We start from the raw sequence: 142749 nt of genomic DNA, 5'->3' as shown, positions 1-142749 counted from the left end.
CCAAACGTGATCGTTTCAAACACCTTCAGAGCCAGGCACATATGGCACTTTGCAAAATGCAAGAGGAGTGGTGGGAGAGTAAAGCTGATGAAGTCCAATACTACGCTGACACCAAGAACTCCAAGATGTTCTTCAGTGCTCTCAAAGCTATATATGGACCTTCAAAGCCAAGTACTACAGCTCTCCTGTCTGCGGATGGCACGACCCTTCTGAGGGAGAAGAACAGCATCAACAATAGGTGGAGAGAGCACTTCAGCAACCTTCTCAAAAGCCCCTCTGTTGTTGACCCTGCGGCCCTAGACCAGATCCCTCAGAAACCCACAATAGACAGTCTTGACCTGCCCCCTACAATGTATGAGGTCAAAAAGGCAATGAGCCGGACCAGCTCTGGCAAAGCCCCTGGGAGGGACGGTATCCCTGCTGAAATTTTCAAAGCGGCAGGACCAGTGTCACCTGAAGCCTTTCACAACATCTTGATCAGCATCTGGGAAGAAGATGACATGCCCAAAGACTTTAAGGATGCCACAGTCATCTCACTCTACAAGAAAAAGGGCAACAAAGCTGACTGTGGGAATTACCGGGGCATCTCTATTCTCCGTACTGCTGGGAAGATCTTGGCTTGAGTCATCCTTAACCATCTGATCACCAGCATCTCAGAGGAGAACCTACCAGAGGCACTGCGTGGTTTTCGCCAACGCCACAGCACCATTGACGTGATCTTTGCTGTTCGTCAGGTCCAGGAGAAGCGCATAGAGCAGAACTTGGATCTGTACGCTGTCTTTGTAGACCTGACCAAGGCATTTGACACTTCAACAGAGAAGCCCTGTGGATTATTCTGTTAAAAGTTGGCTGCCTGAGAAGATTCGTTAACCTCTTACGCCTGTTCCACAATGACATCACTGGCTTTGTTCTTTCAAATGGTGAGTCCTCAAATCCATTTGAGATAGCCAATGGTGTGAAGCAAGGGTGCGTGCTGGCCGCAGTGTTATTCAACCTCTTTTTCACGTATGTCCTCAACCACGCAGGTAGGGACTTGGACCAGGGAGTCTACATAAAATACAGACTTGATGGGTCACTTTGCGACCTTCGTCATCTGAATGCTAAAACCAAGACTCTTGAGAGGCTCATCCTTGAAGCCCTTTTTGCTGACGATTGTGTACTTATGGCACACAAGGACTCTGATCTCCAGCTCATCGTCAACAAGTTTGCTGATGCCACTCACCTCCTTGGTTTGACCATCAGCCTAGGAAAGACCGAGGTACTGTTTCAACTGGCTCCAAGATCTGCTGTTCTCCCTGCTTCAATTTTTATTGAAGGAACAGAGTTAAAAACAGTAGAGGAGTTCAAGTACCTTGGCAGTGTGATAGCCAATGATGACTCCTTTGACAAAGAAATCAATGCCAGAATCTGCCAGGCCAGCCGGGCACTAGGACATCTGAGAGCGCAAGTGTTGAATCAGCACAATATCCGATAGTCCACTAAACTGAAAGTGTACAAGGCTGTAGTCCTGACCAGTCTCCTGTATGGCTGTGAAACCCAGACCTTGTACAGAAAACATATTAAAACTGCTGGAGCGTTTCCACACACGCAGCCTGAGGTCAATACTGCACATTCGATGGCAGGACAGAGTTACGAACCTGGAAGTCCTGGACAGAGCAGGAACCACAAACATCAAAAACATGATTCTGAAAGCCCAGCTTCACTGGACAGGACACGTCATACGAATGGAGGAGTCAAGAATCCCTAAGCAACTCCTCTACAGTGAACTCTCCCAGGGCAAAGGGAATCAAGCTAGGCCTCGCAAGAGTTATAAAGACTGCATGAAGGCCAACATTGCTCATGCTGGTTTGAAACCAGATCAGCTAGAGCAGCATGCAAAATACCAAACAGGTTGGTTGTGTTCTCGTATGACATGCATACGACAACTTTGAAGAGCAGTGACGCGTACGCCTTGTTGATGCTTGTGAGAGGAAGAAAGCAACAGCAGTAGCCGCACCAACAGAGCCGGGACAATTCCCTTGCCCCTGCTGTGAACACCCATGCCGTTCAAAGCTTGGGCTCCTCAGCCACATGCGAGTCCACAACCGAAGAGCCTGTGCAAGCTCAAGATGTCATTGTCGGACACGACGGACTACCTACGGTATGGCCAGCTGTCTTGTGCAGCATTGTTAAATTCACCTTACGTAGATGTGCTCCCAAAGTGACCCTGCCCTGAGCCATATTATATGCAACCTGTTTACAACTCATAGGTACCACTTGCATCATCTGAAACTAACCAATCAGCTTTCTACCTTGCTTTTTTTTCTGGTACCACAGTCTACCTCTTATCACTTAGTTTGGAACTCACGCATTCCATGTACCCAGGGGGCATGAAGGCACCTCCTTGGCTTGTACCAGGGTGGAACATTCCCATGTCTATGACGTTCCAGAACTGGTCTGGGAGAGTAACTCCCTATCTGTTGCTATGGTCAAATGCCCATATTTTCTGATCCTGATGGTTTTACTATCTACTTAAGCCAAATCTTATTTCAGCTAATGCCAGGTGTTATGGGCTACTTAACGGAAGTGAACAGTATTAGGGAAAGACATTTTTAAGCCATACAGTGATATTGTGTGGTCTAAATAATACATATACATGAGCCCAGTGTATTCCAGTCAACAGCAAGAAGTCGGCTGAGTATTAACTTTCGCCTCCCAGCATGCCAGCAGCTGCTCTGGCACACCAGGGAAGTAACCTGGACCAGGGATAAAGTTGGCATGGAGAACTCGGCCTTGGTGGCCTTGGCCAAGGGTGGTTAAATTGCATAGGGGGATTGTGGAATCTCCATCATTGGAGATATTTAAGAACAGGTTAGATAAACATCTAACAGAGATGTTATAGATGGTGCTTGGTCCTGCTGTGGGGGCAGGGGGCTGGACTTGATGACCTCTTGAGGTTCCTTCCAGTTCTTGTATTCTATGATTCTATTAACTTATTTTTATTCCTCATCTTCTCGAAATTTTCTTAAAGAAACCAAATATAAAGGGCCCAGGTTTGCTCTGGCAAAGTAAAAGTGCCTTAAAACGGACACAGAAGTAATTTATGTGAATTTCAAGGCCCTTTATGCTGCCAGATTGTTGTCCAGGCACCTAAATGTAACTGAAAATCAAGCCCAACGTGTCCCACATGGTGACACGTAGCACTGCTGTGAGTCATGGCCCATGTGTCGCTCGGAGCATGGGGGGAGATGGAGTTATGCTACTCAGAGGTGAGGGCAAGGCGCGCTGGGGAGAGAGGAGAGCTAGCCTGTTAGCTGGCTTGTTCTGGAGCCTGCTGGCTGTAAGCTGCATGGAAGGAATGCAAGCTGTGGCTTTTGCCAAGTCTGAGTGATCCTGTTCAGACTGGAACTCCTGGAAAAAAGTCCCAAACCACAGAGATTCAACCAGTGCCTCTTGCAAACTGACTGTCCCTCCCTGGCCCTGAGCTTAAATTACTGACCTGCAGAGTGTTGTGTGGACAGACTGAGCCCCAGTGAAGAAAAGTGCTATATTACACTGACGAGTGTGCTAAGCTCCATCTCTAGCCTGGAGCATGTCTCTTGAGGCAAGGCTGATAGCTAGTTGAGTTGGTGTCGGCTCTGATGGGAAAAAGGATGAGGCCCTTGAAGTGGCACATGTCACCATGATACAGTGACATGACTGGACTGTAGTTCCCAACCACGCTACGTTGTTCAGCGCAAGGCAGAGGTGGATTTGGGAGGTGATATAGCTGTGCTTGTTGCATCCAGTTTAAGAGTTCTCCTAGTCCAAAGCCAGACTGGACACGGTACATCCACCACGGGTGTGAGTCCTGAGACACAGCTGGGTGCAGGATGCACCACATCCTACACCTTAGAGCTTTAGCTGAGCTGACAAGGTTACTCAGTGTGGTGGGTTGGCTCAGTGCTTCAAGGCTGCAGGACAATCACTCTAGCCATGGCTTGAGGGACAGTTTATAGTGTATTTGTGTCCTCCACTAGCAACAAGGTGACCCAAAAGCCCCCTCTCCTGGCTTTGCTCTCACCGATTAGTGGAGCAAGCCAGTCACCGGGGTGTTGCATGGTGATCTGCAGCAGGTGAAAGAAGAGAGGAGATGACCCGTGGTAGAAAAGTCTCTGGTTGAGTCAGACCAACTGCAGCACCAAATTTATTCCAAGTCTCCCGTGGGGCTATGCACAATGTGAAGACCTGATTGGTTCCACCCAACGGTCCACAAGCCGCTTTCCAGCAGAATTGATCCAGTTGGATGACAGCTCAGCCGGTCTCCACTGTTCCTACTTGGCCTTGTCTACATTTGCCTGCACCATCGATCTGCTTCAGCTACGCAAATAACATAGCTGAAGTCGGCACAACTGCCCAGGCGTCTTGGGCGTGGTAAGGTGAGTGGAGGCTGCTCTCCTGTCAACGCCGGCTGCTCTTCTCATCTGGGTGGAGTGCCGGCATTGACAGGAGCGTGCTCCGAGATCGATCTATCGTGTCTGCGGTAGCGGAAAGTCAGGTAATGCTTGGCTGAGCTGCCTGGTGCTGTGGAGACAGAACAGTATTGAGGGGGCCCGTGCAAAAGAGACTCATTGCAAAGGGAGATGCTCCTTTCAAGTCCCCTGCCTGAGATTCCTCCCACATGGGGAACTCTCCAGTGGATGTAGACTCAGTCTAGCTGGCTCCTGTGTCTCTCTTCCTGTAGGTAGGGGTGAGTGTGTGGGCTGGATGAGGGTGGGATGGGAAGTCTCAGTCTGGGTAAGGAAGAGCTAGGAGGTAGTTGGTAGAAAACAACTGGAAAACCAAAAAAATACCTAGGCACTTGATTGAGGAAATACTGCCATTCATTTCACTGCACACTCTCAGGACAGGTTGAACCTCCATAGTCCAGCACCCCCAGGACCTGACCGGTACCTAACGAGAGAATTTGCTGGACCACGGGAGGTCAAAGTGTTGTCTCGCACATTACTAACACTGCCGCTGCTTACTGGGCTCTTAGAAGACATCGGAGTAAATTACAGCTCCATAACAGCACAGAACACTCAGAGCCAGGACCGGTGGCCGTAAATAAACTTTATGGAATTGTTGGAAACTTGGCCACACCCATGATAAGTGGTCATCTGACTAACTAAAACCATGCCAGATTACAGATGTTGTGGGCTGAGAGAGTGCTGGACTGACTAGAGAAGCTCAACCTGTACTACTAGATCCTTCACTGCTCCTGGATCCTCACCTAGCAGAATTGGCCAAAAGCACTTCAATGGGGCTACTCATATCTTTGAAGTTATGCATGTGCTTAAATGCTTTATTGAACTGGCACCTAAGAGAAATGCCATAAAATCAAAATGGAAAAAAATGAAACGTCTTAGGCAGGGTAACATACATGACGTCTTGCTGTTTACCAGAGTTGCTTGATTATATGCTGCATCAAAGGAATTGCCGTATTACGGGTGCACAAAATGTACTGCTACTCATGCAACTAATTCTGCACTGAAGATGCAAAACACAGCTTGCCATGGAGTTTGATTTTCACAGTGCATTGAACACAGATAGCCTGGATCTTGGGGTGAGCTCAAGGAATGCACTGGGAACTTTTGTAATCTTTTTACTAAGTGTTTTCATTTTCACCAATATTTCTGTTGCATTATGACTTGTGATTGAAGTGAGAGTTTCCTAGTGGCCAAAGCAATACCTGTAAGTGCTCACAGCCTGAGATCAGCCCAGCCTCTATAGGCTCCGAAAATCAGGCCCTTGATCACGGTCTTTAACAAGACCTACACGAAATCCCCTTTTCACAAAGGGTTATGAGGCCTATAAACCAGGGCAGCCACAGTTTTCAGATCTCAAATGCTAGCAGGCAAAAGCAATGGGCTATGTTAAAGGAAGCTGTTGCAGCGATTAAATGGAAGCGAGAGGCTGAGACAACTGTGCACATGGGAGGGTGGAATCAGCTGCCACCTGACAGTTCTGCAGAGAAATAAAACTGGCCACTAACTCTGCTCGCCCTTGTAATCAGGCCGAGATTGTAGAAATCAGACCTGAAAGACCAGGTCCAACCTGGTGGAGTTTCTCTTAATGATGGATACCAGCAGAGGAGCTGCCCTGGATAACACATCTTCATTTCCTCTCTATCCTGGCTGAAGAGTTTTGGGACTAGCCTCTCCTTGCTATAGGGCCAGACCAGTCCTGCCTCTGTGCCCATTAGGATCAAACCTGGAGTGAGACTGAGGGAACTGAGAAAGCAGAACCACGACTAGGTGGATCCTCATCAGTCCATAATCAAATTCCTTTCTCTCCAAGCTTACAGAAGAGGCCCCTGGTTACTATTCCCCATCTCTGCCACACTAACCGTGTCTCTGCTCCCCTCCCCCACATGTAATTAAAAAGAAAAGTGTTGATATTAACGTGCCATCCGCAGTGATCACGTTACTAACCGTTACAGTCCTGGGTGGAGTTCCCTGTAAGTGGAGCACTTCGGCAGCCACCCAGCAGAGATTGAGGTGCCACCCAGCTGATTAGCAGAGCATCCACAGCCATCAGCATGTGTTTCTGTTGGTGGTGTACGTTCACAAATGCCTCAGTGCACATAACAAAATTTATTCCACCAAGGGAAGGAAAAAAATTAGAGGAAACACTAGCCCGGGGTCTGAATTCTCTCTCTTGACTGTAGCTCTTTGGGCCAGAATGGCACACACTCTGCATCTGAGCAGTGCCTAGCCCAACGAAGCCCTGTTCTGGATTGAGCCCTAGGCATGAATAACATGAGTGACAATAACACCACCAGTGCATTTATCGATAGCTTGGCCTCTAGTGGCTCCTCATGGTGGAAGCTGGAGGCACAAAGTACCATGAACTGAAGTTAGGACTTGCAAAGGTGGTCTTGGGAGTCAGATGCCCAAATCCCATTACGTTCCCTTGAAAGTCACACGTGGCTCATGTTCCCTCCCCTGGTAAGCAGCTGCAATGCCTGCATGAAACTGCTCTTGTCCCAGTGCTTTGCCTCTGGTAGATAAAATGAAACATTAAACTTCTTCTTGGGTGTTTTACTTTCCCTTCAGCTAATGAGGGCAGAGAAACCCCATCCGCAGGCTTTGCTGGCCCCTTATTTCGACGGAGAGCGCTTGTGTGTGTGGACGCTCCACATTTGCTTCTGGGGTGGCTCCTTTCGACGTTCCCTGTTGCTACTTCGACGTTGAACGTCGACAGCATCAGCCCTGGAGGACATGTAGATGGTACACATCGAAGTAGCCTATTTCGATGTTCTTACTTCAAAATAGGCTACTTCGACGTAGTGTGCTAGTGTAGATATAGCCAAGATGTTCCAGGAGTCATTAGCCAGAAGTTCATTTTTTAATGCACACCCAGGATGTTTCGGTTTCTTTAAAGAAGTGGCAGATAACCCCTTGAGAAGACAGGGATGCAATGGGCTTGGCAATGTTCTTTGCTTTTCTGCCCCAGATTGACATAATCTGTTTAAGACCACCAGCTAGTTTCAGTAGTTAAAGTTGGGCTTGTTTAGTTTGGAAAAAAGAAGATTGAGGGGGGACATAATAGCGGTTTTCAGGTATCTAAAAGGGTGTCATAAGCAGGAGGGAGAAAACTTGTTCTTTTTGGCCTCTGAGGATAGAACAACAAGCAATGGGCTTAAACTGTAGCAAGGAAGGTCTAGGCTGGACCTTAGGAAAACGTTCCTAATGGTTTGGGTGGTCAAACACTGGAATAAATTGCCTAGGGAGGTTGTGGAATCTCCATCTCTGGAGATATTTAAGAACAGGTTAGATAAATGTCTATCAGGGATGGTCTAGACAGTACTTGGTCCTGCCATGAGGGCAGGGGGCCAGACTTGATGAGCTCTCAAGGTCCCTTCCTGTCCTAGTGTAACTGCTGATAGACCTACATTGCCAACCCTAGAAATAGAACCTGCAAGCACAGAGTCTAAAGCCCTGCACTCCACCATGTGAGCTAAAGACCTACTGGCTCTCAGCTGAGGCTATAGAGCAGAGACTTCACTCACCCCAGATGAGGTCTCAGTGCCTCTGGGTACTACACTAGTATTCTATGATTCTATGAAAGCACGCATCTCCTTTGTCTTGACCCATAACCCTGGCCAGGCATCTAAAAAGCGCAGTGTATTTACAGCCCTGTGGGATAACAGACCCAAGGAAGCTGGGTTTGGAAAGGGCTGGATGGGCTGAGGAAATAGAAAAAGTAAGTAAATAAACCATCTGCTTAGAGGTGAGAAGCCCACAGAGCCTAGATCGACAAGTAAGCAGGGGCTATCTTTTGCAGTGAGGGGATTTGTAGGGGTGGGAATGGGACGTGATTCTGGCCCCATAGTTCTTAATAGTGGTTGCATGAGTTACATGTAAAGTAACAGAGCTGTAACCAATACCAACTAGGGAAGCCAAAAAATATTTTAAACACTGAATTGATAGCCAGCAATTCAGGGCAGGCTTTTTTTTACTATAAAAAGGGGTATATATCTAAAGAATAGTACATAGGTCTTTTCCCCATTAGATTTTGGCCTGCTTTGGAAAGATGTTTCACTAACTCTGTTTTTCTGGTAGGGAAACTGAGGCATGGAGCAGTGACATGACTTCCTGAGCTCACCCAGAAGGTCAGTGACAGAGCAGGGACTAGAACCCTAGTCTCATGAGTCCCAGCCCAGTGCTCTACCCAGTGGGCTAAAAGAAAAACTGGTGACATCAGTCCAACATCAGCACAGTTTTTGACACTGAACTGTGCTACTTCCCATTTAAGTGGTATGCACTCTTTAACCGTTGATTTAAGAGTTGCAATAACCTCCATCAGCAGCTGTTTCACCTTTAGCATCATACTAGCCAGTGGCTTGTCTGTCTTCATGAGCTTTAAGAGCCTTTCCGGTACATGTCAAAAAGAATCTTCCCTGAGCCTTTTTACATGCCAAGAAAACTACTGAACCACTGTCCCTTGAGCCAGAGCAAAACAAACTCCCGTATTCATGCACACAAAGCTGTTACAATATGGTGCTTGTTACAGAACAGTGCCAGTCTGAGATCACAGACCCATTGTGCTAACTGCCATACATGCATATCACGAAAAGAGACGGTGTTCCCCACCTCACCCCCAGGAAGGTTCTGATCCTGCAATTTATTGTATGTGGTGGACACACGGCTGAGTGCATATAGAGGCATTTGAAGTGACTGTGGTTCTGTGTGATCACCGCACCGCCATGCATTTTAGTATCAGCGTGTAAAAATAAGGCAAGCGACTAAGTGGATATAACAAATTGATAGGGGAGTACAGCGCATCAGCGAGCCAAGAGCAAGGAGCAGCCCCAAGAGCACATTAACCATTTGCATGGGAGCACAGTCCATGTTTGAAATGCACCCACAACACTGGAAGTATTTTAAGAACAGACAGGATTTCCATGGTGCAAACGCAAAGCATGCAAGGCGACGGACTGTTATGTAAGGGTCTGAGCACGGCATGGAGCACGCAGCGGCCCAGAACAACATGAAACACTTCCGAGTGAGAGGCTGACAAAGCAAGGTTTAAAGGGAGGAAATATGTCAGTGGCCTTGAGGATGGGAGGGAGAGAGTTGTACTAGTCAAGGCATACACAGCACGCAGCGTCCATTCCTGGAATGCAAGAAGGCAGAGAAAGGGAGAGAATCTTCTTAACTTAGGACCTGCTCCAGAGACACTAGAGTCTTCCTCCGGACGCCAGTGTGTTTTGGAGCAGACTCTGCTTGACAAGACAGGCCCGATGGCTGGAATTAGAGCCAAAGTAGCAGAGAATAGAGTCCAAGTAGTGAGTCCATTCACGTTGTAAGATGCATCTGGATGCACAACCAGGGGCACAGGTTTGGGTGGGGAGATACTGGCCATGTGACTGTCCCCTCTCCACCAGGGAAAGGGCATTGAAAAGCCCCTCCAGCCCAGGCCCTGCCTCGCCCTGCTCCTGCTCTGCCCCCACTCTGCCTCTTGCCCACTCCCCTCCCCCAAGTAATGTGGCCTGGGGAGCTAGCAGGAACAGAGCTCCAGCACTGGCAGCAGGAGTCCAACCGTGAGTGCAGGTGCGGTCCTGCCCTCCCTAGCGACATGGCTGCGATAGCAGAACAAGCTGGGACCATGTTGCTCTGCTTCCCCTGATGGTGAATGTGGAGGGTGGGGGGTTAGACCCCTGCTATGGGCTCCAGCCCGTCCATTAGTCCCCCTGGCTGCCCAGGGACTGTGGCTCTTCCAGCTTTTGTCTGGCTCCTTGTCCCTCCCACCTGTGGCATTTGGTGGAATGTGCCCCCTCATGCTTCCCCTGCACATAGCCCTTATATCTTCCCGAAGAAAACATTTTCTGTCCAAAATGTCTCAGACTCCTTGGCCACACTGGGTCAAACCAATGGTCGCTCTAGCCCAGCATCCTGTCTGCTGCCAGTGGTCACTGCTAAAGGCTTCAAAATGAACAGGACAATTACCGAGTGATCCACCCCTTGTCTTCCAGTCCCAGTCCTACGACCAAGCAACACCCTAGTACTACACAAAAATCCGAAATGGAAATCCTGACCCGCTGAGGCCTAAGTTTTTTTTCCAAAATTTCTTAAAATTAGCTGTGGCAAAATGTGCATTAGTGTAACAGTAAACCATGAGCAGATGCATACTGGAATGGCAACGAGCTATGATGGGGGTGACATCTGCACTCTGACTCCTAAGCCGCATCTACACGTACCGGCTACTTCGAAGTAGCCGCGCCAACTTCGAAATAACGCCCGCCACGTCTACACGTGGTGAGCGCTATTTCGAAGTTGAAATTGACGTAAGGCGGCGAGATGTCGAAGTTGCTATCCCCATCAGAATAAGCTATTTCGATGTTGCATACATGTGTAGACGTAGCTCTGTGCACATAAAAGGGCTGGGGCGGTGTGAAGATGCACCATTTCCAGACAGGGGAGGATTCCGCCACTACAGACACTGAGGAAGACAACCTGGTGTAGGGGAAATGGTAATGAAGGTGTGCTTTGGATGTATAGTAATTATGCCAGAGAAAGTCCCTATTAGTCTAGAACAGAGTATCCACACAGGGGAATTATACCCAGCAAGTTCTTTGAGGAAAGAACGATCTTTTTGTTCTGCTTGTACAGCACCCAGCACAAGTGGGTCATGGTCCATGATGAGGGCTTGTAGGCACTTCTGTAATACAAATCAAAATAATTTCACAATATATATTCACTGTAGTTAGTCCGTATAGTAAATAAAGTCAACATAATTATGCTGCTGTAGGTATGCTGGTCAAATTTCCAGTGCAGACAAGTCTCAGGACAGTCATGTAAAAACCATACCTGTAGCCTTTTGGGATGCGTGCACTAGAGTGGGTTATTTGCTATTTTGCTTTTGCTTTTTGAACAAAACCTTGAAAAATGAGTGTATGGGCTTCTATTACAGCATCACAGAATCAAAGGGCTGGAAGGGACCTCAGGAGGTCATCTAGTCCAGCCCTCTCCTTCAAGCAGGATCAACCCCCACTAAGTCATCCCAGCCAGGACCTTGTCCAGCCAGGACTTAAAAACTCAAGGGATGGAGAATCCACCACCTCTCCAGGCAACACCACCCACCTGGTGAAGTAGCTTTTCCTAATATCTAACCTACACCTCCCCCTCTTCAACTTCAGACCATTACTCCTTGTTCTGCCATTTGACACCACTAAGAACAGTTTCTCACCCTCCTTTTTAGAGCTCCCCTTCAGAAGTTGAAGGCTGCTATTAAATCACCTCTAAGTCTTCTCTTCTGTAAACTAAACAAGCCCCAATCCCTCAGGCTATCCTCATAGGTCTTGTGCTCCAGACCCTTAATCATATTTGTTGCCCTTCACTGAATCTGCTCCAGCAAATCCACATCCTTTTTATACTGGGGGGCCCAAAACTGGACACAATATTCCAGATGTGGCCTCACCAGCACCAAATAAAGAGGAATAACTACTTCTCTAGATCTGCTCGAAATGCTTCTCTCTAAGGCAGCTGCAAGAGAAGTGCAGGGAGCAGAGGAAGCCACTCTACATAGCCTTCATTGACCTGACCAAGGCCTTTGACTTGGTCAGCAGGGATGGTCTGTTCAAACTGCTCCACAAGATAGGTTGTCCTCCACGGTTACTCAAGATGATCCAGTCGTTCCACGAAGACATGAGAGGAACCATCCAATATGACGGCGCACTATCGGATGTTTTCAGAATCAGGAGTGGCAACAAACAAGGATGCGTGCTTGCTTCGACATTGTTCGGGATCTCCTTCGCACTCCTCCTGAAGCATGCCTTTGGATCTTCAACAGAGGGCATCTTGCTGCACACAAGATCTGATGGGAAACTGTTTAATCTTGCAAGGCTGAAAGCTAAGTCTAAGGTGCAGGAAGTCCTCATCAGAGACATGCTGTTCGCAGACGATGCTGCTGTAGTGTCTCACACAGAAGACCAGCTTCAAAAACTGCTGGATCAGTTCTCCAAAGCATGCAAGGACTTTGGGCTTACCATCAGCCTAAAGAAGACAAACGTACTCGGTCAGGATGTTGCTGAATCCCCATCAATCAGTACTGACAACTATACGTTAGAGGTCATCCACGAGTTCGTTTACGTCGGGTCCACCATCACTGACACCCTGTCGTTGGACACTGAGCTAAATAGGAGGATCGGAAAAGCGGCCACAACTCTGTCCAGACTCAGCAAGAGAGTGTGGAATAACAACAAGCTGTACACTCACACCAAAATGCAAGTCTACAGAGCCTGCATCCTCAGCACCCTCCTTTATGGGAGCGAGACTTGGACCCTGTATGCCTGCCAGAAAAAGAGGCTGAACGTCTTCCACTTGCGCTGCCTCAGGCGCATCCTTGGAATATCATGGAAGGACAGAGTGACCAACACCGCCGTCCTCGAGCAAGCTGGAATCCCAACCGTGCACACCCTCCTCAGGCAGCGTCGGCTCCGCTGGCTTGGCCACGTCCACAGGATGAATGATGGAAGGATTCCAAAAGACATCCTGTATGGTGAGCTAGCCTCTGGCAAAAGACCTCCCGGATGCCCCGAGTTGCGCTACAAAGATGTCTGCAAGAGAGACCTCAGAGAGGTAGACATCGAGCTGGACAACTGGGAAGAACTAGCAGACGACAGCAGCAGATGGAGGTAGGGGTTACACAAGGGCCTTCAGAAGGGCGAGATGAGGATCAGACAGCTAGCAGAGGAGAAGCGAGCGCACAGAAAGCACACTAAGGATTTGCCAGACACCCACTACATCTGCAAGAGATGCAGCAAGGACTGTCACTCTTGTGTGGGTCTTCATAGTCACAGTAGACACTGTAAATGAAGTCCTCAATTGAAACTATAAAGGGCGTGATCCATAGTCTATGCAGACTGAAGGATGCCTACTACTACTACTAATGCACCCTAGTATGCCATTAGCCTTCTTGGCTACAAGGGCACACTGTTTACTCATATCCAGACTTTCATCCACCATAACCCTTAGGTTCCTTTCCATTGGACTGCTGCTGAGCCAGTCTGTCCCCAGCCTGTAACAATGTTTGGGATTCTTCCACCCCACGTGCAGGACTCTACACTTCTCCTTATTGAACCGCATCAGATTTCTTTTGGCCCAGTCCTCCAATTTATCCAGGTCCCTCTGGATTCTCTCTCTACCCTCCAACGAATCTACCTCTCCCCCTAGTTTTGTGTCATCTGCAAATTTGCTGAGGGTGCAATCCAGTTCCTCATCCAGGTCATTAATAAAGATATTGAATAACACTGGCCCCAGAACCGTGCCTTGCGGCACTCCGCTTGAAACAGACCACCATCCAGATATTGAGCCATTGACCACTACCCGTTGGGCCCCACCATCAAGCCAGCTTTCTATCCATCTTATAGTCCAAGGATCCAATTCATATTTCCTTAACTTATGGACAAGAATGTTGTGGGAGACTGAATCAAAAGCCTTGCTGAAGGCAAGGTGTATCACATCCACTGACTTCCCCATGTCCATTAGCGTGTCCTTCCAGTATGAAAAATAGTCCTTCTCCAAAGATAAAAGAAAGTAATAAGGAAGAGTCATTGTTTTGACTATATATACTTTTTTCAAACTGTTCCTTTTTTTCTCCCAAGTTTGCTGACTTACTTGGGCTCCTTCTTTCCAAAAGCAATATCGCCAGAAACTCAGTTCCCCTTCTGTAGCACTTTGTTGCCAGAGGTCGCAGAGAGGTAGTTGCGTTAGTGTGTATATTCAAAAAACAAAAAAGCAGTCATGTAGTACTTTAAAGACTAACAAAATAATGTATTAGGTGGCACTTTCATGGGGCAGACCCAGATATTTCCAGATCTGAAGAAGTGCGTCTGCCCCACAAGGGCTCATCACCTAATAATTTTGTTAGTCTTTAAAGTGCTACTTGACTTCTGGTTTGTTTTGTTGCCAGAAGCCAGCTTCAACTCATTTTCTTTTCTAAAAGTTCAATACAGAATATGGAACCAGCCTGTGAGATCAAAGGTCTGATAGAGGCAGAGATATCTAGTATTTAATGGGGAAGCAAAACCAGCAGAAGTTATCACTTTTTCTCCTTCTCCACTGTAGTTGCCCCACTTCAGCCCCAACTCCAAATGGTGTCTGTGCATCTCGGTGCTCCCTTCTCCCACAATACAATGGGTGGAGTGATTTTCTCGGTCTAATCCAGAATCCATCAAAGGTGTTAACTCCTACTTACTTCAGTGGGCACATTATCAGACTCCCTGTGGTTCATGAGGTGACGGCTCTGCACCACTAGCCAATAAGAATGTTTCTTTGATGGCTGCCTCAGCCAGGCTGGTGCGCTCCTTGTGTGGTAGGATAACCACTAGCATTCGGGAAATGTGACTTATATTGCCAGCCAAACTCCTGTGGGGGAGAAATGGCCTTTAGAGCCCTTTTTAAGTTTAATGTAGAGACCTGTGTAAAGACTCCCACTTCAGTTGCTAAAGAAAAAGAAAAGGAAAAAGGACAGAGGCAAGGAAAGAGGACCAGACCGGCAGAAGGAAAAAGGATTTTATTTAGGGAGTCTAGAAAGATATGTAGATGTTTCACTCAAAGACCTGTCAGGTGAATTAGAAAACCTTCTAAATCTCACTTGTGTTAGGGCTGTTACTTCTGTAAGTCATATGTATATCTGACCACTAGTTCTTAACAGAGAAACTTTCACCGTTTTCAAAAGCACTGAAATGATCTTAAGCCAGTTCACACGTTGTTTTGCTGGCATAACCACATTAACAAGCAGTTTGAAAAAAAAATCACACCCCAACTGTTATACTAGCAAAGGCTGTAACACAGCTGCAGTTTTACTAGCCAAAAAAAAGGCCCCTTTGTTGATATAATGTATTTTATTAGGGGACCTGGTATAAACTACACTAGCAAAAGCCAGTAAAAGCTACATTAACATGGTGCTTGTGAGTTAATATGGGACTCCGCAGGTACAGGGGTCCACCCAGGTGTATGACCTCACGGGACTGAGGATTCTGAAGGAATGGCTTCCCTTTTGATGGCTAGTGCTTCTGAATTGAGAAGAGCTTCTGCATCGAGGCTAGAAACGTCAGCCAGAGTCTTCTGACGCATTAGCTGTGTAACACTACAGTACGTTTAATTTTTTTTTTTTACATTAAAACTGCTTTTGAACGAAGCTTGCACTCCGTTATAGAAATCCTTTCTTCTTCCTGGCACACAAAAGCTAGGGAAATCCATCTCCTTCAGACTGAGGTTTCAGACACACACTTATCAACAGCACACTGCAAGGAGGGAAAGGCAGTTTCTCTAAGGCTTTTCTGACACTCCTTTCTGCCATCTCTCGCTTCTCCTGCCTCACAAACAAATCCTGCATTGTTCTGGAAACCTGAAACAGAAATTACTCTGAGCAAGTCTGAGTCATACGCTGTGGACCTACCGCTTCGCGAAACGCCCCTGGGAAGAAATGCACAGGGTTTCCTACAGCAAATCTGGTGGATTGAACCAATAGGGAGTGGTTAGCTACAATCGCACCAAAGTAGGTAAAAATGATGGCTCCTTTGCTCATCTTTTCTCTGATCCTCCCCTCCCCGCACCTCCCTCCTTCCCTTCTGCCTGCTCCCTCTCCTTGCCTGCGCCTGCCAGCTTCACCCTGCCTGCTCCAATCTGTCTCCCTTGCCAGCTTCTGACTCTACCTCCCCTTTCCTTGGCCTGCTTCCCCCCCCCCACCTGCTTCCACCCTGCCTACCTCCCCCTCACGCTGCCTACCTGCCTTCCCCCTCCGCTCCCCTCCCCCACTTGCTTTCCCCCGTCTCCCCCACTTTCTGCCCCCTCATGCCAGTTTCTGCTCTACCTCCCCCACTCCGTCCCGCCCCTCTCTGCCTCACCTGGGGCGTCTGGCCCCCTAGAGCCTTGCCATTGGCTGGCAGGCTCGCGAGCCAAGCGGGCAGCGCCCGGTTAGATTGGCCAGCCGGCCGGCTGACCCCACCCCCCTATGTGAGAGCCCCGCCCCAGGGCGGTGGAAGCCAGCGCGCTGCCAGCAGGGCTCCCTTCCCATAGCAACCGCTTCCTCCAGGCACTGTACGTGACGTCGGCAGTGCTTCCGCCGGGCTCGCGCCTCGCTCATTCCTTCCTGTTCCCGCGCCTCGCCCAGCAGCAGCAGCAGCAGCAGCAGCACCACCACCAGCACCAGCACCGAGTGAGGCAGCCGTTCCCCGCCCCGGACTCGAACCCCGCCAAGACTATGGTGAGAATCCGGGCAACGCCAGCCGGGCGTCCCGCTCTGTACTGGTCCCCCTCCTCGGCAACACCCGCCGTATCCCAGCCCTTCCATCGCTTCTTCCCAACCCGTCTCCCCACACGCGCCGATGGTACGGCCCGCCACGGAGCCCGGGGTGATGGAACCTTCCGGTCCCCGGCCCGACACCCCCCCTCCTCAGCCGATGGTACCTCCCTTCCTTCGTTTATACGCACTGGCGCCGGTGCGGCCATCTCGGCGCGGGGGGGGGGGGGGGGGGGGGGGGGGAGCAGCGCCCTCTCCCTGTCGCTCCGCGAGGGTCCTCAGGCTGCCTCCACTTCCCGCCTCGCAGGTCGTGTCGCCTCCCTCCGAGGCGCCGCGCCCGTCCCCAGTCTCCCCCCCCCCTCCACCTTCCCGGCCGGGAGTGGCCGGCCAAGCCCGCTGCCAGTCCGGTGACCCCCCCCCCCCGCCCGAAAGGGGGGGCGGAGTTGTTACTGACCCCCCCATCCCCCCCAGCGCGCCGCATCTCCCGGGCCAGCGCGATGACTCCGCTGAGGGAGGACAGGGCGGGACCTACCCGCGGCAGCACGTGGGGCGCGGCCGGTGCCGGGGGCGCGGCGCAGGGAGCGGCTGCGACCGTGGGTGGGCTGGGCTGCTCCGCCGCGCCGCCTGGCCGGCGTCCGGCCTCCGGCACCTCCCTGCACTCGCGGTGCCTAGGTAGACCCCGGCGAGCGGCTGCCTGGGGCGGCGCTGCCTGGCGCCTTTGCACAGTGACAGCTGGGTCCGTCTCCCGCCCCTTTCAGGCGCGTCTGCCTGGGGAGGACGACGGCGCCCGGGGCTCTCTTGCTCTCCGCCCTCTGCGCCGGTCCGGTTCACTAGTGCTCCGGGGCTTGGCTTTCCCTTGGGGGTAGCCTTCCTTGCGCAGCGCCAGCCTCGAACGACTGGATCCGGAGCTTGCCAAGCTCTGTAGGTGTCGTCTGATCACCCCTGATGGGGGAGGGCTGTTAGCCAATACCCTGCGTGTCAATTTAAAATAAAAAAAAAAAACTCGTTTGCTACCTGTGTGCTTCCCAGCGCACTTGTCTACACTCGGGAAGATCAAAGCTGCTGCAGTCCATCTTCTGCAGTTCTGATTAGCACCCTCATTCAAACATTCAGGGCCTCCCCACTGACCGGGGTACTCGCCTGACTCCTCCTGAGTGTGGGAAGTTGATGGGAGAAAATCTCCCTTGGATCACCCATAGTGGGGACTGCAGGGAAAGTCAGCCTCAGATACCTTTTCTTCAGCTATGCTATTCTTGTAGCTAGAGCAGAGTATCTTAGGTTGCCCTTCTCCCCTAGCATAGACCTGCCCTAAAAATAATTTTACAAGGATATTCTGAAGACATTTTAAAAGTTTGTAGGCTGTGACTTGCCTAACATTAATAGGCTCATACTGTAAAAGCTGGTTGGGATGTTAATTTGTATGGAGGCCTAGATGTGCTGTGCCAACTGATACAGGTTATTCAGTTTACAACTCGCTATGAAACTTGATCTCATCAGTTTGGGGAAGTCTTTTTGTAGCTAGATGCTAATTTTCTTTTTTTTGTAAAAATGAGGGCGTCAGAGGATATCTAGACTAATATTTGCCCATGTTTAACCAGTTTGTAACTTATTAAAGCTATTTAAATAGCACTCCTTCTCAAAGCTTAGCTTCTCTTCTCATTTGGTATTGCAGTAAAGATAGAAATCTGTGTGCATGTTGTGTTGTCATAGAAATGACTGTCTCAAAACCAGAACTATGACTCACCAGAGAATGTTTTCTCATGTCTACAGCCGACTACTTTTGACACTTATCTCTATTCATTACTGTTACTGTGTGTTCCAGTATATTAGGTGGGGGTGGGTTGGTCAAGCCTCATTTGTTCCAGCGAATCAGTCTTGTCTGAAATCAACTTTTAATAGCTGATAGACAGGTGAAAAGTAAATCAGCTCTCAAGCATATCTCTTTGAAATTTCCCTGGTGCAGCAGCCTTAAAGTTGTTAATGGGCACATCTACTAGACAGAGATTGTGGTGTTGTACTTTGGTCTCTGTAGTGTGGCTTTACCGTATAGTGCTGAAAATAAAAACGGAATTAAATACAGAAATGTGCTGACTAGATATTCACTTGCTGCTTCTCTCCATGTGTCTCCATCTTATGGGAGTAACTTGTAAATCCAGAATGATTTTCTGTGGGTGGTGCCAGATACTTGGCCTTACCATTGGACTTAGTTTTTCGGCTTGTCTGTGGTAGAGCTTGACATGCTACAGGGCTACAAACTACTGTAGTGAGGTTGACAGTTTACCTTGTTTGCTACAGTGTTGGTAAATGCTACCTTAGGCATCAGGATAAGCAACAAACACTTGTCCTGGAACAAATATTTGAATTGTGCAGATTAGTATTTACTAGTGTTAGCTAGGTTACTGACAATTCCTAATTTACTCCAGTTTAAAACAAGGCTTCAAAACATAATAGTAGCATATCAAAACACTTGGTCTGTAGAGCAAATAAAATAATCATCCGCTCTGTGCAGGAGCGTAGTACGGTAAACTCTTTCATATTGGAACATCCGGCAACCTCCCAGGCCCGGGGCTGCCAAATATTCTGGATAATAGGGAAGTATACGTAAAGAAAAACAAGATTTGATATTAAGAAACAAAAATGTATGCAGAGTACTGTATTTACTGGCAAGAGTAGTATTGTAAACTTTATACTGTATTTACTTTCACTATACTTATGCAAAATGTAACTAAAATTTACTAAATTTAATCTTAAACTATACTGCATACTGTATTTATTCTAACTTGCTACATGTATGCAGCTACATGTGCTTGTATGAAACTTAACTAAAATTTACTTTATCTTAAACTTAAATACAATGCAGGTTATTTGAGGATTCTGGATAATAGAATGCTGGTTAAAACAGTTTCGGGTTCAGCGCCCGTTGGTGTCTGATGCCTCTTTCACTATTTACTTCTGTCTTTCCCTGTCCAGTGTGGAGTGGCTTAGTTTCTGTAGACTAGCTCTGCACCAATCGTTTACTGTACTGCTATTTCACTGTCTTGTATAAAAACCAATTTAGGAAGGAAATCTTTCTCTAGAACAGCCCTCAACAACATTTTAAGAATATGGAGTTATGACTTAGACAAGTGAGACCAAACTGAATTGGATGGTATACATTGAGGTTTTCTTAAAGGACAATTTTAAAAATAAATGCAAACTTTTAAAGCCCTTTGCATGAGAGAACTAGCTTGTTCAATCAAGTCTTTCTCTGTTCTGTGGCATGGAAAAGCCAGTTTAGAACTACCATATTGAATGAAGATCTTGAAATGTATTTTCTCGGTACAAGCTTCATCTTTGCTTCTAAGATAGCCATGTGTGAGTAAAAGTTGCTACTAGGTCCCAAAATCTTTCACGAGTAACTGGTACAGCTTTAAAGATGCACCCAACAAAAGACAAACGTGCTTTAAGATGGTAGTGGTCATATTGTATAGCACTGGATTGTGCTGTTTGGATTACTGTACTCTATGGGAAGATTTGTCCTCTACTGAATACATTCTATGCATTTGAATTGAGTACTAGAGAAACAGTTTCTATCTTAAAACAGCCTTCAAAGTAACTTGGTAGGATTTATTTTTGTTTATTTCACAAAGGCACTGGCTAATGTTTATTAAAGGCTATATTCCATATAATTAGACTTGGAAAGATTTGATTTTTTTTTTAAGTAAATTTTGGGAAGCATTAATTTTGCCATACATGACATGAGCAAAAATACTTCCTTTGATTGAAATCTGCATATAGGCAAATAGAAAAATGTTTCCCAAACTTGGTTTAAGAATATTTTGATGTGATGTGTTAACAGTAATAAAGCTTTAATAACATCATCAGACATAATTGTGAGCCCCATAATTTCGCAGAACTGTAAAAACCTAGCTTTTAAATACACTACTTTTTAAAAAATATAATTCTGCGAAGATTACTCTCAGACTCTGTAGGATATTTTGTAGTATGCTGACCTCATGTGATCAGAAACTTTTTGCCAGATGTGTTGGGACTAGGCGTGCAACCTGTCCTTGCGTACACTCCAGAGTATCACCATTCATCGGTAAGCTCCCCTGTGAAGATGAAACTTACTTAGGAACTCACAGAACTGGAAGGGACCTTGAGAGGTAATTGAATCTAGTCCCCTGCCCTCCTGGCAGGACCAGTCCTGACAGATTTTTTTAATCCATTTGCCCCAGACCCCTAAATGGCCTCCTCAAGGATTGAACTCACAACACTGGGTGTAGAGGGCCAATGCTCAAACCACTGAGAGGCAACTAGGAGCCAGAACTTTGCTCAAGATAGAACAGGCTTCTGTATCCAAGACATCCGGGCGCTGTCTACATCTGTCGCAGTGGAAGGAGCATCCTGGTTACAGTCCTCAGGGATTCAGAGAAGTTGAAATAACTGAAGTGGGGAGACCTTCTTTCCATATCCCTTATGTCCTTCAGATGAGTTGTTACCTAGTCTGAGGGTTTTTAGTGTCGCACCAAACCCCACAATATCTATAAATCTGCTGTGGAGGCACGCTGTGGAGGTACCAGGGAAGTTCAGACAGAACTTTCTCCTAATCATCCATAGAGACATGCTGACCATAAGAAGTGTAACTTCTATTAAACAGCACTGTATCATTCTGTTACCAGCTCTGTTTCTCTCTGGCATGTCCTGGAATGGGGATCAGCAACCAAACTAGCAAGAAGAGCCATTTTTTTTTTTTTGAATTTGGTAAAAAAAAAAAAAAAAATCAATAATTCAAGAGCTGCAATGCACATGAATATGAGATGGTACTTAATAAATAGCATCAAATGAAATTGATGGGTAGTAGGTTCAAAACTAATAAAAGGAAATTTTTCTTCACATAGCGCACATTCAACCTGTGGAACTCCTTGCCCGAAGAGGCTGTGAAGGCCAGGACTCTATTAGGGTTTAAAAAAGAGCTTGATAAATTTTTGCAGGTTAGGTCCATAAATGGCTATTAGCCAGGGATAAAGTATGGTGCCCTAGCCTTCATAACAAGGGCAGGAGATGGATGGCAGGAGATAAATCACTTGATCATTGTCTTCTGTTCTCCTTCTCTGGGGCACCTGGCATTGGCCACCGTCGGCAGATGGGATGCTGGGCTTGATGGACCTTTGGTCTGACCCAGTATGGCCATTCTTATGTTCTTATGTTATGTTCATCAAACCATACTCTTTGTAATCCCTATTTTAAGAACAGCTCACACACAAGGTTTTATAATGCGATGCATGTTTACTGCATGACGTTCACAAACTTTTTACGTATTCTATTTTTTCACACTGTTTGTGTGTGCGCGCCACGATTTTCCTGACTTTCACTGTTCAAATTTCTCTCTCTATGGAGGGCTGAACAATTATGCATACAATCATACTGTGCAGTTTCAGACTACCTTTAAGGACTGATCTCATGAGCCATCTGCTGGGAATTGATTCTTTCATCTAGGAGTGATGGAATTAACTCATGCAATTTAGAGGGAAGAGTTTTTATTCCTGCTCTTTCTTAATGTTCCTCTGCCTGTGTCTTGCTAGTAAGGTCTCTTATCAGTAGACAAAAGCCTGAGTGGAGTCTTGATTCTGGTTTGGAGAGAAACTAAATAAGTACAAAGTGACTTATTTGATTGGCAAATCGTGCCATTTGAACTAGGATGTGATATGTGGGAAAAACTTTGTACTTCTTGATGCTTTATGACTTGTAAATAATGGTCTGTTACCCAAGAGTGGTAAAAGGCAGTTATTTGCATATCATGTTTAAGATAAGAATCAGATCTTAGATGCCCTTTCTGCAGAAATTTAGACTTCCTATGGTGTGTAGGCACAAGTTGTGGATGGGTAGCCGCATTAGTCTATATTTGCAAACAGAGGCACTTTAAAGACTAACAGATTTATCACAATTGTCTGAGGTACTGCTACCTATCGTCCTATCTGTACCACAACTTGAGAGTTTATAACCAGTTAGTGACAGAAGTCTGAGCACAATATGGTGAGTGTTTTTGTTTAATGCTCTAACCTTTCAAGAGCTTGACTTGACTGGAGGTTGTGGTCAGCTGGTTTGGGGAAGACAATCAAACTGATTCAGGTCCCCTCCATCAGTTTGTTTGGCCTTTGCTGCTGCCTTCTAGATTTCAGCGCAAAGGGCATCTTAAGTGTGGCACAGCAATGTATGGAAAACAAGTAAATCCAGCAGAGCTGCCTGGATCTTCTAAAAGGAATATTCGCTTCTGCCACCTGGTAACTGACTAAGGAAAATTTGACAGTTGTCAGAAAGCTGTACTATGACAAATCAATAATTACTAGGTCTGATGTAGGTGCTACACACCTACAAAAACTCCATTTGTGTTTTCACTGTGGGCAGTTTCTGTTTAGTTCAGAGGGAAAGGACACCAGGTTCAATCGGAACATTGTTACTCAGAAGCTGAGAACAAAGTGCATTCTGGCAATCTGACTGGCAGTCCTTTTTATTACACTGCAGCAGTACACACTTCTGGAGCCTCCTAGTTTACTTCTTCCTTCTATATTTGGCTAGGCATGCTTGTGGAATGTAGCTTTCAAGCTCTGCATGCAACAGAATTTACATAAGAACAGATTTTTTTGCCCCCCACCCCACCCCCCCTCCCAAAAGAAGCAAATGTTTTTACTCAGGTGGATATGGATACTCCACATTGCTCAGAACACATACATACAGTTATTGTAATTCCCAAATACAGCAAAATGTTATGTCATGACCAAGTTCTCAGGAATAATGTAACCAGTTGAAATGGTTTTCCATATGTAAACTTTACCACTGTTATTGTGGCTTTTGGTTCCAAACTCTACTGGCCTAGGAGGGAGAGAGATGACTGTCCATGTTTGGTTTCCATCTTTCCCCTCCCCAAAGCTGTTTTCTCACACAACCTCCAAATCGTGTAAAGTTTTTTTGGCTCCTCTGCAGTTGAGAAGGGGAAAAGATTAATTTAAGGTCTCTTTAATAGTGTAAAATCAAATACTAAGGGAAAACTCTAGGGTTTGTAGAACTGGGAAACGCTAACTTCATTGTTTCCAAAGTTGTATTTGAATGCAGAATTATGTGCTATAAATCCAGTCTGCCAGAAGTTAAGAGAGGACACGCATGCCAGACCTTGCTTTCCAAATGCAAATTTTCATCCCAAACCTGATATTCGTTGCAGAAGCGTATAGATTTTAGTGGCGAGGTGCAGGACCTCTCTAACTTCACAACAGTCTACTAAAGGAATAACTCTAGTTTAGATTTTGTGCAAGGTTTGAGAGCTACAATGTATAACCTTTATCTGCCACTATCAACACCAGTTATGGGGACAAGAAGGGAACCTTTTAAAAAGATTAAACTCTTGTGCTTTTCATCCATAGTGGTATTTAAATGAGGCATTGCTATAGCACGAGACATCAGAGCATGTATGTATAAGGTGGGGGAAAAGCACTAAACACTAAAGAGATGAGAAATGGCTCTGTTGCTGTCCTGCATTCTTGCTGCCATATTAGCATACCTTGTGCCTGCAGTAGTGTAGATGTGTGCAGGCTGGTGTTGCAAGAGTTCAGGCTTTCATCTCACACTCCCTCTTGGTTCGTGTCCGGAACTCTGGTTGGCTTTGCGCAAATGAACACTTTTTTTTTTAACAGTCTACTTTGAAAACTGTGGGTAGGCAAACCAGTGTGTCCTTAGCACACGTGCACAGGGCTCACATCGCTGGTGGGAATGGGCAGCTCATGGCTTGAGGGCCACATCCAGCTTGTCAGGTCACTTCATTAGATCTGCTACCCTGTGTGCTGGAAGGAGGTGTCCTCTCTCTTTCCTCTCTCTTTCCTCTTCCCTTTCAGCCTGGTGCTCCTGTGTCCCCCACCTCCGTTTGTGTGACCTGCTGCTGCCATAAAAGGCATGCTCCTGTGAGAGTGCTTCTCTTGCTCTGGCACCAGGCACTGCTGCCTAGCTGGCCAGCTGGGAGGGCTTTGTTGATCCAGTAGCAGCTGGCACTGTCCAGCTGCAGCCAGGGCTGTTTGCTCTGATGCTTTTTTTTTTTTTTAATTCCCTTGTCTCATGATCCACCCCTCCCCACGGTCTGGAAACTGCTGTGCTGCTTACAGCAGCCCATGAGCCATGCCTCCTTTGCACTTCCATAACATCCCTGTAGTAACACGGAAGACGGTATAGGGAGTCCATCCTAATTAATGGGTAGCTTGCTACTCTTGCTGCATTTTGCCACCTGGACCCCCATCTCTTCAGTTCATCTGCCCTTGTAATGGAAGGTGGTTTGTCTTTCTTTTTCTCCTCCTAGTAGGTTTGCTAGTGAGGTTTCAACAGATTTAATATGTGCGGCACGTTCAGTAGGCAGGGAAGGCTGTGCCTCCCCCATACAACCTGGCTGCCCCTTAAACCCACCCCCTAGCTGCCTCTTGTTCACCATTCCCCCTTGGCCACAGGCAGGCAGCTACTCAGGGAAGAGGGCTGGGGTTGGGGCTGCCCAGCATTGTAGAACCCTAGTAGGCTTTTTAGGGAGCATGAGGCTAAGGAAGTAGTAACCCCCACTACTGTAATCTGCATGTGCTTCCATAGATAGAATTGTAGTTTTGTGTGGCAGTTATAACTGAACAGCTTCTTTAAAGAACACGTGCTCAGCCTCCTTGGCTGGTGCAAAGCTTATATCCTCTAGGAGGGATTTGTTCAAGATCAGTTGTTAAAACAATCAACCTGAGTTCCCAGATTGAACCTCTGACCCTTTTTGAATATTAAATAACTTGCCAGCAGCGTCAGATTTCTTTCTAAGGAAATAAGTAGTTTCCTGCCTCGAGGTGAGTTCTAGTGCTGTGTAATAAATGGGAATCTTCTGCTCTCAATTGTGGTGTCAGTGGACTCATGGCTCTACTATAGCTTTTCTCTGGTCTTCTAAGTTGGTGTGCTTTTATCCAGAGTGGTTAGCAGTAATGCCACTAGGAGGCCTGGGTTTAGGAAAGTGGGTCTATATGGAGCAAAGGTTGAGGGTTCATTTAAGAAAAGGCCATGTGGCTTTTGCAACTTCCATGCATAATGTAGGAAATATAGTACTGTCTAGTTCAAAATTTATAGGCTATGAGTTCCAAACATTGTAGCATCTTTCAACTTGAACTTGAAATGTAAGTCCCAGCTGTGAAGTTTACCGGCTAGACTCCTGAAACAGATTCTGTCGCCACTTCTAGGTGGCTTATAAATTGAGCGCTCAGGATAGCACTTGAGATTTCACATAAAGAAACACAGCTACAGAGAATGAGTCGAATGTCCAGGGGTATCTACCAACATGGCAGGTATCGCTGGACAAGGGAGTTCATGTGGGTTTAGTGAGACTACAGTTCATAACTGAGTAGCTTCAGTGTTTGTGTGTGTGTGTACGCATGCGTGCACACATTTTTTTTGTTTGTGGGGCAGTAGAGTTTATATCCTTAAAGCCAGTTTGGCTATGTCTACACTAACCCCAGAACTTCAAAAAGGTCACGGTAATGAACCTAATTGAAAGATGCTAATGAGGCGCTGCCATGAATGGCAGCTGCCGCACTTCGAAAGTATTGCTTTTGATCATGTGCGGCTCATGTACGGGGTAAATGGGACTGTGCACACTTCGAAATCCCCTTATTCCTATTTGGTGGTTGTTTGGAAGCATGTGGAGTCCTTTTGAAAAGGACCCCATGTAGATGAGCCACGTGTGATGCTTTTGAAGAGCCACGGCCACTGTTATGCTAATGAGGCACTGCATATTCATGGCAGCACCTCAATAGCATCTTTCGATTGGGTTCATTATCATGTCCCTTTTGAAGTTCTGGGGTTAATGTAGACATAGCCTTTTACTCACTGAATGAAAAGCAGGGCTCTATTCCTTCTCCATTTCCTTACGCCTAGCCTTGTAGGCTCAGTCTGCCTTTGAAAGGCAGTGCAGTAATAATGGTTCTGCAGACTTTATTTGAAGACCCCGTAGGTGTTAATACTCTTGGTGGTGACTGTGCTACTACACTTTGTTGGTAGGCATGCACAGGTACATTCTAACAGGTTAGAACTACAAACAACGCTTCTTGTACAGGAAGCAATAGAGCCACATTTTGATGGCTTTGCACTAACACCTCATCAAACAAGACTTAGAATACACTCCCCGTACAGCTAATAAGGAGCCACTTGAGTCACCTTAGAGTACTGACTTTGAAATACAGTAGTGTCACGACATTCGTGAGGGTTTGGTGTTGAGAACCCTTGCAAATATTTCATTTTTGCGAATACCAAATGCCTGCTGGGGCTCAGAAGCAGGGTGACCATCCATCCTGTATTTGGGATACCAAAAATGTGTGCCTACGTATTTTTTTAAAAGGGACTAATGGGGGAGGGAGGGGGGTGGCTGGCCGCTTCCCCAGGGCTTTAGGAGGAGGAGTACTCGGCAGTGGGAGAGCACCGGTGGCAGCTGCTGAAGCAGCACCTGCTTCTGGCCCCCTTCGCGCCTGACTTCCAGCACAGATACTGCGGCCCCACACCCTGCCCTCACCCCCACCCTGCTCTGCTTGCAGCCTTGTGGGATGCAGGGTCCCTGGCCCGGGGTGGGTGGGTGGGGATCCTCTTCTTCCATTCTCCCACCCCTCCATGTCAGTGACCCCGCGTGGGTCCCTGCAGTGGTAACCCTGGCCGACAGTCTGGGTGAAGAGCTGTTGGGAAGCTTGCTCTGCCCACCCGCCCTCTGAGCTGGGCATGGGAGAGTGAAACTGACTCCCACAGCAGCTAGCAAATAATTGAATTCACAATTGTTAAATTTGCAAATGTTGCAACCTTCCTGTAGGTACCAAACTGAAATTGATTGAAGCTAGTAACAGTGGCTTAAACAATGCACCTGGAATCCCCTAATAACTTCCATAGTGCCATAGCTGAACTCGCATGTTCCTTTACATTTTTATCTCCTGTGTCTGTGAAAGACACTTACAGACAAGTTGCAAGCCTTCAATGCAAGCAGGATCTTCCTGCCCCCTCAGTTGCTTTTTAAAAATGTAACTAAGCACATTAGGAGCTGTCTGCTGATAGGAATAAAGGGATTTCAAAGTTCCTAGAGTCCTTCCAAAAAGGAGCCCCATGTGGATGAGCCGTGCAGCAGCGAGCTGTAGCAATTTTGAAGAGCCGCAACCACCGCAATGCTAATGAGGCACTGAATATGTATTCTTCTTCGAGTGGTCCCCGTGGGTGCTCCACAGTAGGTGTCGGGCTCGCTGTGGAGCACCCAAGGGGACACATCTCGAAGAACCATCGTTACTACACAGGTGAGTAACTTCTCTTTTTAGCGCCTCATTAGTAATTTTCAAAATGGCCATTTCGAAGATTTGGGCTAGTGTAGATGTAGCTGTGGTGTTACAGAAAGTCTGAAGTAGTTATCTGCCACTCGTTTGGGTATCAAAGGCACAAGTATTGCTTCTCCTTCAGTCTTCTCCTCATTCTCATGCACTGTTGTCAGATTATACAGGAGCTATTTAAAATTTATAGTCCAGGACTGGAATTAATGTAAAGGTTTCTGTCACAGGCATCAGGAGTACAAGTGGCTGATGAAGTATGCCGTATCTTCTATGACATGAAAGTTCGGAAGTGCTCCACGCCTGAGGAAATCAAGAAGAGGAAGAAGGCAGTCATCTTCTGTCTCAGTGAAGACAAAACATGCATTGTTGTGGAAGAAGGCAAAGAAATCCTAGTGGGAGACGTCGGTGTAACGATTTCTGATCCTTTCAAGTACTTTGTGCAGATGCTTCCTGAAAAGGATTGCCGTTATGCCTTGTACGATGCAAGCTTCGAAACAAAGGAATCAAAAAAAGAAGAGTTGGTGTTCCTCATGTGGTAAGGTGGAAAACGTACCTTGTGGTTGAGGGACTTGGTCTCTTGGCTTACACCATGTACATACTTATCTACAATGCCTGGCTTGTACTCGGGCTACATTAATGTGTAAGACACTGAAATAACAAAGACCAGTTAGCTGGCAAAGTAAACCTGTCATTGAACTGTGCAAATTGGTGACACTCTTCCAGGCCAATGTTCTGCATGCATTTAGGATAGACATCAGATCTTTATATGTAGGGCTGCTGCTTCAGTCACCTGAGATTGTGGGCCTTGTGATTCTGATGTAGGTTTGATGTTAAACATCATTATCTTAACTACTTTCCTCTTGGTATGTCCAACTAGGGCACCAGACCAAGCACCTCTCAAAAGTAAGATGATCTATGCAAGCTCTAAGGATGCGATCAAAAAGAAATTTCAAGGTACGTAATATGGGCAACACATCCTGATTTGGTCCAATTCAATCCATCTTACGTTCTGTGCATCAGCAGTTCCATGGTGTAAGTGTTGCTAATGGACTAGTGTTTGTTTAGAAATGCCAATCAGAGATAAATACTTGCCAAGCAAAACTTCTAAAGACCCGATTAAAACGCAACATAGAAGAAAAGTATATGAATTACACATGCAAAAGAACTGCATTGGCGGGGGGGGGGGGTCTTGCCTCACACGCCACATCAAAGCAGATCGTTCAAAATCGGAGAAAATCTAAGTTTAGCTGCTGTCCTGGTGCACGTCCAGTGGCATAACTTGGGAATCATGGAGGAGTTTTTACTACAAAAGTGGATGTTAGCAGCAGATGTCCACATGACTCAGGATATTCCAGTCCTGCATTTGGTGAGATACTGAACCACCTATGTTCAACCTTACCATATTGCTCTTCAGAGGCGGGAGGTATCAGCATGAGCAACAAAGATGTATTGTTGGGTTACCAAGGCATGGTCTGCAAGTATAGTCACTAGTGGACCAGGATTGCATACCACACTGCTTATTGCTCTGTTATGACCCCTGAACTTTAACCTTCCCATGTCCCAAAACTGACTGATATTAGAACTCATGATGCTAGTTTGGAGTTACCAGATATTGCCACCTGCCCTTGTCCCAGGCTCACAGCAGTCTGCTGTGGCACAACTGGATGCAACAGTGTAGAATGAATAGCCAGTTGGGGTTGACGGGTGGCGCGCACAGCCCAAAAATGAATTGGTGTTGGCCAGGGAGGGATCCTGCGTGTAATGCATACAGGAGTTGCTCTCCTTCCTTTGGAAGGGGCAGACCACCATTTTCAGGCATCTCCTCCCCAGACTAGCAGGACCTTGCTGTGCAAAGAGGTGACTTAATTTTCTCTGAACTTGGTCCCTGCCTCTGTTTTTGAATTGGCTGTATAGCCATTTCTTAAAAGCTCGTTTTTGAGATCCCTGGGCCCTGTTCCCTCTCCGAGAGCATGGCTCCCCTGTTAACTAGTCTGTGGCTCTTCAGCTGTCCACATCCAGGGTCCCTTGCCACTTGGTGGGTTTTCCATAATGCTGAGACTCCCAGCTTCACTCCTACAGAATCTGAAATTTGGGAAGTCCAAGTACCCAACTCCTTAACAGATCCAAATGTCTCTTGTATCTGTGCTTGCACTCTACTGCCCCTGGAATTCAATGGCACTTGAGCATTCCAGTACCTTGAGCTCTTACTATTCTGGGCAGGACAGCCATGTGCTTGAACTCCCACCTGCTTGAACACACGTTTCCAATGAGGACTACTAGCACATGGGAGGAAGCTCTTGGATCACTGTGTTTTGTTTGCTTTTCTTCTAGGCATAAAGCATGAATTTCAAGCAAATGGGCCAGAGGACCTTAACCGAGCTTGTATTGCTGAGAAGCTAGGAGGTTCCCTAATCGTAGCTTTTGAAGGATGTCCTGTGTAGATGCCATTCAAGTGCCACACCTCTACAAGCATTCCATGTTTAATATATCAATGAATTATGTAAAGGAAACATTCAAAGCCAGAGTTTCACTAATGGTAGGGAAGCTGTCTGTCTTGTAGAATAAAGTAGACTTTGGAGATGTAGTAGATTATGTACAAATGATCTGAAATAAATCAAGTCTAAGGATTTATCTTGGCTGAGCAACCTTACCACAGCTGAGTTTTGGACATGGCATAGTGGCGCGTGGTGGGGAGGGAGAGTTTGGGTCCCCTTCCTGGTGGTCTAAATTTTAGTGCACATCACTATTTACTCAATTTTATTCTCTCTGTAGCCAGCAGTCAAGTCACAAAGTATTTTTTTGTTGATCGGGGGCCTTTTTTTCCCCTGGTGGCATCTTAGAACAAGATTAATACCTCTGATCTCTGGCTTGGACTAGGGATGTAAACTACCCTATGGTTCTGAAACTTGAAAGTAAGCCATTTTCTTGACACGCACTTCGGCTAGACTGCTGTAGGGTTGAGTTGTCTCTACAAGGCCCTTTTTTTCATAGAAATCTGCCTCAGACTTCAAAGTGTATGACTTACTGCTGCCTTTTGACAAATACACATCCTGATTGGTGGAGAGGAAAGTTTTATCACGCTCATGACACCAGCCCTATGGCCCTTTACAGCTCTGTAAGTATTATGTCCCTGCAGGAGGTTAGCGACCGTCCTGGGACAGAATGCCAGCCATGAGGCAGTACGTAAGCTGGCTTCAAAATGTTCCCTTGGGTTCTCCTCATCCCAGTTCCGTTGTTGACATAGAATGACTGTGCTTCACTTCTAGATGACCTCTGGCAGGGGACTTGCTCAGGAGAGCAAATGCGGGCTCTGTAGAATGAGAGATTTTTGCCCCCACAGCCATTGGATGTTGGAAGCAGATATTCCAGCTTCTGTCCTGAGCTTCCTGTGAGCAGCAGAAAGAATCTTAACATGTACGTCTCGTTTGCTACCGGCCAGCCCTAGCAGCTAAGTCTGGCCTGATTCCTTAGCATCTCTTGGACTTAGGAAGTCTCTGCTGCGTAACTTTGAAAATTGTGCACTAAATGTTCACAAGGACCCAGTGAGACTCTCACCGACTGCTGGCTGTCTGCTAGCATGTACTTCGTTGGCCTTTCAACTTGAAACCCCAAGTTTTTAATAAGCTGAAGCTTTGTCTCTGCTTTCCAGGTCCATGGGGTAGTATGGAGTGGGGGTGTGCATGTGGAAGATTTGTACTGTTTATCTGGGGAAAATATAATGACAGTGAAGGCTCCAACAGCGAGGCGTGTGTAGTCGCAGTGCATGTCTGCTACTTCTAGGCCTGTTGTTCCAGTTAAATTGAATGGTTATGTAATGCGTAACCACACTCTCAGCCCGGTTTGTTCTTGAGGTTACAGGGGTGTTGAAACCTTACCACTTGTTCTGATTAACTGGGGCAGCTGCTGGTGATATCAACACACTTCTGCTTTTGTGATTGAAGTGGCTAGAGATTCTCAAGACCTCAGAAATGCTTCTTTACATTGAGGAAAAGGGAGCAGACTGTGTCTTTTGAGCGTCGGCCCCAGTTCACTCCTGAGCTAACTGGCATGAGTAACACCTGCTAAAAGTTTCTGCTTTGTCAGCTGCCCAATGAACCTGTCTGTTTAAAGTCCGCTTTCTGATAAGCGGCCACTCCTAGTCCCTTGTTGAGCCTTTGCCTTAACAAATAAAGTGAGCTGTCTGGTAAGGTTAAGCTGCAAGCCAGAAGAGAATGGCTAGGGAAAATTTCTGCACCACTTGAGTCAGCGGGTGTTGGGTGAGGCTGGAATTTCAGGCTCTGTTAACAGGATTCTTGGATAAACTGAAGTGTGGAACCAGGGGATGGCAAAAGAACCCCATGAGCGACTGGTTTTTTGCCCTGTGCCTCTTTGCAAGTGTAGAGCTGAAACTGAAAATCAGGCTCTGGCCCTGGCAGCCTATTGCCCCGTAGTTCCAATTCCAGCTGATGGGAGCAGCTCAGAGCTGTCTTCCTCAGAAGCTTTGAGTCTGATGGTGGGAGTAAAATGGTTCCTGGTGCTGGCGGTATTCCCTGGCATGCGAGCTTAGTGATACTGCCAGACGGAGTCCAAGGGTCAAGCTATGCTAGGCACTAGCCCCACCCACTAGGGTGAGTTCCAGAGAAATGATCTTCAGTCTTCCCTGTCCAATAGCTGCCACTGCTTGTATGGTAGAGCAGATGGGAGGGATTTCTTACATCATATGTGTGAGCTCAGCCTCGCCCCAGCTTCCTTACTGCTGTGGGGGACCCTAATGCCAGAACTACAGGCAACAAAAAGCACTCCTCAGGCTTGTACCAATGTGCGGGTGTTACTTGTGGAGAGGCAATGGAAGAATAATTCTCTTGGTAAATCGCTGCTGCTTTGGCAGGGAGTGCAGTGTGGGTTTCATAACAAAGGAGGCAAGGTGTGCCCTGGCCTTGCTGAGGCAGAGCCAGTTAAAAAGCCCAGTGGTTTAAACTTGGTTCCTTGGGCCTACAGGGTGCATGGGCCTGCAGGCTTCTGCAACTGGAGGAACCTAATTGTAGGTGGCCGAGTTGGAAAAGTTTTGCCCAAGAAAAGACCCAGTATCTTGCAGCAAGCTGGAGAGGCTTTGGGGGAAATAGACCCAGGTCTTCCGATACCTAGAGCCGTACCGTGCTTTTCCTCTAGGCCATGCAGCAGATGGAGGACCTCCCCCCACCCCTGTACCATCCACCTGATGCTCTTTCATGGTTAAAACCAGCAAGCCAGTTGGCACAGCTCTGGGCTCCTAGGGGAAGTGTGGTGCAGGTCACAGAAGCGTTTCATGGCAGAGACAGCAGCCCTAAGCAAATACAGCACCTGTAGTTACTGGCCTATGCTCCCGGTCAGGAGTGGCACGAAGGAACTGGGATGGGCCACCTGCCTGCAGAAAGGGGACTGGTCAGAACAGCCATGCAGTGCTGGTTTCAGCCCAGTTCCTGCTGGGGGAGGGGTGTATGTATGTGGCCAGTGGATGTGTAACCCTCCTGCCTGCATCCTAGCTGGGTGCGCAGCAGCTCAGGTGGGGCTGGATCAATGCCAAGAATGGGGCAGAGGTGAGGGAGGAGGGCTTACACACCCACCCCCCCCTGAAGCTGGGAGAGGTCTAGTCACAAGTCTCAGCTTCCAGGAGTGCGGCCGATGCCCTGCCATCCTTGCAGTCCTGCAGGGTAAGGCAGCAAAGCCCACAGCTGTTTGAAGCCAAAGTATGTTCCACGGCTGAGCCTAGGGGCTTAGAGCAGGTATTGGAACTAGTATAGCACTGCGCTAGCTGAAGGCCAGCAAGTCTCCAGTGTTCATAAGGGAGATGTGATGGAAGGAGGCCCTGAAGCGGCAGGGGGGTAGGTGCTGAAAGGACAAGAAGCAGAGCCAGCCTGGCCCCTTCCGTGTGGTACAGCGTGCTGCCAGCACATCAGGCACTGGGAAATCGCTCTGCCGAGAAACAAGAAGGGCTTGTGGAGGCAGAAGAAAAAGCCCACCAAAGGGCTGTTACCAACCCCCCAGGTGTTGCAGGGACAGCTGGGGGTGTGAATTACTGCTGCTCCCCACTACTGGCCAGGGGGGGATCTGACCCCACCTGCAGATAGCTGCTAGCCCTGGGGTAATGATACTAGAAGTATATGTGTTGTCAGACCCGCCCCCCCCCACATCTCCACCCCTGCCTGCTGCTTCAGGCTCTCAGCTAGTAATGAGGTGGCATATTTGTTTTGATTTACTTTTGGGTGTGGTTCAGCCCTGTTGCTCCATCGGACGGCTGGCCTGACCCTATGACAATACTGCAGGACTCCTGTGCCCCTGGTCCAACCCTATGCACTCAACCACTCTTACTCCTCTGGTGCAGATAGCGCCACACCTGCTCATCAGCCACAGACTGGTGTGGTTTACACCCAGGTGTGAGCTGCACAAAGCAAGCCAGGAGCATGTCACCAGGGGCTCAGGCACTGGGGACTGAAAGAGGGTCAGACCTTGAGTGGTGCACACAGGAGCTGCTGAATGTAGGCTGGGCTCTGCCAGTGCATAGTGCGCACAGGGCCGCTAGCTGAGAGGGGGTGTGGTGTCAGCCTTATCCCCCCCCACCCCCAAGTGGGGCCCAGACAATGCCATCACCACATGTCCTACTACTTCCTTCACACTGGGTCTCTGAAGAGCAAAGTGTGGTCACTTCAGTGTGGCCACCCCATTGACAAGGTAGAACCCATTATCCACCTGTAACGTAGCCATCCTGTGTGCATGCCCCACTTCTACTGCTCCTACACACTCACCTGGTGGGCTGCACAACTGTGGCCCCTCACACCTCTGCCAGGCTGGTTCACAGAATGAGCCAAAAAAACTGCAAAATAAATGAAGTGCCAGGCTATGACCTGTCTGTTTATTGGCCTGTTTCCCCCAACTGGTCCAAGCGCTGGTGGTTTCTGCTGCTGAACAGAAGATACAGGTGTAATTCTAGTCTTCAGTGACTGTTACACTTGCTTTGGCTGGTGGCTGAGGACTGATTTTAAGACTGGGAAAGGCATCCAGCTCCTTCCAGCCCCTGCTGCGCTGCAGTGCTACGTATCGGTGAGCGCCCACCCCAGGGGAACAGGCAGCAACATGCCCTTCCACAATGACTAATCAGCTACCGTGTTGTTTCAAGGCAGGGCAAGTTACTTTGATAGAATACGGGCCTACAGAATATGGTCCCTAACCTCTCTCAAAAAGCAGGCTGGGAGCAGGTTATCTTCAGCCAGGTACTCAGAGTAGGTCTACGCTAATGTAAACCCAGGCTTTGAACCCACACTCCAGCCTAATCCAACCACTTGCTTCTGGCTATACACACACCAAAAAAAACCCACACTGATCCAGGCTCCCAGAATGCAACCAGTTGGGAGGTCTAATCCTGGCTCAAAGCAGCACCCATGGTTCAAGCCCCATTGCTTTGTAGTGTAGAGGGGACCACCTGGACCCATGCTTTGGGAATCAGCCAGAACTATCCCACAATACCATGGGATGACTTGCTTTTGCCTCTGGACAGTGATGTTTGGTGGACAAGCTTTCCCCACCCTGCACCATGACCCAAGGCTGTGCCAGCACAGCCACATTTTGGAAGGCTGGGACACAGATGGCTGGCTACAGGCTTGCCTAAGACAGTCTAGACACTAGAGCTCCAGGACTCAACAAATCCCAGTCATGGCTGGGGAAGGGTTACAAATGAGTGCAGAGGCTCAAGCGCTAGGTTAATATTCCCAGGGCCTGTTAACTCAAGCTCCGCTCACCCTGGCATTACACTGCAGTGTATGTCTACCACATGATACACCAGACTATGTGCTGAGAAGAAAGTCCCGGCAACACCCTGTCACACACTTAAAGCCACCTTCACCAGCAAAGGGGATTGAATCATGGGATGGGCTTCCCCAGCTCTCCACCAGAATCTCCTCAGGTGTAGAAAAAGCCTCACTGGTCTGACACCTCTAATTGTCATCCACCATCCCCGAGGAAGTATCATACAGCAGTGGCAGGCTGTACTCTAGGGGACACCAGCCTGAAAGAAATATCTACTAATGCCCTCCCCGCAACCTCACTGTCAGAAACCAATGCCCCGCCACCACCTCACAGCAACATCAGCCCTTGCTAGACCCAACAGAAGACCTGCAGACATCTCCCCAAAGCTGTAGCCATCGATAACACGTACCTATCACAACCGGGGGTGCACCCAGCCAGTGCACTAACTGCGCCCATGACAGCTACGGGGGTGAAACCAGACAATTGCTATGCTCGCAAATGAGGTCTCGGGGGGAAACAAAAAAAAAAAAAAGAGATAAAGATAAAACCGTATCACCTGTGGGCCACCACAGCTCACAACACGAGCGCTCTAGAGTGGGCCTTTCAGCCCTCCTCCTCGTACGGAAACCTGACAACACCCTCCAAGGATGAGTTTGGAAGCGAAAGCTGGTAACGTCATAATTCCTGGTGTGTGGCAGAGGTTTAACAGTGAAACAGGATTTGTGTCTTACAAGCACCTGTACCCCACTAACCAGCTTTTGGTCTATGACTGCAGGCAGAGAGGGAATGTGGGGGCTGGTTAATGTCCCACTTCATCTTGAATGGGTTCTTGCACCATATGTTAACGCCTTGTGCTTAGCAGGGGCCGCACCACCTCCAGGCCTGAAGAAGAGATCGGTGTGGATCGAAAGCTGGTCGCTCTCACCCACAGAAGTTGGTTCAAGCAACGATATTACTTCACCCTGGCACTGCCAACAGCCGCCATGGGCACTGGGGCAAAGTGGGAGGGGGACCCAGCTCTGCACCCCAGAAGGTGCAGCACCAAGGGTGTCAGAGGTGGGGCCCCCTTCCCTTACAGAGCAGTAGCAATTCAAAGGAGCCAGGAGCTCCGGGTCCCTCTGAAATGCCAGGCCCTGGGGCAACTGCCCCCTCCCATTGGTGGGCCTGCCTCACCCACCTTGTCTCTTATCTTGGGCCTTGTCTCCACTGTGTGGTGGATTGACTGTCGAGCGATCAATCCGCCGACACCCAGTTTATCGTGTCTGCTTAGACGCGATGAAATCTGTCTCCATGGACTCTCCTGTCAGCCCCAGCTACTCTTTCCATCCTGGTGGAGCACTGGCGTGCTGCCCTGGGCATCCTTACCCCCGATACATCACAGTAAGTATGTGGACTTCAGCTACACTATACTTACGAAGCTGAAGCTGTGTAGGTTAGATTGAGCCAGGGTTTCAGGGGAAGATGAGATGTCTCCCGGTGCGGTACAAGATCTGGTGGCATCACGACACTGCTGGCCTATATGGCATCTCCACTAGGGGGCTCTGTCGGTATAGCTATACAACCAAAGCTGTCCTGGAGCAAGGCCTCTTTTTTATTAACATTATACAACGAATCGCACAGACGCCGGCATGTGACACTAACTACTGCCCAGTCTCCAGCTCTGCCGTGCAGGCCACAGGCCACCTTCCCAGTAGGGAGGGCACGCAGCTGCCCCCTCCTGAATACTAAGTTGCTCCATGCACCATCTCCTCTGCAGAGATTATGGGACAGCAAGAAAACCCCCAGCACACAGGGAAGCTGGGTTTGAGACAGGGAAGCGGAGCCATGATGGGGGCCCCATCGTTGCCCTGGAAGACCTCCCTGAGTTACTCCACAGCTGAGGTACGCATGGTTTCCTAAGGAGAAAGTGCCTGGGGCTACCACCGGGGCTTGCAAACTCATGCAGAGAGCCACAGCCTATAGCAAAGCTGCAGCCTCCAGCAGAGTGACTGCCCAAGGGCTGCTGGCCAAGAAGGGTTGTGAATGAATGGAAGACACTACGCTCAGGATTTCAGGAAGGCAGACTTTTGTAAACGCAGAGAGCAGGTAGGTAAGCTCCCGTGGAAAACAAGAGGAAGGACAGTGGAAGACAGCTGGCAATTTTCCAAAGGGACAGTACTACAGGCATAAGAGCAAACTACTCCTCTGCATAGAAAAGATTGGAAGCGTGGCAAGAAACCAGCTTGGCTTAACCAGATCTTGAATGACCTAAAAAAAATGTCAAAGTACAAAAGAGGAATATAAACAAATAACGCAGGAAAAAAGGGGCCAAATTAGAAAAGTGAAACCACCAAAATGAGCTCACAGGGAAACAAGAAAGCTTTCTACACGTGTACTAGAAGCAAGAGGAAGACCAAGGACAGGGTAGGCCCCTGGGTCAATTAAGAGGGTGAGACCATAACAAAAAACATGGAAATGGCAGAGGTACTTAGGATTTCTTAGTTTCAGTTTTCACCAAGACAGTTGATACCCTACATAGCGAATACTAATGGAAATGGGGGAGGTCAAGAAGTTAAAATAAAGGAATAAAATTTAAAAACAAAACAAAACAAAACAAAAAACTTTAAAAAATAGATGTCTCCAAGTTACCATGGCCCGATGAACTGCATCCTAGAATATTCAAGGAGCTGATAGAGGTATCCCAGGCTCTACCTATCATCTCTGAAAAGCCATGGAAGTCAGGAGAGATTCCAGAATACTGGTAGAGGGCAAATACAGTGTCCATCTATAGAAAGGGAAATAAGGACAACCAGGAAATTACAGACCAGTCAGCTTAATTTCAGTGCCAGGAAAGATATGGAGCAAATACTTAAGGAATCCATCTTCAAACATCTTGAAGCTAATAAGGAGACAGGTAACAGCCAGCGTGGATTTGTGAAGAACAAAATCATGTCAAACCAACTTGATGGCTTTCTTTGAAAGAATAAACAAGCCTTGTCAATAAAAGGGAAGCAGTGGGTATATCGAGACTTTAGTAAAGCATTTGATACCGTACTGCAGGACTTCCTTATCAGTGAACTAGGGAAATGCAACATAGGTGGGGCTACTGTCAGGTGGGCGCATTACTAGCTGGACAACCATTCACAGAAGTATCAGGCAGGTAGCCGGGTTAGTCTGTAGCTTCGAGAATAACAAGAAGTCCTGTGGCACCTTATAGATTAACAGATATTTTGGAGCATAAGCTTTCATGGGCAAAGACCCGCTTCATCAGATGCGAGTTCTGTTTAATACCTTCATCAGAGATTTAGATAATGGCATAGAGAGTGTGCTTATCAAGTCTGCAGATGATTCCAAGCTGGGAGGGGTTGCAACTGCTTTGGAGAACAGGGTTAGAATTCAAAGTGATCTGGAGAAATGGTCTGAGGCAAACAGGATGTAGTTCAATAAGGACAAATGCAAAGTACTGCACTGAGGGAGGAACAATCAATTTCACACAGACAAAATGGGAAGTGACTCCCTAGGATGGAGTACTGCAGAAACAGATCTAGGAGTCATAGTGGACAACAAGCTGAGCATGAGTTAGCAATGTGACACTGTTGCAAAAAAAGCAAACGGGATTCTGGGATGCATTAGCAGGAGTGCGGTGAGCAAGATACCAGAAGTCATTCTTCCACTCTACTCAGTGCTGATTAGGCCTCAGTTGGAGTACTGTGTCTTGTTCTGGGCCTCACATTTCACGAAAGATAGAGAAGTTGGACCAAGTCCAGAGAAGAGCAACTAAAATGATTAGCGCTCTTGGAAATGTGCCCTATAAGAGCAGATTAAAAGAACTGGCTTTGTTTAGTTTGGAAAAGACGACTGAGATGACATGATCACAGCTTTCAAGTACTTAAAAGAGTATTACAAGGAGGAGGGAGAAAACTTGTTCTCCTTAGCCTCTGAGAATAGGACAAGAAGCAATGGGCTTAAACTGAAGCAAGGGAGGTTTAGGTTGGACATTAGGAAAAAATTCCTAACCATCAGGCTGGTTAAACACTGGAATAAAGTGCTTAGGGTGGCTGCGGAATCTCCATCATTGGAGATATTTTAGAGCAGGTTAGATAAATATCTAACAGGGATGATAAAGATGGTGCTTGGCCCTGCCATGAGGGCAGAGGTCTGGGCTTCATGGCCTCTCAAGGTACCTTCCAGTTCTAGTGTTCTATGACCATCTCGGTGCCTCTCTGGCACCAGGGAGTTACAAACCCTGTAGAACTTTGTCCTCTGCTTACTTCACTCATGCAAGAGCATGAAAAAGCAGGGCACTATCTCTCTGTTCCATCCTGCGCAGTCGGCCCTCCAGGTCTTGAAAGACTCTCAATGCTTTATACCACCTACTGGAGCATATACTGCACACAGCCTCTCCAAATAAGACTAGGACAACCCGTAGTTGGCTACATCATTGGTTTAATTTCATTAGCATCCAGAAATTCACAAGGACACTTGCCAACCGCCACCTGGTACAATGAACAGGGGCATCATGTACCTTCCATGCGTCACTCACGCCAGAAGATAAAAAATTGCACCGATTGATGAACGAACACAGCGTCTTCCCTTTTCACACGTTCACGGATTCTGTTCCCATTGGAGGTAAAGGCTTGGAAGCCGTTGGCTGACACAGTCAGGACTTTCCCAAGGGAACTCAGTTTTACAGAAAAACAGTATGAAAGTTCCTTTACAGATATAGGCCTGCAACGTGCACTTGTATCCTTTTACATCTCAAACTAGGAGGTTGAGGCTGGGGTAACTAATGGCTTGTGTGTCTTTATCTACAGAGAACTGAGCGTATATTTTAGGAACGTGTAAGGCATTTTGGTAAATGGACTAGTAAATTCTAGATCTTCAACTCAGACAGAAGTTCCTTCTTTTGAACCATTGTCTTCCCCCTAGGAGGCAGAAAGAACAGAACAGGTTACAGGGTTGTATACAAAAGAGTTGACATTTTTAACAGCAGAAGGAGCAGGCGTTCCTTGTAACTGGATTTTATCTAACAGTTACCTCAATATCAGAAGGGCAGAGGCTGGATTCAGCGCTGGACTCAAAGAACCCCAGACCCAGAGGTGTTAACACACGTGCCCCCTGGGCCAGATCTGGCTATGCGATCACATTAACTTTTGTAGCAAAAGAGACAAGCTTTGAGTTCCACTGAGCTCCTCCTCACAGCTAAATACAAAGTGGAACAGACTACACATAAGGACTTAACACCGTGCAATAAACCATTCGAAACGAAGCAGGTAATTAACACCTCTGCAGTCATAGGAAAAAGCGAGTCCATGGGTTACAAATCATCATGAGACGTAAAACCCACGTCTCTACTGATGCCATCGTTTTTGGAGTGCAGCAGAATTACGTATTTAAGCTCCCAAGCTCATCTTTAGAAGGTGCAACCAAGGCCAACGCAACAATTGTGTGGGTGAAACCAGAGCGACAATCCCTGTGCTCTCAAAGGGCCTCAGAAGGAAAAGACGCCATCTCACCTGTGGGTCAGCGCTTGCTAGAACCCACCCCCTCTGCTCTCATCCTCAAAAGGAAACCTGCGTAACACCTTCAGAAGACACCCCAAAGCTCAAAACCCCGAGTAGCTTTCCCCAAAATGAAGAGGAACTCCATGGAGCTCAAGGGCTTGTCTCTTTCACCAACAGAAGTTGGTTAGGTGGTAGAGGTCCACTCACCCACCACGTCTCGCCTCTCGTGGAACCAACATGGCAACACCACCACTGAGAACAACACAGTCATATCGTCCAGCCTGTGAACTGTTGCTGGAAATGGACTTCTCTGCTCTGTGTTCGCCACCCCTAAGGCCAGCTTGGGCCACAAAGGGAATGCTCCTCTTTTAAGTATCCCATTTTTGTGCATGCATGTGTAACACACGCACCTTCTGGGTGTGATATACGGGCCAAGCTAGTGGCCTGGAGGCTACTTACAGAGAGGAGAATAATGAGTCTGCTCTACAGCTTCAGCCAATAGGCCATTTTTAGCTTTTAGCTCGTCTGGTAGAGGCCCAGGTACTAAGCTCCAGAGGTCCCAGGTTTGATTCCACCTGTTGACCTTACACGTGGCACAAACTTGCACTGAGTGCAGCAAGCACCTTGAAGGGGTAGGATGGTCTAATGGTCAAAGCTCTCGGGGGCAGGACTCGAACGATTTGGGTTCTGTTGCCAACTCACGTCATCTCAGTCCCCCCCCCGCTGAGTTGACTCTTTCAAATGGAAGGCCGTCAGGGCAGGGACCGTCCCTGCTTTGTCTCTGTGTAACAGGGCGCTGGACACAGGTGTGACTTCCTGGCTCCATCTGCGCACCAGGACGTCCCACTTGAAGACAAAGAGGCAATACCCTTTCTTGAAGCTGCTCTTTCAATTTCTTCACTGCTTCCCTCTCTTTGGCCAGCTGTCCCTGGGTAATTTTCAATAGCTCCTGTAGTTTGGTGGCCGCTTGTCCCAGGTCCTTCGTTAGCTTCTTCTCCTTTTCAAGCCTTTCCTGCACACAGTTGAAGTAGACTATTATTGGCGATAACCAGCTCGCAATCCTTTGCCGAGCACTAAGGGGGCAACAGCATTCCTAAGGGACTCCCACAGCTCCTGCCTCACACCTGGCAGGGGGCTTTGCTGTGTGATGGTGCGATGCTTTTGTGCGACAGTGAAGAACCGTAAATCGATGCTCAAATAACTAAAAGTGTGTGACAAGGAGGAGGGAGAAGTTATTCTTCTGAACCTCTGAGGCTAGGACAAGAAGCAAGGAGCTCAATTTGCAGCAAAGGATTTGTTTAGATTGGACAGTAGGAAAAACTTCCTGTCCAGGTGGTTAGGCGTGGAACAAATTGCCTTGGGAGGTCATGGAATCTCCATCAGTGGAGACATTTAAGAGCAGGTTAGGCGGACATGTGTCAGGGATGGTCTAGACCATGGCTCCCCAGACTGGGGTCCATGCTCCCGTGGGGGGGTGTGAAGAAATTCCAGGGGGGTGCAAGGCGACCAAGCCCCGCCCCCCCCATCATTCCCCCCACCTGAAGAAAGATTCGGCCTTTGCATCTGGCTCTCAGCCCCTGCCTTTTTACATGGGGGAGCCAGCAGAGCTGCTATAAAAAGCAGGCAGCTGGCAAAGACCCATGTGGAGCTGGCTGTCTCCTGCAAATGAGAGGGAGTGTGGGTTGTGTGGGGGTAGGAGGATGGGGGGGTAGGGGTGCCTGGCTTTGAGGGAAGGCAGGGGAGAGGCTCAGGTGGGTGGCTCAAAGAGCTTCCATGGCTCGGGCAGCTGGCCAGCTTGTGGGATGTGTGGGGCTCAGCAGCTGGCCCCGGCAGAGCAGGGCTTGGGTGTCTCAGGCTGGTGGGCAAGCGTCTGAGGAGTGGGTGGCTGGCCGGCCTCTGGCCGGGGGCTCGGGCGGGCGGCTCTGGCAGCGCAGGTCTCAGGCGGGCGGGCGGCTATCATGGGCAGCTCTGGTGGCTGGCATGGGGCTCAGGCAGCTGGCCAGCTGGGGCTGCACCAGGCAGCCACAAGGGGCCAAGAAAAATTATTTGTGCTAATTTTTAATGTTAAATATCATTTTTATATCAAGTTTGTGTGTTTATTTCAAATTACAAATTGAAGTTTTAGTTAAAGGGGGGTTGGATGATGGTGGGGGGGCGTGAGAGTTTCTCAAAAATCAGAAGGGGGGCATGACGCTGCAAAGTTTGGGAACCGCTGCTCTAGATGGTGCTTGGCCCTGCTGTGCAGGCAGGGGACTGGACTTGATGACTTCTCAAGGTCCCTCCTAGTTCTAGTGTTCTACGATTCACTCCCCACCCAGACTCCTGTCACGAGTGTCTCTATGCAGGGCTGAGAATCAAGACTCAATTCTGCACACCAGACGCTTGGCAGGGTCTGTCTCCCACCCGCAGTCTCGCCACCTTCTGGGATGGGCAAAAGCAGTGTCCTGCCCAGCACAGTCAATGGGCCCCGTTCCTTCCTGTATGAATCTGGCTGGTGTTTGATGAGGACCCACTGGTTGCCAGTCGCTGGCTGTCAGAGGCAGAGCGGCTCCTGACCTGTTACCCTCCTCTCACCTGGGCAGCGGCCTCTAAGTGGGACTGCTGCCACCGCTAACGATTGCTGGAAGGCTGCCATATGGAGCCATGACCTATCAGCAGGAGCCCCCGTAACCGCTGATCACAACCTCCTACTTAGCTACCCAACAAAGGGGCCACCCTTGTTCTACACGGAGGGCATATCTACATACAAAGGTAAGTCAGCCTACGTAAGTTCTCCTTCCCAGCTAGTGCCACGGACTGAGTTACCTTCAGCTGCTGAGCCTCTTCTGTTTCGGCAGACACGATGTGTTCGGTGGATCTCAGCTTTTCCAGTTCAGCTTGCAGGCGGCACACCGAGCTCTGCGCCTGCGGTTTCAGGAATTGGAGAGATCAGACCTGCCCTGCTAGGAGACTTGAGACTCTAACAGGTGCTCGTTAGAAGGCACGAATGCAGGGTCTAGAGGGCACAGCCCAAAGACCAGACAGGAAGCTCAGAGCAGCACGGGGTGGAGCGAAATTTCTGCTTTGGCAGCCAAGTGCACATGTGGTTTTTAATATCATGCTTGGGATGTTTTAAAGACCCCTCCCAGGCGTCATGCTGATTTGCTGCTTGTACAGAGGCCGGCCAAGGCAGTATTTCAAGACAGTCTTCATTTAGCACCAGAATTAACCAGCTAGCATCCACTCCAGGAGCAGGCCTGCGTCCTGCTTCTCTCCCACCCTGTGAACAGCTGGCTGAGACTTTGTGGTATCTTCCCCTGGCACCAGAATCAGCCAGCCTGCCCCTGCTTTCTCACCCGTTTACGGGCCCAGGTCCCAGTGCTCACATTTGGTGCTGGGTTTGCAGGTTTTTTGCAGAGTCACCTTAATAAAATGCATCTCCCAGGAGAGCCCACACACCCAGCAGAAGCAGACTGTGGGCATTGTTCTCCTGCAGCCCTGATGCAGCTGAGACAACCAGAGGAGCCCCAAAGATTGAGAAGAAAAGGCCCCAAGGCACATGGTGAAAGAGGCGGACAGAGGAACGCTGCTTCACTCCTGCAGGACAGGTCAAGCCTGCTGAAATTTTCAGGTGTGACTAGCTACTCTGGTGCCAAACATGGAACCTTCCAAAGAGACCCCAAACTTTCCAAGTGCCAAAATGTCTCACCCGGGGCACCCCAAAGGAAAACCAAGGCTAGTCACTTGCACAACGCAAGACAATTCCCCCTGCGGGCAAAAGAGCATCTCCAAGCCAAACACTTGCTGGCGTGCAGCTGTTCCTGGGGGTTTGCTGCTGCAGCCTGTTGACCCTTCACGTTTGCCAGCCAGGATAACAACCGCTATTTAGGAAGTGGTGCCCGTCAGCTCTTTGGCACTGCCACTTTCCTCTTAGCGCAATGCGCGTGCTTGGGAACGGGGAGGGCGAGGTTGGAGACTGGAGATGTGTTTGGGGCAACGCATTCTTCTTGCTAGTGTTGGTCCTGCAGCCGCTGCATTTCGTTTCCAAACCAGCGAGCGCAGCCAGAAGGGCTAATCCCAAATGGGACGTGGTGCGGGGAAAAGATAGCATTTCACGAGGTAGAGTAAAGTTCATCGAGTCGTCACCAGCATGTGACAACAAGGCAAAGGTGGTTAAAGGCTCAAGCATGTTGCTTTCACCTGTCGTTAGTCATAGAGGTAGGTGAAAGGCCAAAAGGGATTGTGACCATCTGTTGGGCCCTCCTGCAATTCTGCCCGTATTACCAGCTGGGGAGGGCCAGCGCACCCAAAACCTGGGGAGACCGGTGATCACAGACAGCCACTCAGGGGACCTGTCACTCCTCAACTGGTTTAAACACAGACCCTCTGTCCGGAGGGATGTGAAGCCCCCAATCCCTTTTCGCAGCCAGCAAACCACAGGGTTCCCCCTCCCTGCCCACACAAGGTGGCACTTACTTCTTCAAACTCCAGCGCCAGCTTCTGCCTCTGGGCTTGCTCGTTATCTAAGCGGGCTTCAGTTTGGTCCAGCTGTGTTTTCAACTGCAGAAACCAAAGCGAGTCAGTCACAGCAGAGGCCAGTTGGCCCACACTTGACAGTGATGTCTGCTCCACGTCGATAAATGGAGACAGACCCCAGAGCTTTCCCCAAAGCCCTGAAAGGCAGCTGCCAGGCCCTGTTTCCAGCCTCTAATCCTAGAGGGTGCCAAGATTAAGCCAAAGGAAGTCGCTAGCCAGTAGATTTAATTTTCTACTCTCTGCTCAGTTTGGTTCTATATTCCACCTCTGTTCCAGCCCAGCAACTCACACACTGGAGCCGGTGCAAAATCCGTGGGGAGACTGACCCCACCCCGCCAAGCTCCTCTCACAGCTCCCTACCGCCTGGGCAACCCAGCGCCTTGGGGAAAGCTCCACCAGTGACAGGTTGAGGACTCAAAAGAGCAGGGAACACAGCTTGCAAGGTCAGGAAGCTACTGAGGAGAGACGTGTTAGGCTGAAAGATGCTCAGTTAATTCCCGTAAGCCAACTCCAGTTAGAGAGACTAGAAACCTGGCGTTCCCCAAAGGCCTTTCCCCTCCGGGAATTCTGAGTCTGAGCCCAAAAAGTTCTGAGCCCAGAGTTCTCCATCTGCAAGGACTCCCACGCGGACAGCCCTTCCCTGAAGGAGACAAGGCAGCAGCTGGTAAAGCCAGCCAGAGACTTTACGGAGTGCTGCATGATGGATTCCCTCACCTCCAGAACCCCATGCATCAATTCTGAAGGACCTTCTGCCCATCCATCTTCTGCCCCTGGCTCACTTGAAGCAGTGCTTCTCGAACTGTGGGTTGTGGGACCCCGTTTTAACAGGGTCACTGGGGCTGGCGTCGCTATTCCTGAGGCCAGAGCCCCACTCCTGGGGGGTCTAAATCCAGGGGCTCCAGCCCTGGTGGTGGGGCTCAGTTTACAGGCCCCCCAAGCTGGGGCAGAAGCCCTGGAGCTTGGGACCCCACCGCCAGTGTGGCAGGGCTCAGGCTTTGGTCACTCTCCTGGGGTCATGTAGGAACTTTTGTTGTCAGAAGAGGGTTGTAGGGCAATGAAATTTGAGGACCCTGCTCACCAAAAGCAGGCAGTGCTGCTTCGAGGCCAGCGGGTCAGCCACTGTCCCCTCTCAAGGAGGTCCCCAGAGCAGAGAGCACTAGTCCAAGCCAGGTCTCTTTCCTGCTCAAAGACAGACCAGGTGAGAGTCTCCCAGGTAAGGCGCTGGGCTAAGCTTCTGGAAACCTGGGCTGAATTGCCAGGCCTGCCACAGATCTCCTGTACGACCGGGGCAAGTCACTTCATCAGTTCCCCCAACTGTACTGCCACCTCCTTCCCCTCACCCTGCGTGGTGTCTACTTCGACAAAGCTCACTGGGGTAGGGGCGGCCTCTCACCAGGTCTCTGTGCAGCGCCTAGCAACAGGAACAGCACAACACACACATAACATACATCAGCGAAGTGACAGTCATCATGCAGTTGTGGACCGGGAGACAAGATAAGGGCAATCGTTAATCAGTGCCTTGGCGTGCAGTGCTCTCACCGCCCTAACCTCGAGGGGCTCGCGCTCGTTTGGGTCAGCCGGCGACCCGACTGCTTCCCCGTCCTGCACTTGGCTCTTCATCTCTCTCAACTGCTGCCTGACCTGAAACAAGGAGCAGCAAGCCCGGCTCAGTGACACGCAGTGGCTGTCAAGGAGTGGGCGCAGCTTGGAGGCAGAGAGGGCAGCCAATGGCTAAGGCACCCTCCTCCTGCGGGCAGACAGAACGTGGTTGCAATCAGATGCGTTCTGCAGCCTGATCCAGTCACTGGGACCCCACAGCTCACAGTGCTCCTCTGGAAATCCCAGGGGGAATCATAAAGATGAAACACAAAACGTGCCCCTGGAGTGGCCCAAAAGTAACAGTTCCAAAGTTTATCAGACCAGGCTCAGGGCTGTAAGAACAGCTGCACTTTCCCTGGAATTGATGGTGTCACACCAGATGAATTTCACTGCAGGGGCTACTGATCATATCTCAACCCAATGGATCAATCACACAGACCCTGGGCTGACAGTGGAACCTCCACATTCAGACCCGTATATTCACATGCGTTTCTGGGGTTCCCCGGAGACACAAGGATCTGAGCCAGGGGAACCAACTGGAAGGCTGGAGCCTTGGCACTGGCCCATGTTTTTTGGAGGACAGCAGTTAATAAATGGAGTCAGTATTGGGAGGCTGCAGGGAGGCTGATGAAATTCAAAGTTGCTGTCCTTGAAGGTCATCTGTAGAAGAACCCACAAAACACGGCTGATTTCGCAAAGGCTCCAGAAGACACTCGAGTTTGCATTCAGAGTCTACTTCTCCAAGAAGCTGTGACATTCACAGCGCAATAGCCAGGTGAAACAGCTTCCATACAGCCCTCTATGAACGGCCTGCAGCGTAACAGTGAGAGAACGCCCTGGTTATCAGCGTATCCCGCATGAATAATTCAAATATGACGAAGGGAGGAAGCAGCACCACAAATGGGACCTTTCTAAGACTTTTCTAAGCCACGTAGCCCAAAATCTGGATCCGAACAGGGACACAACCCTTTGCCTGCACATGTTCAACAACGTTGATTTTTTTTAAAGTTGTCTCCACTTCCGTTCTGAAGAACAGATTTCCAGGGAAAGCTGAAGAGCCAACTGCTCTCAGGAGAAGCCAGCATATGTCCCTGCTCAGCCTGCCAAGAAGCTTGGTGGTTGCTCAACTCATTTGCAGCATTTCATGGCCCTTTATGGAGATGTGGGATGATGATTCAGAATGAGCCCTGCTCTGGGATAAGAGCTGCTTGAGAAAAATACATGTTGCTAAATACCTGCAACTGCTTCCCTGTTTAATTTGTCTAATTACTTCCCAGCAGCGGGTACAGATCTACGACAGTGACCTTCATGAGCCAAATGATTACATGGGAGGCTTTCATTCTTCAAAAGAAACTATAAGCAGATGGTGAACTGCGGAGAGCAATTTTGAGCACTCAGCTCTTCTTATATAAAAAGCATAATCAACCCTCAGTATTTGTCATGAAATCCCTGACAACTTCAGTTCCTGCTACAGGAGATCTTGGCTTTCATTTTAAAGCTATCGAGCATCCAGCTCTCACATCTGGACAGAAATCAGGAAATGGTGAACCTTACAGTTCCCAACAAACAACCCAGTGTAGAAGAGTCCAGCATTTCTAAGCCAAACTCATGATTTCTTAGCAGCAGCCTGATGACTTCTTAACATATCCCCCTCTTAGAGGGTAGTCACATCACATGGATCAAACATGGATCTGAGACAGGCAGGGCAACCTTTGTAGACATCTATGAAGCTGGAGAAAGGGACATTATACATACAGAAAAGTAAGTTTTAAAAAGGAACTCAAAGTAAGATTCCTCCAGCCAACAGATGAGCTATAAGGACATCTGAGTGGCCCTGGACATTTTCACGAGCCCTCCGACGAGCAGACCCGCTGGCTAATCCAATTGCATCCAACAAAGGAATGGTGCACGCAGATACTCAACAGACAGCAAGGTCATAGAATCAAGCACTCTGAACACTGGAAATGCCTGAATGAGGGCTACCCTGACAACCTTGGCATGCGTTATGGCCCCTTGTGGCCTTAAAAGTCCATGAAAAGACTACGCTGGCCTCACCCAAGATAAGCGCCAGACTTTGCAACCTCAGCATTCTTCCAGTATTGCTTTGCGCACGTGCCCAGTTTTGAACCCTGTTCCCAGCGAGTCATTGCACGTGGTAACTCCTTGACGCCGTGATCATGACCCAACAGAGTTTAAGTCCTGGCTGGGCTGTACAGATTTAACAGATGCTGAAAGTGGCAGTGGGCAACCTATAGCCCATGGGGGGTTGTATACATGGCCCTTGAGACATTTTGTTGCTGTTGCCCATGGACAGGGTGCCCAGATGCTCGTGGTTTCCACCCATGGAGTTTTTTTCCTACCAGTATTACTGAAGTGACACGCACGTAAAGCCAGGGCATGGGAAGTGAGATGCAACCTGATGGCACGCAATACTGACTGTGAGATCTGTGAGCTCCCTCTACAGCCAATCAAAGCCTGCTACAGCGCCATTCTAGCACACTCAGCAAAGCTACCCTATCTGGGCAGACTGGCTTGGTTACAACAACCTTGCGGCCCACCAAGACGAAGGAGGGCCACCCCTGCAGCCCACTCACTAGCCTAGGTTGCCCATCGCTGACTTGGAGTCATGTGTCGGCCTGGGAATCATCTGGCATAGCTGGAACCCTGACACCATCTGGCTAATGATGAAAGCCTGGTGTGAAACTCTCACCACCTTCTCCTGTGTTTTCAACATACAAATCCCTCGGTCGCTGGCTCCACAGGCACTTGGGGTGGGACACAGTTGAAGTCACAGACCCCGCTGAGGTTAGTGGAGATTTGGGAGATTCATCAGTGTTACAGAGTCATACGTCTCTGGTGGCCAACCATCGCTCACAGCCTGCCACACTCTACCTTAGAGCGTCTCTCTGTTAGGTCTCACCTATGCTGCAAGGGCGAAGAGTTAAAGATATACTGGTATAACCGACAGATGTTTTTTACACCAGTATAGCGATTCCTGAGCACAAAAGGGGACTTTAACCCAGTTTATAAATGAATTCCGATCAGTTTTGAGTGTTCCCATCCCATGTAGACAAGCTCTAAGGCTTGGCAGGTAACAGGCACCTTTACACAAGCAAAGCTGCACCCGCATTATTTTAAATACTATATGAGTACACTGTGCAATCACACCCCTTGCCAGAATAGTTCTACGGAGACCTGTGAGGCACAGACCCAGCCTTAGCTTAGCTTAGCTATTGTCTAGCAATTAGCCATTACCAGCGCAAGCTCTTGGCTTTGCTTCTGGGCTTCTGCTTTTGCTGCATCCAGCTGTTCTTGGGATTCAGAGAAGAGCTGCCGCAACTGGAAAAAAACAGAGCAGGGAAGTCAGCAGCTGTGCTCGGGTCTGGGAGAAGCCTGGGTGTTTGGCATGGCAGGGAGCAGATGAAGGCTCGGTCCACACTAAGCAGGCAAGTTGACTGCAGATGTGCAATCCTAGCTCCGGCAATTGTGTCGCTAGAATCGACTTATCTACAGATCAACTTGCCTGGCCATCTACACCGAGGGAGGTCAACGGGAGAAACTCTTTCGTCGCCCTCCCTTACTCCTGGTGCTGTCGAGGAGCACAGGGGTCAAGTGTCCACCCCAGATTGTTTGATTTCGCACATCTCTACCAGGTGTGCAAAACTGAAATCTGCAAGATCGACCCTGACCAAGTCGATCCTCCCTGCAGTGTAGACACCCCCCAAGTGCATTAGTCAGGTGACAATGGATGGACTGGGTTGGACGAAAGGCCCATCTAACCCAGCATCCTGTCTTCTGACTGCAATAAGTGCCAGATGCTTCAGCGGGATGTAACGGAACAGGGCAACTAGCAAGTTGTCCAGTCCCTGCTTCTGGCAGTCAGATGTTTAGGGACAGCCAAAGGGTTGTGTCCCTGTCCATCTTGTCCACTAGCCATTAACAGGCCTGTCCTCCACGAACTTATCAAATTCTGTTTTAAACCCAGCTATTCCTTTGGCCTGCCCACCATCCTCTGGCAAGAGTTCCATAGGCTGGCCAGGAGCCCTGTGAGGTCTCTTTTAAACCTGCCGCCTATTCATTTAATTTGGCAACAACATTCTTGTGTTACACAAGAGGACAAAGAACAATTCCTCAACAGCAGGCAGGACTTCATAGACCTCTGCCACATCCTGCCCCTGCTGGCTCATGTCCAACCTCCACGGCCCCACACTTTTCACTTCCAAGCTGTCCGTACCCCGAATCACTTCCGTTGCACCTCTCTCTGGACCTCTTCCCATTCCAACTGACCTTCTTAGAGATGCAGCAACCAAAACTGCGCACGGCGTTCAGGGTGGGGGCCTACCAGGGATTTATACAGTGGCAGTGGGACTTTTTCTGTTTCATTCTCCAGCCTTTTCCTCGTGGCTATTACTTTCAACTGCTGCTGCCCACTGAGCAGAGGTTTTAGGAGAATTAGCCACGCTCACGCCAAGATTTTCCTGAGTGGCGACAGCTAATCTGGAGCCCACTGTTTGGCGGGAATCGTTGGGATTATGTTTTGAAATGCGCATTACTTTGCACTTGGCAGCTGACCACCCCACATCAGCCCGGCCCCCTGGTCAGGAGACACTAAAGTGACCAGGGAGCAGAGGATCAGGCCTAGCAGAGAGCTTCGGACCATCTCAGCCTTGCCCAGCAGGCCTCTAGGCCCAGCACTAACTACACTACAGTAATGCCAACCAAGCTCACGCCAAACACTCCAAGGCTCCTCCTGCACCTAGAGCTCCCCAGCGAAACTCCTGTTTGCTGCTCCCGTTGGCTGGCTGGTTGCAAATACACCAGCCATTCTCCTCCCACGTCACCGCTCAGCTTGGGGCCCTCTTCCCGGCTGTCCTCTCCAGGTGGGAGGGCCTCCAATACCACCAGGTAAGAGCCTCTCTGCCCCAAGCTACTACCTCCAGGCCATCATATGAGCCAGCCTCCTTCACTCTGCCTGCAGCGCCAGCCCCCACCTGTGTTTGTTTAACCTGACAATGCTCTCTCCAAGGCAGGCAATGGTCTGAGTGCGTCGGCTCCGCCTAGGCCTGCGGCGCGATGGCTAGGAGCAGACAGAGACCGGAGCAGACAGAGACCAGAGCAACTGACTCGGCAGTCAAGAAAGCTTTCTGGGGAGGGACAGCTCAGTGGTTTGAGCATTGGCCTGCTAAATCCAGGGTGGTGAGTTCACTCCTTGGGTGGGGGCAGCATTTAGGATCTGGGGCAAAATAGATTTAATAAAAGGGGGACGGTGCTTGGTCCTGCCAAGAGGGCAGGGGGCTGGACTAGATGACCTCCTGAGGTCCCTTCCAGCTGAAAGAAAGCAGCCTCCTTTCCAGCCAGTGCTTTGAAAGATCTGAGGCTAGATTGCCAAAGGAGCCTGCATGAGGAACCCAGCCCCCAGGACAGTTCAGGAGGACACAGGGGCCTGAATCTTTGAGCCACTAAGGAAAAACTACAGGGTCCAGAGTCAAGCCTGAAGTGCCACAAAGCCACTTAGAAGAGGCTGCAGGTCCTTGTGTGAGCAGATGCTGTTGGGTGAAACAGGACCCGCCTCAGGAGAGGGAGGGTGAAGTCAATCAGGCCAGGGGCTGATGGTCATGGTGCCAACCTGGTGCCTCTTTCAGAGCCACTCTTCCCTTACAGACCCTCCAGAGCTATGCTGCAAGCCGGGGACTTGTCTGCTCTAAGCAGTTCTGTGGCTCTTATAGGCTGCGCAGCCTGGCCAGGTACCTTTGCAAAGCCAGGAATGAATGAGGAGCTCCACCCTCACCCACACACCACTCGTCACCCTCACTCAGTACACAAATGGCCCAAGATTAGTCCCACAAAAACGTAACACGTCTGCTTGTCTTCCAGCGCCAGATTGGACATTAACACAACCCCAAGGACGGAGCCTGGTGGGGTGTGCCGGGGAGGAGCTGGCAGTGTCCCCTGTGTCTTCAGACACCCACAGCTTCCTAGAGCCACTGCTTCTAAACCGTCAGTCATCCCCTAGCATTAGCAGCCACGCCGAGATACTCCCGAAGGAGACTCTTGGGCACAACTCGCCCCCAGGAGGCCGACAGTCTCAGCAAGGCCATGGGCCAGGTTGCAGGGGAGAGGTGCAGCTATCTGCCCCTGGAGGAGACGGAGACGGGGCCGGGCTGGGACTAGCTTCCCCCAGGCATAAGAACAGCTATTACTGGGTCAGACCAAAGGTCCATCTAGCCCAGCATCCCATCTGCCAACAGTGGCCAGTGCCAGGTGCCCCAGAGGGGATGGACTGAAGGCAATGATCAAGCGACTTGTCTCCTGCCATCCATCTCCAGCCTCTGACAAACAGAGGTCAGGGACACCATTCCTACCTCCTGGCTAACGGCCTTTTATGGACCCAACTCCATGAATTTATCTAGCTCCTCTTCGAACTCTCTTATAGTCCTGGCCTTCACAGCCTCCTCCAGCAAGGAGTTCCACAGGTTGACTGTGCTGTGTGAAGAAGAACTTCCTTTTGTTAGTTTTAAACCTGCTGCCCATTAATTTCATTTGGTGTCCCCCTAGTTCCTACGTTACGGGAGCAAGCAAATAACTTTTCTTTATTCACCCTCTCCACACTGCTCCAGATTTTATAGACCTCTATCATGTCCCCCCTCAGTCTCCTCTTTTCTAAGCTGAAAAGCCCCAGTCTCTCTAACCTCTCCTCATACGGGACCCGTTCCAAACCCCTAGTCATTTTAGTTGCCCTTTTCTGAACCTTTTCTAATGCCAATACATCTTTTTGGAGGTGAGGTGACCACAGCCGTACGCGTATTCAAGATGTGGGCAGTACCATAGTTTTATAAAAGGGGCAATAAAATATTCTTTGTCCTATTTGCTATCCCTTTTTTAATGATTCCTAACATCCTGTTTGCTTTTTTGACTGCTGCTGCCAGGCACTGCTTGGATGTTTCCGGAGAACTAGCCATGATAATCCCAAGAGCTCTGTCCTGATGAGTCGTAGCTAACCTGCCCCATCGTGCTGTATGTATAGTTGGGGTTTTTTTTTCCAATGTGCATTATTTTACACTTATCGACATTAAATTTCATTTGCCATTTTGTTGCCCATGGGGCTCCAAAGGCTATTTAAAGGGCCTGGGGCAGGAGCCAATTTGAATCACCGAGCCCCAGGGCAGTGGTCCCCTTGCCCTCTCCTCCCCACATCAGTGGGCCTGACTCTCCCTACAGTTTACGTCAGCAATGGGTCCAGCCATTAACTAGGCAGATACCACATCAAGTTGTCTCCCAGCAGGGAAGGCTGGGCTTGCAGCTAGCACAGTGGACTAAAGCTCCGGGGATCCCCGGCTCTGATCAGCTTTAGTCTCCTCCAGTGTTCCCTGTAAGCTGCACACATGTGCAGCCACCAGTGGATTCGCAGAGCGGCCACAGCTGGGTTTTGGCTTTCTTCTGGGTGGTGCGCATTCGCACAAGCCTCCGTGCACATGAAAATTTATTTCGCTCATGGATGGAAAAGATTAGCGGGAACACGAGTTTCCTCCCTGCGGAGATCACCCACACTTACTGCTTCAACTTCTTTTGTGTAGTTCTGGCGTTCCGAACTGGCAGTCTGCAAGTGATTTTCCAGCTGTGCTTCCAGGAGAGAGGTATATTCCCTCAGCTGAATGAAACACAGAAAGCACAGTGACTGTGTGCTCAGGGTAACGCTGCAGCAATTCAGCTGCCTGCATAGCTAGCATCTCTAGAACAACAAGCCCAATTCTCCCAACCTGCCTCAGGATGGGCTCAGAAAGAATAACAACCTCTCCCCCGGCAGCATTAATGGTGAATCCTGGGACATAGCTGAGATCGAACCCCTTTCTTCTGGAGTATGTGAGGCTGTCCATACCTGCTCTATGTTCTGGAGCTCTGTCCTCAGCTGGTCCATAGCCTCTGCGAGAGACTTCACTTGGAGTTGTGACTAAGCCACGCATTGACCCCAGAAAGAACGGAAATAGAGGAAGTGTTAGTAAACAGCATTTCCCAGCCAGACTCGCCTCAAAACGGTCTTCTCCAAGCGACCAAAAATGGCACTGCTGGGACATCCTGTGAGCAATTTGAGGGAGGGCCCATGGGTTGCATTTGTACAGCACCTGGAACAGCTGGGCTCCTGGTCTAGGACTGGGGCCTTTAGATGCTGCCGTATAACTAACAGCGTCCACAAAAGGACGATGACACAGTCCTGCCTGCCAACTAGGACAAGGGTCTGACCGTCAAGCTGGGTTCCTCTCGTCTAACAGAAGTCAACAGAAGGGCTTCTGCCGGCCACAGCCGATGGCAAACACGGCTGTCTGAGGACGCGGCAACTTTTGCTGAAGAACCGTAAACAATTGTTCTAAAACTGAAAACGTCTGAAGTTTGGGTTTTTCTGTAAAAACCTCAAAGGAAAGTTAACAAAAGTAAAAACCACAAAGTATGTTTTTTTGGAGCAAAAGGTCATCTCCTGACCAACTAACGACCAGGCACGACAAATCTGCTGGCCACGTTATCCTCAGCGCCGTCCAGGCAACTCCACCAACTTCACGCTACACACAGGCAAGGCAGACCATCGTACAGCCAGCATCACCAAAAGAAGGAAGGACGCCAGCTTCTCTACGAACTCTGGTGTGCGCAGGAGGGGGTTTTACACCCCCGTTTTGTAACCAAAGTAACTAACTTGGACACATGCTCAGAACTCCTCTCGTCAGCGTAAAAATCACCTTCTCGTTTGTAAAGGGATATTTTAAACTCCTTTATAAATTTAGTGCTCTCATGGAAACCAGGAGCATTACAACACTATCAGGTCATCCTGCGAAGGAGACAGCCTCTCGCTCAGCCTTTATCCTGCCCTGGACGGGTCTTGCCTGCAGCTAGAGAGCCACTGTGGGTGGCTATGCATGCCCCAACACCGGCATCGATCCAGACTTGTGGAGACAGCCAGTTTCCTCTAAAGCAGAGAGTCCCGACAGCAACCCAGAAAAATAGCGGAGCAGAGAGCACCTGAGCTCCAAACCAGCTGACTCTGAACATGCACCTCCTCGGCTCCCCTGCCTGGGGCAGAGGGGCCACGGTTCGATTGCCGACACAGGAGAGAGACTCAGCTCGGGAGGGAATGTTGCGAAGTAAGTGGAGGAAGCTTTCCCCAGCGTGAGTCAGAATGTGCACGTCAGGTCCTCAGGGAGGCAGACCTTCCACCTTTCCCTTTCACCAACCGCTGCGTGCACAGGCACTCCTGCCCTATAGCGTGGGCCAGCACGTGCTGCCGCTCTGTCACTGATCCTCACTTCCGAGGAGGCGTTTTTACAGCTAGCTCGACCCCAAAGCCCTTGACAGCGGTGCCCCTCCCTAGCGAGGGGTCCCAGTCCCCTTGCGTTTCAGACAGAGGGGATCATAGCGAGCCCCATATTATTTACAACATCAGACGTCCTCAGCCCACATGCCCCAGACAGGCAGCCCGCATGCGGATGAGAATACGTAGGATGCACCTTTTGCAGTTCCTCTTCGGACGCCGTTAGCTTAGCTTTCCACACCTGTTCCTCCTCCTCCACGCTCTTCTGCAGGTCTTGCAGCATTCTTTCCTGCCGAGGGAGAAGGGCGGGAGGGGTGAGGCCAGGCAGGCTCACTGGGGCAGAGAAAGTTGCCGTGTGCAGGGCAGGCACGCAAGCTGCCGTCAGGGCAGGACACTACGGACACAGTCCGATTCCCGCAGAAATCGAGGGGACTCAGCTGAGCGCCTCGATCCTTTAGAGAAGCAGCCTTCTGCCAGCATCAGTCACGAGCTGTCTCTGCAAGGCTAGAGGAGGAAGGGGCCCTGCACTGCAGAGGAACGGCTGGGCGTGTTCTCGCACTGTGCCGAGCCCCTGCCAAGGGGCGCGCCTGGAACGGCTGCAGAGTGGGAATGTGTGGCGGGAATGGAAGTCTGGGCCCTCACCTTGCTGGGCTGGTCTTCACTATAGCACAGTGCACAGAGCCTGTTTGGCCAAGGGGAGAGCTTCTCTGGTCCATGCAGTTAAGCCATGCCCCGAAGAGAAGCCCTGTCAACACAGCGCTGTCTGCATGACGGGGCCAGCGGCCCTGGCTGTACTGCTCAGCAGACGTGGATGTTTTCATGGCCCTGGGTGACATAGTGCAGTCCTGGCTGGCGCAAGCACCTTACCCACTACACCACAGCGCCTCTCCTGGGCTCCCCCCTCAGCTAACGCCACTTTCTCAGACCATCTTGTGGCAGAGCAGTAGAATTTCAAGGGCCTTTCTACTCACAAACAAACGTCCGAGGTCACCTGACAGTGCAACAGAGAGGAAGATTTTTAAACAAGCTCTGCAAAAGCCTCCCAAGAAGGGCTGCGAGGTTCACAGGCAGAACTCCAGTGCAACATCCTCAGCGACCATCAGCACGGCCTGGCTGTTACGCAGTCAGTGAGCTCCAAAAGCGGCGAGACGTGGGGGGTGGTTCTTTCGGAGCGGAAGAGAAAGGGGCCGGGGGCTTCACCTACCGTCTCAGCGAGAATAGTTCTGTACTGCTCACATTCAGCCTGTAACGTGCCCTGTGCTTCCTCTGCTTCTTTCAGTTTCGATGCTGAATCCTGAAGGGAAAAAGGAGCCGTATGGGTTTTCCCCCTTCTCGCCCTGCTCAGCTGCTGCTAGAGATGATGTTTGCCTGCTGCAACTAAGCCTTATTACCCCCCAGGCCCACAGAAAGCCAGATGTGCCAAGCATGGCTGTGCTGCACATAAGAGATCACTTACAAGAGCTTCTGTTTTAGCGGCCTGCTGCTTTAGCGTCTCCAGGTTCTTCTCCTTAAACTCTTGGAGCCACTCGTCATAAGCCTGAGGGTTAAACACACGAACACAAGAGGGTCAGCTGGGCGATCCTGTTGGGTCCAGCCCGTTCCTTCCCTGAGCAGAGCGTGGTACCAGTGATCACCTCCCAAGCACACGACAAGGTCTGCACCTACCTGTTGCGACGCGACATCAATCTGGGGGAAGAGAGAGAGCAGCACCTGTTTTGTTTGCGTCTGCACTGCGCTAAGCTGCTGCTCCAGATCTTCCTGAAAGAGGGAAGGTAAGTTTAGTTCATGAAAACCAAAGCCAACACCTTCCCGGCAGGCCGCCTGGGGACAGATTCCAGCCACTCTCTTTTCCCAGAGGTCAACAGCATTATGCTGATTTATACAAAGCCAAGGGGCCGGCCCGTCCGTTGCAGTCAATCCCGCACTGTGGAAAAGGGAAAGCGGAAAACAAGCCCGAACAACAATAATGTGCAAAATCTCCATGCGGCCAATTAAGCACCAACGGAGGAAGTTCCCTTTCGGGGAGGCCTGTGCAGTCATCTGATTATTTCAGCATCGCTCGCAGTGACGGCGCACATCTTCGGATGAGCCAGAAGTGTGGAAATATTGAAGGACCGTTTGCGTCATCTTCCTTTCATCGTAACATTTACAGGTTACCCCACTCCCACCTGTCTGCACCATCACCGTGGACACGCCAGCATGAACCACCCCCAGAAACATGTAGAGAGGAGAACTCAATACCCCGATACAGAGTTTGTTTTCAAAGAATTCAGGCAGTTAAGGAGACAGCTGGTGAAGAGATCATTTCCAGGTATTTCACTGTAGCACTCAATAGTTTCTGTGCACTGTTCCTCTGGAGGCTGCAGGATCAAGCCCCAAGACTTCAGCCAAGTTCTATCGGAAGAGCTCTAATGGGTCAACATGCCCAGAGTAATCACAGGTTTTGAACAGAAGCTGGGCAATTAAAGAGATTCTGAAATTCAGAGGCCCCAGTTCTGTAGCTGTTCCCCAGCAGCAGAATCCAGCTCCAAAGAACAGCACACCCCCCGCCTTTTTTTTCCCCTTTTTATTTACAGATTGAAGCAAGAGTCACCTTCGCTTTTGTAGAAGAAAGCAGCTTTTCTTCCCGCGCTTTCTCGGCTGACTCCAAGGCTTCCATGGCTTTCCAGTTCTTCTCGCGCAGATCCTGTTGGGACAGACGCACGCATGTGACCATGGAGACCACCCCAAGGTTTGCGCAGCAGGATGTAACATGGCACTATCTAAAGCTATGGATCTGCATCACAGAGGCAGGGAGGGCTCTCCTGACTCCACTTAGGAAACCAGATTTTGCTGAGCCTCCTCAATTTTGAGATACACCCTCTGTTGTACAAACACACACATGGATGCTCCACCGGTTAAGTTACTGCAGTGGCCCAATAACTTAAGATGATTGGGTATTAACCTCATTATTCGGAGCCACAGCCCACCAAGTCTCCTGGCAAGGTGGGATGGAAGAGGTCCATTAGCTAACTCGTAAGTACTGTACTCCCATTCCCAGTGGCTAGGGAACATCTCTGACAGGCCAACTCCTAGAGCTCCACCTCTTGTTCCTAGCCTTCCTTCACAGGATGGAGAGGGTACCACTAAGTCCACAGAGGCAGCTCAGCTGGCTAGGATCCCTTCTCCACTGCCACCCAGGCAAAGGGCTACCAGGCCAAGGCGGAAGCTTTGCTTCTTCCTTTTAAACTCTACCAGCCAACTTTTAAAACCCAGTTGTAGGTCAAGTGCAAACTGGAGTTTAGTTCAGGTTTGTGCTGGTGGAACGAGAGTTCGGTTGGGGAAGCCATCTTATATATAAGCCATTTCACATCCCTTACTTCTGCATGCACACGGGAGCCTGTCCTTTCCTTGACCTGTTTGGGAATGGCCGGGAGGATGAGTTCTATGGAATGCGTTAATGAACTGTTTGGAGTTGGGGATCCAGCTCCCTTGGACCTGTTTTTCCTTGCTGATAACGGTTTCTCTTTGGAAAGTGATTTACGATTCTCTAACTAATTGCCTCTGACACTGGGCTTGTTTGTGTAAGGATACAAAATACCAGAGTTAGCTGCATCAAGCAGCTTTGCTGGACCTGGTTTTACTAGCGTCCAGTTTGGCTCATCTGTTGCCTTGTTGAATTCAATAAAGCTGAATGTTAGCCGCCTAAACTCAGAGAAGGCTCGTAATTCAACAGGTTCGTCCCAGTCACTCACGTTGTTTTTCGTTTTCTGCTGCTCAATTATTTCTCTCAGCTCCAGAACTTCCTTTTCGAATAACGAAACCTGGTCAACCTTCTCTTGAAGTCTGCAACGGAAGGAGAGGGAGTGCTTCAGTTTTGGGGTAACCATGCTGAGACGTCTTCAAAACAAAACAAAGACCTTTCCCAAAAGGAAACAGCAGACAGATTTTTCTGGGAAGAACAGACCCCATTGCCTAGCTCAGAACTAGTTTGTGGAGTACAGTTACCTGCCCTGTTTCCTCTGTGTAATCAGCTAACCAAACAGGACAGAATTGGCTAGGTGGGTCTCCAAAAGCAGCCCCAAGAAAGAAAGCCACCCTTCAGAACAGGAGTGCAACATGTCAGGCCATGAATGCTGTACGGCGAGATGCAGGAAACTGCTCTTCGCTCCCCTGTGTCTGAAACTGAACTAGGCCAAGATTTTTCAGAGCTGGTTATTGAGCATTAAAGACCCAAATCTTCAGAAACCTGGGTGCCTCAATTTTGGTCCCTCGGCTCGGTACCTTGAAGAGGCTTGGTTTTCCCAGCAGCACCCAGCACCATTTTAAGGAGTCTCATGGCCACCTTAGAACTGAAGCATTTAAAAGCACTAGTCACTTCTGAACCCAGCCGGCCTTTGGGCCAAGTAACCCCGGGCCGGAAGGAGAATCAGGTGAGCGACTGGGATGCTAGCAGCTCCCACTGCAGCCGCTCAGTGGGCATTCACGTGTACAAATCTTGTCTGCAAAGTCACGCTTCTTTATTATGTGGCTAATTGGCTCGAGTGCCGCACTCTGTAAATCTTGTCCTACACCTCATATTGGTTCTTCCCCTTTAAGGAACCTCTGCCAACCAATCAGAGTCAAGACTTTGACTTGCAAAGACCTACTTCAACTCACATAAACCCTCCTTAGAGCTGCTGAAAGGCTCCAGGGCCCTCCCTCGGCCCTACAGTACATTGTGCAGCACTCCAGGAGCTATTTAGAGTCTGGGGCTCTGGCTGCTGCAGTAGCTGGGAACCCGGGGCCCTTTTGAACCACCGGGCCCCAGGGCAATTGTTCCCTTTACCTCCTCCAAACCCTGTTGGCAGGTCTGAGGTTAAGCGTATAGACACATGGCCCACCAGGCACCAACAAAGGGCACTACTCCAAAATTTTAACCCTGTCGTGAGTTAAGCGAGTCTGACAAAGTCATCAAGGTTTCAGGGCGTTACCAGGTTCCTGACTAAGAGCTATTTCTAGAAGTTCGCCAAATCGGTTGTAATTTTTCAGAGGGTGCTTATCAGCTGCTCTGCCGGGCCACCGAGCCGCATTTCAACTGGCGCCAACGAAAACCAGCGGCGACTTCCGCTTCTCGCGAAACCGGGAACGACAACGCTGGCCAGCTCCCCTTTGCCCTGCAGCAGCCGTGCCCGCGCGTGCCGTCGCACAGAGAGAGTCACTTCAAAACGGGCTTGCGGTGGCTCCAGGCTAGCGCTGGAATCCCCATTTACACAGTCTGCAGCTGGCCGAAGTCACCTAGCACTCGACTACAGTACGTACAGTGGGGCGGGCAGCCACCGCGGGCTCCCAGGCAAGGCGGGGGACAAGGCTGGCTTTGCGGCCCCAGAGGGGCGGGGCCAAAGGTGGAGGGGCGGGGACTTGGGTCTTACCAACACTCCCCCAGCACACAGAGCAGACCTCCAGTAGTAATTCAAAGGGGCCCAGGACTCTGGCTGCTGCTGCTGCAGTAGTAGGGATGGCCAGGAACCCCGGGGTCCCTTTGAATCTCCACGTCCCGGTGAGACTACCGCCTGTTGGTGGGTCTCATGCCATAACTAACTCTGCCTTCTAGCGACGACAGACTGATGCTGGTGTCTCAATGGCACAAGCACATCAACAGCTCCCAGGAACGTGGCAGGGAAAGGCCCTTACTCCTTTGTTGCAGCCTGCTGGCACACAGGGAGAGGGGAATGCATGCACCAGGCTTACCGTAGCTGCAGCTGGCTCACTTCTGCTCGAGTAGCTGCCTGAAAGTGAGACAGAAGTGTTGCCTTTATGACGTGCCTTATCAACGCTGGACAGAACAGCCCCTCCCACCTATTGCACCCCTCATCCAGTACGCTCCCGGTGCTTGCCATGCTAGAAGTCCTTCTTCAGGCCCACTCGCCCTTTCAGAGGCAGGGAAGACACCCTGGCCCTGGGGGACGGGGGGAGTTAGAAGCTCCACTGACCTGCAAGTCTGCGTCTTTCTCCACTTCCCTCGTGCGGTCCGCCTCCAGGAGAGCCTCGATGGATTTGATTCTCTCTGTGAGCTGCTCGTTCTCAGCACTGGCTTCCAGCAGCTTCTCTTTCAGCTTGCTCAGCTCCTCCGACTTTCTTTGAACCTCCGTTTCGTAGGACAGCAGCTTGGCTTCAAACTCTGCCCGAGGGTGGTGAGTAGAGGAGAAAAACACATTCGATGTGTATAAATTCAGAGCAGGAAAGAGGAGAGGGGTCTGGACCTGCTGTGGCACATGGGCGCGCCGTGAGAACTGTCCAAGCACGCTGTGAAATTTCTCAATTTCCCCTCATAAAGAGCCACCACAGGGGGAAATTGACGACCCAGTGCCAACTGTGGCCCCAGCAGCAAGGCTGCCCGAGTCCCAGCTGGTGTGGGGTTTGTCATTTCGCTCTCTTTTCCAGACCCCGCTCCAGTGATGGCTCTTTGTAGAGCCACCGTGAGGGGAAATGCCGAGCCCGTGAGCCCCTGCTCACACCAGGAGGCAGCTGGAATGTGTTGCTTCCCAGCCCGAACGAGCTGGCGGGGAGCCAACCCCCACTCCATGCTGGACGGGCAAGGGGAGAAGGAAGGACACCAGTCTGTTGGAAATGAGACATGGTTTAAATGCCACATCCTGGCTCCAATAGGCTGGCGGGGAGGGGAGCTGCTTTCGGGGGTTAGTCATTTACTCAACATCCCTGGCATGGTGTTGAGCAGATTTTGAAAATGTGTCTGTGCTCGCTATCTAAGACAGTGTATTCTATGGTGGATTTGAAACATTAAGGGGGTGTCTACACTTGCATTCCTCTTTCGAAAGAGGTACGCAAATGAGACAAATTGAAAATGCAAATGATGTGTAAATTTGCATATTTGGTACCTCATTTGAATGTTCCAATTTCAAAAGAGCTTCTTTCAAAAGAAGAAAGCCAGTGTAGACGCTGCTCTTTTGAAAACAAACTGCATCTTCGAAAGAATCCTTCATCCCATTAAGGAAAGATGGGGTTTATTTTCGAAAGAGCAGCATCTACACTGGCTTTCCTCTTTCAAAAGAAGCTCTTTTGAAATTAGAATATGCGAATGAGGTACCAAATATGCAAATTTATACCTATTTGCATTTTTATTTACTTCATTTGCATGCCTGTTTCGAAAGAGGAATGCAAGTGTAGATGCACCCTAACACACTGGATCCTTAAAAACTAACAAAGTGATTTACATGGTGATGAGCTTTTGTGGGACAGACCCACTTCATCTGAAGACGTGGGTCTGTCCCATGAAAGCTCATCCCCAAATAAAATCATTTTGTTAGTCTTTAAAGTGCTACATTTCTGCTTTTTTGTTTTGCTGGAGTACGGATTAACACAGCAACCTTTCTGTTCCTATTCTACACTGGATCCTTGTTTAGATGGTTGCATGTGCTACTGGGTTGCAAATCTCTTTAGTGAGACCGTCCCCATAACAAATGCAAGTAAATGTGATGTCTATGAGCAAGCGATTCAGCTGAGAAAAGGGGGTGTGCCTGAAGGGCACTTACTGAAAAGCTTTGGAACCATCACGCTAGGCTTTTAGAGTGAACACGAGCCCTATGGACGGCAGGGCTTTGAATCATGGGTTCTGGAGGGCCAGGTTCTGAGCAGACCAATGAAGAACACTTGCAGAGAGACCATGCACTGTGGACAGTTATTTGCTGGCTCACTGGAAAAACACTCGTGTTCCACCACAGCTCTCGCTTTGGTGCAAGGGTGATGGATTTTTGAGAACATGGCTGGCAAAACAAAAACAAAGCCCCCCCGAAGCAGCAGCTTTACCCCGCAAGGCCTTGTGCGTGACACGGCAAGGAGCAAGGGCTTGCTGTCCTCGTCTGCAAGGGGACGTGCAGCATCTCTCATGCCAAGAGCTGTGCTTGCTGGAGGCCCAGCAGAGGAGAGGCACGGCTGGGATCTGGGCTTACACGCAGGCAGTGGAGTTACCTGTTTGCCTCTCCAACCTGACTGCCATCCCCAGCAGGGCTGACAGCAGCCACGAGCCCATGGGCAAGGTGGGAAGGGAGCCCAGCGCCTCACCCCTGGAATGGGCGGGGCTCAGGGCTCTCCACACATTCCGGGGACACCGCACTGCCATGGCGTTTGCAGGGGGCCCAGGGCAACTGCCCCCGGGGCCCTCCCCTGTCAGCACACCTGGCCATCCCCAGCAGCAGTTGCATAAAGCATGGAGATCAGCCGTGCCCCAGCTTTGGGCGTTAGCCCCTCGGCACAGCGCCCTGCACCAGGCAGGGTGGAGCCCCAAGCAAGGCTCAAACTGGGAACCTCCTGCTTTCCGGTGGATTTGTTTTGGCTAGCGCCGCTGCCCCTCTCTCGGCCACATTGCCTAAGCTCCAATCCGTGTTCCAGCAGGCCACTCACCCACCACCCTCACATCTTCCCAGCTCCTGCCGGGCCCCTAGGAAAGGGCCAGAGGCCACAGCTCCGCCACAGGGGCCTGCCCCTCTCCGCCACAGCCAGGAGTGGGCTCACATTTGATGCTAAGGCTGCTAGAGGGCATGGTGGGAGTATGGGCTCCGGGGCACCTCTGCAGCCTCTGCTCACCGGCGATGCTCTGCTGCTGGCCCTTTGCCTTCTCTGCATCCGTCAGCAGGTTCCTGCAGCTGGTCTGGGACTTGCGGAGCTCTTTGCTCACTTCATCCAGCCGCTTCTGCAGCGTCGCCTCTGTTTCTTTCTGAGACGTCTGCAAAAGGCGGGGGAGAAACGGCAATGGAGATTAGGGAGAGCAGCCCCACTGCATGCCTGTAAGCCAGGGTTCAAAACCCAGCCTCCCCCAAGCAGGCTGCGACCACAGGCTCAGAGTTTGGACTGGAGGATACAAGCTCTTCAGTGGTCTCCTGCCCTCAACAAGCAGCGAAGATATTCTGTGCATCACCCCCTCTTGTCCCCAGTTCGAGGCCATGTGGGTTCCTGTATATTTCTAGGGGAAGATTTTTGAGTTGGGGATGCAGTAGCCAGGTGGCTAGGAACACAAGTGTACCTCGCCTCCATGCATGGCCAATCCATGTATGAGTTCGGGGTGCACAGTCTGCACCCCAATATTTACGGCTGGCCAAAAAGAAATCTGATGGGAGGTTTTCTGCGGGGATGGTTTAAGGCTCTCTGATGGAGCAACCAGAAACATGTGCTTGTTTGGAACGTGAATGCTTGTTCCAGTGACAGGAGAGAATGCGAAAAAAAAATTCTCATTTCAAAGCAACGGGTCACTCGGGAGGTTTAAAAATCAACCCCGAAGCTCCAGCTGGCACAGGGCACGGCTTACCTAGCCATCAGGGCATGGAGCAGGGGCTGCGGTGAAACCTCTGCATTCCTACTGCATTGCTCCCAGCATGAAGCAACGTGAGGGAGCGGTGAGGCCTGGCTAGCCACAGCTCCTGTTTCTGTACCAGCGTCTTGTGCTTTACCGCATCAGGTCACTTACTGCTGCCCCTCCTGACTTCTTTAGGAGTGGGGCAGAGTTCCCGAGGGAGGGCATTTGCTCCCCACAGCAAGGGAGTTCCTGCTTGCCAATGGCCCAGGCTATTCGTGAAGCTGAAGCACCCAGACCACTATAGAATTTAGCCAGGAAGGAACAGACTGACTCTGTACGGTCGTAAGGTTAAGTGTGTTCGGCATTGTCGATTTTCCATGCGGCATGGGCAGAGTAGGGTCCTTCCACATTGAGCGGGGGCAGCAGAGCACACGCCGGCCGCTCCTGCATGCGGACACCAGGACAATCACACTACGAAACCATTCATGCACGTCTCCTCCCCTAGTCCCTCGCAGACTACGGCCCCCAGAGAGGATAACATTACGGCCGTCTGCGGCCAACGCTCCCTTCCGTCTGTCCCGTTCCGACAGCAGGTCGTAAGCACTGGATGCTTTTCAGAGGGATGCCCAGGCTGCGCAGCACGCAAACTCAACTCGCGCATTGGGCAACACTTTCAAATGTTCCTAAGTCATCTGAGAGCCTAAATCACTTGTGTTTGAGTCAGCCCCCAAGGCAAGAGCTGCATCCTACTCCACACACAGCGATCTTGCCCTACGAAGCTACCTTACCTGAAAGCTCCGGGGTGCTACAGAGGTCACTCACTTGGAAAACGTTTCACTCAGGCGCTCGTTATTTCATTAGCATTAATGGCTGCAGCAGGAGGCAGAGCCGCAGGAAAGCTCTTTAGCAGCCGCGCTGCCTGTCAAGGGGCCTGCATTTGTCTGGCAGCCGCATGCATGGCCGGCGTCCTTCCCGAGACCCGACTCTTTCCCTGGTTCCACTCACCAAGCAGCAGCCACACCAGCGCACAGCTCGGCCGAAGCACTCGTGCTTTGTACACACCCCCACCAGCGCGTACGGGGAGGAGCCTGTTCTGGCCCCGGCGCTACCGGAGACCTCACACGGCTTCTCAGATACGAGCAGGGACTTTACGGCAGAGCGAGATGAAGGTTCCTGTGAGAGATGAGGCATGGCGAGGGTCTCCGCTAGCACGAAGCTGGGAGTTCCTGCTGGTGCTGAACGCGGGACACCGTCTTTTCAGGGGACAGTGGCAGCCAGCCACCTTGTTAGGGTGTTCGGCCCACCTGCCTCCTGTCGCATCCGTGCGTGTGAGGACGTCTCCCAACTCCAGCACGAGCAGCGGCACTGGTCACTATGAGACACTGCTGGTCTCTGGGTGTGCGGGGGGTGCGCGACGTGGCCACAGATCTCACGCGGACAGCCAGCTCCGCATTGTTTATGCGCCTCCAGGCTTGCGGACACCTGGGCAGCGCAATCAAGGGGCTCCCTGGCCCCTCTCTGACAGAGCCACACCCCCCGGCCCCTCAGGGAAACCCCGAGCACCACCCTTCAAATCAGAGCCCCCCCCGTCTTTCACAACCCCCTCTCCCACCTGCCTAGAGCTGCCCCCCCATGCTCCTTTCACGCTCTACCACCCCGTAACCCCCCCCAACTCTGCCCACAGCGGTGCTGTGTCCAGCTCAGCCCCCACTGCCCAGCTCTGTCCCTTCCCCTCTCTGCCCCACAGCAACCCCCAGCCCAGCTCTGCTACTTCTCCACTCTGCTCCCCAGTGAAGGTCTGCCCCCCAACTGTTCACTGGCCCCTCTATGGCTCTGACCCCCGGCTCAGCTCCTTCCCATTTCTGCCCCCTCAGTGGTCCTGTGTCCCTTCCCCCCAGCTCTGCTCCTATCTTCCTACCTACCTCTGCCCCACACCTGCATTCTTTTCCCCGCCCAGCCCAGTTCCTCTGCCCCCCTCATCCCATACCTGGCTTTACCCCCAGAGCTCAGCCCCCTCTGCTCCCTGCTCTCGCACCGTTGCAAGCTTCCAGCCCCCTCTCCCACCTGGGCTCCCTGCAGTCCCACCACTCTGCTACAGCAGCGCTATTTAAAAAGGGCTGAGGATCCAGATGGGGCTGCAGTGGCAACCCTGGGCCCCCTTAAATCCACTGGGCCCCTAGGCATTGGCCCCCTCAAGAGCTGGCCTGAGCACCTCTCAAGTGGTACCAAACCAGCACCCCCCTAAAGTACCAATCCAGCCAACAGAACAAAAAACCCCATCCCCAGCAGTACCGAAAAAACAGGTCTCGCCCGTTCACAGGCAAACAAGCGCCAGCCGCAGGAGGCAGAGGTGAGGTCCCTGTTGCATTGCAGTCACGAACCCTCTCACCCCAAAGACGCGCTGCCGGTACGGTTCAGAGCTGAGCTATTTTTATGACGCTCCCGTTATCAAAGAGATGGCAATCCTTCTTCCAGCGCGCCCGAGTCGCGCGTCACTTTGACCTGCCCTGCGCCGCAGCCGCACCTGGCCGGGGCGCAGTCAGATTAGACAGTTATACAGCTGAGGAGACGCAGGGTAATTTTAGATGCCACGCAAGGGCTGAGGCAGGGTTCAACACCCTCCTGCTTCAGGGCACGAGCTGGCCTCCGGAGTAGCACGCGCAGGATGGAATTTTCCACAGAGCCAGGTTATTTCCCAGTTGCCCCTCCAAGGCTTTTTGCCTCTTGCCCAAGGTACCTGGACCTGGCCCCTCCCTGAGGGGGGAGAAAGGAGATTCACTAGCACAGCACAGTAATGCTGCCTCCTCGTGACCAGCATCCTGTATCTCCCTCAGAGAGGAACCTCATTACACAACAGCGTTTGGAGTCTGTTTTACCTCAGGTCAAGCCGGCCAATGCTCTCTGGGACAGGGGAGAAGCTGCGGAAGATGAGTCAGAGGATGCTAGGACTGGAAGGAACCTTGAGAGGTCAGCGTGCCCAGCCCCCTGCCCTCATGGCAGGGTTTCTTGACCACCAGTTTTCCCCAGAACAGAAACGAGGGGCCCAGAGACAAGGTGTTAAGGCTGAGGAAATCAACACTCGCTTTCTTGTCAGTTGTGGGCGACGTCTACACGTGAAGCCAACATCGAAATAGCTTATTTCGACGTAGCAACGATGAGTAACGTCTACACGTCCTCCCGGGCTGGCAACGTCGATGTTCAACTTCGACGTTGGGCGGCACCACATCGAAATAGGCGCTGCGAGGGAACGTCTACACGCCAAAGTAGCACACATCGAAATAAGGGTGCCAGGCACAGCTGCAGACAGGGTCACAGGGAGGACTCAACAGCAAGCCGCTCCCTTAAAGGGCCCCTCCCAGACACAGTTGCACTAAACACCACAAGATACACAGAGCCTACAACTGGTTGCAGACCCTGTGCATGCAGCATGGATCCCCAGCTGCCGCAGCAGCAGCCAGAAGCCCTGAGCTAAGGGCTGCTGCCCACGGTGACCATAGAGCCCTGCAGGGGCTGGAGAGAGAGCATCTCTCAACCCCGCAGCTGATGGCCGCCATGGCGGACCCCGCTATTTCGAAGTTGCGGGACGCGCAACGACTACACGGTCCCTACTTCGACGTTCAACGTCAAAGTAGGGCGCTATTCCTATCCTCTCATGGGGTTAGCGGCTTCGACGTCTCGCCGCCTAACGTCGAAGTTAACTTCGAAATAGCGCCTGACGCGTGTAGCCGTGACGGGTGCTATTTCGAAGTTAGTGCCACTACTTCGAAGTAGTGTGCACGTGTAGACACGGCTGTGGTGTCCTGAGGAATGTGTTTGTGAACAGAGATCCCACTCTGCCGAACTCTCACGTTTTGTACGGCCATTTGAGCTTCTGTGAGGGATGCAACAGGCTCAAGCCATGGCAAGGATATGCTGTACAGGCTGCCGTGGGGGAAGACAGGGGATGTGAAGAGATTGTTTTTTCAACAAGCAATAGGCCCAACATGACATTTCTGTACCAAGAAGCCTTTACCAATTCATCCTCCAACTGTCCATGTTACTCGTTACTCGTTTGGCAGTTACAGCTGGGCAGGAAACCGTTTTCCATCTCAGACAAAACCTGCCGTAGGGGAAAAATTCCTGTCCAGGACTGACCAAAATTATCATCAGTCACAAATTTTCAGGAACTGAAAATCTAAAAGAATCATTTCAGTGGAAGTGCTTTGGCTATTTAAAAAGCAGAACAAAACAATTGGCTTAAATTTCAAGCCAGCCGCTCTGACCGAAAAATCGTTTCCTTCCTGCAACGGAACAATGCTTGGACTGGCTCCCTCCCACCTCAGGGAAAAAATTCATTGAACTCAACAGCCTCTCCTGCAAAGCTTTCATTTTGGCTAATCCGTATTTTGAGCAAAAGACGGTGTGCCACCACATTCTCAGCTCGCTCCAGACAGAAGAGCGGTCGTTGCGCCACAGCCTAATTGGGACCCTGCTGTGTCAGGGGCTGCACTGACAGCAAGAAACAGCTTTGGTTCTGAACAGATGCCCCCTTTCACCCACGCTTCATCCCCGCTTCGCAGAGGGGCAACTGAGGCACAGAGCTTTCCGTGACTTGCTCAAGGCCAAACAGCCAGGTCTCCAGATCCCCAGCCCAATGCCTAACCCACAAGACCACCTTTCTGCTGTGTAAGAGATGGCTTCAATAAAGGCCGATGCTTCAGAGAACAAAGCTACAAGATTAACCAAAAAAATAAAAACAGCGATTTGCTGGCACAGGTACTGACCTGCAGCTGGCTGATTTGCTTTTCATACGCAGCAGCCTTTAGTTCCAGGTTCTTTTTCTGTTGCTCCTCCTGTTGCAGAGTCTCCGACTTTTCAGACAGCTCTTTCGTTAGTTTACTGCACTCTTGCCGCAGCTTGGCCAGTTCAGCATTCTGCCTGGACAGACAGACAAATCAATTACACTTGTGCATAGACTCATCCCAATCCAGCTCAGTGGGAGTGCTGTTATTGCACGAGTCCCAATCCCACACCTGCAGAGGGCCTGGAACTAGGAGCTGAGGTGGTTTTCGTTATATGCAAAGTTTACAGTTTGGTTCAGTAGCTCTCAGCACCCCCACTAGACAAATTGTTCCACCATCCCATACATTCAAAACATACTTTCAGTGCCTTAGTTAAAGTGCAAACATTTAAAGATGTGTCGTTTTTCCTGCTTCCCATAATTTGTAATTTCCTACACAGGAGAGAAGCTTTTTAGCAAGGAAAGCGGCAGTGAAGACTCAGAAAAGTTAACCACCTATTCAAAAGAAGGGGTTTTATTCTTAGCTGGCCTGCAGATGGGGGTAGGGGTGGGGAAAATGCAAAGGAGGAAGTTGCCTTGGGGTCCACAGCTCTGGCCGACCCCACTTCCCTCCAGCCCCACTAGCTCTTAAGATGTAAAAATCTGATCACTTAGGCTTCCCGACAAAAAAAGAAAATTCTCTAAACATCTGGAGCTCAGCCTACAATTACTTTAAAGCTGTAACACAAAAGCAAAATATTCTATCACCTCTCAGTTTAAATTGGGATTTGTTTCAGATGCACTGACAAGCTCGTTTCCTTTTCTATGATTCTACAGCCCAAAAAAGATAAAAAGAAAACCCCAGCACCTGGCATTTTTTAAAACCCAATGAGGAAGTACAAAACTTTCCCTCCAATCAGGTATACAATGTTATTTTAATCAGGGTTGATAATTAACTAGGATAGGTTAGACTGTGCTAAGACACAGCAGAGCATAGAGTGAAATAGAATATAATGTATATGCACTAAACAAGACACCTGTAGTTTGCCTTCCAGGCTGTGAAACTATAAAGCTTGAATCTGCATATTTTTTCCATCACCAAATACTCTTAGCCCCTCAGACACAAAGAGCCCCATCACCATTCATGGGCCATGAGTGTGTCAGTCTTCTCAGATGGCAGCTAAACGGAAGTTTGAATTTTATTTCAGAAAATGATATTTGAGTGCTGAGCGTTATGCAGGTAGGCTCAGTTCAAGCCCAGGTTAGGTCAGGCAAAAGGAGTCTGATCACTTACATCACAATTTAACTGCACCATAATTTAGTGCGAATTAGCAGGCAGCTCCAGAACTAGAAGAACAGGACGCAGGCAGGCAAGGCTTTTGCAATACGATGGTAATAAAGCTGAGTGGGAGAGGGGTTCCCACCCACAGGAGACTGAAGGGCTTTTATTAAATATAATGCACGTTTAGATTCTGAAATGCTGCCCTGGTGTCTCATGGGAGTCCTAGTTTGACTACTTCATGCTCACAGGTTCTTCTGTTGCTCAGCAGTCAGACTACATTGCCTGCTGCATCAATTTCACTTCCCATCAAGAGGAGGCTGTGGATGAGTACAGACGCCTGCATTAAAACTCCCAGGAAGTGCTGCAGTGACCATGTGCTTTTCGAGCTGAAAACACTGACGTAACAACCCCCAAACCGCACCTATTAATGAACAGCCCCAAGTTTTCTGCAGAAAAAGCCAGCACTGTCCTCAAGAAAACAAAGTCACCACAAAAAAACCCACAACTGCTTTGTGAGATGATTCAACAGAAAGCTTGTGACCAGCTCCAACTGGCAGAGAGATGGGGAAACTTAGAGTGTGCCTTACTTTCACAGGCACTGGATGTGCCCTGGGGTTGGCTGGCTTTTTGGAAGGGAGGGGTAGGGAGGAAGACTGGAGAAAAGTCACCCTGCATGACCCAGGTCTTTGGGTCACACCTGTGTATTCCCTAAAACCCGTTTTCTTACTTGCTCTCCATCTGGCTCGTGGCTTGGTTCAAAGCATCCCGCAGGATGGAGTTCTCCTGCTGCAAGCGAGCCAGTTGTGTGCTGGGGCCGTTCTCGAGCTGCTCCTGAAGACTCCGTATCTGGAAGAGCAAGGGAGTCAGTCTGCGGCGACGCCCCCCAGGGTTTGCAGGCTCCGGGGCCCAGCCCACTGAGCCCAAGACTACAGCCACCCTCTTCCTTTAAATAAAGTCACATGCCTGATTTTTAACCCTCTGGCACACTGTAACAAAAACCTGGCTCTCTTTAGAGGTGCCTCTCTCCCCACTGAAACACCTGGCCCTTTTAAAGAGGCCTCCCTTTTTATTACATCTTTCACCATATTGGTGAACCAAAGGCAGGACCCAAAACAAAGCATTTGAGAAAGAGGGAGGACATGTCCCAATGCACAGGAAGTCACTGGACAGGGGGAGGTTCTATGATAAGACACAAAGGTTAGCCAGCTCCCGTGAGATCCCTTTCACTTCTCCTCCTCCCCTAACCTCGACTTAAACCTTTGTAGATGACCTATGCTCCATCAAGAATACAGGTCTTCTCCACTCCACTTTGTGTCAGGACAAAACTTCTAGCTGACCCCAGGAGTTACCCCAGTTGTTGTCCTATCTCAGTAGATCTTCTCCACGTTGTCTGAGGTCTTCCTCTTTCGCGTTTTCCTTGCAGGTTCCACTGGAGTGTTTGACAGACGTTGCTGGGTGACTGTCTTCTGAGAGTGTAACCCAGCCATCCCCACTTTCTTCTCTTAATTTGAGCATCAAGTAGTTCTTCTCTTGCTCTGTTCCTAACTATGCCTCAATTAAATTAAATTTGGAAGGATATTTTTGGAGGGGTTACTTTGGGTCCATCTATCCATCCTGAAATCCAAGAGGGGGCACCCGTGCTATTTCCTTAGACACATGACTATGGGAAATGCTTTGATACTAAAGACACTCACACTAACCTCAGGGTTCAACATGGCCACAGCTTCAGCCATGCCAAAGAAGGGGGAAGCTGCGTCCCTGCAGTTAGGTTTGGAATTAAGTTTACCGTACATTGCCATGGAAACTAAGCCTGCAAACCAGTCTCTGCTCCCAGTGTTGCCAGAGTACGTCTACAGGTTGAACCTCTGTAATCTGGCACTCTTTCATCCCGCAACATCTGTAATCCAGCATGATTTTAGTTAGGTGGAAAACCACTTATTAAGGTGTAGATAAGTTTGCTGTGGTTCCGTAAGTTTGTTTCCAGCCACCAGTCCCGGCTCTCAGTTTTCTGTGTTTGTTTCTGTGTTGTTATTTAACTATAATTTACCCCTTATGTCTTCTCAGAGCCCAGTAAGCAGTGGAACTGTTGGTAATGTTGCTAGACAATACTGACCTCCCATGGTCCAGCAAATTCTCTCATCCGGCGCCAGTCAGTCCTGAAGGCGCCAGATTAGAGAGGTTCAATCTCTAGTAGGATTCTATGTTTTGAAGCATAAATGAATCTCCTACCTTTCCTTGCAGCTGTTGGGTTTCATTCACGTGATCCTGGTAGCTCGCCTGCATGCGCGCCTGCACGGCAGCAATCTCTTGCTCACGCGCCAGTACTTGCTCTTTTAACTTGGTTTCAACAGCAACTGCCTTCGCTTTCTCAGCTGCAAGCTCCTTGGAGAAGAGGAAACGCTTTTAATTTTCAGCAGAACGACACCTCACAAGCTAAAAATGTGTACGTGCTGGGCAATTTCATAGCCCAGGGACATCCAGGCCATTCCATTCCACGCTAGCATGGCATTCGCCAGCACTCCGGATTGGAATTATTCAGCGCCAACGGAACCTTACGTTTGTTTCTGAATTTTGCGTCAATGACCCTTCTATTACACACCCCCACACACCCCCACACACAGTTCTGCAGTTGTTCTGACAGACCATTACACCATCCTGCTCCATTAACTCACACAGGACACAGGCAGCTTTGTGATCCCAGCTAGGCTGGGCTTAGGGAGTCTTTATCCAGTGAGCAGCTAATGAAGGCCAACAAACGAGAGGAGAATTGTTGCTCTGCCTGGAGTCTTACACCCACCACTTATTAAATCAGGTCCAGCTCACATTTTGGCCTGCACAAAGGTCACTGATTGGCTATCGGCTTTAATTAGAGCGGGAGGAGTTGAAGGTTAGTTCCAGAGTGCAAGACAGTAGAGAAGATGATGGTGTGACGACAGACGGAAACCCACCGCTGGGCACTGGGCTGACTTCAATGAAGACGCAACACTGAAATTCCTTGTGCTCGCTACTGGCCAAAAGAGAACAATCTCTAGAATTAAGATGGACATGGGCACGCTCAGTTCTTTCCACCCTTTTCCCACTTCTGACCAATCACCTGCCTTGCTATGACACAATATCTTTCTGGGTGCCTAGGAGAGGTGACCAGTTTTGACACACTCTGGTCCCTGCTGACTGCACAGCCTCAGAAGATATTTGCATCAAAAGTCAAGATGAGAATTTCTGATCTCAGCTGGATTTTGGAGGGAGGTGTCCATAGCGACTTGGCTTACCTGAATGAATTCAACTCCTTTGGATTTAAAAAGCACCTTCCCTCTAGTGAAGAGCAGCAAGGATCTGCCCCGTAGTTTTACACTGAGCATTCATGAAACTGCGTTGGATCCACTGAATCGGGAAGAATTTCCCCCAAAGAAAGTTAGCAGAAATTTTGGAGAAGGCATTTTTCTGGCTACCCAGAGCCACATTACACAGACTCCCATGGTCAGTGCTTTGGGAAAGAGATGGTCTTTTTGTTCTGTGTGTACAGCGCCTACCACACGGCGTGACAGGAGCTCCCCAGGTACTGCCACAGTTCAGATCATAAACATGCCCTGTACCGAATCAGCATCACACCAGAAACAAGCTCTTTGAAGACTTTTACATGGATTTGAGAGACCCCTGAGAAACCCTGGCAGCAGGGGAGCACGTCTGATAGACATTTCAGCTGCATGATGGAAAAAGATGGAAAACGCCAACATGAGCGGTCCAGGGCGTGCAGGAGACCTCGCTGGCCTCACCTTAGTGAGCTCCCTCTGTTTGTTTTTGGCAGCAGCTGCATCCTCTTGTTCCGCCGCAAGCTGCTTTTCTCTCTCTTCCAGCTGACGTTTCAGAGCAGTCACCGGGTCCCCTTTCTGAGTCGCCTGCAAAGAGACCACGTGTCATTTACACAACCCATTTCGTAATCTCTTCTTCCATCACGACAGGAAAGATCACCAGGAAACTGGACCTACGTTGCCAAGTGTGACAGCAGGAGAGCAGCCACACAAACACGTGGGTGGACAGAGCATGCAGACGGCGGTTTCTAGATAACCCTCCCTTAATCTCATCACAAGGAGAAAGGGAACGTCCCTCCTAGAAAGCTAGCCATTTGGACAGCCACCCCCAACAACAATACAGAGATCTACTCAAGTCACCAGCCAATAAGAGGCATTCTAGGCAGTCCTCCACTGGATTTTAAAGGGACGCACCTGGGAGGGACTTTAGAACTGGTGGCACCAAGAATCTCCCAGGCAAGCTTCAATAAAGCCTAGTTCCGGTGTAGTCTTTTCACCAGGGGATCGCAAGGCACTTGACTACAGAGGGCAATAACGGGATCCCCATTTTGCAGATGAGCACGCAGACACAGAGAGAGGAAAAGCAACTTGCTAACATCACCCACCAAAGCAGCTGCAGAGCTGGGAACAGAATCCCGATTCCCACTCCACTGCTTAGTTCACTGAGCTGAACCACCTCCCCTACTCAGCATTCCCTGCTAAACCAATGGGGTGTTCCATTCACCTCTGCATGCAGTGCTGGGATGATTAGTAGTTCTAACTACTTGGACAGTTTGGTTCCTCTGGATGCAAGGAACTAACTCCTGTCATCTCAGTCCCATGAGGTGTATGTGCCAATGTGCAAGGCCTCACAAGATGCCAGACACCCAAGGCTGCAACCCTGTGTAACCTGGAGATCCCCTTAGTAAGTTAATGGAACAAACAGGCGATATGAGGAGCCAGCTATAGCCACTGCTCAGGTATGGTGTATACTAGGGAGTTAAGTCAACTGCACATACACAATTCTAGCTATGACAACTGCATAGCTAGAACTGACTTATCTCCAATCGACTTACTTGACCTACCACACAGAGGGAGGTTGACAGGCGCGTTTCTCCCATCAATCTCTCTTATGCCTCGCAATATTGAGGAGTACAGAGGTCGACTCTCGACCCCAGATAGTTCGATTTCGCGTGTCTCTACTAGTAGAGTCAAACTGAACTCCAGAAGATCAACCCTGACCCAGCTGATCTTCCCAGAAGTGCGGACGTATCCCAGGACACGCGCTCTCTTCTGACCTTTAGGACAAGTTATAAACAGGAAGACTTGCGTGAAATTGATTTACACTTATGCACCAGATCCTCACCAGGGGCAAGGCACCACAGCTCCACTCTTTACACCAGGTGTGGCGGTGGCCCCCTACAACACAGGGGAATTGAAACACATCTAGAAAACGAAGGTCGAGAAGAACGAGGCCAGGCTGTTCCTGCTGGTTCTCCCTTCGTTCTATGGAAATCAGCCACAGGGCTTTTTGTTGCTAGTGTTACAGTACCGTATGCCAGGTGTCCTGAGCGCCTGCTTTATCCATCAGGATCTCGATCAGGTGTTGTGCCTCCCCCTCACTGAAAACCATGCTGCTAATGGTGGAAACCAAGGTCTTGTATGGGAGGTAGAGGAGGCCATCAGCATCTGTAGGAACTAGAGAGGGAGAGATTCACATAAATCACTGAATTATCCACTGCTAAGCACTCATACTAGTACTATCCGCTGCTAGGCAATAGTACGTCTAGACTACATGGACAATTGACCTGGTCAAGGTCGATCTCATGTGCCCGCTAGAGTTTGATTTTGTGCATCTATCTGGGGTTGACAGCCAACCCCTGCACTCCTCGATATTGCGAGGATTAAGGGAGGTTGGACCTCCCTCTGTGAAGACAGTAAGGTAAGTCGACAGCAGTTAAGTCGATTCGAAGCTGCACAATTGCGTATCTGCAATCGACTTACCTGCCTAGTGTAGAACAAAAGGATTCTCACGTGCACATTGTGCTGACTTCGTTAAACTGGTGGAAGTCCCTGTACGGACTCACTTACTCTGGTTTAAGTGCCTCCTCTTTCACCAGCTGCAACCTGTTCTTAAATAACAAATAAACTTCTCTTAAATCAATCTCCACACAGGAGATTTTTCTATGGGTTTAACTAAAAGATTTTGATTTTTTTAAATTAAAAAAGAAAAACACTTAGAATTGCCGTGCAAAATGAGCAACAAGGAAGACTGACAGTATATGCAGTTGTCAACATATTGCTAAACTGGTTCATGAGACTATTCATACAGCATATATATTATCTTATAGCACAAAGAGTAACTTAGACATCTGTGGTGCTCTGTCTTCTTTCTAGCTGTAAACTTCTTTGTAGATGTTTCCATAACTTTTGGATTTTTTACAGCTAGGGAGAGGTGACCAAATTTGTCTGGTCTCTATCCTTTGACCCATCCAGTTTGGGTAACCCTTCCAGGAGCTGTAGCTCCTGCTGGCAGAGCTCTCCGGTTCATTGAGACACACAAGCCACCTCACCACGACAAGGAATGGACCATGGGGTGGAAGGACAACAAGTGGAATGCTCCTGGGGTCACCTAGAAGTTTTGTCCCAAGACAGAGTGAAGTGGAGGAGACGTTTAGATGACCTCTGCTCCACCCAGAGTACAAGTCAAGTAAGTCAGTCTTCTTTCTAACTAACACATTTCTCTAGTTAAAACCTTACAGGCCACACTTTTACAAGACACCGTGTAGCGGACTAGCATTGAATGAATTTTGGACACATCCAATCTCAGTTAGTTTTACTTCATGTTTTGGATTCTAACACAGTTTCATCATTTAGAAGCTCTCAGCAAAATCAGCATTTGCAGCTAGCCTGCACATAGTGAAAACTGAAAGCGTGGGCTAGTGCCAGAAAAAGACTCTTGTTTTCCAGTGTTCTGGAAGTTCACACAAACACTACCATCTCCAGCCATTACGCTGATGCAAGATTGTTAAGACATAGCCTAGGTGGAGAGCTATACAGTTCTGAAAAAACACCAGTTCTCCAGACTCATCTGCAGTCGTATCACCTCCGGAGTCAGCAGTTTTAGTGGCATGGCAACAAGTTGTTTAATACAGCTGTGCCCGAGGTCTGCAGGGTGTGGAGGAAATCAGTGTTTATAAATCTCTCAGAGGTTCGGACTCTCCTTTAGAGAGATGAAGATAAGCAGTTATTGCTGAGGCCTCTTGTATTCTGCAGCAATCCAGCTCTAAGGGTCTGTGGCAGGTTCATACATGTTTCAAGAATGGAGGTTCGGTGGGTTAACTAGAGCAATGAATAACGCAGTCAGCCAGGAAGCCACACTATTAGAGGGCATGTTTATATGTTGCCCCCATAGTTTCAGTGGGTACCTCACATATTGTCTACACCTGGGAACTTACTCCAGAATAAGGCAGGGTGTAAATTTAACGCACGATAGCTTTTCTGGATTAACTCCCCGGGACAGACAGCCCTTCTTCTCGAACAGCTCGGTTCCCCAGTGTGAATGAACCTCTGCCCGTCCGCTTTACGTTTCAGGACCATTAAGACACAGGGCAGTTCGGATCTTGCATCACCACCCAAGTTTACACGCCTAGGACATTTTCCAAGATCAGCACAACCCTGAGGACTAGATTCTGGAGTGGATGTAAACCCCTCCCCCCAAGAGAAATGTGACTCTTGTTCATCTCCACAGGGCTGACTCTAGCAGGGCTAGAATTTCCTGTGGCACTAGGAGCTATATGAGGTCCTGTTTACTGCTTCAGTTGGCTGGTCTCACCTCCCGCCCCCAAACACACTCCCAGATAAAGAGCCGGCTAGCTGAACTTTGCCTGCATTCATTTCATTTTGCAAGTGCAAGCATCTAACAGATCTGGCAAGCAAAGCTGAATCCGGCCTTAAGCTTGAGCAGACGTGGGGTTTTTGGCTGGATCTTGTGTTTATGTAGTTTTATCACACTTGGGCCTTTCACTACGCACTGGACCCACACCATTCACTTTGCCGGGAAAGCGCCTGCGACGGTTTCTTCAGACAGGAGCATGGCCAAGAACGGCTGGGGATCAAAGTGTAAATCAGAGCAAGAGGGGGTCCCACAGCCCAGAAGCCTTTGAGGGGGAGAGGGGCTGCAGAAACTCCATGTCATTTGGGGGTTCCAACAGAACTTCTGGGGCGTACCAGGCCAAAGAGCCGTCTTCGGCCAGCCTCAGTCTTATCTCAAGCCTTCAGAGAAGGTGCAGAGTGGCTCTCCGAAGCCCTACCAGGTGCCGAATCAGCCTGGAACAAAAAGCTTTGGGCTCTCTTCTGCCAGGCCAGACTAAAGTGACGCGACTCTAGGCATGAGCCGTCAGGACAGGGCAGACTTTCTTGGAGCACACGAGTTCATGGGTCGGGACAGGCGCCATGGGGCAGGGCCAGACATCCATTTCAACCAGGTCACTTGGCCAGCAGCCACAGGTCCCCTGTGGCAGTCTACAGGCAGGAGGCCCCGCACTGTTATCACCTTCCCCACTCCCTGTCTTGCTGCTTTAAGCCTGAGGACTAGTTCACTTCAGGGCAGGCCCCTGCTCCCCTCCGAAGCTCACAACCCGAGCGAGGAGCTGGACGGACGAATGAGAGGCTGGAGAGTCGGAGCTCGCTAGTAAGTACCCATCCACACTCATGTGAGCTCACACCAGGTTTGCCAGCTGATGTCACCGCCACTGCATCTTGGCTGTGTTCAGATCCGGGGTGGGTGCAGTGCGGAGGGATGGCATGCCGGGCATTCAAGGGGCTACGCTGGCTGGGGAGCCACACTCCCCTGTGGGACCAAGCCCTCCTGTGGCATTTACTGCTGGGGAATGCACCCGGAGAGACCTCACCACCCAGCGGGGACTCAGGAAGCGGAGGCAGAGAGCAGGGAGCCCAGGAGAGCTAGGCTGGGAGAGGGAGGAGCAAGAAAGCAATTAGTGATCTGAGAGCAGGTGCTGTAAACCCCCCCTGGCGCTCCCAAAGCCAACAGTGGTCCTGGCCAGTCCAGGGGTTCCAGCCCAGATCAATGTATGGAGGAGCAGCAACAAAGCAGAGCTGGGTCGTTGCAGGGCAGGGAGGGGAACAGCAGGCCACAGAGCTGCTTCCAGCTTCCCAGGCCTGCCCCTCCTCTGCAGCCACTGTCTTGGGAAATCTCAGCCTTCACAAGCCACAGGGGACGTTCATGGTCTGACCCGCATCTCACAGGCCTTGTCCCCTCCCACACCTACTCCTGCCACAGCCCCAGAGCCTCCGGCATGGTGACTGAAGCCCTCAGAGCTGCCCAGCGCTCGCTGCCAGGAGCCTTGCTTTTGGGGCTCAGGCTCATCCCAGCCACCCCAGATGGTGTATATGAGAGGGGCCAGCCAACCGCAGAGGCAGGGATGGAGATCAGCCAATGGGGCAGGGGGGAAGTTGAGCAGGATGGGAGAAGGGTTGCCAATGGCAGGGAGTGAGGATGGGAAGTCACCAGAGGATGGGCCAGTCGGGCTCTTCCCTGAGCGACACATGACAATAAGTGGGCGAGACACCTCAGGAGAGCACGCAAGGATGCGGCAAGACCAGGCAGCAGCACCTGCTTGGGGAAGCTCAGCAGAGCTGTGGCCCAGGGCTGGGGCCTCCTAGTTTGATCCAATATAAATCGCTGGCTCTGAACAGGCTTGTTTCGCACCAAGCAGACCTGGCCGTGTGTGGCATCGGACAGCCTTGAGCCATGCAGCTATCTCAGCCTAAGCGTTAGGTGCAGACCAGGCTGAAGTGGTTTGTCCCAGGTTACATAAGAAACCTGTGGCGGAACAGGGCTTTGAGCTACGGACATCAATTCCCCTTGAACAGTTAAACACGAGGGTCAATCAATGAAACGGGCAGCGGGAGGAAGCTGGGGAGGCCTGAGGCGGGCGGGGGGCTGCTCCAGCCCCCACCGGTTAACTGTAACATGTACATCTCATCCACTGAAGGTGAGACTTACCAGTTAACCACTTAAACGTTAACATCTCTAATTTGAACCCAAGTCTTAAGTCTTATGCTAGTGCACTAACCCCTGGGCCGTGCTCCTTTCATTTCCCCCACACTCAGCTTTCAGCTGAGGAACCAGTAACCTTAAACTCCCTCATCTGACTGAGTAGCCCTCCAAAGGCTGGAACACTTCTTTCCACCGCATGGGCAAGAAGTGACACTTCTCTGCCTTCCCTGCTTCGCTGCACAGCCAAGGCGGCTCTGGTCACTTCCAACTCTCACTTTTTGCATCACTAACGAGGCCCAGCTGGCACCCTGCAGAATTCTTCTTTAACGAGGCATGGGGTGAAAGGCGGCCCTCTCCTGTCTGGCTCCTCAAACCAGCTGCCACTACTTCTAACAAGCAGCCTGGTCGGCACGGAAAGGGCTTGAGTTCCTCTCTGGTTTTAAGGCAACAGACGAGAAATCTGCTTGGGACACGGGGAGAAGCAGTAGTCCGTCCCGCCCCAGGAAACTGATGCTAGCTGTTGGTTTGTCATTTGGGGTCCTGAAGCTACACAGAGCCGTGAAGATATTTCAAAATAGCCACACACGTTCCTCTGCGAGTTAGGGAAACTTTACAGCCCTCCAAAGCCCAGGAACGGGAACGAAAAACCTCGATTCCAGATGAACCGCATTTTTGTTTCGGCATTAACTGCTGGACGTCTATGGTGAACTCTCCCAGGGCAAAAGGAATCGAGGTAGGCCTTGCAAGAGATATAAAGACTGCGTGAAGGCCAACATTGCTCATGCTGGTTTACAACGAGATCAGCTAGAGCAGCATGCAAAAGACCAAACAGGCTGGCGTGCTCTCGTATGACACGCATATGACAACTTTGAAGAGCAGCGATGCGTACGCCTCATTGATGCGTGTGAGAGGAAGAAAGCAACAGCAGCAGCCGCACCAACAGAGCCAGGACAATTCCCTTGCCCCCACTGTGAACGCCCATGCCGTTCAAAGCTTGGTCTCCTCAGCCACATGTGAGTCCACAACTGATGAGCCTGTGCAAGCTCAAGACGTCATCGTCGGACACAACGGACCAGCTACAAAAAACTGCCGGACGTAAAGAAGCCGAGAACTTTTCAAACTCACGTGAGCCTTCAGCACCACTAACACACACACTGATACTAATGGCGGCCGCTGATCCCCTGGGACGACCCCCTCGCATTTGAAGTTTGCGGGTGCAGAGGCAATTTTCCCCCTGTTGTTATCTCACTGTTCCAATGAGAAAGGACCAGCTGCTTCCTAACTTAGGCTCAGGGGCTGTCTGATTACGCGGGTGGGGAGGGAATGCAACAGACACACGGGGTGAACACCTGGGCCTATTTCAATTCAATAGCAAAACTCCAGCTGACTTAATGGAGCCAATGGAGCTTAATGTTTCCCTAAGAGCCGCATCTGCAGTTAAGAAATCAAAAGAATAGCAGAACAGCTAAGGCACTGGCTGCTTCCCCACGCAGAGGTCCTGCTCTGTCATGGGGCAGTTTTGCTACCTCTTCCCTATAAGGGGTAAATTCACATCATACACCTGGAAGGTTACTCATCACCTCTTACACCAGATGCGGGGAGCTCCAGGCAGCAACTTGCACCGAGATTCCAAAAAAAAAAAACCCTCGCAACTGCTAACAGGAGCCAAAGCACCATTCCCAGCTCCGAGAGGAGGTCCTGAACTGGCTGCTCCTTCTACGCGCAGATGCCGCTTCTGCCTCACCATCGGCGGGGCTGCCACGCATATCAAGGAGTTTTGTAAGTCAGTGGGAGCCCTCTCCTCCACTTCAGTGGAGTGGAAGCCGGTCCAGGGTTCCCTCATTTTTTCCCATCCATGTGTGGAACACATTTTGTTATGAGCACCAAGGCATGAGTGGATGTGCACCACCAATGGAAACATTTGCTGCTGGATGTGGGCGCTTTGCTAACCAGCTGGCCAGCACCTGGATCTCTCCAGGGTGGCTGCCCAAGTGCTCAGCTTACAGGGAACAGTGACCAAGTCCCATATAAATTATGGGTGCTGATCAGCTACATTCTGTTCTCCGAAATGGGCTGGCCTAGCAGACATCGGCTTTGTCGTAAGGACACCCCTCACATGCAAACTGCTCTTCAAAAGAGGGGCCTTTGGCCTCACAGGTACCCGGCATTTTGGGGTGGGAAGATGCTCCTGGCAAAAATCCGTTTCACAGGAAGATTTGGGTGCGGGGGCAGAGGAAGTTGGAAGAGGAGAACGGGAAGATGTGTCTCAAGTAGCGTAGCCTTACCACACCCATACGTAAGAGATCTGCAGCAAATACCAGCTGAAGGAACGCCACTGGGCCAGACTGGCCAGGAAGGAGATGGATTCAAGTGTTGGAGGAAGGAGGTGAACTTCACTTTTGAGCTTGCTCAGTGGACATCTGCCAAGGTTTTGGAGTTGAGCGACATCATTGGTGTTCCCACTGCACACCTCCTGCCCAGGGAGGTTGCCCCTTCCCAGCTGCAGATGGCAAAGATTTCAGCATATGACTTTGCTGGGACAGGAGAACGACATTGAGACTAAGAACACAAATCCTGTCACCACCACTGCCACCGGCAATGTCCCAGGCTTTCATTTAAGAAGAGAGCATCTGCAAATAGCGAAGCACCAGGCACAGATGTAACCATTGGAAACAGCCTGTTAAGCTATAGCTCAGGTGAGAAAATGGGTCATTTCCTGGGTTCCCGCAAAAGCTGTACAAGCCCACCTAAACCAAGGAAGCCGACTGATGAAACAGAAATAAAGGGACGCTCCCTTGTGTCAAGCTGCCTACTATATGAGAGAACGATAGCTTTGTATGTATTACCAGATATTTTGGAGCATAAGCTTTCGTGGGCAAAGACCTGCTTTGTCTGACCTCTGATATCTGATAGTCTATAGGGTGCCACAGGACTTGTTGTTGTTTTTGAAATACAAAAAAGCGTTTCCTCCTTTCTCAGTGGTTCTCACATGTAAGAATAGCAGATGTGTCTGAAGGTAGTGTCATTCTTACTTTTTCACAGGAAGCCAGGAAGTGTAAACACTCAGATTCCAACAGCGAAACTCTTACACTTCATGGCTGCGCTATCCTCCAGTTGCTTAGTGCGTGCAATTTGTTACTGGTTCAGCCCGAAAAAGGAAACAAAACTATTTCCATGCATGCAATACGAGAGAGTTTGGCTTTTAGTTTCAATTATTTCTTCATTCCTTCCTCAGTACAACCCTTCCTGAAAGTTTACTGAAGACAAGAATCTCAGAAGCCAGATTTCGCTGAACTAATCCCTCTCAGAGTAGGCTCAGGAGACAGCTGAAAACGGACAATAATAATCTCAAGACAAAGAAGTTATTTGATAAGAACGTCTTGGAATTCTAACTTCCTGCTTCTCCAAAGCATAATCATGTTTGCTTCCCTGTAGGCACAGTTTAATTAGGTGATCTGAGGGCTCTGTTTCAGCTGCTGAACAGTAACCAAATGCAAGACACTGGCCCTCCAAGACAAACCCAGGTAGCTTGCTTTCTGGACACAGAAAGATAAGCTCCTCTCTCTTTAGCTGCAGAAGTCTGAGAGCAGCACTCAGCCTTCACAGGGGCCAGTCCATCCTAGAAAGATCACTTTCAGTAATAAAGAGGCTGACCACCAACTACCCAATCACCTTCTGGATAAATGTTCCACAACCTCCTCGCCCTTCGCAGGATCAGTAAGGAGCAATTCATGCGTACTCTCCATTTCCACGCTTGATTCTTCCAAGACAATGCAAACATCTAAGCAGAAGTCTCCCCCACTCCTGGGACAGAATACAACTCTACCCAGCAGCCACTTCTCCTGCATTTCTGCAGCTTTGCCAGGTGCTTGGAGAACTGATGAGCACGTTACCAATACGGAGATAACTTAGCCAGTGGTGCACAACCCGAGGCACATCAGGATTCTGAGTGTGGCCCAGAGGACATTGTGTTCCCATGGCCCACGCACAAGACTGCCAGATCCCAGTTCACATGGCTTTTTCCCTACAGTGTCACGAAAGCGTCACGCACGTAAAGCAAAGCCACGTGACGCGAGGTGTGTGCTCAGTGTACACACCGACTGTGAGAGCTGCGTGCTACAAAGCTCCACTGGCGCATCCCCACAAGCACTAGGTACACAAGCACTAGGAGCAAAACTGCCCCAGGCCAGCAAACCGTCTTGGGTACGACGATGTTGCATCTCACTAGCCGTGTCTACACGTGCACGCTACTTCGAAATAGCGGCACTAACTCTGAAATAGCGCCCGTCACGGCTACACGTGTCGGGCGCTATTTCGATGTTAACATCGACGTTAGGTGGCGAGACGTCAAAGCCGCTAACCCCATGAGGGGATGGGAATAGCGCCCTACTTCGAAGTTGAACGTCGAAGTAGGGCACATGTAGACGATCCGCGTCCCGCACCATCGAAATAGCGGGGTCCGCCATGGTGGCCATCAGCTGTGGGGTTGAGAGACGCTCTCTCTCCAGCCCCTGCGGGGCTCTGTGGTCACCGTGTGCAGCAGCCGTTAGCCCAGGGCTTCTGGCTGCTGCTGCTGCAGCTGGGGATCCGTGCTGCATGCACAGGGTCTGCAACCAGTTGTCGGCTCTGTGGATCTTGTGTTGTTTAGTGCAACTGTGTCTGGGAGGGGCCCTTTAAGGGAGCGGCTTGCTGTTGAGTCCGCCCTGTGACCCTGTCTGCAGCTGTGCCTGGCACCCTTATTTCGATGTGTGCTACTGTGGCATGTAGACATTCCCTCGCAGCGCCTATTTCGATGTGGTGCTGCCCAACGTCGATGCTCAACGTCGACGTTGCCAGCCCTGGAGGACGTGTAGACGTTATTCATCGAAATAGCCTATTTTGATGTCGCTACATCGAAATAAGCTACTTCGATGTAGGCTTCACGTGTAGACGTAGCTACTGAGACGAAGAGCGAGCTGCAGGAGTAGCTCTCCATTAGCCTAGGCCGCCCACTGCTGATCTCAACTGCCCAGCTCAGATATTCAGAGTCAAGGAAATAGAATCATAGACTTAAAGGCCAAAATCGACCATCATGAGTAGTGATGACTCGTCCAACTTCCCCTGCACGTCAGGGGCCCCAGAATCTCACCTGCCCGAACAAGCAGGAAAACAAACACGTCAGGACGACTAGCCAGCTCTCAGCACTCGGCACAAGAATAATATGTGAAAGAGAGACACTAAATTGAAAATTTAAGGCTGCTGTGGTCGAACCTTGCAGAGAGCAGCCAAACCGCCCAGTCTAGCAAGAGCCACAGCCCTTTAAAAACAGCCTCCTGGGGCCACACTGCCATTTCTAGGCCAGTCAACAGCAAAGAAGGAAGTGTTCCTCCTCTGCTCCTCACATGACATACAAATGCTCAGCTTCTACACCCCCCTGTGGTTCTGACAATGTGCCATAAGGGTGCATGGAGAAGTCAAATACTTACTTGGCTCAGTCTTCTTCTTGGACGCAGCCTTCTTCTTGGCAGCTCCTTCATGCTTGGGCTCCTCTGGGATGACCAGAGCTTCTGCTTTCTTGACAGCAGTGGAATTAGCGATGGGGGCACTCTGCAGCGTGCCGACTGGTGGGACAGCCACAACTGGCACTTCTTTGATCGCCACTTCCAAGACTGGAGACGATTTCGAGACCGTGACGGGCAGGGAAGTAACAATGGGGGGAGCTGGCTCAACCTTGGCCACCTTCTTTTCCTTCTTCTTCTTGTCTTTAGGTGACGGGGCAGGTTTCTCTTTCTCCTGAGGGGGAGCAGAAACTGCCAGAATAGGAGTCTCAATAATCAGCGGTTCAGACAACGCAATAGGATCAGGGTCTACTTCCTTGGGAAAGTCGGTCACGTCCTGAACCAGCTCCTGCTCAGGTATCTTCCCATTCGGTTTCTCCTCTTTTTTCTTGGCCTTGCCTTTCTTCTCAACGGGTTTCTCTTTCTTTTTCTTCTCCACTTTGTGCTGCTGGGTTCTCTCGAGCTCCTTGCGTTGCTTAGCCAGGGCTTCCTCGTAAGAGGTCTCCTTCATGGAGAAGGTGGACACCAGAAAGATCCCAATAGCTGAAATCACCATGAAGCCACCAAAGACCATAACACCCAGCGTCTGAGGATCGTACAAATCCATTGTGGCTTACTTCTCTCTACCTGCAAGACACCAGAACAAGCATTAGCGCCAAGATACAGTTTCCCAGCACCAAATCAGTGACCGTGTGGGGTGTAGGTGGGCGTTAAGTAACACTTGTTTTTAGTGCAGAGCCACCAAAGGGACGAAGTTCCATTATTGTAAGCACTGGACAAGATGCAGAAGAAAATCCATGTCCAAGCAAACGACAAACTAGCCACAACCAGGTGTGCACTAGACTGTTAAGAATGCGGGGAAGAAAAGTTTAAAAGAGTTGATTTCTTAGGCAAAATTCAGCCAATGGACCTAGAGGTCTTTAAGAAGCTAATTCATTACACCAGGGGTTCTCGAACTTTGTGATACCGCGACCCTCTAAAATGCTAAATGAATGTGTGTGAGCCACTGCCCCCCCACCCTCACTGCTCCACGAGTAAAGCTTATTTTATTGGGATTAGGATTGGACAAGAAGTAAATTTGCCAATAATTTCTGGGAACTAATTTTTATTGGCAATAGACAAAAAAATATCAAATTTGGAATCATTGTTTAATGTAAAGGATCAGCTTGTTTATTGTTGCACAATTATTAAAATCTGGGTTTCACTGTCGAGACAGCCCCTCTCATTTCTCGTTCCACATTTACTTTTCAGCAATATTTGCTTTTTATAGCAGCACCTGCAGAAAACCCCGACTCACATAAATAACAGGTTGCAAACAGGATCAGTATGTTCATAGCTTTCTTGCTTAATTCTTTGTACTCATTGTGCACCCTGATCCAAAATTCAGAGAGAGACATTGCTGAGAATTCCATTTTTAAAGCAGTGTCAGAAGAGGTATCTATGACTTGCTCTTCCTCAGTAGTAGTGAGTGTCCCAGCTATTAGTTTAGCACTGAATGCATTCCTTATCCAATCCAATTTCTCAAAATCCACATCTGAGAAATAGGCCTTAAAGTGAAATTTTAAAGAAGAAAGGGGATTTAAAATACAAAATTTCACATCTTCATTAATGTGTGTTATTGCTTTCCATAAATTGTTTTAAAATAAGGAACAGCTCTGATTTTCCATTTTGCTCTGCCACAGTTCAACTGTCCTAATAAACGTTTCCAATTTATCGGAGTCCAAGATTATTATTACCACCTTGCAGTGAGGTATTAAGAGCATTCAGCTGATTGAATGTTACTTAAATATGTTAACTGCATATTGAAATCAGTCGATAAATGTGTGCGCAACTGTGCCTTTCCTCAATTAAATACTCATCAAGTTCAGTCCATAGTTCAAAAACACGTGTCATAACGTTTCCCAAGACAGCCACCTTGACTCACAGTAAAACAGCAAGTGTGTTCAGTGCCCATCTCTCCACAAAACCTTGCAAACATCCTTGCCTTTACAGGCCTGGTTTTGATATAGTTCACAACATTTATGGCTGCTTGTAGAACATTCTCCAATGCCGGGAGCAAATCTTTCAAAGCAAGAGCTTGTTTATGCATCATACAGTGTGTCCAAACAGCACCAGGAGATTTTTGGCGTATTAATGCTTAAAGTCCTGTATGACAGCCTGACAGAGTGCGCTCCATCAGGGCATATGCTCTCTCAGTTCAACCACTGTAAGAGATTTGACTTTGTAAAGCTATCAGTGATCGAAAAGATCCTCAGCTTTACTCGTCTCTGTGATTTCTTTACAGAAGAGTAAATCTTCATTTATTTTACCGACATCAACAAATCTACCGTACGTTATTAAATGAGCATCTTCAGCGTTAGCTGTTGCCTCATTTATCTGAATGGCAAATGGTTTGCTTCTTATTTTAATTAGTTGCTCATTAAGATCTTCTGCCATATCTGCCATTCAGCAGCAGCGCCATTACACAAAGGGATACTTAAAAGCTGTTTAACAATAGACTCTCCCCCAACATAGTCGTAGCCATATCAATAGCTGATGGAAGTATTCGATTTTCTCCAATCATGTGGGGCTTTTTGCACTGAGCAATTCTGTGAGCAACTTGACAAGAAGCTAAAAGTGATTTTGAAGGGACACACATTTAACCAGACTCGCATTTTGTTGTTTCATTTCATCTCTTTTTCAAATGAAAAAACATCTTGAGGTTTGTTTGTTAATCTGCATGACTGGTTTCCAGACGTCATTTTAGTTTGCTTGGCTTCAGACTTTCAGCAGATAGCATTTTCTGACAGACAACACATTGAGAGAGGGGAGGGATAGCTCAGTGGTTTGAGCATTAGCCTGCTAAACCCAAGGTTGTGTGCTCAATCCTGGAGAAGGCCATTTAGGGATGGGGCAAATAGATGCCAGGGATGGTGCTTAGTCCTGCCAAGAGGGAAAAGGACTGGACTAGATGACCTCCCAAGGTCCCTTCCAGTTCTAGGAAGTTGGTGGGCATATGAGGCTGTTCTATTCCAGTAATAAAAAACACTCATGAAATCATAGAAGAGTAGGACTAGAAGGGACCTTGAGAGGCCATCGAGTCCAGCCCCCTGCCCTCATGGCAGGACCAAGCACTTTCTAGACCATCCCTGAAAGCCATCTATCTAACCTCTTCTTAAATAGCTCCAGTGATGGAGATTCTACCACCTCCCTTGGCAATTCATTCCAGTGTTTGATCACCCTGACAGTTAGGAACTTTTTCCTAATGTCCAACCTGAACCTCCCCTGCTGCAATTTCAGTCCATTGCCTCTTGTTCTACCCTCAGAGGCAAGGAAGAACAAGTTCCCTCCCTCTGCCTTATGACACCCTTTTAGATACCTGAAAACTGCTATCATGTCCCCCCTCAATCTTCTCTTTTCCAAACTAAACATGCCCAGTTCTTTCAGTCTTCCTTCATAGGTCATGTTCTCTAGACCTTTGATCATTCTCGTTGCTCCCCTCTGGACCCTCTCCAATTTCGCCACATCCTTCCTGAACTGCGGTGCCCAGAACTGGACACAATACTCCAGCTGAGGCCTAACCAGCTCAGAGTAGAGCGGGAGAATGACTTCTCGTGTCTTGTTCACAACACACCTGTTAATGCATCCTAGAATCATGTTTGCCTTTTTCACAACAGCATCACACTGTTGACTCATATTTAGCTTGTGGTCCACTATAACCCCTAGATCCCTTTCTGCTGTACTCATTCCTAGGCAGTCCTTTCCCATTCTGTATGTGTGACACTGATTGTTCCTTCGTAAGTGGAGCACTTTGCATTTGTCCTTATTAAACTTCATCCTGTTTACCTCAGCCCATTTCTCCAGTTTATCCAGATCCTTCTGAATTATGACCCTATCCTCCAAAGAAGTTGCAACCCCTCCCAGCTTGGTATCTGCAAACTTAACAAGTGTACTTTCTATGTCAATATCTAAATCGTTAATGAAGATATTGAACAGAACCGGTCCTAAAACTGACCCCTGCGGAACCCCACTAGTTATACTTTTCCAGCAGGATTGAAAACCATTAATATGTAACTTTCATCATACTTTCTTGATCTAGGCCTATTTTTATCAGCAACGTCAATAGATTTGTCATCAATTTTTTGCTTCCCACCCAACAAAAACCTTTCCATGTTGTAAGGCTAAAAATTTAAAACAACCAATAAAAGTTTTTATAAATTTATAGTAATTGATAAAAGACTGGAACTCCACATACACTCCACAGACTGCTAAAGATGTTGTACTAGTAAACACTATGCCACATCAGCAGAGACGTCGGAGACACACGAATGTTTGTGGAAGAAGCCGAACCCAACTGTCTGAGATCACAGGATAGGCATTTAGATAGTCAGGGGAGACGTCGGAGACACATGGGCATTCGCGAGAGAAGCCGAGCCGGACTATCGGTAATCGTGATCAGTGTCGATGGATTGCCAGTCGAGGGGCCAGAGAAAAAAAAATGAATTCACCTGTGACCCCGCTCTAAGCTGCTTACAACCCCTCACCCCAGGAGGGTCAGGACCCACAGTGTGAGAAACATGGCATTACACAATGCCCAAGGGTATGAACAGCATGCCAGGAATCATCAGGAGTCCTGTATTCCTTCCCTTCCAGCACTAGTGCGCCCAGAAACACATTCAGTGCTTTAGAGGCTAAAGGGAAATACCCGTTTGCAATCAAGTCATGTTTTTCACTCCATCCTTTAGCGGTGGAATGTGGCCTTGCTAGCACACATACTCCCAGACATGTGGGAGACCTCAGGGTATCATCTCCAGTCCACTCCATCACCCCATTCTTCCATCACACACCCAGCCCCTGTTCTGGGACAGTGCCACATGTACTTAGATCAGCTCTGATGGCCATGTTCTCAAACACCTCCAATGATGTGGATTCCATCACCTCCCTTCCTATCTTTGTAGTGAGGGGAAACATTCTGCTATGCAATCTAAATCTCCCTGGCTTCAGATGAAGCCACTTTCTTCCTGTCCTATCTTCAGCAGACATGAAAAACAACTGGTCACCATCCTCTTTGTGACAACCCTTAACACATTTGAAGGCATTTACATTACTTGAGAACAAGCCAGGATCAAGACTTCATCGTGTGCTCCCCCTTACAGTGGGTATTAGAGGAAAACTCTTCCATATCTGGCACTCTCATATAACCAGCATTTTAACTGTAAGTAAAATTTAGGTACATTTTCCGTAAGTACAGTACACTGAAATACAAATAAATACAGCAAATATAAATTTACAGCATACAAGACTACCGGTGTTGACAAATAAAGTACTCTGTATACATTTGTTTGTTTCTTAATACCTCATCTTTTTTTTCTTCAGCATCATGCATTGATAGGTATCCCTCTCTAGTATCCTGAATATTCACATATCCAGCAACCTCCCGGTCCCGAGGCAGCTGGATATGAAAGAGTTTACTGTAATAACTTGCAGCAAAAAAAGTTATTCCCTGCAGCAGTATGTAATCCTCCCTATACACCTCAGAGCTAGTCCTTTAATTATGATCTGAAGCCTGACACCTGTGTTAGGCCAAAAATGAAGTGTGAATCTGAGTTATTCGAGCCTGCGTTTTCTGCATGGATACGGCTTGTCTCCAGGTATGAAACTGCCGAAGGAAAAATACATACAAGTCTAGTAGTGGGAAGCAGAGACCCCAGCCTGTAGCGTTGCTTTTTACTCTCTCTCTCCCCCCATCCCAATCTTACTTTTTTAAGTAAGGGTCCCAAAACCCCCTGCCATTGTATGCTGTTCTATTCAAGTTCTCTAGCACTTACTCCAGTAGCAGCAGGGAGGTGTTTGAATTACTGAGGCTATAATATAAGTTAGGGTTAGGACTGGATTTATACTGCAGCCATGTCCACAACAGCAAGAGAGGGTACCCACCAGTTGCCCTTCTGTTTAGCAGCAGGGCTCCGCACACATTACCCAAACACACCCATTGCCTGCTTAGCATCAAGGCTGTTCACACGCAGGGTTTCCTCTATTTTTTTCCATCCACGGGTGGAATACATTTTGTTCTGTGCACCAAGGCATGTGTGGATGTTTTCCCACCAATAGAAGCACAAACTGCCGGCTGGGGTCACTCTGCTAAGCAGCTGGGTGGCACCTGAGTTTGTCCTGGGTGGCTGCCCAAGCGCTCAGCTTACAGGCAACACCGCTCAAGCGTTATTCCCTCCAGAGGAAGGCCTAAAAGGTAATAAATGTCGGTTAAGGCAGGAGTCACTCCGGGCACCAGCAAGCCCACAGCCAACCCAGCTCGCACCCCACGAATGCTGTCAATTCAGCCATGCCCTTGACACACAAGTACCAAGACACACACTGCAGTTCCCAACACCAGAAGAGACCATTCCAATCATGCCCGGGGTCTGCAACCTGCAGCTCTTTAAGGACTTCTTTGTGGCTCCCAATGCTATAATTACAAAGTAAAACGGTGCATATCTAAAAGCCCAACAATGAACTTGTATCTAAACAGCAAACAACAGGTGATCGCAAAACATTGGATAATTCCCCCTTTAGAACGTGCAGTGCACTGGGGGATAAGATACTGCACCTGTGCTTTGATCGTGTTCCTAATGAAGTTTTGAATTTGAAGAGGAAAAGGAAGCCTGCGGCATTCCAGCTGGGAAGGGCAACGCGCATTGTCAGAAAAAAATCTGAAATTAAATGTGAAGTAAAACTGGCATAATGAAAATAGGTTTGGGTGTGAAAGCCAGGAAGACAGTGGTACAAACACACATATGTAGGGCTTGTCTACACTACCACCTTCCTTTGAAGGAAGGATGGTAATTAGGATGTTGGGAGTTTACTAATGAAGTGCTGCCATGCACAGGCAGCACTTCATTAAGCAAATTCCCCCCCACGGCAACTTCGAAGTTTTAAACTTCCAAGTACCGGCTCGCGTCTAGCCACGGCACACCCACCGGTGCTTCGAAGTGCCGGGGCAACTTTGAAGTCCATTTACTCCTCAAAATTTTGAGGCTAGATGCGCACCGGTACTTGGTAGTTTAAAACTTTAAAGTTGCCACCGGGGGGTGGGGGGGAGAGGGGAATTTGCTTAATGAAGTGCTGAGTATGCATAGCAGCACTTCATTAGTAAACTCCCAACCCCCTAATTACCACCCTTTCTTCGAAGGAAGGTGGTAGTGTAGACAAGCCCGTAAAGTGTGAGGAAATAGAATAGCATGTAAAAATTTGTGAACATCCTGCAGTAAATATGTATCACATCACTGTGTGTGTGCTGTTCTTAAAACAGGGGTTACAAAAAGTACAGTTTGACATTATTTATTATGGACCACCTCATATTGACACATGCATTGCGGCTGTTGAATTATTGAGGTTTTTTTTTTCTTTCCAAATTTGGTTTTAAAAAAAAAAAAAAAAGGCTCTTCTTGCTATTTTGGTTGCCAACCCCTGATCTAGCTAGACCTCCCTGCCTAACAAAGGTCACTTAACCTCACCCCGTGATTCCTGTGGCCAGACATACTTCTGATGGTGCTACAGCCCATATGGCAGAAACATACCCAGCTCCGATTTCAAGGCTGCAAGCGATGGAGAACTGACCACTGCAAATTCCAACCCTCCAAGACTGTCCTGGAGCCTCCAGGAATTAGAGATTGATCGTTAAAGAACGATCCCCAAACTGGAGGACGGTTCAGAGGGTGCACGGCAGAGCTCAGGCCCGCCTGGGGATGGGGAAACAAGTGCCACCTAGCCCCACTCTGCTCTAGCTCTACCCTGTCCACAGCCTCGCCCAATTCCTCCTCTAATCCCAGTTCTGCCCAAGTTCCTCTTCTGAGCTACCTAGCAGTAACACAGGAGGAAGGGACACGCAGACAGATTCCATGACTAGTAAAAGGAGGGGGAGGTACAGGAGGAAAATGTTAGGGCCTCGCTGCATTTAGGATTATATCCATATTATGAAACCTCCAGGAATACATCCAGCCAAACCTGACCACCCTCCCTAAGTCAGTCGTTCCAACTGCCAATTACCTCTGCTGTCAGAAACTTGCAACTTAAATTCAGGTTAGAAACGTCTCTAGCTTCAGCTTCCAATTTGCTCTCACGGTGACTTTTCTGGTAGGTTGTTGAGCTCTCAGAAATCTCTTTCCCCTCCTGCCCCCCGTACTTACAGAACACGGCCAAGTTACCTCTCAACACTCTCTTAGCTCAGCTACAGATCACCGAGCTCCTGAAGTCTCACTAAAATGTCATATTTTCCAGACCACGAGTCACTCTTGCAGCTCTTTTCAATTCCCTTTCTGAGGCCCTGACACCAGCACTGGATACTGCATTCATTTTCAGTTTGAGTCACCATCCAGCAGAACCAATGTGTGTATTGACTATGCTGATTAGAACAGCCACTCCCTAGATCAATGGGCATTCCAATACATCTGGGAACAGCTGGGCCTGCCTTTAAGTTCAAATGTGGGATGCATGCGAAGTCACACTGCAGAGAGAAGGCCAACCCTGCCACCAGAGCCTTGTGCAGCCAGCGCATGCAAGGTTGTGTCTGTCGGGACAGAACAGCACACCCTAAAAATGGTGTCCTCAGTGCAGCATGAGTAAGATTTTAGACATCTAATACCCATTTAAAGCCAGGCAGACCTGGGTTGGGATAGGCTTTAAAAAAATGGGTTCAGGGTACATTTTTCATTGACCCAGTTTCCCTTCAAGTGCAGCCTGACCTAAACCAAGTAATTTAGTTAAACGTGTGCCATTCACCAATTTCTAACCAAAACATCTGAACAAATAAGTGTGTCAAACAAGGGTGTGCATGGAAATCGTACATCACACTGCTAGCCAATAGTAGTAGCAAATTTAGTGTAAAGGAACTATGTGGTAGTGAACAGGCAAGATGATATTCATCAAACAACTGAAAATGAGACTTTCCACCCTCCAAAGAGCAATTACAAACCAAGATTAATCATCAATTCTCATGCAAGGTTTCCTCCTTGCTGGTTGAAAAATCAATTCACACTATTGTTTAGTACTGTGTTGCATGAATACTCTGGTTACTAGATATTTACATTAAGATTTTTAAAATACTTAATTCTACTTTAGTCAATTTGGCCATCTTTTCCCATGCAGTGGATTGGTTAATCAAGTTGTTGGCTGGCCAACACAGAGCTCATTGAATGTATTACGCGTCTTCAAGATGTAATGTGCCAGATTCAGTTCTGGACAATAGGACGCCTATGAAAGAGAGAGGAGTCCAGACACCGTACAGTGATTCTGGTTTAGGCCTTTTTTGGTGGAGGGGAAGAGTTCTTTCCATCCTGCTTTAATTGGGTCAGAGCTCAAGATAGTTTTCACAGGGAAGTTGATAGGCAGGCATTTGGTGACTGAAAGCACAAGGCCTGTTTAGTTAGGAAATGGATCTTCATTGATTTGAATGTGTACCGCCTGATGTTTCTGATCACTTGGAGACACATCATCTGAATAGGGTCCGACTTCTTTTCAATCCCATAGGTCAGAATCTTGACCACCACCACATCCAACATCTTCAGCTTCATCTCTGTACTTACTGGGGCATTCTGTCTGCAAGAGACATTCACGATGGAAGTGCTCCGTCGTCACTGCTGACGCTTTTGAAGCGCAGGTGTCAAATTAGATCTTGATGCTTCTCAATGGAGCTCGGTAGGAGAAATCCTCAACAATCTTGACTGGCCACCCACTGAGATGCTAGAACTTGGTCTATTCAAACTCACCCACGGGACAAATTTGGATCTTACCACAGCTAAGTGTGGGGCCAGCCTGTGCTGCTGAACTTCCCAAAGGTCCTCCACCGAGGTGACAACTAGTGCTCCAGCATCAGTAGCACGGACATCGGTGAGGAGTTTATCATCGAAGGCATTTACACGGCATCTAGTCAACCACGAAGCCTGTGACAGTGCTGAAGAGTTCTGGGGTGGCTACTCATCCTTGTCGAACACCAGCATATGGCGTGACTGAAGTGCTACTATTTTGCACAATTGTTACATGAAGCAGTATCATGTGCGCGCTGCGGTACAATTTGCAGTTTTTTTGTCGACTTTCATGGCATGCAGCACTGTTGAACCAAAGTGTCAGAGAGGGCACTACAATGGCGGTGTTGCAGTTAATGATTTCCCCCCCCAGTATTTGTGTCAAGAAAGCCCACCTGGACCACCACACACCCAGGCTTGGCTGGGTTTTATTTAGCGATGTGCAAACATGGAAGCAGAGGATTTAAGGTAGGAGAAAGGGATTAACTCATATGGGAGGAGTAGGGGGCAGCAGAACCTGTCAAGCGTTCAGAGCTCCCTCTGGAAGGCTATGGCTGTCCAGAAGAGAAATGTAAACCAATACTCCTACTTCTTCCACCTGGTTCTCAGACCATCTCACATAAAGCTGAAGGAGCCTGAAAACCTTGTACCAGCTAGAGAAGTTTTTTTGCGTACCATAGAACTGGAAGGGACCTTGTGAGGTCATCAAGTCCAGTCCCCTGCACTTGCAGCAGCACTTATCACCATCCCCGGCAGACTTTTTGTTTTAATCCAACCTGCCCAGACCCATGAAAGGTCCCCCACAAGGGCTAAACTCACAACCCTGGCTTTACAAAGCCAATGCTCTAACCACTCAGCTATCCCTGCTCTAGGACCATCAAGCAAGGTTCCAGCAAGGCCCTTGGCACAGACTAATTAAGGTTATTTAGTGGGAGTGCTGGGAAATTATTTTACATTACAATTTGAGCCATAAAAGCGATTTCTATGCTCTGTAAGAGACTTTGTTTAATATGAAAGTAAAACATGTTTATATTCTTGTGGAGGGGAGGGAGAACGCACATCATCAAGATACTCATTACTGGTAGTTTAGATGTGCAGAACTGACACTATTTTTAGGAGATTAGTTTTCCTCTCATCACACAAAATAACACAGCCACAAACAAAATTTTTCCCCATAAAACCCTTACAACCTCAACCCAGTATCATGGAGCTATGCAGAGAGAGCTAGAATTTCACATTTCTATTTTCTTCTTGGGAAGGAATTTTGTGCGTCTTGTTTAGTGTATCCACAAGAATTGTTTTCGTGCCCAGAAGGGATTTGCCAGAGGGGAGCAAGACTAGCAGGTATCATTTTTAGTCGTGAAAAAGGAGCTGGCTGTAATATTAAGGAGGCAGCATTCAACATATGCACTAAGGCCTTAATAAGTGTTTTGAAAGAGGCAGAACCAGTGTTCCATGTAACTGAAAACTTGGGTGGATGCCCAGGAGAGATTCATGTCCTATCAAGACTCTAGAGGACTAGCAGAGCACCCACAGACACCCACACTGGGCAGCCTTTGCTTCTGCTAGTGGTGCATGTCCATACATAGACTCACAGAGCGGGAAGGGACCTCAGGAGGTCATCTCATCCAGCCCCCTGCTTCAAGCAGGATCAACCCCAACTAAGTCATCCCAGCCAGGACTTTATCTAGCCAGGACTTAAAAACCTCCGGGGATGAAAAATCCACCTCCTCTCTAGGCAACACATTCCAATGCTTCACCACCCTCCTGGTGAAGTAGTTTTTCCAAATATCCAACCTACACCTCTCCCTTTTCAACTTCAGACCGTTGCTCCTTGTTCTGCCATCTGTCACCACTGAGAACAATTTCTCTCCATCCTCTTTAGAGCTCCCCTTCAGGAAGTTGAAAGCTGCTATTAAATCACCCCTAAGTCTTCTCTTCTGTAAACTAAACAAGCCCAAATCCCTCAGCCTATCCTCATAGATCATGTGCTCCAGCCCCTTAATCATTTTTGTTGACCTCCGCTGAACCTGCTCCAGCAAATCCACATCCTTTCTATACTGGGGGGCCCAAAACTGGACACAATATTCCAGATGTGATCTCACCAGTGCTGAAAAGAGGGGAATAAACTACTTCTCTAGATCTGTTTGCAATGCTCCTCCTAATGCACCCAAATATGCCATTAGCCTTCTTGGCTACAAGGGCGCACTGTTTACTCATATCCAGCCTTTCATCCACCATAACCCCTACGTCCCTTTCTGCTGTACTGCGGCTTACCCTGTCAGTCCCCAGCATACAACATGCCTCAGCATGCGTAACAAAATTTACTCTGCCCACGGATGGAAACAAATAGAGTGAACCCTGAGTAGGACTCCATGTAATTTAATAAAGGAATCTTACCATTCATGCTGAACCATCAAGTTTCTAGGGCCCCCGGTTGTAGGGCATTAGGAAAAGCACCAGAAATTTCCCCTAACCAGCCTGACTATGATGACCTCGCAGCATCCTGTGCTCACCCTAACACCAGCTCCTTTTAAAAACTGTGCATAATTTGGAAGAGTTGCCTTTGCCTTTCCAAAGCTACCTACAGAATGAAAACGAGAATTTTTGTGGCTGCATTAGACAAGACGCACAAAATTCCTTCCCAAGGAGAAAACAGATATGTGAAATTCTAGCTCTCTCTGTGTAGCCCTGTGATCCTGGGTTGAAGTTGTAAGGATTTTATGGGGAAAAAGTTGTCTGTAGCTGTGTTATTTTGTGTGGTCAGTATAAAACTGATCTCCTAAAAATCTAGCGTCAGTCCTGCACATTTAAACTACAGGGAGTGAGTACCTTGGTGACGTGTGTTCTCTCTCCCCTTCACAAGAATATAAATAGGCATTTACTTTAATAAATAAAAGCTCAAATAGCTTTTTTCAGACAGAATGATGCAAATCTCCAGGAATAACTTCCATAAACATTAAACAGATTCACAGATTCTATGTTAAGTGACCCACAACTACCTGAAAGCAGTATCTGTGATTCTACAGACTGAACCTCTTTCATCCAGCTCTCTTGGGATCTGACCGGTGCCAAAGGAGAGAATTTGCCGGACAATGGGAGGTCAGTATTTTCTAGCACATTGCCAACGCCTCCTCTGCTTACTGGGCTCTTAGAAGACACGTAAAGGTAAATTACAGCTACCTAACAGCACAGAACACAGAGTCAGGACTGGTGGCTGTAAACAAACTTTTAGAGGAAATAGTTTCAGTTAGAGAGAATGCACACGGTATGTAGGATCACAGCATGGTAACCTTGGGCTAACGCAAGAATGCCAGCAATGAAGGAGCAGCTTTGTAATATCAAAGATGAAGCTGGAATTCACAACAGCTCTAGCAGCACCAGAAAAGTAAAAAAAGACACAAAATGAATTCCAGGTGGATCCTTCCAAGCTGATATACTGTGGGGATTACCAGCAAGGCATCTTAGGATGCATTTCAGCAGAACAGAAGCCCAAGTTTAAAAGAAAAAACAAAAATCAAGATGAAAATTCCAGTATAATGACAAACTAAGACCTGATCCGGCAGAGCTTGACTCAGGCTGGTAGTCATTTGTGAGAGTAGCTCTATTAAAGCCTACCGAGAATGCAGCACAAGTAAAACTTCTTTGTGCGATTCAGCAGTAGCAGGACAACAACTGTCAGTAAGAAAACCAACAACTTCAGGACAAGAGTCAAACAGCTACACTAACCCCTGAGCGCCAACGCTGCTCAAATGAGGAGCCCCTCTGCACAGGCTAGCTTTTGAAATGAACGCCTCCTACGCTGGTCTACTAAAAACAACCCGTTTGAAAAGCTGCACTATGGGTGGGGAAGGGTCTTAACTGCAGAGAAAGTCACATCTCTGGGATCACACCCTCCACACTTTGCTTTGCTCTCACTGGTTGGAGAATGACTCACCCCACTAGGTTTGTGAAGTTAAAGTATACAAGGGAAAAAAGCAGTTACACTGGAGCTACCAAGTGAAGTGAAGTCACTCTCTGGCTAGCTCCACAGCCACGCACCACTGTGGGCAAGGGAGACTCTTGCTTCATGGAGCCACCGCAAACTGATTAAAGACATAGTTCACACAGATCAAAGGAGGAGGGTGCTGAGCGAACACCCAATCCTAAACAGCATTTTCTGCTTCTTTGGAAAAATGAGACGATATCACCGGACACCAAACAGAGAAGGCACTAATATGGCTTTAAAAAAAAAAAAGAAACAAGCCTCAAGCATTCAAAAGGGCAGTTGCTCCAGCAATAATCTCACCATTGCCCCCTTAACATCACTGGGCCGCTGCAAAGAAGACTAGAAGTGAGCATGATAGAATTACACAGTTAGGGCCTGATCCCATAAGCAGATACTTCAAAAGGAGTCTGGCCACATGAACAGACTGAGGTTTATAAAATCATGACTGATGTGGGAGAAGTGAATAAAGAAGAGTTATTTCCTCTTCCCATAACACAAGAACTAGGGAGTCACAAATGAAATTATTAGGTAGTAGGTTTAAAACTAACAAAAGGAAGTATTTCTGTACACATTGCACGGTTAACCAATGGAACTGCTTGCCACAGGATGTTGTGAAGTCCAAGACTGTGATAGGGTCCAAAAAAAGAACCAGATAAATTCATGATGGATAGGTCCAGCAATGGTTACTAGCCAGAATGGGCAGGAATGATGTCCCTCACATCTGTTGTCAAAAGCTGGGAATGGATCACTTGATGATTACCTGTTCTGTTCATTCCCTCTGGGGCATCTGGCACTGGTCATTGTCAGAAGACAGGAGACTGGGTTAGATGGACCTTTGGTCCGATTCAGTATTACAGTTCTTTAAGCCAGAAAGCCAGGCCGGAGCAGTTTGTTAACACACAGATGATGCCTCTACCAGAACTTTGTCCACAGATTCCTGTACAGATTTCTGGCAGGAAGATACTGCCACAGGTTAATGGGGAGAAAAGTATACACCTCTCACGGACCCACTCCACTGTTAAATATTAACATTCCAAAGAGGCACTGAATATTGTTCAGTACTGACAGCCTCTTCACGCAAGGCGCCCCACTCATGGGTTACTGCTGTAAGTTATTTAGTCTGCGTAGGTACTTTTAATGAGCCATCACCAGGCTGGGCAACTGCAGCTGGTTTCCAGTACCTTTATACTGTATTTTTCCCAGTTATAATTTTGCAGCTTTTACTAAAAGGAATCTAAGAGGTCACTGTTTGGATCTGACAATGCTGACTATTTTTGTCCCTCTATGGAACCTTCCAAATGGTAGCTATTGGATGCAACTCCTCTGGTCTCTTAAGTAAATGATTTTTGGCCTAGAGACAGACAAAAATCTCATTTCCAAAGGGATATTTTTTGTAAAAGAGATGATAGTGCCCTTTATGTCCTTAAAAGAAGAATCTAGCAGTGGTCTTCCAACCCCTTGGTAGGACTCTCTTTGCAGCGTTTGCTTCAGCAAGAGGTTCTCATGTTATCTTCTCGGTGTTACAAAGACAGTAGGTTTTCCTACTCATCCGTTTAAGGAACAGTCTTTGTAAAACTCAGATCAACAGACGTAAAATAACCATGGCAGTTGAGGTTTACAAAGAGAATCAGAGCTAGACCCCTCATTGTCAACGTCAGATACTTCCCTTATTACCTGAGAGTGTTGGGCTTGGTCTAGCCAGTGGCTTTCAACCTTTTTTATTTGCAGATTCCTAAAAAAATTTCACATGGAGGTGCAGACCTCTGTGGAAATCTTAGACTTAGGAGCCTGCAGACTCCCAAGGGTCCACACACCACCAGGTGAAAACCACTGGTCTCAGGGATACTAACCAGTGGTACATTCAACGTCTTCCCTTGGGAGGACTCCCCCAATAGCTATTGTTAAAAAGTTTGCTCTAATCAGCTGAAGTCTTCTCAGATACATCCTGCTACTAGCCTAAATTATTCATCTTCTGCCTTCCCCTTTGGCTGGGCCCTGCAAGTATTTATTTATCTTGTTCTGATTTGAAGAGATCAGTTCTGGGCCCCATCCCATACTCCAGGCACAGTCACATCAGAGCTGCCTGGGGCAAGACCTTCATTTTGCTTTGTATTCCCAACCCAAAGAGACCTCTCCTTGCAAGTTCTTGGGCACTTTCCTATATTTTCTCTCTCTCAAGGCTGCCATTGGAACTTTGATCCTTCTTGTAGATACCTGGCTCTTCTTCTACCCTACCCTACCCTACCCAATCCAATTGTATTGGGTGCATTACAAAACTAACTCTTCTTTAGCACTTTTCCCTCAAAGCACATTACAAACACAAATTCAGGGATCAAAAAGGGTGTCATAAGGAGGAGGGAGAAAACTTGTTCTTGGCCTCTAAGGATAGAGCAAAAAGCAATGGGCTTAAACTGCAGCAAGGGAGGTTTAGGCTGGACATTAGGAAAAAGTTCCTAACTGTCAGGGTGGTCAAACACTGGAATAAATTGCCTAGAGAGGCTGTGGAATCTCCATCTGTGGAGATATTTAAGAACAGGTTAGATAAATGTCTATCAAGGATGGTCTAGATGGTATTTGGTCCTGCCATGAGGGCAAGGGGCTGGACTCAATGACCTCTCGGGGTCCCTTCCAGTCCTAGTATTCTATGATTCTATGAAATAGAACACCATTCTTGCCATTTTATAGGACAGGGAAACTGAGGCAGAGAAGTGACACAGCGTACTCTAGTTCATCCAGCAGGCTAGCAGTAGAACCAGACACAGAACACAGATCTGCGCTTCAGCCCACCGGCCCATCATACAACTGACAACATGCAGGCAAGTGTACATCTACTGATGTAACTCCTGCAGTCAGTTACAGAATCAGAGACGTATTGGTTATTTGACTGTGTACAGCTTTTCTGTCCTTACTGGCTTTCACATCTCTATTACCATCTTTGTGCCACTGTGATCCTCTAATTCTGCACCAATGACTCTGCACCAATGACTTATTTTGTAGGTTAACACAGCTGAAAGCCTTCCTCACCTTAAAAAAAAATACAGTAATGGTTGTAACCGCTGGTAACTGTATTTAATCAGATTACAGAATTCTACCAGATCAGCTCCAACTACAGTCAAAGGAATTTGTTGCAAATATTTGCAACAGAGGGGGCTGTTAAAAGTTTGCTGTTGCTATTTCAGTGGGGAGAGGTGGTTAGGTCTGAGGACAATCTATTTCAGAGACGGCCTGGCAGGGTTTACAGCTGGATGTCCAGTCGTCACTCCTTGCTGGTTGCGACAGAGACAGAGAAATCCTAGAGGGATGTGGGCGGGACGCTGTTATAAATCCAGCTGTAACTGAGGTGACAGAGGACTAATACACATCCCAGCTAACTTATTGGTTGATAAGCAAATATTGACTTCGGTGTGATGCCTCCATGGGAATAGCCCTGATTACCCCTCCCTTGCCCCAGAGTTAAGTGCCAGTCTGAGGGAAATGCCTGCATGCCTCAGCTTCCCCAGAGAGACACTTCAGTATTTACTTGCTGCATCCCTGACTGCATTAAGTGAGCTGCGGCGAGGGCTCAACAGCCTTGGTTGGGTCCGACACTGACCCGTCCAGAGGCAAAGCAGGCTGCAGCAGCCAGAGCCAGCAGCCATCGCAGACTGGCGGCTTTAACTCCCTCACTAGCTCAACGCTTCCCTGGCTTGGCCCTGGGCAGGCGCCTGCAACAGGGTCCCCAGGAGTGGCAGGCAAGAGACATGCCATGCTAAGGGCTCCCAGAGCACTCACAGGGAGCAGGCAGAGCCTGTGGCCAGCAACCATTGCTCCCTGTAAGCTGAGCCCACGGGTGGTGCACATTAGATCCAGAGATTCAGGTGCCACCCAGCTAATTAGCAGAGCGCCCACAGAAGGCAGCATGCGATTCTATGGGTGGTGCACATCCACACGTGCCTTGGTGCACGTAAAATTTAGTCTGCCCAGGGATGGAAAAAAAATTTAGAGGGAGCCGTACTGGCAACTGAAGCCATTGGCCTGGCGGGGGCGGGGAAAAGGGGCCGAGGGAGAGACGGAAGGCAGCCCGCGGGTACGCAGATGGACAGCAAGGCGGAAACAGGCACTGAGGGCGGAGGAGACTCCGTCCACGTGCCACTGCATCCCCCCCCGCCCCCATTCATCCGCCAGGGACTGGCCACCCCCGCCCGCAGCAAACCGATCCGCCCGGGAAAGCGGCGCGAGCGGCTGCGGGGCACGGATCGCCCCGCGGCCGGAGGCGAAAACTCCTCCTCCAATCGCTCTGCAAACTCCCCCGCCACGTTTTAATCCCCTTCGCCCCCTGGAGCCCACGGCCGGGAGAGGCGTGCAGGCTGGCCGGGGGCACGGCGCCGCAGCTCGTGACGTCCCCGCCGAGCCTGACAGCCAGAAGCCGCTCTAACGCCCCTCTCTCCAAGGGGATGGCAGCCCAGGGGCCGCTCACAGCGGATCTCCATCCGGACCGGGTTCTGCAATTATCCAGCCCTGGTTTAAGGCTTCCGCGAGGCATTTCAATCTCCGGAGACTTCCCGTCAAGCAGCGTCAGCTGTGCTGCCGTGTAACCTTCTCCGGCTCCAGCTGTGAACGTGGCCGGAGACACCCGGCACTGCGAAGGGGAAACTGAGCCCCAGCTACCGAGAGAGAGGCAGCGGGGCAGGCACAGAGAGCAGCGTGCGTAAAAGCCGCGGAGGAGATTCCCCCGTTAGATCCACGGGGGGAGGAATCGCTGCCCTCCATCCCCACCACCTCCACGCTAGGGGTTGATTCTGTCCCGCACGCGCGGCTTTCGCCGCCCCTTTGGGGTGTCCCAGCCTGGCGTTCTTTGGAACGCTGAGGAACTTTTTTGGAACGCCGGGGGACCCTTTGGAACGCCGGCCCGGGCTCCGTGGAACGCGGGGCGCCCCAGCGTTCGGAAGGCTGCAGCTGCGGCTGGAAGGCGGAGGTCACGGGCTTAGCCTCCCCGGTCACGGGGGAAGAGGGGACTTTGGGGGTTCGAGTTTCCTACCTGACTGGATCTTCAGACTTTGCTCTCGCCCCTTCCCAGCTCTGCAGAGGCCAATGCAACACCCCAGGGCCCAAGCTGCAGGAGACAGCGCCGCTGATGCGCCCTGAAGCCCTTGCCTCGTCCGCTCCCTACAGCCCCCCGGCACCACTTCGCCGCTCGCTGCCTCTGTGGAGTCGTGGCACTTTTTCCTCTACGCTGGCACGGAGCCTTTCCCAAGGCTTCCCTCCACCCCGCCCCCGCAGCCCAGCATGGGCCTGCTGCGGTTGGTGCCAGCCCCGCCAGTCAAGCCTGCGGCAGCCCAGTGAGAGAGAAGCCAGCTGGAGGGAGGGCTCCAGGACTCATGCGAGTGAGTGAGCTGTGAGACCAATAGGGCCGCTGAAGGCGAGCGGAATTATGGGAGTTGTAGTTTGCAAGCTGCAGGCTGTGACTGGGAGAATAGCACCAAGAAACAGCATTTCCTTTGGCCCATTCTTGCACACTCTTTACTAGTGCATCCGGGAGTGTGCTGTGCCCTGGATCCTGCTTCTCAAGGCTGTGACCTGTGCTGTCAGCTGAGCAGCTATAGCAGGAGTGAAAATAATTAATTAAACCATGGTTAGCCCTTTGGGACAGGAACTGTCTCTCACTATGCCCCCAGCACAATGGGGCCCGGATCCTGGCTCAGGTATGCTAGAAGCAGCAACTATTATCTGGTTATGATGAGTGATTGCAGAATCAGTTACTTGTTCAAGCACCTAAGAGCTTGTGTAGGGGATTTGATTCCACTCAGAAGCAATGGAATGTGTGTATAATTTGGAGTAACTACCGGAGCCATCCTAACTCAGGCAAAACTCTCTTTAAGTTCCAAGTGAGGACTGGGGCCTGTTTCCTAAGGCCTAGATCCTGCAAATATTTAAATGCTTCTTTATCTTTAATTCCAGAAGTGATCCCATTGATGTAAATGGACCTGTCCTGAGTTTAATTATAAAAATCCCTACTGTTATACATTGCTATTCATTAATAGAAATCAAAGTGTTTTACAGGGAAGGTCAGTATCATGATCACCATTTTACAGATAAACAAACTGAGGCATAAATGGGCCATGACTTGCTTGCAGCTGAGACTAGAAACCAGGTTTTAGTTTTAGTATAGTGTACTGTCCTTTAGACCACTCTGTCTCTGAGTGCTTAAGTCTAAGAAAGGACTGAAGATCTGGGATCACAGGCATTATTTTATGTGTCACATTCAATTTCCTCAAATGCTAGAACATTATTTCAGAAGTACCTTTAGGTCCTGTTTGGAGATCACAGTACAAGGCACTGTGCACACACAGAATAAAAAGACAAGCCCTGCCCCTAGTGTTTGAAGTCTGTATAGTACACAGCAAGATAGCAGGTGGATAAAACAAATACATGCAGGGAGAGCAAGGTAAATAATGAAACATTCCTCATTAGCTTAATGAGTAGACATGTCAGACCCACCCACAGGTCAGGGCTATTCACAAGAGACTGCTTCACGTGGGATTTTAAGGGCTTTCTAGTTAGACCAAGCTGGTCTGAAAGATCAGGCCTGGTTTCTCAAGTCGATCACCCAAAATTTTTGGACACTTTATAATTTGGCCTCGACCTTTCTGCTTTAATTTCCCTATCTGTAAATATGAGGAGAAAAACATTTCCCAACCCCTCAGCTCAGCCATGACTTGTCACAATTAATTAATGTTTGCAAAACACTGTGTAAGTGTTAAAATTCCCCAGAACCCTTACCTGTTGTGCTTGCTTTGGACTACAGTGAGACCTTCCAAAATTAACCCTGCAATGAACGCTGTCCTCCCATGGGACTTTGGGATCAGGGTGCATGTGCTTGATTTAGCAAGGCGCTCAAGTAGCTTTAAGCTCACAAGTTGTTCCATTGAAGTCAGTGGGATTGTTCATGTGTTTAAAGCAATGCATCTGCTTAAGAAACTTGATGGACCAGGGACAAAGGGAGGGATTTGCCTACATATCTTTTGAGGATCTGGGCCTGGGAAGCAACCATCATACCAGTGGCTTGTTTGGGTAGGTTTTCCTAAGAAAACTTTTTGCAATGTAGGCAGCAGTGCAAGAATAGCTGTACACATAAAGATTGGTGCTGCCTCCTGTATCAGGTGAATCGTACAATCACAGAGGTGGAAGGGACATCAAGACGTCATCGAGCCATCCCCCTCCCCTAAGCAGGATCAACCCCATCTAAGTCATCCCAGCCATGACTATGTCAAGCTGGGACTTAAAAACCTCCAGACATGGAGATTCCACCACCTTTCCAGGCAACGTGCTCCAGTGCTTCACCACCCTCCTAGTGAAGTAGTTTTTCCTAGTATCCAACCTGCTCCTGTCCTTCTGTAACTTCAGACCATTGCCCTTTGTTCTGCTATCTGATACCACTGAGAACAGTTTCTCTCCATCCTTTTTAGAGCTCCCCTTCAAGAAGTCGAAGACTGCTATTAAATCACCCCTCTGTCTTCTCTTCTGTAAACTAAATAAGCCCAAATCTGTCTCTCATAGAATCACAGGGCTGGAAGGGACCTCAGGAGGTCATCTAGTCCAGCCCCCTGCTTCAAGCAGGATCAACCCCTCCAAGTCATCCTTATAGGTCTCGTGCTCCAGCCCTGTAATCATTTTTGTTGCCCTCTGCTGAACCTGCTCCGGCACATCCACATCCTTTCTATACTGGGGAGCCCAAAACTGGATGCAATGCTCCAGATATGGCCCCACCAGTGCCAAATAGAGGGGAACAACAACTTCTCTAGATCTGCGTGAAATGCTCCTCCTAATGCACCCCAATGTGCCATTGGCCTTCTTGGCTACAAGGGCACACTGTTTAATCATATCCAGCCTTTCATCCAGTAAAATCCCTCGGTCCCTTTCCGCTGTACTGCTGCTTAGCCAGTTGGTCCCCAGCCCATAACAATACTTGGGATTCTTCTATCCCAGGTGCAGGACTCTACACTTCTTCTTGTTGAACCTCATCAGATTTCTTTTGGCCCAATCCTCCAATTTATCCAGGTCACTCTGGATCTTATCTCTAGCTTCCAACATATCTACCTCTCCCCCAAGCTTGGTGTCATCCGCTAACTTGCCAAGGGGACAATCCAGTCCTTCATCCCCGTCATTAATAAAGATGTTGAACAACATCAGCCTCGGAACCAAGCCTTGGGGCACTCCACCTGAAACCAACCACCGTCCAGATATTGAGCCATTGACCACTACCCATTGGTCCTGACCGTCAAGCCAGCTTTCTATCCATCTTATAGTCCATGTATTCAATCTATGCTTCCTTAACTTATGGGCAAGAATGTTGTGGGAGACTGTATCAAAAGCTTTACTAAAGTCAAGGTATATCACATCCCCTGACTTCCCCATGTCCACAGAGCCAGTGACCTCATCACAGAAGCTAATCAGATTGGTCACTTGCCTTTGGTGAATCCATGGTGACTACTTTTGAGCAGTTTCCCCTCTTCAAAGTGCTCCAAAATGGATTCCTTGAGGATCCCTTCCATTATTTTCCCAGGTACTGAGGTAAGACTGACTGGTCTATAGTTCCCTGGATTGTCCTTCTTTTTCCTTTTTTAAAGATGGGCACTCCATTTGCCTTTTTCCAATCATACGGCATCTCTCCCAATCTCCCGGAGTCTTCAAAGATAATGGCCAAAGTCTCAGCAATGATGTCTACCAATTCCCTCAGTACCCTTGGGTGCATTAAATCCAGACCCATGGATTGTGTACATCCAATCTTTCTAAGTAGCTCTTAACTTGTTCCTTCCCTGCTGAGGGCTGCCCTCCACCTTCCCATACTACATTGTCTAGCACCGTCGTGTGGGAGCTGTCCTTGCCCATGAAGACTGAGGCAAAAAAAGCATTGAGTACTTCAGCTTGTCTCACATCATCCATCACTAGGTTACCTCTCTCATCCAGTAACAGCCCCACACCTTCCCTGATAACCGTCTTATTGTTAATATGCCTGCAGAACCCTCCATGTTACCCCTCACATCCCTTGCCAGCTGCAGTTCCAATTGCGCCTTTGCTGTCCTGATTACTGCCCAGCATTTTCCAGCCATATATTTATACTCCTCTTTAGTCATCTGTCCAAGTTTCCACTTCTTATACACATCCTTTTTGAGTTTAAGCTGACCAACGATTTCACTGTTAAGCCAAGCTGGTTGCCTGCCATATTTGTGTTTCTTACTATGCAGCAGGATGGTTTGTTCCTGTGCCTTCAATAACACTTCTTTAAAATACTGCCAGTTCTCCTGAACTCTTGTCCCCTTCATCTTTGCTTTCCAGGGGATTCTGCTCATCAGTTCTCTCAGGGAGTCAAAGTCTGCTCATCTGAAATCAAGGCTCTGTATGTTACTGCTCACCTTTCTTCCTTTTGTCAGGATCCTGAAATCTACCATCTCATGACCAGTGCAGCCCAGGTTGCCAGCCACATCTATTTTTCTTGCTAGTTCTTCCGTGTTTGTGAGCAGCAAGTCAAGTTGTCCATGGCCCCGGTCAGTTCCATCAGCACTTGTATCAAGAAGTTATCCCCAGCGTTCCCCAAAAAATTCCTGGATTGTCTGTGTGCTGCTGTATTGGCCTCCCAACAAATGTCTGGATAATCAAAGTTTCCCATGAGAACCAGGGCCTGCGGTCTGGAAGCTTCTCTTAGATGTCTGAAGAAATCCTCATCTCCCTGATCTGGTGGTCTATAGCAGACACTAACTATAACATCATCTTTGTTACTTCCGCCTCTAAGCTTAACCCAAAGACACTCCCTCCTTTTTCTGGAGCTCGGAGCAATCATACTGCTCCCTCACGCAGAGCACGACTCCTCCTCCTTTTCTCTCCTACCTGTCCTTAAACTGTTTATACCCTTCCATGACCGTGCTCCAGTTATGTGAGTCATCCCACCAAGTCTCCATTATCCCAATCACTTCATACTCCTTAGACTGTGCCGGGTCCTCTAGTTCCTCCTGTTTGTTTCCCATCCTTCTTGCATTTGTGTACAAGCGCCTTAGAGAAGTGGCTGGCTGGCCCACTTTCTCCTCTTCTCCTGGAAATCCCCCTTTGTTGTACCCTACTCCTTCCCCACTTACCTCAGGGCTTGTGTCACTGCCCCCTGATGAACCTAGTTTAAAGCCCTCCTCGCTAGGTTTTCAAGCCTGCCCGCAAAGATGCTCTTTCCATTCTTCGTTAGGTGGATCCCATCTCTTCGTAGCAATCCCTGTTCCTGAAACAGAATCCCATGGTCAAAGAAACCAAATCCTTCTCTGCTACACCACCTACGCAACCACACATTTACCCCGGCGATTCGAGGATCCCTGGACACCCCATCCCCTTCTTAAATAAAACGAGCAGTTAAGTTTGGAGGTGCCCTATGAGATAACCTTGCTGACTCTCTCTGGTGTCCTCAGCCCAGTTCTTTGTGATAGGGTGACCACATTGCCCTATGGCAAATATGGGACACCGGCCTCTGGGAATGGGGGGCTGCTGTTCCATGTCAGAGCTCCTCAGCAATGGGGGCAACTGCCCCACAGTGAGGCATCAGGAATGGGGGCTCTGCAGGAATGGGGGCAGTGGAGGATGGGAGCTGCACAACCTCCCAGCAGCGGGGCACCGGGGAATGAAGAGGCTGCCCTGTGGCAGAGCTCACCGACAGCAGGGGCTGCCTCTGTGGGGTGCCAGGGAATGGGACAGCCGCCCAACAGAGGAGCTCCCTGGCAGCGGGGGCTGCCTCCTTGAGAGTGGGTGCCAGGGAGCGGAAGCCCCACAAAACACCAGACAATTTGCCCATTTTCTTTAAAAAGTTGGGATGCCTGTAAGACAGCTTAAATAAGGGACTCTCCTGGGGGGAAAAGGCGGCTTATCACCCTTGGCTGGTGCTACCTAAAATTCTAAGGCTGGTGCAGGATTTTTCTGTGTGTGCTTCAAAGAGACATATAAAACTCACTTGTTAGTTTTCAAAATCTTCCTCATTCAAGTTACCATTGCAGCCTGAGAGCAAGTTTGGAAGAAGTTTCAAGGTTTAAATTAGTGCCTGCGCAAACAGGTCTGGAAGCCTAATTCTACCTAAGAAGTAAAAGATCCTAAGTCAATGTTTAATATGCATATACAGCAGGCCTGCTCCTTGTTACACTTACACTCCTTCAATGGATTTAATTTTGAGCGGAATATGGTGATAGATAGGACAGCATTATCCTCCTAGATTTAGGGCCTGGGTCTGATTTAGCACAATGGATAAATCTAGCTTCAATGCCACACAATCCAATTTATGAGGGTTTCTACAATGTATCCAGGAGACTGGATATATTTTTTTTCATATATTTCACCTCTAATTAGTATAAATCCATAAACTCAGAGTAGGCAGGAAACCATATTTCTCTCCCAGGAGAAATCTGAGGTTTCAAAAATGGTTCCCATCGCACAACAGGATGAAAAGTTGAAATTTTGAAAATTTTCACAAAGTCGACAAACACAAATTTTGGTTCAGAGCCTGTGAAGGTTTTGAACATTTTGAAATCTTTCGATAAAATTCAGCCACTTTTTTCCTTTCTTTTTTAACCTGCCTTTAGTATAAATTCTGTGTCTTTTCTAAATGATGCCAAGTATCAGAGCGGGAGCCGAGTTAGTCTGTATCTTCAGAAACAACAAGAAGTCCCGTGGCACCTTATAGACGAACAGATATTTTGGAGCATAAGCTTTCATGGGCAAAGACCCGCTTCATCATCTTTGACCGTTTCAGTTTTGACGAATCAGCTTTTTTCAGGGGGAGAAATGTTTTGTTAAAAAATTCCCAACCTGCTCTAAGACTGGACTGTCCTCTGCATGGGGAAAGCGGGGCTATAAATAGGAAACTCAGCAAGTTTTCACTGCATGATTTCATCAGACGGTGGGAGTTCCCGATCAATGGGAGTGTGGAGTCAGTGCTCTGGGCAGGGGCAACACACAGAGCTGTGTGGCCTCCTCACATAGGGGCTGGAACTGCTGGCTGCTTCTGGGGCACAGTGGGGTTTGCAGTGTCAGAAGAGGCAGCACAAACCCCACCAGTTAGCACCCCCCACCAGCCCCCTCGTTGCTTTTGGAGCTTAACATTCTGCAACCCAGTATTGGGTCACAACCTGGACTTTGACCCCCACTGCTCTAGATCAGTGTTTCTCAGTGACTGGGCCATGGACTGGTGCCAGACTCTGAGATCCCCCTGGCACAGCTTAGGAAGGCAGCAAGCCAGTCCCCGGCACCGAAAAGCTGGAGAAACACTGCTTCAGAGGAGCCACGGGCAAGCTTGTGTTGGCTGAGATGGACATAGACGATGCTCAAAAGCCAGCGTTCGCCAGCCGTGATATCTGGCTCCTTCCTCTGGAAGAAGCAGAGTGGACAGTTTGGCCCATAAGCTTTAATATCTAGGGGCAGAAGCTAGGCTGAAGAAGCCATTCTCCTGTTTGCCAAGCTGTGGGGAGCCCGGCGTAAAAGGGTCGCCTCCCTTCCTGCCCACAAATCTTGGTACTGAGAGCTTTGCAGACCACTGGTGCAATCTGAATTCCCTGCATAGGTGCTGGTGATAGTCAGAATGAACAGTGTCGCTCATATGTTTTTTTTCACGTTTAATAGCCATTCCTCTGTAGGGTCCCATGCCCAGCCTTATTATTTACAATTATGACACGTACTGACGAGCCTTTGTGCAATTATATGCTGCTTAGGAGTACCAATTAAATGTATGAGTGTTGTTACCCGTCATAATTGCATGCATCATGGCTGAAACTGTGCATCAGTCCTATAAGGACCATCCACCCATTCTGCCTGTAGACTAGGCTAGAGGCCTCATTCAAGGTCAAAACCCTGCCAAATGCAAAGGAAGCAAGGCCTGCCCCAAAGAGCTCACAATCTAAAGGGGTGAGGCAGATGAATGGTGAGGGACTAGCCCAGAAGCACAGCAGGTCAGTGACAGGGCATCCTGCGTCTTGGGCTTTTTGCTCACTAGAAACACTGCGGAAGTCTCCTGTCACCGGAGTTCATCCACCTTCCAGAGAGGCAGCACGAGGGCAATGGAAGAATTCTTCCACTGAACGCTGTCTGCACTGGGGACTGAGTTGGTTTAACTACATCACTCGAGGGGGTGGGCTTTTAACTCTTCTGAGCAACGTAGCTGGGTCAATCTGTCTCCTGTAGACCTGGCCTCAGTCCGATGGCCTCCTAGCCCTGCCTTTCAAAGAAATGAAGCCATTGTAATGTCAGTGAATCAGAGTCTCCTGCCAGGCCAGGTCCTTTCATGGATCAACCACTCGGGCAACAAGAATGATTCAAGGTCTAAAGAACATGAGCTAAGAGGGAGTACTGAAAGAACGGGGCTTGTTTAGTTTGGAAAAAAGAAGACTGAGAAGGGACATTATAATGTTTTTTAAGTCCAGGTTGAACCCCTCTCGTCCGGCACCCTCATGACCTGAATGGTGCTGGGTGAGAGAATTTTCCAGACAACAGGACGTCAATATTTTCTAGCACATTATCAACACTTTCACGGCTTACTGGGCTTTTAGAAGACATTTTGGGGTAAATTACAGCTAAATAACAGCAGAGAACGCTGAGAGCCAGGACTGGTGGCTGGAAACAAACTTTATGGAACCACAGGAAACTTGGCCACACCCAGGATAAGTGGTGTTCTGGCTAACTGAAATCATGCAAGATTATGGAGTTTGCCAAATGAGAGAGTTCTGGATTAGAGAGGTTCAACCTGTGCCTAAAAGAAAGTTACAAGGAGGAGGGAGAAAAATTGTTCTCCATGGCCTCTGAGGATAGGACAAGAAGCAAGAGGCTTAAATTGAAGCAAGGGAGGTTTAGGCTGGACATTAGGGAACAGTTCCTGTCAGGGTGGTTAAACACTGGAATAAATTGCCGAGGGAAATTGTGGAATCTCCATCACTGGAGATATTTAAGAGCAGGTTAGACAGACACCTATCAGGGATGGTCTAGATGGTCCTTAGTCCTGCTATGAGGACAGGGCACTGGACTCAATGGCCTGACAGGGTCCCTTCCTGCTCTATTGTTCTATGATTCTGTGATTCGATGGGCATGTATGATTGCTTCCCTGAAGCAGCTCCTTCTAGAGCGACAGATTGCAACAGACCAAGGTGCTGCCAGCGTGGGAGAAGCACCCAAATATCAGCACTGGTCACAGATGATCAGTGGGGTCCTTCTCTGCTTTTCCCTAGGTCAAATCTTGAGAGACTCTGAATCCCTGCTACCGATGTTCCCGCGACTCGTTTCCATCCATGTGCAGAACACATTTCAAATCTGCACCCCCGGTAGAAACAAAACTGTCACGTTGCCCCTCACCGCTCGTTCTAGGTGCCCCATCCCTTCGTAATCCCTTTGCTCTGCCCCTTGTGACAAGCAATCAATGTGCTGTGAGCCTTTTGCAGTAGGGAGCTTGGAAGTACGCCACCTGCTAGAGGGGCCTGGGAATATCTTCCCCGGGAAACACCCTCCCTCTTGTGCCTTCCCATCGGCAAAGAACTCTGTCCCATCAGAAGCATCGTTACCAGCCAGGGATAAAATCGCCGCTAGAGAGGTTGGTGTCAAGATCTGGGGTATTGGGGGTTGGGGGCAGGGCGAGGAGTATCTTTGAGGTGAAAGCAGCTGGCTTTTCACTGCCTTACTTCCTACACTTGTACTCGTGTATTGCTGGGCTCCATCCTGCCACAAAAGGCAACGGCAAACAGACCCAGCCAGCAGATTCCCCTAGTGTATGGCAGTCCCCAGCTGGCATGGCTGCAGCCCCGGCACAAATAACTCCTTGCCACCCTATAGGACAGGAGTGACCAGCACTGAGCAAACCAGAGCCTCATCCAAAGCCCACTGATGCCAGTAAGTGACTCCACCGGACGTTTGCAGATTCCAAGGCGAGGGTGGCCCATTGCACAGCACAGGCTGGAGAATGCCTCCAGGATAATCCCCTAGAGCAGATCACCTAGGACGTCCCAGACTGATTTAAAAATCATCAGTAATGGGGACTTCACCAGGACCCTGGGAGAACTGTTCTGATGGTTAGTTACCCCCCCCCGATTCAGCACCTCCAGCCTATGAGGATAAGGCAAATTTTCTTCTTCTCTTCACTCAACGCTCTCCAGCTGAGCAACACCATCTTTAATTGTGGGCACCAGAACTGGACACAATACTCCAGCTGCGGTCTCATGCATGCATCAGATCAAGGGCTTAGAAACTGGCGGGGCTCAGTAAATACACTTGTGACTAAATGTGAGGTTAAACCTTCAGGCAGGCCCCCGAATGAGCTAAGGATCATGAATGACACACAGCTCAAATCAGTGCCGTAGCCAGGGTTTCCTCTTATTTTTTGCATCCATGGGCAGAATAAACTTTGCTATGTGCACCCAGGCATTGTGGATGTGCACCACCAATCAAAAACATGCTGACTGCTGTGGGTGGTTGTGCACGCTCTACTAATCAGCTGGGTGGCACATGAATCTCCCCTAGATGGCCGCCTAAGGGCTCAGCCTACAGGGAGCACAGGCCGTCGCCTCTACTGCTGTCTAGCATGAGACAAAATTGGTAGTGCAAAGGTGTATAACTGGGTTAGCTCCTGGTAGCATTTACAGTCTGAGCCCAAAGAGAGAAAAGGCCATTTTGATAATAAGTAGCTGAAGGCTACATCCATAAATGTTCTATAATTACCATTTGTTTTACAGGAGCTGCTAGTGATAAGGCTCTATTGCAGAAGGTGTCGTAAAGGCATACTGTGAGAGAGAGTCCCTCCCTGCTGATTGTAGTCTAGCTGATTGTAGTCTAGCTGTTCAGGATAGTCAAAACCAAAGTAGATTGTGAAGAACTTCAAAAAGATCTCAGCAAACTGAGTGATTGGGCAGCAAAATGGCAAATGAAGTTTAATGTGGGTAAGTGCGAGGTAATGCACATTGGGAAAAATAACTCCAATTATACTTACAATATGATGGGGGCAAATTTAGCTACAACAGATCAGGAAAGGGATCTTGGAATTATAGTGGATAGTTCTCTGAAAACATCCACGCAGTGTGCAGCAGCAGTCAGTAAAGCAAATAGGATGTTAGGAATTATTAAAAAAGGGATAGAGAATAAGATGAAGAATATCATACTTCCCCTACATAAAACTATGGTACGCCCACATCTTGAGTACTGCATGCAGATGTGGTCTCCTCACCTCACAAAAAATATACTGGCATTAGAAAAAGTTCAGAAAAGGGCAACTAAAACGATTAAGGGTTTGGAAAGGGTCCCATATGAGGAGAGGCTAGAGAGACTGGGACTTTTCAGTCTAGAAAAGAGGAGACTGAGGGGCGATATGATAGAGGGATATAAAATCATGAACAGTGTGGAGAAAGTGAATATTGGAAAGTTATTTACCTGTTCCCATAATATAAGAACTAGAGGACACCAAATGAAATTAATGGGTGGTAGGTTCAAAACTAATAAAATAAAATTTTTCTTCACACAGCACACAGTCAACCTGTGGAACTCCTTGCCGGAGGAGGCTGTGAAGGTCAGCACTCTAACAGAGTTTAAAAAAGAGCTTGATAAATTTTTGGAGGTTAGGTCCATAAATCGCTATTAGCCAAGGGTAAAGTATGCTGCCCCTAGCCTTTAGTCAAAGGCTGGAGACAGATGGCAGGAGACAAATCGCTTGATCATTGTCTTCGGTTCACCTCCTCTGGGGCATCTGGCACTGGCCACTGTCGGCAGACAGGATACTGGGCTGGATGGACCTTTGGTCTGACCCAGTAGGGCCGTTCTTATGTCTAAACAGATGGGGGAGAAGGAAGATAGTATCTACCAGTCAGAGCCCCATGGAAGGTCAGAGGCAGAGGTAAGAATTGAAGGTAGTTGTATCCTAAACCCAAGGGACCAACGTTCCTCCTAATTTTTTCCATCCATGGGTAGGATAAATTTTGCTATGTGCACCAACGCAAATCTGAATGTGCACCACCAGTAGAAACACATGCTGCCAGCTGTGGGCTCTGTGACCGCTCTGCAAATCAGCTGGGCAGCATTTGAATCTCCCCTGGGTGACGGTCCAAGTGCTCAGCTTATAGGAACACTGGCCAAGACCACCTTTTCTCTTGCTTTCCCGCCAAAGAACTCTTCATCGGTTGCTATTCTGATCCACCACACAAAGTGCTGACGTCTCCTGGGCATTGAAGGTGGAGTAAATGCCGATTCGTTACCAAACCACTGATGATACTGAGATACAGGGTGGGAGACTGCGCTACTGGTCCTTTCTTGGTTTTTCAGTTATCCTCCCCTCTCATCCCAGCTAGCCCATACAACTGCTTGAGGCTGAGCACACAAAGGGTTGGGGAGACGGCAAATTTAATATTTTAGTAGAATCGAGGTCAAGATTTCAGGGACTCGCTTCAGGAAGAAATATAATTTTAAAATCTTGTGGAACTTTTGGGGGCTAAATCCTTGGTTGATGTAAATCCTCAGTGGCGTTATGCTGGTTTACACCTATGGAGGAGCTGGCCAGATGTCTTTCCCCGAGCACAGTGGTTCCCAATGTGGGATCCGCAGATCCTTGGGGGTCCACCAGGGCATATCAGGGGATCCATGAGAAAAAAACAACAGATCAATCAACACAATCACAGAAAAGACGTTTTAAGTCCATTGCAAAGTTACAATCAATTCATTTTTAAATTAAATATCTTCCAATAACGTTATTAAGGGCTGTCTGAAAATCCACGTGGTGGTTTCCTTTTTCATTTTATGAAGTGTACGTAGCAGCTAGAGCTGCCTTTGATGGGGGTCCATGAATGGTTTGGGGGGTGATTGGGGGTCCATTAAAAGTTTTGGGTGCTTGGGGGCCCACAAATGGTTTGGATGAGTGATTGGGGGCGTGTGAACCATTTGGAGATGATCAGAGGTCCACAAACAGCTTCGGGGGGTAATTGAGGGTCCATGAACAGTTAGGGGGTAACAAAGGGTCTGTGAATGGTTTTGGGGGGTGATTGTGGGGCTGTGAATGGTTTGGGGTTGATTGGGGGTTCATGAGCAGTTGGGGTGATTAGGGGCCCATGAACAGTTTTGGGGTGATTGGGGATCCATGAATGGTTGGGGCATGATGGGGGGCCTGTGATCAGTTTGGGATTGATCAGGGAGCCACAAATAGTTTTGGGGGGTGATTGGGGATGCACAAACCATTTGGGTGTTATTGGAGGTCTATGAACAGTTTGGGCGATGATTGGACGTCCATGAACGGTCTGGGGGCTGATGAGGGGCTCCGCAGATGGTTGGGGGGTGGTTTGCAGTCTGCACTCGTGAAAAAGTTGGGAGCCGCTGCCCTAGCGCACAGCAAACAAGCCCAGCTATTGACACGGGGGCTGTCAAAGGTCAGTGGGTCTCGCTGGTTGCCTGGCACTTCTTGGCACAAGGCAGAGGAGAATGAGGGACTGTTTCATGCACACAGATGTGATGAAAGAAGTGAAAAAAAAATACTAATATGCTAAAATATGCTAATCGAGAGCACTTTCTGCTAATTATGGTAATGCCTCTTCTGCAGGGCGTCCCAAAATAGTCGCTCTGTTCTCTGCGCCTGCAAGAGACTCCAGGGCTTTCGTGTTTGTCCTGGATACGGCAGCCAGGCTGGGTGCCAGGGCTTGGCAGGCCTGGGCCAGCTCTCCCCGCCTCCCTCACCCCCAGGACACACACACAAAAAAGGCTCTGGTCTCAATACACTGATTAATGCCTCAGCCAAAAGGGACCCCAAGAACCTCATGTGAAGAGGCTGTAGTGTCCAGGCCCAATCCTAAACAGCCAAGGAGTTTGCTGGGCCCAAGGCGGCACATCAACAGTGGAGCCTGGCCAGTGGGTGGAGCCTAAGGTGGCACACTAACAATGGGGTCTGGCCAGTGGGCGGGGCCTAAGGTGGCACACTGACAATGGGGTCTGGCCAGTGGGCGGGGCCTACAGCAGCACACTGTAGTGGACGTGGCATAAGGTGGCTCTTTGACATTGGGTCTTGGCCCGCAGACAGGAGCCCCGTGGGTGGGCGTGGCCCCAGCCAGCACACTGACAGCAGAGCCTGGCGAGCACAGCCAGAGCTGTGCCACCCTGGCAGGGCCCAAGGCAGCACGCGAACATCAGGGCGCAGCTGGTTGGAATGTGGAGCCCTGAAAGTGTAGGACCCCGGGCAACTACCTTTCTCACCTGGCCCTAGGGCTGGACTGGATGATAAAGAGAGGGTGGAGCAAAAAGCAGCTCTTATATTTGCCCACTGGCGTGGAATGAAGGTGGGTCGAGTTCAATTCCTGCTCCTGCAATAAGACCCCTGCGTGCCTCACTTCCCCACCTGTGATATGGGCATGGCACTTTGGTTTGGACTGAAAGCAATTTGAAAGTGTGGGCTGCCTCGTACTTTGTACCCTGCCTAGACCTCCTAGGGGCCACAGTCATGCAAGTATTAACCCAATGCCTCACCATACACATCCAGTGCAGAGCAGCATCCACATCTCCCTTTAACGTTAGTGGATCGGAAGCGGCTAAATCCTTCTGCCCTGAGCACTCCCCCAGTTTTGCAAAATAATAATTATGGCTGGTAACCAGGCCCCTGAGGCCTCACCCCTGCTCCACCTCTTCCCCTGCAAGGTCCTGTCCCCTTCTCGCCTTTTCTTGCTGGATAAAAAAATCCTGGACATCCGGGCTTGTCCAATGGCAGCCCAACATACAAGCCAAAACCTGGACTGCCTGGATGAAACTGGACAGGTGGCCACCCCAGCCTAGTGCCTTTCCCCTATAGGCATTTGTCTACAAATTGATTTCCAAACCATGGGGCCCAGTCTATGCTCAGCTGTGCCGGTGCAGCCTGCTGACAGCACAGATGTAAGGAGACCCCCGGGGCACAAGGCATCTCTTCACTCAACACTGCAGGGCTGTTTCCCCTGCGCACAGTCAGAAAAAATCCGATGTTCAGGTCTCCTCCTGACTTTGCTTAACAAAAATGTCCCAATAGCTGTCTTAGCAACACGCTGTCAAGGCCTCTGATTTCCACCTCATTCATAAGGCAACGCTGGCAGCATGGTAGGACTTCAGCCCTCCACTGAACCACCACCCCCCTGTCCTCTTCTTGCAATGGCTCAAGCACATGGCCATTGGCCTCTCCTTGTCAGTTGCCTCTTATCTCTGTTTCCTGTGTTCTTTCATGGTCTTTATCTCCTGGAAAAGCAACAAGGCGTCCGATGACACCTTAGAGACTAACCATTGTATTACGGCATACGCTTTCGCAAGTTGCAGCCAGCGTCCCTGTAAGATGAGCGCTTGGGTAGCCGCCCAGCAGAGATTCAAGTGCCACCCGGCTGATTTGCACAGCACCCACAGCATTCACAGCTGGCAGCCTGTGTTTCTATGGTGGTGCACATCAGTGCACATAACAAAATTTATTCCACCCACAGGTGGAAAAAAATTGGAGGGCTCCCTGGTTGTAACTCACAAAAGCTTATGCCAAAATAAAGCTATTAGTCTTTAAGGTGCCACTGGTATCCTTGCTGGTTTTGCTGAAACAGCCTGACGTGGCTTCCTCCGAAATGTACCTCCTGGGGCGCTCTGGGCACGTCCGTGCTAAGCCTCTGGCTGCTTCTCCCCAGTTACATTTCCCTGCTGGCAGCGTACAGCACCCTGGCTTGCTCGTGCTAATTACTTCTGGCACGTGCGTTCCTATTAGCTTGGAGGTTACTTAAATAGCAGCCAGACCCAAAAGGCTCCGCACTGAAATCATTGCCAGCAGAGAGAACTGCTGCTGTAACAGCTCCACAGGAGCAGCAACTGGATGCCCTGGGGTAAACCAGGTTAGCTCTGGTGGAGCAACAAAGAAACTAACTGACTTACACCCAGAGGGTAAGATCTGGCCCATTGCCTCGAGGATGCTGCAGGGAAAACTGCATCCTGTGGAAGGCTCCAACACTTGATGCTGTCCCTTTAAGAAACACCTTTGCTGGGGGTGGGGGCACAGTCACAAGACAAGGTTGTTCTTCTCCCTTTGTGGTGCACAGCTTGTTCAGCCCACATAACATTCTGGTTTAACTTAAGGCCAATGTCCCAGGGCACAAGTCTCATTGGGCCCCTACTGGGCCTACAGGAATCTTTTTCCCTGCCCTTTTGGCACATGTGACCGCTACGTCCCAGCGGCTGCCCCAAGACAGTAACTCGTATGATTAAATCTGTGTTTGATTCTTCACTTTCTGGCAAATAAATCCTACCAAGTGTTTCTTGAGCCTCTCCATTATCAGGCAATTCCCCTGGAGAGTGATATTCTCCCATCGCTGGGCAGCACGTCACATATAGCTCAGTGCCCAGCAGGAAATACTTTTTCCATGTGATGCACAATTAGCCTATGGAACTCACTGCCACAAGATATCATTGAAACCAAGACCAAAGTTGGGGCCAGGAAAGGAAGTGGAAAGACAGGGTCAACTAGTGGATAGAGCAGTGGGCTGAAACTTAGGAGAGCTGGCCTGCTAGATGACTTTGGGCATGTCACTACCTCGCCCCGTGCCTCAGTTTCCCCCATAAAATGGTGATGATATTACTGGCTTCTTTTGTGAAACACTGAGATCTGTGAATGAAAAGCACTTGATAAGTGTTTATTATTATTATTATTATTATTATTATTATTATTATTATACAATTTAAAATAATAGTTTGGATTACAATTCATAACCAAAAACTCAAGAGTTTTAGAGGGACTATAAACCTTCATGCTTCAGGGCTTAGCCAACCTCTAGTTAATGGCAGTCAGGAGGAAACTTTCTCTGGGGCAAATTTATCCCAGTATCTATCTTCTGCAGGATTTCCCCTGAAGCAGAGTGTATTAGATGGATGTCTGGTCTCAGCTGTGTGACCGTCATTAATTATGATCATTACTGCTGTTATTCATTTGTATTGTGGTTGCACCTAGGAGCCCCAGCCATGGATCAGGTGCTTGGCATTGTGCATGGCACTGTACGCACACAGAACAAAAAGACAGACCTAGCGCAAGTGCCTTCGAAATCTAACCTTTCCTGGCTGCAGGGAGAGGTGTCAGATTCTGATTATATGGCTGCATTCCAACAGTGACACTCATGCTAAGCTACCCCCAGAGTAATTTCCAAAGTAGATTCAACTCGCACAAGCTGGACCAGATTCATTGCAAACACTGGTGCTCCAAACTAGAGAGGTGGACGGGGTGTCTGCGCCCCCCCAATCTCCCAACTGATGGGGCAAACCAATGGTGAGCTCCTTCCCTCTCCAGGAAGAAATCCAGTCAGCTGCAAGTCAGCACTGGGCTCAAGGAGATAGGACATCGTCCCATTAAAATCAAGGTGCCCAGGTCCCTATGAAACCAGGGGCCAAATTGCCTAAGGCTGACTTAGCTGCCAGCCTGCAATGTTTGTTCCTGTTCTTGCGTAGCCAAGAAAGCAATGTCAAGTGAAGAGAATTCAGCACAGTGCTTGTGAAAACCGACTTAGCCGACCAGAGAAGGGCCCTGATCTGTGACATCATGCAGCTTCGAAGCTCCATCCAACCCGAAGGGGAGCAAAGGGAAAATGTATTGGAAATATTTCTCCATGATAGGAATGGCTCTGAAAATTCCCAGCCAGACCCTGGAAAGAGTGAGTCAAAAATGACCCCTGGGATGTAACCTGTTTGGGGCAAGGGCCTGTCCCTTTTGAGAGCACTGGCCACGTATTGGCTGCTACAGAAACACATAGAAGCTGCGTCTACACGTGCACGCTACTTCGAAGTAGCGGCACTAACTTCGAAATAGCGCCCGTCGCGGCTACACGCGTCGGGCGCTATTTCAAAGTTAACTTCGACGTTAGGCGGCGAGACGTCGAAGTCGCTAACCTCATGAGGGGATCGGAATAGCGCCCTACTTCGACGTTGAACGTCGAAGTAGGGACCGTGTAGACGATCCGCGTCCCGCAACGTCGAAATTGTGGGGTCCTCCATGGCAGCCATCAGCTGGGGGGTTGAGAGACGCTGTCTCTCCAGCCCGTGCGGGGCTCTATGGTCACCGTGTGCAGCAGCCCCTAGCCCAGGGCTTCTGGCTGCTGCTGCTGCAGCGGGGGATTCATGCTGCATGCACAGGGTCTGCAACTCGTTGTCGGCTCTGTGTATCTTGTGCTGTTTAGTGCAAGTGTGTCTGGGAGGGGCCCATTAAGGGAGCGTCTGGCTGTTGAGTCCGCCCTGTGACCCTGTCTGCAGCTGTGCCTGGCACCCTTATTTCGATGTGTGCTACAGTGGCGTGTAGACGTTCCCTTGCTGCGCCTATTTCGATGTGGTGCCGCGCAACGTCGAAGTTGAACATCGACGTTGCCAGCCCTGGAGGACGTGTAGACGTTATTCATCGAAATAGCCTATTTCGATGTCGCCACATCGAAATAGGCTACTTCGATGTAGGCTTCACGTGTAGACGTAGCCAGAGTGCATCTACACTAGCCAGCTATTTCGAAGTAGCTGGCACAATGTCAAAATAGCACGCGTCTTGTCTACACACGCCGTGTGCTGTTTCAACATTGAAATCAACGTTAGCCAGTGAGACATCAAAATCGCTATTCCTATCCGGAGATGGGAATAGCGCCCCACTTCGACGTTCAACATCGAAGTAGGGCTTGTGTAGACGATCCGTGTCTTGCTACATTGAAATAGCGGGGTCCTCCATGGTGGCCATCAGCTGAGGGGTTGAGAGACACTCTGTCCAGCCCCTGCAGGGCTCTATGGTCGCCGAGTGCAACAGCCCTTAGCCCAGGGCTTCTGGCTGCTGCTGCTGCAGCTGGGGGTTCATGCTGTGTGCACAGGGTCTACAACCGGTTGTTAGCTCTGTGGATCTTGTGTTGTGCAGGCCGAGTGTGTCTGGGAGGGGCCCTTTAAGGGAGCAGCTTGCTCTTGCCCCAGAAGGGCTAGTTCAGCCTGTGACCCCATCTGCAGGCTTTGCTGGCCCCTTATTTCGATGGGGAGCACTTGTGTGTGTGGACGCTCCACATTTCCTTCCGGGGCGGTTCCTTTCGACGTTCTCTGTCGCTCCTTCGACTTTGAATGGCACCAGCTCTGGAGGACGTGTAGACGATACGCATCGAAGTAGCCAATTTCGATGTTCTTACTTCGAAATAGGCTACTTCGACGTACTGTGTTAGTGTAGACACAGCCATAAAGACGTGTCTGATGACATGCCACAGAGCTGCCCAACATGATGGCACAAAGGGAAGGTTTGCTGCATCCGAGGGTGAAATGAGAGAACCCAGAGCTGGGCGCACCAGGCTAATTAGGAATCACAGAGGGTGGAACTCAATGTTCTCACAGAGATGTCAGATCCAGTCATTAGACCCAATGCATCTAAAAGGCAGTGAAAGGTGAGGAGCATTAGTGCAAGCAGATCCCTGCACCTGTGTGAACCCCAGGGGCTCTGCATGGGATCGGAGCAGGATCGCGGCCTCAGCAAGTGACCCGCAGTCCTGCTATGCTTCCATCAATCCTGCCTCTGCCTGTAGGGCACCAGGACACTTCCCAGCTGATCTCAGCTTTCCTTCCATCTCAGTCCTACAGGTTGTTGTCCTCTGAACAGACAAGTGCGATGAAGGACAGGACAGGACAGGGCTGTAACTCCCACCGCTGCCCAAATCTGGCTCATCCCAGGGCAGGGAGGAATGGCGGCGATGCTCTTTTGAAAGCCCCGCTCCATAGTGGGACTTCCGGCGCCCCCATAATAAACAAGCAAGGGAGCTGCTCAAGGTGCGTTCGCCCTGTGACTCTGATCTGGATGTCATGCAGGAAGATACCCCAGGGAGTGAACTCACCATCCAGCATAAACCAGAGATTATCTCATCAGCATAGCATGGCCATCAACCCCACAGTTAAACTTCTCCCCTCAAAGCAGCCCCCGCTGATGCATCAACATCTGCTTCAGAGGTGGCTATTATTCTGAGTGTGCAGCCATGCCACACAGCTGGGGAGGGAAGGAGGAAGGGAGGAGCAGGTGAGTACATAAATAAAGCTGTGCACAATGAGGAGATTCAAAAAGGATAAGTTACTTTATAGTCTCAAGTCTCTGGCTAGGATGCCTTTGGCAGGTCCTCTTTAGCGCTGGTGCATTTCCAGATCTCACCGCTTGGCCATGCTATGCTGTTGAGATAATCTCTGGTTTATGCTGGGTGGTGAGTTCACTCCCTGGGGTATCTTCCTGCATGACATCCAGATCAGAGTCACAGGGCGAACGCACTTTGAGCAGCTCCCTTGCTCGTTAATTACGGGGATGCCAGAAGTCTAACTATGGAGCGGGGCTTTCAAGAGAGCATCGCCACCATTCCTCCCTGCCCTGGTACGAGCCAGATTTCGGCAGTGGTAGGTGTTACAGCCCTGTCCTGTCCTTCATCGCATTTGTCTGTTTAGAGGACACCAACCTGTAGGACTGAGTTTACTTCAAACCATGCCTGTCTTCTAGGCCTGCCAGTGCAGTGAGGGAGGCCCCATGCTCATGTAGCCTTCGTTGGGGGATAGGGGCCGTGGTCTGCAGGCCACGCCCCCGATTAGCCACGCACAAAGCAGCATTCCCGTCCAATGTACCCCCTCAGCCTTTCTCTTCCTGTCTGACAAGCCTCCTGTTTTCCTATGGCAAAAATGTCTCAGGGCATTCATGGAACAAAGTCAGCAGGTGACCTTTCTGGTGCAAGGGCCTGTCTCTTCGGAAAGCCCTGGCCATGCTTTGGCTGCTGGAGAAATACAAACATAAAAGAAGTATTCATTAATAAAAGTTAGCAGACGTTTTAATACAAGCAGCTTTGGTGGGATTTAGTCAGAAGCAGACAAATACATGACTTACAAGTCTATATAACCCTAGAGGCACAATGCACAGGAGCTGAAAGGTACAGCCTGTTACACTTCCCTAGTTTGTCCCCTTCGGGCTCTAGTTAGCCAGCCAGCACCCCTACCCCTTATAAAAGCAGGAACCTTGGGCTTTTTGCTACGTCCATGCTGGCTGGCCGGCTGCTCCTTCCGCTCTGTGGCTCCTGGTGTGTTTTTGCAAGTGGTTTATATGTCTTGGTTGAAGACGCGACTGTTTTACAAGGGTCGTAGAAATTCCTACTACAAGTTGCAATGACGTGCGGCTTAGGGTGCTGTGATGGAGGGCTGGCTAAGCAGATGTTGTATCAAATAACTGGCTCCTTGCATCTACTCCTGCTGGTGGGTGGTTCAGCTGCGTTTTTGGGAGGACTGTTGGTTTAAATGCAACTTTGAACTTCTCTGTGGATCCTGTCTTTAGAAAATACACTATGTCTGTTGCTGTGTTTGACTGGTGTCGGGCAACAATCATGGGTGCGGATCGTGTCTTCCTATGGCACAATCTGGCATGGGAGGGGGCGGCCTTGCTCTGTATGGAACCCACTGGGGATCCAGCCCCTCAAATCCCATGTTTCTGGAGATGTCCCTGCTCCCCCTCCTCCCTGGCCGTGCGAGAGTAGTGCAGACACACGGACACTCCCCTCCGTGCAATGGGGACAGGATTGTAGTGAGCAGAAGGCTAATAGGCTGGGGGATTATATTGCTTTAGCAGCAGATTCCCTGCTAGGCCTGTGGACAGATTGTTCCAATGGTCCCTTCTCAGGCAGGGTGCCTTAGGTAGAAGGAGATGCCACCTTCAAAAGCACATCACCACCTGTCCACAGGTCCCTCAGGTCCTCTCCCCACCCTGCCTGGGTCACCCTAACCCCTTCTTGTTGCCTTCCAGGGATTCTCCTCCCCTTCATGGGAGTCCTTGAGCTTTTACCTCCCAGAGCAGAACTCAAGACAGTGGTGGAGAAGCCCCAGAGCAGGAGGCTTGTCTGAGAAGGAGACATGGCAGCCTTCTTTCTCCGTTATTCCCCAGCAGAGCTGTCCCCGCTCTATCGTGTGCCCCGTCAGTCCTATGGCAGGTGTCTCTACCATCCACTGTGAACATCTATCCCTCTGCGTCCTGGCACTCGCTCTCCTGTTCTGGGCCTGCATTGGTTCCCTTGGTTACGCTGGTATTTGGGCCTGGCCTGGCACGTGAGGTCAACGCGAGTGGCTAAGGGCAGGATTGGTAGGGATGCGTTTGATGTTTTGGTTACACTGAACCGGACAGTATTTAGAACCACAGGACTGTTCCTATCAGTGAGCTTCTGCCTGGGCGCCTGCAGCCACTTTTCCTGTCACACACCTGTGGATGGCCATCAGGACTTGCTGGGTGGAGAGCCGGCAGGCACCGGTGCCTAGCCAGGCAGCGAAAACACTGACCACCCTGGGGCCTCTGCCCCTGGCGAGAGGCAGTGATGTCACAGGGGGAGGGGTTCCAGAAGCTGGCGGCAGTTGAAGGCCGCCAGGGCATCCCAGCCCAGGCCATGGTGGCGAAGGAGGTGTAGACACAAACCTGGCATTCAGGTGTGGTACTGCAGACCAGGCCTGGGGAACGCCGCCTGCTGCCGCTTCTCCAGAGAGCCCTCCAAAGCCCCAGGTCTGGGAGAAGGTACAGAAGTGGCCCCTGTCTTGTCTTCTGCACCATCCCCTTCCTGGAGGTGACTCCTCTCATAGCAGCTGGGCAGGTGCAGGGGACAGATGGGAAGGGTGGGACACCAGACGCCGGTGCTGCCCTGGAACGGGCGGGCAGGAACCACTGAGCACACTTCTGGCCTGTGATGTGGGCTGGGCCAGGGCTCTGACCCTCTTCCTGCAGCTCATTAGCCATTGAGCTTGTCTGCACAAGGGGAAATCGGTACCGATTTATCAGCTGCAGTGCAGCTCCCTTGATATTAGCGGCCTCTGAGCAGCTTCTCACCAGGGTGTGATACACATGCATAAACCCCGTCAACGCTATTGGTGGTATCGATGCCGCTGCATTGTGGCCGGAAGAGAAGTGCTTGGATGTGTCTTGATTGAAGTGACAAGTCTCAAAAGTGGCCATACTTTGGTGACCCTGATGTTCGTCGTGGGGGTGGAGAGTGGGGGAAGTGAGCCTGATTTTTTCAGAAAGCTGCTGAACCAGAGGAGTTAGCCATAGCTGTTTTAACAAATTCAAGCTCAAGTTAGATGTAAACAAGTCTTTTTGTTTTTTTTTTAAAATGGGCTACAAAATGAATTTTATACAGGACAAAAATTGCTCAGTCAACAGGGAGGCTTACCTTGAGAGCGGTTTGAGGCATTTCTCATGCACTGCTGGCAGAGGTGGAAGAAGTTCCCAAAAAGTTAATTGAGTAAAAAGGCAACTGCAAGGGGATGTACTTATGTACAAGTTCCTGGTGTCCCTCTGGAAAACCACGTGAGTAAAAGTTCACGCATGTGCAAACGTCACCTCTAGATTGTACCCAAGTATCCAGAAGTGAAAGAAGCTGCACTTTTTACTCTAGTAACTTTTTGGGTAGTGTTTCCACCTCTGACTGAGGTGATCTAGAACCCAAACGAGGAATACATGAACTATTTAGGTAAGAACCTTAGAAAGGTGAGCATGTGGTATCCAGCTCTCTCTCCTCTGGTTTGTGACTTATTTATTTCTGATGCTGTTAATCTTCAGCGCTCGAGGCAGGCAGAGTGGTCTGATTTGTGTGGGCGATGGGTTACTCTGAGATTAAGAGGTGGGAGAACTGGTTGGGTGAAAGCTGGCTGTGTGGGAGTGCTGGATTTCCAAGATGACTCTGCCAAGTGTGATATCAGCATTGGCCTTTGATTGTTCTTTGCTTCCTCGCAACCCCCAATGTTGCTGTTACAGATCATGGAGACCAGAACCCCAAAGTTCAAAGCGTTTGTGTCTGAGCCAATGGGCAATAAGAACGTTACAGCTGTGGACGGCGTTGATGAGGAGCTAGGTCTAAAATTAGCCACAAAGGGTTTTGACAAGGTAACCATCTTCTCCTCCCGCCCCCTCCCCAACCTCAGTTCTATTTATGGAGCAGGTACGGGGGTACGACATCATTCGAAGAAGACCGTGTTCTTGTGACTTTGCTCTTATAAGTTTTTTCCTGCTATTATGCTCTGAAAGGCACTTCATTACCATAAATTGATCTGTACTTTGGAGGGTAGTTATGCTGAATTACTGAAAGGAGCCAGGCTGAGTGTTGTTCAAAGGCACAAGGTCAAACCTCTTGAATTTTAAAATGAATGCATCTTGACAGTTCTTTCCAGTCCAACCAGAAATATTCAACCCTTGCCTTGGGTTTTTAAAACCTCCTTTTTTGTTCCTGTTGCAGAATTGATTTGTAAAAAAGCCACAAGGACTTCCTATGGGACAGCAGGGAGCTGGGAAGAAGGGACTGTGGAATTAAATGTATATATATATCTGATGAATTCATGATAATAAATCTGGCAGCAGCAAAGCTAAATAAGTTCAGCTCTTAAGTTTCTAGTGCTGGCTTGGGAAATTCCGTTAATGGAGGAACTGACGCCTCTGCTTACTTATACCTTCCTTGAATGCAAGTTAACCATCCACCCCAGGGAAAAAATGATGCCACTTCTAGGCCAGTTAACCTTTTGTCCGTGCTGGTTGAAAGGAAGTGAACAGAGAGGGTGTGGGAAGATCTCTGTGCAGATTTCAAGAAGAAAGAACTCTGTTCCACCTGTGTGTTCTGGAGCTCAGTTTTGTGTAACTAATGGATCTCAGCTGCCCCAGTAGCATGTCTGCTCTGTCAGGTAGTTAGTACAGAACAGAACGCTCTGGTCACCGTGTGCAGGGCCTTCTCTCCTCCTAGTATACGCACATCACCTTGGTCACCGTGGGGTGCACAGGAAGCAAGTCCAGACAGCAACAGCTCTATTCTGCCAGCTTAAACTGTAGTAACCAGGTGACGGCAGCTCAGTGTTTCGAGTCAATGCTGTTGATCTAGGGCAGGGGTTCCCAACCAGGGGTCCGCAGACTCCTGGGGTCTGCAAAGGTATCGCAGGGGGTCCATGGGGGGAAAAAAAGATAAAAATGATCACAGAAAACAAGTTTTAAATAAATTGCAAAGTTACAATCAATTATTTTTAAATTAAATATCTTCCAATAATGTTATTAATGGCTGTCCCCAAATCTATGCGGTGGTTTCCTTTTTCATGTAATGAAGTGTACTTAGTGGCTAGAATTGGCTTTGATGGGGGTCTGTGAACAGTTTTGGGGGAGGTGATTCAGGGGTCCGTGAACAGTTTGGGAGGGGATGATGGGGGGTCCACTCTACTGAAACAGTGGGAACCACTGATCTAGTGGAGCAGGCGCCTCCGACTGCCTGGTCCATTTCCTACTGGAGTACTTGCAGGACAGCTGCAGAAGCTGTGAGAGAATTCCTTTAGCAGATGGGGATGGCGGGGCAGGTTGACCTTTAGGCCCAACCACCCTTAGCCCGTCCTAGTTCTTTACAACCACTGACCATCCAAATTGCAATCAAAAATTGATAAGAGTGGCTCAAAGTGGAGGCCCGATGCTAGCTGAGCCACACCCTGCATAATATCAGAGAGGTAACTGTGTTAGTCCGTATCTTTGAGAACCAGAAGTCCTGTGGCACCTTATAGACTAAGAGATATTTTGGAGCATAAGCTTTCATAGGCAAAGACAAGCAGGTCTTTGTCCACAACAGCTTATGCTCCAAAATATCTGTTACACCCTGCATAATGTTGGGGCAGACCCCCATCCCAGGGTTTGTAGGGTGGAATTAACTTGCAGTGGCCTTCTGTAGTGACAACAGCCCTTCAAGGGAGCCTGCCGGACAAGGCTGTATCCCATACAGTAGGGGCACTGGTACTACCACAAGGCAGGGAAACAAAGACGAGGGCTCCCAGCATCATTAAGAGCATCCATCACCCAGCTGCAGCAGAGTAAACTAAACCTCCTGACCAGCCTCCTGTCCTCTTGCTGCTCCCCTGCTGGAGAGCTGCCCCGCATGAGAAACCGGGCAGAGCATAGCAAATGAACCAACCCCAGGAAGCAGCTCAGTCCCTTGTCAGGCCAGGCTTAGACTAGGAAACAGCCCAGAGTTTCAGCTACTGCATGGTATGGAGTCAGCGGGCGGGTGGGGGAGAGCAGTGCTAACTCCTCCTGTTCCCATCCTCCTCCTAGGCCTACGTCCTGCTGGGCCAGTTCCTCCTGCTCAAAAAGGACTACGCGGTTTTCCAGCGGTGGCTGAAAGGGGCGTACGGAGCCAGCCCGAGCCAGGCACAGCGGTGCGCCGCCTGTCTGACCGAGTGGTGCTATGCTTTCCTCTAGGCTGCCGGCTGCTGAGCCCTCCCGGTGCCTGGGCCAGGACGCTTCCGTGGGCTGCAGTAAAGTCCTCCTGCCTTGAGCTGTGCAGCCTCAGTGTCTCATTGCACCAATAGGTTCTGTTGCCCCAGATATTAAGGGCTGTATGTTCTGTGTGACTGAGCGTGTACTTGAGTACCAAGTGGGTCAAATTCTGTCCATAGTGGGCCAATCCCACCCCCACCAGAGTCACTCAGAGTTGGGCCCAACAATCCCCCTTCTCCTGGCAAAGCTAGAATGCCCCCTCTTAACCCAGCGGCAGTGAGGCAGAAGAGCCTGTGCTCGGACTTCAACCACAGGAGAGCCCAGCTGACATCAATGGGCTACCCACAGCCTTGCAGGTTAGCCATGGGGTTGCGGAATTGGAGCCTAAGACAGGACAGCTGGTTTTGTGGCTAAGGCGCCGGACCAGCGTTGGTGCTTTTTTTTTTCCCGTTATGGGGTGGAATAAATTTTATGTGTGCTGAGGCATGTGTGGATGTGCACCCCCAATAGAAACACACACTGCCTGCTGGAGATGCTCTGCTAATCAGCTGAGCAGCACATGAATCTCTAATGGGCGACCACCTAAGTCCTCAGCTGACAGGGAACACTGCTCCAGGCTGGGATCCTGAGGATGTGGGTTTCATTTCCAACTCTGACAATAGCCTCCTTTCAGCCATCCTGAGGGCTGATGCTTTCAGAAATCAGCCCCTGACTCTGCAGGGTGCATGGAGCATGAAGGCTTTTCCTAATGATGCTGAGAATTTGCTCCTCCCACTGGCTTTTGTTGGAGCAGCAGCTCCTCAGCAAATCAGGCCCAGGATGCCTGCACGGCTGCACTGGCCCTGCGGGCCCTAACTTCTGCCTGCTCTGTGATACTAGATCACCCACAGACCAGCCTTTAAGGGAGGCTGTGCTTTGCCAGCGTTGGCGTGACCCACGTGAGATCTTCACGGCGACACAGTAGACGTGTGCCCAGAGCACGCGGGCCCGATTGTGTCCAGCTCCGGATACCACCTTTCAGGAGGGATGTGGAGAAGAGCAACAAAAATGATTAAGTACCGGAGGGGTAGCCGTGTTTATCTGGATCTGTAACAGCAACGAAGGGTCCTGTGGCACCTCATAGATGAACAGAAAAGTTTTGAGCATGAGCTTTCGTGAGCACAGACTCACTTCATCAGATGCTGGTCTTGGAAATTTCCAGGACCAGCATCTGATGAAGTGAGTCTGTGCTCACGAAAGCTCATGCTCAAAACTTTTCTGTTTGTCTATGAGGTGCCACAGGACCCTTCGTTGCTGTTAAAAATGATTAAATGTCTAGAATGCATGACCTGTGAGGGATGCTGGAAAGAACTGGGTTTGCTTAGTTTGGAGAAGCAAAGACTGAGCGAGGACATGATCACAGTTTTCAAGTACCTAAAAGCGTATTGCAAGGAGGAGGGAGAAATATTATTCTCCTTAACCTCTGATGATAGGACAAGAAGCAATGGGCTTAAACTGAAGCAAGGGAGGTTTAGGCTGCACATCAGGAGCAACTTCTGTCGGGGCGGTTAAGCAGTGGAATTAATTGCCCAGGGAGGTTGTGGAATCTCCATCACTGGGGAGATTTAAGAGCAGGTTAGACAGACACCTATCGGGGATGGCGTAGACTGTGCTTGGTGCTGCCATGAGGGCAGGGCACTGGGCTTGATGACCTCTCGAGGTCCCTTCCAGTCCTAGTGTTCTGTGGTTCCGCAGCCAGGCGGCTGCCGTGGCACAGAGCTGGTGGAAAGCCGTTGGATTCTCTCGGCACGGCGCTGCTCCTCCGCTGCTCCAGCGCTGAGCCTGCCCGGGGCAGATCTGGGTTCAGCAGGCTGTCACAGCTCGCCCAGATTGGCAGAGCTCCTGCCCAGGACGAAGAAGGTACTTGGCCCAGCTCACAGGAGTAAAAAGCAGGGAACGTGTTATTTGAGTGGCTGAAGTCAGCAGCTGGGACCTTGACCGTTTGCAAGGAGCTGATCAGCTGAGAACGAAGGGGCCGTTATGTAGGTGCCAGACTTTCAGAGCCATGTTCTAGTTACAGTGGTTGGACGAATTCCCCTTTTGCATCTACTGTCTTGGAAGCGGGTGAAGTCCACCAAGGCCCATCTGCCTTTCCTCAGAAAACCCTCTGCCCCAGCACAGAGGCCAGCGCTTCCCATTCTGCATCTCCCTAGGCTGCTGAAGAGACGCACTCTTGGCTTAGCACAGGCATCCGGTTGATTGAACCCAGGAGGTAATAAGCTGATCAAGTATCAGCCAAAGTGGCTTTGCCAAGAACGAATCACATCAAGCCTGCCAGGGTAACTGGCCTAGTGGATACAGGGGAAGCAGCTGATGAGACCCTTCTGTGAGGCTTTCTTCTCAAAGAATCCTGTCCACACGGCTGCTTTGGCTTCCAGAAATAGCTCTTCCGGTAGGTAGAGCACACAGGAACATGCAAATGAGGCATGAGCTATTTAAATCCATGCCTCATTTGCATTTCTGATCTCGCTTATTTGCATACCCCTTCCGAAAGGGAGGTGGCCGTTTAGATGCAGCTCTGATGTCCAAACTAAACCTCCATTGTTGCAATTTAAGCCTATTGTCTGGCCACTCATCAAAGGTTTGTAAGTCTAAGGTGCGGGAAGTCCTCATCAGAGACATGCTGTTCGCAGATGATGCTGCTGTAGTGTCTCACACAGAAGATCAGCTTCAAAAACTGCTGGATCAGTTCTCCAAAGCATGCAAGGACTTTGGGCTTACCATCAGCCTAAAGAAGACAAATGTACTTGGTCAGGGTGTTGCTGAATCCCCATCAATCAGCACTGACAACTATACATTAGAGGTCGTCCACGAGTTCATTTACCTCGGGTCCACCATCACTGACACCCTGTCGTTGGACACTGAGCTAAATAGGAGGATCGGAAAAGCTGCCACAACTCTGTCCAGACTCAGCAAGAGAGTGTGGAATAACAACAAGCTGTACACTCACACCAAAATGCAAGTCTACAGAGCCTGCATCCTCAGCACCCTCCTTTATGGCAGCGAGACTTGGACCCTGTATGCCCGCCAGGAAAAGAGGCTGAACGTCTTCCACTTGCGCTGCCTCAGGCGCATCCTTGGAATATCATGGAAGGACAGAGTGACCAACAACGCCGTCCTCGAGCAAGCTGGAATCCCAACCATGCACACCCTCCTCAGGCAGCGTCGGCTCCGCTGGCTTGGCCACGTCCACAGGATGAATGATGGAAGGATTCCAAAAGACATCCTGTATGGTGAGCTAGCCTCCGGCAAAAGACCTCCTGGACGCCCCCAGTTGCGCTACAAAGATGTCTGCAAGAGAGACCTCAGAGAGGTAGACATTGAGCTGGACAATTGGGAAGAACTAACAGACGACTGCAGCAGATGGAGGCAGGGGTTACACAAGGGCCTTCAGAAGGGCGAGATGAGGCTAGCAGAGGAGAAGCGAGCGCACAGCAGGCACAATAAGGACTTTCCAGACACCCACCACATCTGCAAGAGATGCAGCAAGGACTGTCACTCTCGTGTGGGTCTTCATAGTCACAGTAGATGCTGTAAATGAAGTCCTCAATTTAAACTATAAAGGGCACGATTCATAGTCTATGCAGACTGAAGGATGCCTACTACATCATAGGTTAAGAAGAATAATTTCTCTCCCTCCTCCTCCTTGTATCAGGAAGGGGGATAGCTCAGTGGTTTGAGCATAGGCCTGCTAAACCCAGGGTTGTGAGCTCCATCCTTAAGTAGACTACTTAGGGCTGAAAGCAAATAGATGCCCCAGTCAGTGCTTGGCCCTGCCAAAAAGGCAGGGGATAGGACTAGGTGACCTCCTAAGGTCCTTTCCAGCTCTAGGAGATCTAGCACATCTCCAATTATACATCTAACACCCTTTTAAGTGACGTTTTCGCGTGCACAGAGAACACGGTCTCTAGGAAATTCCCAAAGGTGGATGCAGAACTGGTGCAAGACCAGTGTCAGCGAGCAACTCTCAAGGTTTGCTGGGGGATGCTTGTGGTGGGATCCAGCAGTGGCCTGTTCTGAGTCTAATACTGGGTCACAAACTCACAGCCTGCAGGCCAGTCTTGGCCAGAGCAATTGCACAATCCAGACCAGGACACTTGGCAGACTGGATGGGAGGGGCGGTTCTATTACCAGCTCCCAAGCCCCACCCCTTCTCACCATTGCTCCGTCCTCTCCCCCCCTCGCACAGCTCCCTATTCCCCAAGCACATGGCTTTAGGGATCCCTGGGGAGGCCTGGCACCACACAGCAGCAGTGGCGCCCCTTCCCACCCCCCCCACGCTGCCCGCAGCTGCCCTCTGTGCCCCCCATGAGGTCGGCAGGCCTGGACACAGCACTTTCTCCTTTCGCAACCTATCCCCATCCCATGGGTCTCTGCTATGGAGCTATGGTGCGTCTCCCAGCTCCGCTGCCCTTCCCAGCTGAAATCTTTGCAATGAACGTGCTAAGGGTGGATTGAAAGATGCTGCACAACCAAGCCCTGTACAAGTGGGAGGGGAGCTACAGGTGCCTGCAATGTGGCCTTGCCCCGCCCCGTGCTGCCACACTCCTTCCCCTGAAGCCCATCCCCAAATCCCCGCTTCTCCCCAAGACCCATTCCCCGACCCAGGCCTTGCATTTGTGCCATCCCTTCGCACAAGACCAGTGTTCCCTGCAATTTTCCCATCCACGTGCAGAATAAATTTTGTCATGTGCACCGAAGCACGTGCAGGTATACACCACCGCCAGAAACACATGGGTGCTCTGCTAATGAGCTGGGTGGCACCCAAATGTTGCTACTCAAGGGCTCCATTACACTGCCCAAGAACCACCCCCTTTTAAAAGTGATGGGGCCATGGCCCTCGGCCTCCTTCTGCCCCGCTGTTCCACCCACCCCTGCCCTCAGCAAAAAAATCATTGGTCTGTGTCACTCACAACACCTGGTGCTGCTGGTTGCTGTGACCACACCTACTGGGGCAGATGGGGGCCGTGCAGAAAGCGTCACTAGGTAAATGTTAGGCATTCTGAGTCATTGCTATAAATCCCCAGGCACTGAGTGGCAGATGTTAAAGGTGAACCAGAAGAATATTTTCCTGCAATCTGGAGGGAGTCGGGGTTGGGGGGGGGGGGCGGGGGGGCGCAGACGATCTCCCGGTGAACGTGCTATGAGGATCCAGAGGGATGACTACCAGCTCTCTGGGAGAAGATCCAGAAAGGGAAGGGACAAATCTGCGGGAGAATTTTCTTTGTGCAAGGAAAGCAAAGGGGCAAAGCCAGGTGCTACAGCTGCAAATGGAACTAATGTCTTACTGCCAGATGCTGGAGATCAGGAAGGCACATTTGTTTTTTAGATACTTAGGACCGTAAGTCAAACCCAGCAATTATCACCGAGGCAGCTCCCCTGCCGTGGGCTGTCCCAAATGAGGAGACGCTAGAAGAGCAAACGGTGTGCTTCTAAAGAAATTGTTCTAGGCCTACTCGGTCACAGCCTGCTCAAAAGAGATAAATGGGAGTCTTTCTATTGTCTTAATACCATCGCTGTGAAGATGGGAGCTGAGTAATAATATCTCACTTACGTGTATTGCTGTTCATCAGTAAGTGGCAAGCAGCTGGGGAAACTGAGGCACAGGGGAGGGAAGTGACTTGCCCAAGGTCACCCAGCAGACCCTTGGAAACAGTAGGAACAGTACTCAGCTCTCCTGAGTCCCCACCCTCCACCCACTAGGCCACCCAACCTTGGGGAGGAGGGATGTGCCTGCTTTGACTATTCCAGCCCAATTATAATGTTACAGCTACACAGCTTTGGGGTGAAGCCCGGTCCTTGCCAGCCTTGGGCTTCTGACAATATTCTGGTACTTCAGCCTCTGGGCCTGGCCAGCACGTAAGTGCAGAAGGGGCCAGAAATGCAAAGAACAACAGAAGAACGGGGTGGATTTTTTTGAACACTAGAACATTTAGGTTTCTGTTGGGTGAACTGGGGGGCGTGTTGGTTTTGTACCAAAGGAGAGGAAAGGGGGTTCACTTTATTTGAAGCCAGGGCCCCACTTCCCTGTTTGTCTCTTGTGTTTCACGTCACGTTCCCAGGGGCAAAGTTCTCGGCGGATGATGCTGTATCACAGCAGTGTCCAATAGGAATTCAAAGACCACCACACTTGTGGGTGTTGTCTTTCCATATTCTCCACATTATATTATCAAACAACTACCTACCTAAACAAATGCCCTCCCCCAGAGCCAGGCATCCCCAGCCCCCACGTTCTAATGCAATGCCACCAACTCACCAGGGCTGCCGCACGCTTCTCCCACCAAGCAGTGGAGTGCATGGGTGAAGCAGGCAGCCGGTACTCTCTGCTCATGGATCAAGCGCTGCGGTTTCGCCTCCCTCGTATTCGCTGCAAAGTGGTGTCCTATTCGCCATGTATGGTGAATGTGTTGAACCCCATGGCTATAGCGGGAAAGCTCCGTTCAAGAGAAGCGAGCTAGGACAGTTTCTACCCACTGCAGATCTGGCCCGGTCTTTTTAAAGGCAGCAGAAAATAGGAACACAAGAGTTACATCCCAATGATAAAGCAGGAGAAGGTCCAAATCACGCACCAACGAAGGTACCCCCAGGAGAAATTCAGCACACTCACTTCTCAGCCACGGGGTATGTCCACCCAGCAGCCGTGCTTCGAAACAAGCTATTCCCGAGTAGCTTATTTTGAAATAACGCTGCTACAGCCAAAATGCATTTTGAAATAGCCCTCAGCTAGTCAGAAACAGCATCCACACACAGCAGAGCCTGTTTCGAAACAGAGCCATTAGACGCACAACGGCTTATTTTGAAATCGGCTCCACTTCCTGCCTACCCGGCCCCTATTTTGCAATAGCTATTTCGCAATAGGTCGAAATAGGTGCCATTCCTCGTGGAAAGAGGTTTACCCGTTTGGAAATTATTTCGAAATAGCAGTTGCCTTGTGTAGCCCCTAGCAAAGTGAGGGCTGTTATTTTGAAATAACTTTGCTGTGTGGACATATCTATAGGGACTAAATGGATTTATAGGAAAAAAAAAAACAGGCGAACAAAAACTCATGGCACTAACATGACTCCTGCAAACCATTACTTTGCCTGTGTGCTAACCTATCACCCTACCCCCCGTCTCTCCCAGGGGACTCATCAGGGCTGGAACTGCTTCTCAGTATGTGTACAGCACCTAACGCAACGGGCCCCTGATCTGAGTCAGGTGCTGCCTACATCAGCATGGCAATAGCTAAGCTTTAGCACCCTTTTGAACTAAGACAGAAAAGGTGGGGTTTTATTAGAACGGCCAATGCAATATGCTTGCGAGCAGCACCTTTGAGAAAGGCCTCTCTTTAGCTGCCATCCCTCTCAGGCACCCTCTGAGAACACGCTGGTATCTCCTGGCAGTGGGGCCGACGCGCAGAAAGGGTTTGAAAGCACGTCTCTGTAATTCCCATCCAAGATGCCTTTGGGTGTACAATTGCCCTGGCGAAAGGGAGCAGTTTTGGGCCTCTGACAATTTTAAATAAAATAATGACAGCGGCTTGAATAAGGGAAGGGAGAGGAGGAAAAACGAAATGCGGTCATCTTGACATCTCTCAGGAAACCCCATGACATGCTGTGACTGAGCCTGAATAGCTCGTGGGCAGTGGCCTTTTATGCTTACATACTCCCTGGAAACAAAAAGCCAATGCTCTAATAAAGGCAAACAATGCGGCCTGACAAAACCAATAGATCTGGCTGCATGCAGGCAGGGCTGAGGTCCTTGTGGGAGGACTAATAATGCCACATGCAAAAGGAAAACCACTTTTCTGTCAAACCCAGGTTGCAGGCAGGTATTGTTTCCCACACAATGACCCATGGAAACAATATCTGAGCGACAGGTCCTCTGGCCTTACTTTGGAAAATATCACGCACCGGTGTGTGACGGTGCCTCTTTTAAGCTCTGATCTGACAAGAACATGATTACAGTGGCACACACGTGGGTATTCCAGTGAGAGAGAGAGCTGTGTGTGTGTGCACAGGGCCAAATCAGCACACAGGATTTCCCAGGGGAAAGTAAAGGCTGGGTCTCAGGGTTCCAACCGAACTGTCTAAACATAGCAGGACAATCTCTCCTGCTAGAGCGAGCATGTGAGCCTAGAAAATTAGGTCTCTTTTCCCACGCTGCTGTGAGTTATGTCTTCCTCACCCAATATTAACCCTCCAGTATGGGTATAAGGAGCCGCCATCAGTAGCATAATCTGACCCACACCAACTGGAGAAGCACATGATTGGGTTAATAAATCTACAGCTGTTCCACTGTAAGTCACAGGCTAAGGATTTGGGAAGCCTTCATGTGTAACATTAGTTTGCGGATGATTCAGGCAGGTTCCAAAAAGCTGTTTTCGTTAACCAACACCTGCAGTCCAGGCTGAGAAAAACCAAAGGATTTGATACAACAGGCTGCCTCAGGGAACAGACAATTGAGTACTGTACAATGCATCTCACTACAGCTGGCAGTCACGTATAGCTTTGCCAAGGAAAGCCAGCCAGCCATGGGACTTGTGTTACTTAACTGGTGCCAGGTTGTACATTTCCAAAGGACATTGAGGATTGGGAGTGTCCAATTTGAGAGGCCTTGGAAGATCTGGATGGCCAGAGAACACCAAACACCTGCATAACCACCCAGCGGCAGAACTGACCCTGCAACCTATGAAGCTTAGTACAGGAGCCTCTGCAGCTTGAGCTGAGAGGAAGATTGTTACTAGCTAAGGCTGTAGAGCAGCTGCACTCTTTCTCTCTGTAAGGGGTCTAAGTGCCACTATACAAGACAAAAAAAGCAGTCAAGTAGCACTTTAAAGACTAACAAAATAATTTATTCGGTGACGAGCTTTCATGGACAGACCCACTTCTTCAGATCAACGAGACAGTGACCCACGCTCAGCAGCAGTGTGGGTTACACTTGCCTTTGGCAAGTCAATTTGAAGTGTCTCAGATTCAGCCCACCCAAACACTGGGGCACCAAATTCACTTGTCACTTTTGAAAAAGCATCAGAAGCCCACAATAAAGTCTAATTCAAGCAAAATTTGAAGGATTGTGTGCTATAAAAAGCTGCCATTCCAGGAGAGCAACTGTCCTGGATATTAAGAGGTTATATTGCCACTCATAAATATAATTTCTAATTACTGAGGCCATTAAATATGTCTTTTTATAGCATGCTTCCCTTTTATAGCCCACCATCATCAGGCAGAAGATTATGCTTTCAGGAAACTTATCAGTCAGAATATCCAGACTCTCAGAGAAAGCCGCATCATATATTCCCACATTGTTTGCAGCCTGACAATCAAAGCTGCAGAGTGTCAATAAAACAGAATTACAGCCCAGCTGCCAAATAAACAGATGAATTTTCCAAATTGCACTTCCTTGACTTGCTGCACTTACCAAACAGGTATTTCTACGTCAGCTTTTTCTCTGCACCCACAGCTCCATGTACTAGCTGAAGGTGAGTTGGTCTGAAGGAGAAACTTTGGAACCTGATCAAGGTCTATATCGGGGTCAGCAACCTTTCCCATGCAGAGTGCCAAAATCTGACCTTTTGACTCTATGTATAGTGCTGGGGATACTTTTTAAAGTCTCTAATAGTCCCACTTACAACAGCTTCATTAACAACTACATGAAGGTGCAGAGCTTTACCATTTAGCAGGTGGTTGGCAGCATTAGCTGGGCTTTTGTTAATCCCTAGGCTTATGCAAGCTCCCAGCTGCATGGAGGAGGAGGGGCGGGGCTAAGCACCTGCCTCACGTACCAATGAAAATCAGGTCACGTGTCACTCTTGGCGCCCATGCTGGGGGTTGCCGATCCCGGTCTATATTTTCAACATGGTTTGTGATTTTTGGATGCCTCCATTTTTGGTTTCCAACTCAGGTCATCTTCATGGGGCTGGATTTTCACACAGTGCTAAGCACATCCCTTTAAGTTGCCATGGGACAAAAATCATGAATTATTATTAATTAGACATATTGTATCAGCACCCGGAGGGGACTGGGATCCTGCTGTGCTATGCAATGTGCAAACCTACAGTAAGTGACAGCCCCTGTGCCAGAGAGTTTACGCTCTAAGTACAGGGAGGATGGATTGCCGTCCCCGTGTCCCAGCTTTGAAACCAAGGCACCGTGTCGCATACAAGCTCACACGGGAACAGAGCTGAAAACTGACCCAAAATTTTCTCAGTCCAAGGTCACTAGCTTAACCAGCCACATGGTTAGCTAATGTGCCTCCTCCAGTCACTTTCGTAAATGTAGGCCCAAGTGATTTGTACTCCTGGTGCTTGAACAAACTGTACAAAATGTATTTCCCCCAAAAGGTGCTTCTTCTACAGCTG

At 49.4% G+C, this 142749-nt stretch overlaps 3 protein-coding genes across 6 annotated transcripts; 2 read left to right on the top strand and 1 right to left on the bottom strand.

The window, feature by feature from the left end:
• Window positions 1–16357: 16357 nt before the first annotated feature.
• DSTN (destrin, actin depolymerizing factor) lies at window positions 16358–30711 on the top strand. The gene is made up of 4 exons (XM_074989319.1): window positions 16358–16713; window positions 28310–28617; window positions 28960–29036; window positions 30414–30711. Exons 1-4 carry the CDS (start codon window positions 16711–16713, stop codon window positions 30521–30523), a joined length of 498 nt encoding a protein of 165 aa, XP_074845420.1. The 5' UTR covers window positions 16358–16710; the 3' UTR covers window positions 30524–30711.
• A 9537-nt stretch (window positions 30712–40248) lies between these two features.
• Window positions 40249–107114, bottom strand: RRBP1 (ribosome binding protein 1). Of its 4 annotated transcripts, none has more exons than XM_074989314.1 (24): window positions 106170–107114; window positions 87317–88015; window positions 77382–77527; window positions 75815–75937; window positions 74271–74423; window positions 72769–72887; window positions 70764–70917; window positions 65295–65433; window positions 62684–62871; window positions 62442–62479; window positions 60467–60557; window positions 59326–59418; window positions 58398–58490; window positions 58189–58269; window positions 57937–58026; window positions 56929–57021; window positions 55314–55385; window positions 54990–55085; window positions 50693–50776; window positions 47357–47479; window positions 45779–45862; window positions 44129–44227; window positions 42192–42335; window positions 40249–40744 (listed from the first exon to the last, which is right to left on the bottom strand). In XM_074989314.1, exons 2-24 carry the CDS (start codon window positions 87993–87995, stop codon window positions 40706–40708), a joined length of 3021 nt encoding a protein of 1006 aa, XP_074845415.1. In that variant the 5' UTR covers window positions 87996–88015; window positions 106170–107114; the 3' UTR covers window positions 40249–40705. The 4 variants fall into 4 exon arrangements, with proteins under 4 accessions (XP_074845415.1, XP_074845416.1, XP_074845417.1 ...); XM_074989315.1 differs by having other exon boundaries at window positions 47387–47479; window positions 106170–107107; XM_074989316.1 differs by lacking the exon at window positions 47357–47479 and having other exon boundaries at window positions 106170–107112.
• A 21758-nt stretch (window positions 107115–128872) lies between these two features.
• Window positions 128873–132353, top strand: BANF2 (BANF family member 2). The gene is made up of 2 exons (XM_074989318.1): window positions 128873–130019; window positions 132207–132353. Exons 1-2 carry the CDS (start codon window positions 129876–129878, stop codon window positions 132351–132353), a joined length of 291 nt encoding a protein of 96 aa, XP_074845419.1. The 5' UTR covers window positions 128873–129875.
• Window positions 132354–142749: the final 10396 nt, after the last annotated feature.

The sequence above is a fragment of the Carettochelys insculpta genome, chromosome 3, assembly GCF_033958435.1.
Source record: "Carettochelys insculpta isolate YL-2023 chromosome 3, ASM3395843v1, whole genome shotgun sequence".
Lineage (NCBI taxonomy): Eukaryota > Metazoa > Chordata > Testudines > Carettochelyidae > Carettochelys > Carettochelys insculpta.
This window is presented reverse-complemented; position numbering and strand designations above follow the sequence as displayed.

Coding starts and splice junctions, on each gene's coding strand:
- BANF2 (XM_074989318.1), top strand. CDS start 129,876: ATGTTGCTGTTACAGATCATGGAGACCAGAACCCCAAAGTTCAAAGCG. Junction 130,020..132,206: donor CCACAAAGGGTTTTGACAAG/GTAACCATCTTC, acceptor TCCTCCTCCTAG/GCCTACGTCCTGCTGGGCCA.
- DSTN (XM_074989319.1), top strand. Junction 28,618..28,959: donor GAGTTGGTGTTCCTCATGTG/GTAAGGTGGAAA, acceptor ATGTCCAACTAG/GGCACCAGACCAAGCACCTC. Junction 29,037..30,413: donor GATCAAAAAGAAATTTCAAG/GTACGTAATATG, acceptor CTTTTCTTCTAG/GCATAAAGCATGAATTTCAA.
- RRBP1 (XM_074989314.1), bottom strand. CDS start 87,995: ATGGATTTGTACGATCCTCAGACGCTGGGTGTTATGGTCTTTGGTGGC. Junction 65,434..70,763: donor AGCAAATCAGCCAGCTGCAG/GTCAGTACCTGT, acceptor CGCCTTTTGCAG/ACGTCTCAGAAAGAAACAGA. Junction 50,777..54,989: donor ACACAAAAGAAGTTGAAGCA/GTAAGTGTGGGT, acceptor GTTTTTTTCCAG/TTGCGGCAGCTCTTCTCTGA.